We start from the raw sequence: 143,580 nt of genomic DNA on the forward strand, positions 1-143,580 counted from the left end.
CAATTCTGTCTGTTTTTATGTGTTGCAGAGCTTTTTTTAGTCACAGGCCACATGGTGGAAGAGACAAATAAACCTCTTTCTGATGTTAAAATTAACCACAACAGACTCAAGTCCTAAAACTAAACTACCAGACCCCTAATTGGGCATCAGACATTTGGCTCTGCACACAAACACAGATGCAGTCATGTACAAACACAGTTCCTATCCTAGTTAAGATGTAAACTCCATGTAAACAACGACAGACAGACAGACAGACAGACAGACAGACAGACAGCTCAGCTGTATAATACTGCAGTACTTAAAGGCTTGTGGCTGAGAAGCACAGATCAATAGAGTCATTTTCAGCAGTCTGGAGGATTATCCACCTCACTGCCCACTGATGCGATGCAAACTAAAGACAGGCAGACACACACACGCGCACACACAAAGACACTTCATGTCCTCCAGCCAGCAGCCTCCTTAGACTGTCTGTGGATCCATATTTTTACAGGACATTGATTGAGAACGTTTATCCTTGCTTTTAAACGGAAAGCTGCCTGCTCTATCCTGTCCTTCCTTACATCAGCCTGACACTTTTATTTCTTGAATATGAGGTTTCATTGTTTTAACCTCGTGGTAGAGCTCTTTTGTCTCACTCATCAATTCACAGATTGTAATTTCATTCAGCATTTTCTATGAATATTACCACCGTAAATACCCCCCAAAAACATCACCATCATGTCATCAAAGGTACTGTTCAGCCTGTTGCTGCCGGTTACACCACCTCAGGGTTTTAACTGAAATTAAACAGGGATTTTGCAAATGAGGTATCAAACAGTTATTGAACAGCAAATCTGCAGTGTAGTGGGAAAATAAAAGGAGGGTAAACTATGACCTACGACTGATTACGGCAGTAAATAGAAAATAGTGTGGCTACGATATTGCAATGGTACATTTTGTGTTTCATTGTATATTAGAGACACATGGAGGAAGAGTGCCATATAACTTAACGTGGTATATCATAATAATATGGAAGAACACATCTGACAGGTAAATAGAATTTTAAAAAAATTATGAGAAATAAATCACAATTTTGACTTTCTAAGTCAAAGTTATGACAGATCAAGTGAAAATTCTGAGATAAGAAAGACAGAGTTCTGACAGAAATGAGCTTCCTGTAATAAAATGTATGGGTGAAATGAGACCGAATGAGGCCTCTGTCACTCACATGTTTACTGTTTCAGTCAGTCAGATCAACGAAGGCTGAACCTGGGTCAAGGCTTCCTCTCTGCGGGACACATTAACAGCTGACAATTACAGTGAAAAACAACCGAACTAAAGATCTAAGAAGCTTGGTGCTTAATTAGTTTTTAGTGTTGGGCTCTCCACCACCTATCTCAGTTCTATTCTCAGTTCAATTCCCCAGGCGGGCCTCGTCAAGCCAGCAGCCCGACCCTCGAGCTCGTTCTCACGCTCATCCGCCTTGATTGATTTCCAGGGAGCGACGCCGGCTGGCCTAAACTCACTGGCCGAGTTGTAGACCGCCTGGACTGCGCGGAGGGGCCGGGTGGGGGTTGGGGGGGCGATGGATGGATGGATGGATGAATCTCCCTCCGATCTCTTATCAGCCAGAGCAGCTTCTAGTGGGAGGACGGGTGTGAATAGTCCCTATACACACACACACACACACACACACACAAGATCACCATCTCCCCTTCTGCCCTCCACTCTTTCACTGCGCTGCCATTCTGTTCTGCTGGGGAGATAACGCCACGCACACATGCGCACACACACACACACACACACACACACACCCCCCCCCCCCCCCCCCCCCCACACACACACACAGAGGGAGAGCTATGCCCGAGGTATTCCCACCAACAACAACAAAGACACTGATAATCAGACACTTCAGCAGGACAAACGGTCATTAGTAGTCTTAAAAAGATATGATCTGTATCCGAGTCCCCACTGTGCTGTTTTCTAATTTCACTGACTCCAACACACAAATCTGATCAGGTTTTCCTGAGAATATTTAGGCTACTGTACATTTGACAAGTGACAGGCTTCTAGAAATAACAGGAAAAGATCAGGGGCAGAGGGAACATCAGCAATATGTTATTTCACAGACCAGCAAGCAAAATGGCTTATAAAAATTACTACTAAATTGTACTACTAAAAAGCCTATTCTACTGAGTAGAACAATTTAATGAGTAGAATGATTTTGAATAATGATACGATTTTTGTTTTAATGTAACACAAAGGTTTGTCCTTGATTTCCTGTGTACCTCTGAAATGACAGCTGTGAACCCGCTTCTTTCCTTATGGAAAATATGAGAGTAAAAAACTGCAGTTCTGAAAAAGGTTAATCATTTATTAAAACCTTGCAGCTTTATTATATATACATTATAACCAGGTGAGCCACGTTACGACAGAAGAATCACAGTTAAAACAATGTCATAGAATGACAATGGTCACACAGAAGTATAAACTTATATAAAATAGTTTATACAGTTTATAGTGTGTCCCATAAGGGACCAACTGTGTATTTCATTCAACTCTAAAAGCTTATTTAAAACACTTAATAAGCATACATTATTCATGTTCATGCACGTGGGTTGATAGCTCAGAATTTGACTAGAAGAGTCTCATCGGACCTCATCATTCCAGACAAAACATTTAAACGCGAGAGCTCATTTCATCTTGTAGTTGTTCCTGTCGTATAAAATAGAAAACTACAATTATTTTGAAGTCATATTGGGAGCTAAACTGGACCGAATCCACTATGTTTACGCCTGATATTAAATGTAAAAAATGAAATAACTGCTAATAACTAATAGGCCTATAATGTTGGGGGTTACTGGCCCTGGGCGAAAACTCGTTGTTCAAGAGTGTAATGTGTGTGTGCGCGCGCGTGTGAGAGAGGGAACGAGAGTGGATAAAAACTAACACGCGCACCACGGATACGGTTGTCTCTCCGTGTCTCTCGTGCTCTCATCACACCTGCGCGCGCCTCTCTCCCTCTCTCTCTTCGCCACTTCAAAGCTCTACTTGAAAGTGGGCTCGAGACAAGAGTTGTCGCGCTTTCTGCCTTGTGGTGCCACGCGCCGAGCCTCATCGTCACCATGCCTCGAGGATTCTTGGTGAAGAGGAACCGGCGATGTTCGGCGTCATACCGGTCACGAAATAACAGCAATAACAAACCTGTAACGTATGACGGTGAAAGGAACAACAGTGATGACTTTGAAGTGACAAAACCGGAGGCAGTGAAGGAGAGCGAGGTGTTGAACGTTTCCCCGTTTGAACGGCCGGATGGACTGCTCCCGGTGTCCCGCGAGGACTCCGCCGGTGTGAGAGAGGCGTGGAGCCCGCACGTGGAGTCCGCGTTGGAGGCGGAGGCGGACCGACGCGCGCAGTTACCGGAGACCGAAGAGCAACTGAGCGAGGTGGACGTTTTGACTCCCGACAGTGACTTCTCCTGCTTCTTCCCACCTCCTCCTCCACCTCCACGCGACTTGACATTAACGGAGTCTTGCAGCCCCGTTGAACCGGTCGGCACGAGACTGCTGGAGCAACACGACGAAGGACAGAAGCAGCCGTTGTTCCCCGGCAGGTGCCTGCAATCATCCCCAGTGTCGGAGTTAGCGGCGCAGTTACCGGAGCTGCCGTTCCTGGTGAGCTCCACACCGACCTCGGTGTCCGCTTCTATCGAGAGGCTCCTCGCGAGCGGCAGCCGCCGCGCGCCGTCCTACGGTCACAGTGACAAATATGACCCGAATATGAGTCATGTGCACCTGTTCCCGCCACTGACGCTGATGAACCAGGAGCAGCATCACGCGGCGAGAAAACGCTCGTTCCTTGAACCGGATCAACGCTTGAACAGCAACAGACACAACAAACAGTCCGTGGGCAACCCCGCAAAGAAACCCAAAGTGAACCGGAAACTTAACTTCGAGGATGAGGTCACGACCTCGCCGGTTTTGGGTCTGCGGATCAAGAAGGAGAGTCCCGAGCTGAGGAGACAGCGGGACAAGTCGTCTGCACCCACCGGGAATCAGCCGCTGGGAGAGTTCATCTGCCAACTTTGTAAAGAGGAGTACCCCGACCCTTTCTCCCTCGCGCAGCACAAGTGCTCCCGCATAGTGCGCGTGGAGTACCGGTGTCCCGAGTGCGACAAAGTCTTCAGCTGTCCAGCCAACTTGGCCTCCCATCGCCGCTGGCACAAACCTCGTCCGGTAAACAACCAAGGAGGAGAGACTCTGACAAACAAGAGCCAGTCGTTAAAAGAGGCTCGAGGGCTCCTTCAGCACGAGAGGCAGCAGGTAGAGATGGAGGGCAAAGAGAACGAGCTGCTGCGCATCAATACTAATCAGCACCACGGAGCGCAGGACAGTTCCCGCATCAGGCGCGAGCCGTCCCTGCTGCTGCTCCACGGCCGGTCTCGGGACAGCCCCGACAGCGACATCCTCGCGCCTCCTCACCATGATTCCTCGCTTCATTACCGGAACCCGGTTGAAAGCTGCCTGGACCTGCAGCAGCAGGTGAGAGCGGCAGACAGCCCGCCCCCGAGTCTCCTTCTACTAAACACCAACCCGGACGAGCGAACGGACCTGCCGCAGCAGCAGCCGCCGTCACTGCCGCACCCTCCTTTACCGTTTGTCCAGTCATTACCTGAGGAGGAAGTGTACGACTGCCGGTACTGTGGGAAGAAATTCCGCCGACAGGCTTACCTGAGAAAACACCTGGCCGCGCACGAGATGACAGCGCGAGGGTCTTCGCCCCCATCCTCTTACGGCCAGGCGCGCGAGACCAGTGGCGGACAGAGCCAGGTGTTCCTGTGTCACCTGTGCGGCGCGCGCTTCCCGTCGGTTGAAATCAGGGACAAGCACCGTCTGTGGCACGCGATGAGGGACGAGCTGCTGGCGGGAGCGCTGGGAGGAGGACTCAGACCAGACGTGTTCCACACGCAGGTAGAAGAGAGCGGCACCGGGGAATGCGACCAGCAGCAGATATTCACCTGCAAGCAGTGTCCTTCCACGTTCTTCAGCTCCCCGGGGCTCGCGAGACACATCAACAAGTCTCATCCAACCGAGAACCGGCAGGTGATGCTGCTGCAGATGACCGTGCGACCATAAAACGCCCGCACTCAACACTCAAACAAGCCAACAGATTATTAGAAAAATGATCAGTCATTGTTTGACATTACGGGGAACCTATTAACTGCGGCTATTAGCTGTTTTCATTCACACTGAAGTATACATTGATCTCAGCTATGGTTCTATTGTAAATTCAGACTGAGGCCTGATTGTTTCAGTTGTGGTCAAAAAGCAAAAAGTTCAGATCACTGTGTGTTACAGTAGTTGACTCACTGAGCGTCTTGACTTTGAAGTTGTTTCACAAAGGTCCAAGTCCGATATACTGACACTAGAACGACGAAAACGTTGTCTGTGGTCATGAAACTGATGCCATAAACCAAAAGAAAATGTAAAAAAACAAAAAGACAACTAAAACGGGAACTGTCCATGGTGCTGAAACTAAACCAACGACCTCCTGAAACCTGTACAAATAAACCACAACCCCTGTCCATGGTACTGAAACCATGTCCGCAAACACAAGTGGACTTTTTTTCCCCCCACAGGTCGTTCAACCTCTATAACAAGCAGGACTGTAACACATACCGTAATGAGCGAAACTTAAATAATAAATAATGAAATAATTCCTCCTTCTTTGAGGACTCAAAGGGACATTTCTATTCACTGGACAGGTGAAAGATCTAAAATGTTCCCTTAATTTAATAAACTAACAGCAGGATTAGACATTGTTAGGCATTTTAAACTTCAGGCAGATTCAAGTGACCCTCATTCAAAAGGGCTGTTATCTCTCAATATTTAATGTGTTGTTAGTCATAATTCAGACATTGGTTCTATATTTCCTTCTCCTTACATCTTCTCTGTACTAAGCCCAGCACCCTGTAAATGATTTGACATTAAAACACTGTCACTCAGCTGTTATATAGTCAGTGAAAACCTGAGAGAATGGGACAGACTGATGGTTGACGGAAAGGGCATTTTGATTATGACTTATTAGAGTGAGAGGAAATCATTTCACATATTCTGAAGTAGTGATTGACACAGTTCTCTCTACCTGCGACAGACCTTTAAACTCACGGTCAACATATTTCTGTGGCAAAGCAATCGGATGATATTGACGCTCAGGAGGAGTCGGTGTGTTACATTACTTACTGATGTAATATGTAGTGACCTGTGATTACATTTAGAAAGTGACCTTCCAAACCCCAAGAACTGGAGACAGAACCAATGTTCAAACTCGATTTCATGTACAGTGAACAATAAAGAAAAACAAACAAACAATAAAATAAAAAGAGAAAATAATAAGATAGACCATAATATGCCTTTTATAGTAAATGTCCCAGTAAACTTCTCAGCTATAAAATATTTTCATACAGAAATGGAACATTTACTGTTAGTACTGCTAGTAAAAAAAAAAGTCTTTTGTCTTTATTGATTATAAATTAATGTTGAAATATTAATAAATGCCTTCATGATGCTAAAATGTAATTGTGGTTCTATGAAGCCTATACAGGACTATTTTGATATGTTTGAAGTTGAATGTGAAATTTATTCTAAATTTATTGTCAATAAATGTTAATACAGTATGATCAATGAGGAGTCAACTTATTAATGTGCGTTCAAAGCAAAGACATGAATGGGTCCGGGAGTCAGTGGTACGAATCATTTATTGTCAAATTCCATCATCGCACATCAACGCTCTGTGTGTCCAAAGGAGACGTTACACGTTTACATACTACAGGTCTGACAGTAACATAGTTTTAGGAGTGTGTGCGTGAGCGAGCGTACGTGTGTGTGTGTGTGTGTGTGTGTGTGTGTGTGTGTGTGTGTGTGTGTGTGTGTTGTGATACAGCTGTTACATGATCAACACATGCAGTTAGTTCTGAACTGGTGTCATGCAGTATGTACAGTCAGTAGTTACATACATCAGCTCGGTCCCAAACTAACGTCCGGACAACAGCTGAATCCGTATCCATCACAGCATCCATCGACACAGAAGTTCCAAATTTATATTTAAGGAGGGCAATTTTGGCGGTTGATATGGCTGTAGTTGATATGAATAATTTTATAATGCTGAAAGGCATTGGGCAAGTTTTCTATACATTTTGGTTGCTGCTAAGTTTTTGAAACTTAACAAAAATGCATTTAAGGAGTCAAATCTGTGTTCAGTCCAGCTGAGTAAGCAGATCATTTTGAGTTCATTGCCAAACACTGAAATCCTCAGGAGTATTTTAATATTGTAAAACAAATTTGAAGTGTGAAATGTCCCATCTTTTCCATGGGACACAAAAGCAGCACCATGACTACAGTAATCATATGTATGATCCAAAGAGTATAAAGGAGTGCAAACAGGGGGTTTGGGATGGAGCCTGAACAGGTTCAGGTTGTCAAGGTGTTTACAGGACGTAACCGAGCAAACTGAGACACACACGGTGACTGGCAGGTGAGCTGTAGTCTATATACAGCATGCACAGATCAGTCCCAGAGTGCAGTGGGGCTACTGGTGCTTCAACCTCAGCAATAATAAGAATTGTAACAGCAATAATTTAAAAAGGGACAACTTAAATCTCAGCTGACTTCAAATACTCACAAAGTAACACAACATGAATCTGACCTCATTTCACAATGGCGCAATTTTAAAAAGTAACAATTTCAACCCCATGGATGGGTCAAAATTAAAAAAAAATCAATCCCTTTCCTCTCTACAGAGCATCTATGGCTGAAATAAAAAATAAAAACTTAAACAGAAAATTCAGCTGTGAATACACTTACTTCAAGTACTGAAGCATAACGCAAAACCTTAATCTCAGATCTATATTTTTAAATGCAGATCTTTCATACATGTATGTTTCCTTTACCTGGGATCAAGTCATGTAAAATAAAGAAGAACGTTCAATTCTGATAAACCCTGGAAAACCACAGCTTTGACACGTATAAAGAAAAACCTGATGTACATAAACGATGTAAGCTAATCTGAAACCATGTCAGTTTTATTTGAGTTGAGCAGAACTGATGGGAGTGCTGAAATGAGGACGTTAAATACATGAAAATCATCTATGGTAGTGTTACACTTTCTGGATTATTGAATACACGCAGATCCCCTCCATCCAGATGTGGAACTGGGGATGAGTCTAAATATAAGAGCAGAGTACAAACAAACAAAAAAAAACAAAAAACATTCATATGTAAGTGATATGTTTACATCTCTTTCCTCTTTCTCCCCCTCTTTGGCCTTGGATCTACAGTGTCCCTCTTTTCTACACTTTGTTTTTTTTTTTTTTGAATCACCAATAGCAGTCCACAATTACACCTGCCTCAAAAGACACCGGGCCTCATTTAGCAATATGTCAAACAATGAAAAACGAGGAAAATTATGGCCTAAAAGTGTTTTTTAAATCTTTTCCTCGTAACCTTGGCTGTGGTACCAAGGTTACGTATATATGAACAGCAAAGAAGAGTATTTGAGTTAAAAATTAAATTACCCTGGAGAATGAAGTGCAAACTGGCTATGAAAGAGTAGTTGTAGTGTCAACCAATTTGAAGCGGATATGCGGTCTGAGTTGAAACCACAGTTTGGCTTAGGCAGCTATTCTCACGTAACAGTATATACACACACAACAAGCCTCCTCACACTGTACACATTCTTATAGATATTGATATATCTACTATATATATATATATTTATACTCAAACATATATAGATATACAGAATATAGAGTCAAAAGGAACAAAGAAAGAAAAGCTGTGGTTCCATTGCATCAGATGACGGAGCGACACTGAACTTAAAAATACAGCGACATTCTTGTTCGAGTCAAAACACATTTTACAGTAACTTAAAAAAAAAAAAAAGGAAAATAAATGCAATGAAAGTCAGTGCTTGTCCACATTTTACAGCATGAGCAAAAAAAAAAAAAAATCAAAACTTTATATGACAAGTGCCTCCTCTTTGATCAGTGTGTCTGGTTAATTTTCTAGAAAGCGCTTTTCTGTCCTTTCAAAAGACCGACAATCCCTCCATCATTACTTTAACACTGTTTCTAACATCGCGCCGCTCAAAGGGTCAGCTTCAAGTCCCATAAGTTCAAGGAGGGGATTTTCTTCTTGATTCGAACGCAGAGCACATTTTTGGCTAGAGAGCATCGCCACATTTAATTGTTAGCAAATGAATGAGTTTCTATTTACATTACATGAGGACTGAATAAGAACCGACCCCTGCCCTTAGCGTGATAGGCCTGATGCTGTACTGAGAACAAAAATAGACTTTTATCTTGCTTTCTCCATGCAGTCACTCTGAATTCATTCTTTTTTATATCAAAAACTCGTGTTTCTGTCTGTACACACATGGACCGACTATAGTACAAATATACAGATGTGCTGCTTTTGTTTCTCTTTGTTCTGCAGTTTGATCTCTTTGAATGTGCCCTCCAAAAAGAACAGTGTATAATGTGGCACACTTAAGATTGGTTACACTGGAGTTTGTGCAATTTCTAACACGGTACAGATTATTCTGAACTAATACTGCGCTGCTCAGGCTGCACTTGTTCGTCTACTGTTTCTACTGTGGCAAAGATCAGCATGCTGCAGCACTGGTTCAGCTGGTTTCTCTATTTTTTTGTTTAGACAGCAAAGCTAAGGATATATTCAGTAGCTGTGAGCAGTTTCAAAATGAAGTTACAGTATAATATAGTCCACAGAATACTATTACGTGTGTTTTTGAGAGTACAACGGTGCCACAAAGCGTTTTGTACATAAAAGGCCAGTGTCCGAACAGGACGGCAGCATGCTGGGGGAGGATGGGGTGAGCCGAGGCAAAGTCAAATAGTGCTGACACCCCTGATGGTTACTCTCTTTCCTGAGAACACAACCAATCACATTTCCTGTTGAAAATGAATACCTACGTGAATAGTTAATATTAATGTGTCATGTTTAATTTCTTGTACTTTTAAGTACAACTGCAGACCAAATTCCCACTGGAGAAACATGTTTTGAGGACTTAAGAGTCTGACTGCTCGATCAGACATGATGGGACTGGGCCATGTAGCCAACAGAGATTAAGTCTTATTGGCCGATCCAGAGGAGCGTCGCAGCTTCATGGACATGCGGCTCTTGCTAGTCCGAGGAGACATGGGGGACGCAGAGTCGCTCCCGGCCTCCCCAAGAGCCGGACTTTCTCCCCGAAGAATCTCTAGGCAGGAGCCTGAGGAGGAAGAGGGGGGGAGGAAGGAGGAATTGTGGGAGGGTGGGTGAGGTGAGGAGGGGAGGATGGATGAGGGAGGCGGGGGATAAAGGAGAGGAGGGGGAGGTAAATAAGAGCAGAAAGAAGGATGAAGGGACAACAAGAAAGTGACATCACACCCCATAATGTTCTACTGAGCCAGACTGCACAAACTCCTGCAGTCACACAGGCAGGACACACACACACACACACACACACACACACACACACACACACACACACACACACACACACACACACACACACACACACACACACACACACACACACACACACACACACACACACACACACACACACACACGGGACAACAGACAGACAGACAGCTAGAAAGACAAGCAACAGGTTCATTCTAGTTCCCTAAAAACACTAGCTCAGGTTGTAGAAATATCAGGTGAAACTGAGACTTTCTATCAAAATCACACGTTAACCCTAGAAACCCAAACCCTAGAAAAAGACAAACTGTGGCCATTGGGTCTAAAGATGATATTTAAGTACATCAGGAAGAGGAGCTAAACTGAGTTTCTATCTATATAGCATACCATTCACAGCTAGCATGAAGGACCTTCTGCTTCAGACCCTTCCCCTTCACCCTGAGCAGGTTAAAGCTGTCTAGTGGTTTAGGTACCATCAAACACATAACACTGTGCTCCTCTAGAGGAGAGGAAAAGAGAGGATGGTAAAAGAGAGAGCAGGACAGAAAAGCAAGGAGATGAAAGGAAAAGAGATGAGAGAAAGGGAAGGGAAAGGAGAGGAAAGGAGAGGAAAGGAAAGGAAAGGAGAGGAAAGGAGAGGAGAGGAAAGGAAAGGAAAGGAAAGGAGAGGAAAGGAGAGGAAAGGAAAGGAAAGGAGAGGAAAGGAGAGGAAAGGAGAGGAAAGGAGAGGAAAGGAAAGGAAAGGAAAGGAAAGGAGAGGAAAGGAGAGGAAAGGAAAGGAAAGGAGAGGAAAGGAGAGGAAAGGAGGGCCACAAAGAGGTGAGAAGGTGGAAGGAAGGAGGATACAGGAAAGAGGGAGAAAAGGGAGAAAAGAGAACATATAAAAGGAGGAGAGGACAAAGGAACCGTTCAGAAGAGTGAAGGTGGGATGGTCAGAGAGAAGAAAGAAAATAGAAAAAATAAATGAAAACAAAGTTGCCACACGCTTATAGAGAAAAACAGTACAATACATTAAACAGACACAAATAGACTGACAACACACAAAACACCGTACACAACATGTACACATACTGAACATTTGAACTACATTATCTTTATGCTTAATGTTGCTTATTCCCACCACTAATTTACTTATTTCAAATGGAACAATTAAACAGCTCTACTGAAGCAGAAACTAAACTTTAATGTTAGTTTAACATTATACATTCAGACTGTGTGTATGTGTAAGTGTAAGTGTGTGTGTGTGTGTGTGTGTGCACAATGCTACATCATATCAAAACCAGGAAGAGAGGAGCATACGAAAGGTTAGAGGTCAAGTTTCACCAGGTCAGTGTGACAGCGCAGGTTAACAGAACAAACAGGAAAATGACTGAGTGAGCAAACAGACGAAAGAGCGGAAATCTAACACTGTTACAAAAAGGGTGTCTCACTTTCGTCATGCCACAGAGTCTAGTTTGGTATGAAGCAGATCTAATAAGAATCACACACCGTGTAAAAATACCTCATGTTCTTTCAATAAGTCAGTCGGACTAACTAAGAGCTGAAGCCTGTCAGCACGCATGAGGAACATGGAATCAAAGTCTCAGAGGATGTAAAACAGTTCAAATTGATCAGAGCTTCAAAAAGAATTTGTGGAAAACACGTTTTTATGTGTGATTCAGTTAGACACCATTTTAAAGAATTCCAGGTCAGTCTGCGTCAGTGGCCCTTTTTGGTTGAAGCCTTAATTCTTCAGGTTTGCCTAAACATGTCTTTTAGAGTCTGTATGTTGTAAGGTGGCTGCGGCCACTGAGCTTAAAGCTGCACCGATCAATGTTTTTATAGCAACAGCAGATCAAATGACTAAGCGTAATGTAAAAGGGGTTGCTCGTAGCGATGAACCCACAGAGAATTCCCACCCAACTCTGCTGTTCCCCTCAGCTCTGTGGAGCGTTTTAGACTTTATCAGCTCATTGTTTTGGTTTTAGGGCACACAACCTCCCTGCTGCAAACAGTAGACAGACAAAGTTAGTGACTACCTGGTGAACATAGCGGAGCATTTAGCAACTCGAGACCACAACAGAGCTAAAAAGGAGAGTAAATATTGGACTTACATTCATCAGGTGGACACAAACACAACTCCAAATGAATGCCAATGTTACTCTGCTAGATGTGTAAAGAGACAACACTTCTCTAACAGGTTCACAATAACACTAAGGTGTTATTAATAATAATAAGGTGATAATAAGTATATTATTTAAAGCTTTTCTGCTGCCCCCAAGTGGCCAAAAAAATGCAGGTTTAAAATAATCCTAGTAATAGCAGCATTAAAAAGGGTACACTTAGATCAACTCCTAGTAGACCAGTTATCACTCTGCATGATGATTAAGAACAAGAGCTGAGACATAAATCTGATCAAGTGGGAGGAGGACGGGACTAACGTTACACTTGTACACAGTTGCTTAATGAAACAGACCTCATTTAGCTAAAAAGGTACACCCCCCCCCCCAAATCTCTCTTAATCTCATGCTCTGCTATTACACACTAATTAGCAAACCATAATGAGTCATACCAAACTTCAACCACGGATGAGCTGAAAATGACACTTCCTTTTAAATAGCATAGAACTATAAAAACATGCAGACCTGCTTAAACTGTGGAAAACACAGAGGAGAAAAACAGACAGAAGAATTGAGAAAACACGTTATGGTGGAGGAATAGGAGGAGAGCGTAGGTTAGGCTGAAATGTCAGTAGGAAGAGCCAATCAGAACGGGGCGTGTCAATCATGTGACCAGGCTTACCTTTTAGCTATAGGCAAGTGAGACATTACGATCTAAAGGAAGGGGGAAGGGGGGACAAAAAGAAAAACACGAAATAAAAAGAAAAAATACATAAATAAAAAGAAAATAAAATAATTAAAAAGGGAAAAGCAAATTAAACAAAATAAAATAATTAAAAAGGGAAAAGCAAATTAAACAAAATAAACCAGAAAAAAAAAATCAAATAAATGAACAAAACAGGTGAAATTAAAATAAAAACAGAAAGAGAGAAGAACGTTTGATCATTGTGCTGTTAAGGGAGGGGAACCTGTAAGTTAATATGGGGGGGGGGTATAGACAGATAGATAGATAGATAGAGAGAGAGAGAGACAGACAGAGATGGAGAGAGAGAGGTAGAGAGATAGAAAGAGAGAGAGATGGGGGGGTGGGGGCTGTAGTAATTTGAACAAGGTTAATTTCAGAGCACAGGACATGATTCTGAACTTTGGACATGATACACATGTTAGGACATATATATATATATATATATGTATATATATATATATATATATATATATATATGGGCAGATTGAGAAGTGTAAGAACTGCAATGAGCGGCTACAAGAAGCCCTAATATCTTATTATCTGACTAACCTCTTGATCCTGTGCTCTGAAATGACATTTGGGGCTGAACAACACACTGACAACCCAGTAAAGAGCAATAAAGTACTTCTGACGCCAAACAATATTGTGAATGGAAAATATGTTATTCAGCCTCAAAGCAGGTTGATTATTATTGTATAATTATTAATATTTTTGACACAATAGCTGGTGAGATGAAGGACAGTTGGCCAAGAAAAACAACAGTAATCAATTATACATATATTTAGACAAACACTCACAGCCACACCTCTCTGCTTGACCGGTAAAACATCATGTCACTGTTTCCCTACAAACTCTTACATTAAGTTCTGTTCCTTTATGCTTTATATATATGTATATATACATATATATATATATTTATGACCTCTTTATAAAGGAAGTGTGTGGCTCAGCTGCAGAATTACATTATTGTAAATAACTGCCCCGCTGAATAATTGGATTGTGTGCGAGTCAAAAGGACAGTGCACTGTTTTAAATGACACTTAACCGGACACATTACAGACAAAAAAAATGATCAGTACCCGTCTAACAAACTTAACAGGATACATATGAGAGTCATACATTTAGAATATGACTCCCATGTGCATGCCTGGCATCTTTACGGCTGATCAGATGTCAGCTAATTCCTCAGAGATGCTCTGGAGACAGAAGAAGGCCGAGCACAGCTTTGGACGGAAAACAGAACTCGTCAGATACGAGACTGTGAATCAGACTGTGTGTGTGTGTGTGTGTGTGTGTGTGTGTGTGTGTGTGTGTGTGTGTGTGTGTGTGTGTGTGTGTGTGTGTGTGTGTGTGCGCGTGTGGCAGCTCTGTGGTTCAAAAGACAGAGAAAGAGATGGTGGAGGGTTGGTAGTTTACAATCTAACATTAATGTATAGTTCTTAAAAAGAGGTATATAGTTGAGTGTCAGGGCACACACACTCACCAAGAATTACGTATTAATACTTGCATTTAGTTTCCTATAATGTATTTAATTACTGTGAATTAATGTCACTTGCCTTCAGTTCTACATTCTCCTTAAGATTTGTGGTCAGGGACTAGACATAGCAGGAACATCTCTGTCCAGATTTAGCCACTTTGACTGGTTAACAAGCAGTTTTCTAGTTGTTCCTCACCAGTTTCCTCAGAGCCTGCCACTGAGGTTTGGATTGACAGTTGTAGCCGTTGGTGTGGTTTAATACCTGTCTGGTTACTGGATGTTTCACAGAGCGAAAGGTTGTGCCTTACCTGTGTCAGAGGGCAGGTGTGTGCAGGGAGCAGGACTGTAGACTCGAGCTGCGTAATCCTCAAAAGTGGTTGGCTCCTGGTGGTGCTGTACGATGGTTTCCAGGTATCGGGCTCGCTCCTCATAGCTGGGGTCAAAGGTCAAGGTCAAACCAAAGAAAGAAAGAGACACAGATACCGACAGAACGCGGGAGGAGCAAAAAGATGAAAATAATCCAACATAACCCGATGATGTCATAGTGATGTCATCAGGGTTATGTCAGTTTAGGCTTGGAGACTACAAACTAATAACTAAAACTAATAAGTCGGCGTTACAAACTGGAGGAGTGGAGTTTGGAAGACGTGGGTGTTTACCAAGCAGGCAAGGTCTAATGAAAGGCTATCCAGTTGCATTATGGGAAATGTAGGATCCAGTTTTAGGAGAGTTACCCATCCTAGGGACTAAAAGTCAGGATATCGTGGCCTCTGTTGCAGATTTTTGCTATTCTTTTTTAATCTGTAACTCTCAAATCCCAACTTTATGGAGACTCCATACAAATGAGTCTACTAAACAGGCCTGACGTTTCACTAGTTTCATTTATCTTCAATTCATTTTAAATTCACTCAGTTGTCTGGCTGCACATTTCAAAATGAATGGAAAAACCTTTAACCAAATATTTCATATGTGATGTCCACACTTAAATGACTTGAAGCTGTTTCTTCTGTCTCTTCATAATCTACCACATTTGTGCAAATAATTGGTGCAATAAGTAATTGCTGGAATTGTTGGAGGGTTGCTTAGTCTCAAATTAAATAGAGAGAACAAAATCAAAAGGATAACACAGAAAACAAAGTGACAGAATAGAAAATAAAATAATATGAATATAAAACTGAAGGAAAGAAAAAAAAAAACAAGATTAAAATAACAACACAGACTAGTTAACTCCATATACCTTGTTCTCCACGTGAATCTACTGAGAATGCTGCTGCCACGAAGGAGAAAAAAAAGGAAACCAAAGCCCTTTTCTCGCTTGCTATTACAGCCTTCAGCGATGAATTCAAAGAGAGAGGGATTCAGCAGAGAGTGGAGTAAATGGAAACCAGGACTTCGACTGTCCATCTATTAGAGATAACCTCATTGATAGAATGTCATTTACCCTCTCTACCTTAGTCCTACTCATACATCCAACCATAATGACAGCCATATGCAGCTGTTACAGTCTCTTGGACACACACACACACACACACACACACACACACACACACACACACACACACACACACACACACACACACACACACACACACACACACACACACACACACACACACACACACACACACACACACACACACACACACACACACACAACTCAGCCCCATCATCTCCCAATAGTATTACCATTTGCTCAGAGAGCTCCAATAACTGTGGATTTTCAATGAGAGCAGAGAGTGTGTGTGTGTGTGTGTGTGTCTGTATTTGATAAGATTTGTGAACAGACACAATGTGTGTATGTAAGTGCATGTGTTCTTGTTTTGAGTGTGAGATGGGATTAGGCCAATGAATCTTCAGAATGAAATCTGTGTGTTTGTACCTCAGTGTGTGTGTGTGTGTGTGTGTGTGTGTGTGTGTGTGTGTGTGTGTGTGTGTGTGTGTGTGTGTGTGTGTGTGTGTGTGTGTGTGTGTGTGCGGGTGCGTTGTGAATGGGTCGGCCATCTGTAATAGCGCCCATGGGTTTTCTATTGGGTTAGAGAGCTGGTCTATGGGCCTCAGAAGGAGAGAGATTCAGGTCTAATGGTAACTGATCCAGTTAGAGACAATGATAATAACAACAATATGGCTCCTTTAAAGTGGAGGGACAGACTGCGCTGGCAGAATTAAAGAGAAAGGAGGAGGGTAGAGATGGGGGAGCTGGCAAAGCAGAGAGGAAGAAACTTAAATAAACTTTGGACAGATGACGCAGTTTGTCTAACATTTTACTGAAATTAAGTATACTTGATTTCACAGGCAATTCAAGGACTTTTGATTGATTGAAAAATAGCCCTTATTGTGTCAAAAAATATTTTTCAAACCTGCTTAAATCATAAATCACACTGACAAAGGCAAGGAAATGAGGGGTTGGGGGGGCGGGCGGAGGTTAAGAGGTGCAAAGAAAGCGAGATACTGAGGGAGGAAGAGAACTTGTAAAAAGATGTGTGGGGGGGGGGGCAAGGGCGAAGAGGAAGAAGGGTGAGAATCCTGCAGCGAGTCACAGAGGAGGGGAGAGGGGAGGACAGCGGGTGAGACGGGGGAAGGAGGATATTTAAGTAACAATGCGATGTGGTGAGAGAGTGTGTGTGTGCGTGTGTGTGTGTGTCGGTCTCCCGGAGAGAGCTAAGAGAAGAGCAGCAGTCACACACAGAGCGTCAAGCCAGCATCTCTCACACCGAGCCCCTACGTGATTTCCCCCTTTTCCTGCTTCCCGCTCCCCTGCATCGCACTTCCCCCTTTCGTGAATGAATGTGTGTGTGTGTGTGTGATGGGGAGCGATGTGTGGATGCAATGCAATTAAGAACAAGAACTATTATATACTCCTGCAAACAACACATAATTATCTTTATATCATGTTTAAATATTGTGTGGTTTCATGAGGCAGCACCGAGAAAATAATGACACAAAAAGAGTACACAGAATCTGCAGGTTTGTGGAAATGCGCTGCCATATTAAAAAGGCCACTGTTTTGTCATTTCTGAGAAGGTGAAAAGGGTTAAAAGAACACCCGCAGGAAAGAAAGAAGTCTACAAAGGCAGGGGGGGAAACTGAAAGAAAGAACAAGGAGAAGAAAGAGAGATAAATACACAGACATGGTACCACTGCTGAGATAAATGACGAGAACATCACTTTTTCCCCTCACTCTTCCTCCGGCTGCCTCCTTTATATCTCCCTCCCTCTTTCTTCCTCTCAGCATGGGCTTCTGCCTGAGGCCTTATGTCACTGTGTCACAAACACCAGCTCCCTGCTAGGAAGAGGCAACGTGAGGAGCGAGATGGAGGCACTCTTGATGCAAAACTTTTACATGAGCAGTAACATCGCCTTCATGTTTGGAACACTGAAAAGGCCACACAGGCGTTTTCAATCACTCTCGCTAATTAGACCTCTAGCTATGGTGGGAATGACGTGATGTCACCAAACCCTGTAAACGAATAACAATAGGCCTTTTTCACTTATTATATTATATTTTGACACGTTATCATAGGAGAAGAAAAGGTGTTAATAATAAAATGAAAACATGTCTCCTGTGATAAACGGCTGTGATAGCTGTGTCACATGTGCAACAGAACTAGCAGGAGAATGAGGGAACTGTCAATCAAGCGCAGTCTGCATACGTGCACACACACTGTGTCCAAAATCACATTCTCTAGTGTCGCTCAACTGTATCTATAAAATGCGACAAATTGCATTGTGGGATTGTTAGCAGAGAGTAGTGTGCATGCCATGGACCTTGCCTTTTTTGTTCCATTGTGGGAATCTTTTCAGGGCACTACGAGTGCAATAATTTCACACTCGCACCATTAAGCCACTCAAATAAAATGACGGAGAGTGAATATAGTGCTTTTTAAATAGGGAGTGACAGTTTTGAAGAAAAACTCAAATCAGGCAACATGTGTGAAATCACCTGTGTGGGTGGAGTATCCTGGTATCCTATTGTGTTTTTACTGTTGTAAAGCAAAAAGCATTTTATTTATTCGACCTTGGAAACACAAATTCAGGCGCTTTCGATTATGTCACATTTTCTTTATTCTTATTAATTTCCTGTTTAACTTTGCTTAACTGCGTTTCCGAATTGCAATCCTGCTTTGAGCATTTGCATTTTGTGCCACATCCCAGCATAAAATTACTACTATTATTACCAAAAGTAAAAACCCGAAAGAGGTCAAAGAAAATAGACTTGCTTTGCGTTCACACATCTCTCTCTTCATCCCTCCCTCCCTGCAAATGGCAGTCATCACTATGAAATCTACTGTAATTGAATTTCAGATGGCTCCTCTTATTAAGTCATTAGCAGAAAAATCTCTCTCTTTTGGAGAGAGGAGGAAAGAAAGAGGGAAAATTATAAGGGAGAAAGAGGGGGAAAGAGCGGTGAGGGAGAAAAGGGAGGAATCAGAGCAGAGAAAGGCAGACAGGAGACAGAGAGAGGAGAGAAGGGGGCAGATAAAAAGGCTCTTTTGTGTCGAGTCAGAAACTCATTTTCTTGTGTGTGGCTGAAAAGAGAGGAGGGAGTGAAGCCAGCGAAGAGTGAAGTGTTCGTGCCTTCTCTCTCTCTCCCTCTCTCTCCCTCTCTCTCCCTCTCTCTCTCCCTCTCTCTCTCCCTCTCTCTCCCTCTCTCTCCCTCCCGCGGTGCAGTTCATTGTGGCGGTGTTCGACTCCTGCGATCACTTGAGACTGAGGGAGATTGGAGGAGGAGAGGAGGCGAGGGGAGGAGAAAGGGAGCTTGTTAGCACATTAGGAGCTGGGCCCACCGCTGTGTGTGTGTGTGTGTGTGTGTGGGGGGGGGGGGGGGGCAATGTTTGTATGGAGGACTGTGCGTAGAACATGCTGTGAATATACTGTATATGTGTAGCTGTACATGTACATGTGAATGTATAGAATGTGACAGAATTACAGCAAAATGGGTTCATAGTATTATCATTATTGGTTACAGCATTTGTTTCTAATTGCTATTTAGATCATGACCCAGAATGTCAATATACACACAGTCAAGAGTTCCGTTTTTAAAGTGGTTATGGTGTCCAACATAACTTTCATCATTAACTGACTGATGAGCTTTTACTAGGGCAGGACTTTGAAAACAGAAAAACACAATCTAACGCAATTAATATAGGGAAAAAAAGAAATTGTGGTTTATTCCTGTGAAGAGGACAATCCCAGATGGTAATTTAACTGCCAAATTTGTTCATTCAACATCCTTCTGGGATGCACATCTCAAAATGTCCATACAGCAGGTTCTCTGAATGTAGATACAGAACAGTGAAACCCAGAAGAGAATATACAGCCAGGTACACGAGTTATTGTCACTGGCAGGTATGGACATTGTACTTACAGTCCAAGAATGGCTTCACTGACAGCAGCTACAATTGCTGATGAGAGAGCAGATCAATAGCCTTCAATAGAGTGAGAGTTCTCTCTACTGTTCAAGTGGAGCTGCTTGGTGCAGCAGCGGAGCAGACAACGTCTAATAGCACTTTCAGCATCACCAGCCGTGGACACCTTAGCATTACAGGTGGAAACAGAAAACTACAGGGAACCTGAGGACGACAAATTAAAAGCTACACGAGGCAACTCTGTACGTGGTTCCAACAGGCATCTTAAATGCAGACGGTGCTCTCATGCTAACAAGCGCAGACCGAAGCGATAAAGAGATTAAGAGGAGTCAATGCTGATGGGTCCAGCTCTCTCTGGACAGTGTTCGCTCACTGCTATTCAGAAGTTTTTATGAATCATTTCCTTTGGTCGGGCGAGTAAACGAGGCACACCATAATTCTACCGCGTGAACCACCAGCGTCTCTGTTAGTGCAAAGAGGGACATGCTAAAAAGGTAACAAAATGATATTAAAAGTACAACAACACAACTTCTGTCCGTTTTCTAAAGCTCGTCTACGAGACACCTCTCCTCAGAAACACACACACACACACACACACACACACACCAACACACACCAACCCTATCTGTCCTCTCCACCCCAGGCATTGGAACAGACAACAGAGAGAAGGACATCAGAGGGATAATACAATTGGAAAAGCTTTACAGCGTGTAATGATAAACCTGTGAGTGTGTGTGTGTATGTGTGTGTGTGTGTGTGTCCATGCCCAAAGGAACAAGCTAATGGGTTTATATCTTTCTGTGATAGCAATGATATGGAGGCTTTGTGATTTCATTTAGAGTGTGTGTGTGTGTCCACGTACGCCAAAGATGAGGACAGAGATAGGTTGGTCTAATGCACTACTTATTGTTAGGGGCCAATGTGCACGTAAACCACACACACACACACTCGTATGTACCCCTATTCATCTGCTCTTTAACCCAATGCAGAAACAGAGGCCGAGGAGAAAAACAGACGTGATACATTAATTGGCCCTTTGTCACCCCTCTATTTCACCCTTTGACATGTGTGTGTGTGTGTGTACGTACGTACACACAAACACACACACACACACACACACACACACACACACACACACACACACACACACACACACACCCTAACCATCCCCCTTGTCACCACTGGGAGCCCTAAAGCTGCCGGCACAATTACAAGCTTAATTTAACGGACACACACAGCAAAGTGCACCAACACACACACACACCCCCCCCACACACACACACAGCTTGTGGTGTTGGTGACCGTCACCGAGGCCATAATAGTAATAATTCTCTGATTAGGGAGATGGCTCCTGTTCTTATCTGCAGGTTCTAACAACAGTTAGACAGTATGCATCCGCCATCCTTGGTGTTTTGTACAGATGTTAAATTCAAAGATAAGAGGCTTCCCTTCTTTGCACTTTCTGTAAGTCGTCTACAACATGCTTCAAAACAGAATATTTGCAGAATATTGGAGCTGAAAATATTGATTCATCGTGTAGTGAATTGACAAACATTTCATGCTCCCAGCTTGTGATGATTTGCTGCTTTTCCTCATCTTACATTTTTAGCAAACTGAATATTTTTGGGGTTTGGACGAGATAAAATATTTGTTATTAATTGATAATGAAAAGAATCATTAGTTGCAGCAGCCCTAATATACACACACACACACACACACACACAGGTATATGTATATACCTGCTGGGATATACTGTCACACTTGGCACTTAGCCAAGTGTTCATTAATGTTTTTTTCCCTTCTCATCAAATGAATCAATCATAATTAACATCCCTCCTCCCAGCCTGTGAAGACCATTCTCCTCTTTTTAAAGCCACACTGAAGACGGCTGTTGGAGCTCATGAGACACAGTTTGCTGTTCTGCACTCCGTCGTGGTCTTGGTCATTTGTGCCATCCCACCATGAATCTTAAACACCTTGTCACATAAAAATACTTACATTCACACACCCCACCACTAAGTGCATTCACGCATTTACACCCACATACACACCCAACACCAACACACCCCCCCAAACACGCTACAGATTAGCTTGTTTACCAGTCAGAGGGGGGTCTGCTCCAACAAGGTGTGATCAAGCCACTGATGGCTACAACTCATGTGTCTGCACAGCTCTCTGCAACAAGGTGTGTGAGAGACACACACACACACACACACACACACAGAGACACAGACACACACTCACACTCAATCATTGCATGAATCATATATTTCGGAAATTAGACCAAAAAAAAACAAAAAACGAGTAATATCTGAAGTAATACTCCTCGCTAAGCTGCAATTTTTTTCTCTTTGATAATGCAGGTCTCAGACCTGTCTACAGACTGTGCCAGGCTAAGATCTATGTGTGTGTGGCAGCGAATGTCTAACATGGACTTGTATTTTAAGTTTACTGCCAGGCTGAGTTGAAGCATCAATGTAGCATCTTCTTGTTGTGAGTGCAGGGCTATTGTTTAAAGATTTGCTGTAACAAGATTTCTTGCTGAAATTGGTGTCTATGGGACATGTAATATATCAAAACACCTTCAATCTATGCAGTTAAGTGTTTTGGTAGTTTTATATTTTAACTTATGTAAGCAATAGCCTGTAGACATGATACAGTAGATTTTCTGCCAAATCACACAATATAGCAGCCCTCACACACCCAGTTCACTGTAAACCAACAAGGTCTTAAATATAAGCGTATATTCTTTAAATTCTCCAATGATTTTTGCAAAACTATCACGTTGATCTGCTACAAAAATAAGTGAGAGTGAGTGATCTATAACTCATACATAAATCCACATAATAGCAGACTAACTGTAACATCTGTATAATTTAATTACATACCAAAGTGTCAAAGATCATAGTGCTAAAATGTGAAACTGACTGAGAACCTGAAAGCATCTCACACACACACCACACCACACACACACATTTCCCCAAGGAGAAGTGGAAGAGATTAGCCGTGACCCCTCCTCCTCACCCTTTTCTTTTCATTTCCTCTATCTACCCGATGGGAAACAATTAACCACAATCACCTCTCCCCCTCTGCATGCACACACACACACACACACACACACACACACACACACACACACACACACACACACACACACACACACACACACACACACACACACACACACACACACACACACACACACACACACAACCTAATCCTAATTGTCTCTTAAAGCATCAAATACTGCTCATTGTGTCAAGCTTTTTGCCAGTAAAGCTACTCACAGAGCGCTGAGGAACAGAGGGGTAAAATATATTTATATTCATCCATATTTTACAATAAGCAGGAGCTTTATTTCTTATTTCAAAAAGATGCAACATGCTGACAATTTCCTCAGCAGCAGTCAATTTATGTTTCCAATCATTAAAAAAAACCCTGCGGAAATATATTCTATGAAATATCAGAAATGTCAATGAGATTAGCAGTTGTAATTAATATCTCATTTATTTGTTAATTGCATAATTCCATTAAATGCAGCAAGATGCAGCCTGCAGACAGGCAGCAGTGCCGCTTTCTTTTAGGTCAAACGCAGTGCTCCTTCCTTGGCTGATGGGTGCAGCGGAGCTCAGACGAGGTTAAGGATAACATGACCCCATTTCAGAATCAGCAATAACAAAATGTCTTCCATTTGTAAGGTTTTGCCCTCACCTTTCTACCATGGCGAGGAACACACACTCCTCGTCACACACAGCAGATTGTAGCCTCACTGGGACAATAGGCTCTATTGTGGGAGCTGGCAAAGAGAAGCCAGGCAGGCCGCTAGGCGTTTGGCTGCTCTTGGTGCGTGTGTGTGTGTGGATACGGGGGATAATAGCGCTACATGCCCAGAGCTGCCATCATTTCACTGGGAACAGAGTGTGAAAGAGAGGGAAAGGCAGCGACACACACACACACACACACACACACACAGAAAACACACACAAACACAGCATCGCTATCACAGTGAGCCATATGCTGACCCCAGCCTCAGTGCAGCTATCTCTGCCAATCAACTACTAGAGGGGATGTCCCACACACACACACACACACACACACACACACACACACACACACACACACACACAACAGCTCTAATCCTGAGAGTGAAACATATACACGCAACATAAACACCATGAAATACACAAGGGTAAATGGAGTGATGATATACATTTGAAAATTCATGCACACAAACACACACACGCTGGAACTTGTGTGTGTGTGTGTGTGTAGCAGCTTAGTGTCTCTCCAACATTGTTCCCCAGAACCACAATCACCCAGGAGCAGATGGAGGACGGCCACAGCTTGCTCTTTTGCACACACTCATACACTAAACACCAACTAGCGTTGTACACCCTCTCTAACACACACACACACACACACACACACACACACACACACACACACACACACACACACACACAGTGTTATCAGATGGTAGAGCAGCTGTAGGAGACAAAGCTAGGTGAACCGTGGCCAAAGTGGTCGACCGGTCCACAGTAGCTCTGCTCAAAGAACTCGGATTCAGCTTCACTTTGGTGCGCGCAAATGTCACTTTCACAACAACTTCGTTTTTAAGTACACTTCTCTTCACATGAATAGAAAAGTGACTCACTGCAGAATTAAGGACCAATTCTGATATAATGTTGAGTTTTAAGTGACAGGTCAATGGAGCTCTATGACACAGAGGAATACGATATATCAGGCTTTAGTAGTTAATAGGATGTTTTGGTCTTTTCATGAGATTTGACAATAAAAATAAATACTGAATATCACCAGTCTTATTCTTAAAATATTTACTGACAGTATTGTCACATATCACATTCGATATCTTACAGCTGATCATTTTTACATCATTAGAAACACAAAATGACTGTATGCTGCCATGTTGTAAATCAGGGCTGAGGGTTTCAGTCTTAAAATGTACCTAGGTACGCTCGGTGCCCCTCTGTTACACTTTTTGAGGTGCAAAATTGGAATCTACCACTTTCCTGATATGACCTGTATCAGGTTCAGGAAGTTTGCTGTCACTTAAGGAGCGGTAACACCAATATATCACTCATAATACTCAGTTTCATCTGGTCTAATCTATGAGTTCAGACAGACTGATTCCACTGTGGTGGGCTACAGGAGTCCATCTTTCTCTACACTGACCAAAGATTTGCTGCTGTGCGTAAGAGTCATCAGAGGGTAGAGAAGTTTTAAAACCGAGTGCGTATTGAATCTCATTGTGACAGGTGAACATAGTGAGGGCTATAAGCACGGGGCAGTATGTGTGTGTATGCATGTGAGTCTTGGATTGCTTTTCTTCTTGCTGCAATGAGCTGATATGTGAGATAGAGCTGTGCTTACACACAGCTGCCCCAGCAGCCTGGCACTGTGTGTGTGTGTTGTTGGATGGCTCTAGTCATGGTGAATGAAAGATCAGAGAGAGAGAGAAGGCAGATGGACCGCCCTGAGGGCCAGGAGACAGAGAGAGAGAGAGAGAGAGAGACAGACAGAGAGAGAGCGAGAGAGACAGAGAGAGACAGAGAGAGAGAGAGAGAGCGACAAAAAGAAAGAAGAGAAAAATGCCAGTTAACAACTGACACACTTAGCCTTGCCAGCCTTCTTTCCATCTCTCTTCCCCCATTTGTTTCTGTGTCAGGCCCTCTGTGAGGACACTTGATGTTACAATGCAGCACTCAGAAACACAGAAGACACACAGCTTGATGAAGCACTTGAGGGGCACATGAGGGCATCTAACCCTCATGTGCAGTATGTGCGCTAATCTCTAGGAATGTCTGGCCTCATTTAACAACAAAAAAGGTAAAAGCTATACATTATATTCATCTACAAGGCTCCACCTCTGTTGCTGCTCTTGTAGTTCTATTTCTATATTGCTTTATTGCCTTTTAAACTCAGTAGTTACGGCACCAGATCACAATTTGACAAATTCAGTTTCAGATTTTCAATAGAGCTCACACAGCACTCAGAAATTAGAATTTGCACATATTCATAAGTTTTACCAAGACTGTATTGCGGTGTATTGTATTAGTTTATCATGTGTTGTCCCAAACATTCATTAACTCTTATAAGTTGAAACAATTGTCCAGCATTGTTTTTACATCGTGATGTCAGAGTTTCAGAGGACAATGACAATTAGCAGAAAAGAAGATGGGGGCTAAAAAACACCCCAGATGAACTGAATGAAGGCTGATAAGTAAAGAAATCTGAAAAAGAGGAAAAACAGACAATATGACAGATAGATAGGAGGAGAAACAGAGATGCACTAAAAGTGAGAGGGGTCAGAGAGAGAAAATACAGGGACAGAATTAGAGAGGGAGATAGAGAAATGATAAGGGGGACAGAGTGATACAAGGCAGCAGAAGAAAACATTAAAGCACAACAAGACGTAGACGGATGTTAAGACAGAGATGCAGAACTAGAGCGATAGGAGAGAGAGAAAGGGAAAGAAAGGAGGAGTGACAGAAGTGGAAGGCAGAGTTGGGAGGGAGGGGTGGAGAGACAGAAGAGGAGAGGAGAGAGGTGTGTGTAGCAGAGAGATGGGGAGTCAATAATGACTGATTACTGTAATTCAGCCTGTCAGAGACATCGACCTGCTGCTACCACCAATCAATACACACCAGGACACTCGCAGACACACACAAACACCTCAAAACCAGCATGTGCGACACATGTGTGTCATCAGGCAAGTGTACATGGTCACACACACACACACACACACATATATATATATATACATATATACATACATACAGTAGGTATATGGATATACACACAGCCCCACACAGACATTTAGCATAATGCACAAACACAATTGCAAAGACATCTGCACACTCTGCACACTCTGGCAAGATAGTGGGAGTCACACAAAAAGTAAACACACGGACAATGATACAGAGACATGTGCAATGAGGTGCACATGCACACACACACACACACACACACACACACACACACACACACACACACACACACACACACACACACACACACACAAACACACAAACACACAAACACAATGGGTTTGGGGGTGTTAGCTACGAGCTACAACCCCACACTGAGCCTAAAAATCTCTAAGTCTCTGTCTCACTGGGTGGACATGGCAGAAGAAAATGGCTTCTTCAACCTCCCCCTTCCCCTGCTTCTCCCCGCACGCCTTCCACCTTCTCGGCTAGCGTCACCTCCAACACTCATTATCTCTCTGTAAAAAGAGGAGAGAAGGAAGACAGGAAAGGGAGGAGAAAGAGATGGAGAACGACAAGGGTTGAGAGAGAATTAGAGAGGGAGAAAGTTGGTCAACAGGGGGAGAAAATAGAGGGGGGGGTGAAGGACAAGAGGCAAGTGGAAGGTAAAGAGAGGGCACAGTGAAGGAGGGATGGGATGAGGGACAAATTAAAAGTAAATAACAGAGAGAGGAAGGAGGCCAGAAACACTACGGCGACCATAAATCCAACTTTAAGATGAGATACACAGGAAATAGTGACAGAAAAAGGAGGGAGTCGTGTGTAAGAATAGAAATAAAAACACAAAATTGTTCTGAATCTAAGATTGTTAGATTGGTGGGGTGCCGTTTGAAAAAGTGGGGGTCATATTCAATTGGAGGACTGGATATTTACATCTTTCCAACAGCAGCTGTTTGAATGGTGCAAGTGCTAGCTTTTGTGCAGAGCGAGCTTTTCACTTAAGACAGCATTGTTGTGGGTTTACTATGGTTTGAATTACGGGTTGTAAGGTAGGATATCAAGTTTTTACCTGTTTATCCACAGTGTGTCTCTGTCAGTTACTCAAGGCTATTTTAATTGTCATTGCGTGGCTACCTGTTGCAGCTGCCACAGTATTCCTGACTGGAGAGGCCTAAACAAGGTCTTGCCCTACATGCTCTTCAGACTGTTGTGGTACTGGTATGTCACTGGCAGCTATCAATCTTTGTAAGCAGCTGTCACATGGGCTATGGGATAGCTAAGCTAGAAGAGCGTACCATTGCTAATTACAGACCTTTAGCTTGTCCTGCTGCTCTAGTTTTTTCCCCAAGCCCAGTGGTTAGAAACTGAACTGGTCCCAAAGCTGTGAAAGTTCCCCTAAACAAAGGGGAAATGTTTTTATGATTGTCAGTTGGTGGCGGTAATGTGCCAACAAAAGGCATCAAAGAAGACTGCTAGCAAGAAAACATAGTTGTAAACACCCTATTTATAATACAAATATGTTTTATGAGAAAGAAAATGCACATTACGTTTGTTAGACCTTGAGGATACACACAATGTGTTTTGGTGAGTAACACTGAATGTCAACATAACTCTTGTTTGTTTACAAGAAAATTCCACAGGGCTCCTTTAATCTTGAAAACAATGATGTGATGTCTCACTCTGATTTAGGACAAGAACCATGACAATTATTATAGGTCCTTTCTATCAAAACAATCACTTTGATGTTAACTATAACTTAACTTGTGCCATCGATGAATTGCGTTCACCCAGAATATATACAATTAACAATCACAATTACAATCGTAAACCTCGTTTTATCGCAACGCAAATAAATGCACCTTCGATACAAGGAGCAGAAATGAAGGGAAAAGAACAGACAGACAAACAGGCAGGCAGACAGGAAGACAGTATCATTAAGGAACCAAATTGCTTTAAGTGCTGCTTAGAAAGAAATTCCAATGATCCGTCAGCAGACTGTGTACACACCCGTCTTTCTCTCCTGCACACCACACATGCATGCAGGCACACCAACTTTGTCTGCTTGGCCATGCACGACAAACAGACACACACACACACACACACACACATATATATATATATATATATATATATCTCTATAGAAGATATATGGCACTTCAGAGCCAACTAAATACAGCTCTATCACACTAGCACTTACGTTCTGAAAGCCAAACGCCACTGGACATTGATTTGCTATTCTTAACACTTGAGCTGAGTGATAACCAACATTCTCGCTCACACATAGGTGCGCAAGGATTTCAACAGCGAACACAATGATGCAGATATATCTTAACAAGCTTGAGTAGCTAAGGAGAGCCTCCAAACAATGTTAGCATGGGGATGCGAACGAAGGCAATGAACAAAAACATTCCCAAAGGCTTCAATGACCAACCTTGGACTTCCAATTCTGTTTTTGCATATTCTGAGGAGGGCTTTCAAAAGGATACAAGTTCTGGTATAGAGGAATGAGGGATTTGAGAGCTCGACTGGCGTTGATAGCTGTGGCTCTGACCATGGTGGGTAAAATCTTCATGTCCACAATGGCCCCGTCAAACAGCGGACCAAAGAATGGCACCTACAGACACAAAGGCAAGCAGTGAAACAGACATTAAACAGAAAGAAAGAAATCGCTGTTCTTCTAATTCATAATGAACTTACTGACATGACAGTTGTTTTTAACCATATTCTTTTTGATTCAGGCTATGGCTTTTCTGATTTAATTCCATACTTTGCTTGTGGAATCCACCAAAGAGAATAATGTCAGGTTTTTAAATTGAATTTGTGTGTAGAGCAGGTCTCCAAGCCATGCACTCTATGACTGAATACAGTGCTTTCAGGACGACAACACAGAGAACATCTTATCTAACTTGTTTTTGGATTCACCATAATTCAATATTTTTGCTTGCAGAATGAATGACACAGAATAAGGTTATGTTATTAGTGCTGTGGTATCTATGTCATACAGAAAAAGCAGCATTTTATTGTGTTAGGTCTTGTTTGAAATGGAATTATGCTATCAGTGCTGTGGTATTAATGTCTGTGTGTTTTAGACTGATACATTATCCAGAGCATCAAGACTCAGGGCAAGACTCTCCAGGATTGTTATTCAATAATCTGGATGCATATCTGTATAGTCTGGTAGAAAACCAAAACACTGTGCACGTTCACAATTTTATTCCTTCCCAAATCCATATCCACACAATATAACGACTCAATCATCAATGTAATATCCATGTTAATCTACAAGCATACCTACAAGTGACACGATGCCGTGACTGTAAACTGTTTAATTTGGATGACTGATTGGTCTCTCTACATTTGTACCTTTGTTTATTACACATAGTGATAAGATTCACAGGAATAATCGGTCTCCCTTATGCATTCCAGCAACAAAACTAAGAGTCCCTGCAAAAGCATGCTAACGTTTGCTAATCAGCACTATACACAACAGCTGAGGCTGGTGGGAATGTCATTAGTTTTGCAGGTATTTGGTCATGAACCAAAGTATTGGACAAATTAAAATTGTGACCCGATGATGGCGCTAAATTAGAAGTTATGGGATCACCAATGTTGTTACAATTCTTCCTGAAGGGATGAATGTGAGCACCAAATTTCCATGAATATTTGTACCAAACTTCATGAAAAGCCATTTAATAGTTCCAGTAGTGCCATCCATATAGGGTCCCACTATCATGGCAAAAAATTACACTGATTGGCCAGTAATTCACACTACAATTACAGTTCCACAACAAGTGAAATGTATAGTTATTACTGATTAGTCCAGAGGGAGACTGAATTATCTTCCTGAGTTTTAATGATGGGTTTAAATGTCCTGCTATTTCAGAGGCACTTTCACCCAACGATAAGGACTCTGGGGAAACACTGAAAAGAGCTGAACAATTGCACACAATATTGACAACTTGCAGTTTGGGTCCAGTATCAAAACACTGAACGATGCTTTTACCTCAGGTTTTTTGAGTATATGGATGGAGTACATGTGATTCTTCATGGGGTAGATGACGATCAGCACATCTCCAAACTCAGTGGGGATGATCCCTCGACGGTAGTCTCTAGAGTGTTCTGACCAAACTATGTGCACCTCATCATTACCCAGGTGTCTGAGCTGGAGGCGCCGGGGGGCAAGTGGGAAGAGGAAAGCACAGAAAACAGAAATGAATACTACTATCACAACGGAATAAACATCTCATAGTTTTCTTTCTTGCAGCATAAACAACACAAACTGAGTCAATGCCAACCACACACACACACACACACACACACACACACACACAGCGGGTCTCATACAACGAGCTAGATAGGCTGTATCCATCATAAAACCAAGGCTTTTGATTTTGTGTGTGTACGTGCCATAGGTAGCCCTGGGGGTGATGGAAGATGGAGAGTGGACACGAAGAGAGAGTGACGCTCCGAAAAGATGGAGTATGTGCTGGAAGACAGATGGGATCAAGTCTGATGCTGTGTGTGTGTGTGGGGTTCACATTCACTCGCTGGGCTACAGTCAGGGCCGGTGACAGCTCTGTCATTAACCTTGATGTCTGCCAAAACACACACACACACACACGTCTGTGTACTTGTCTGGTGTCTTTTGATGTCTGCCGCTCTTGTCCTTGGCCCTGGGACAAACAGACGTTTCCTTTTGAATGTGTGTTTAACATGAATCAGTTGTGTATTTTGTCCTCCGAGATTTTTAGAGAAGTACGATTTGTCTTCTTAACTGGAAGGGATTTGTTCAACCAAAAATTTCATTACACAGTGTATCAGGACGCACAGCTTAATTAAATGTAATTTTGTTTGTACACACTCATTTCACGCAACTCTCATACAAGCCTGAGGTCGAATTAATTGTGGGACTTGTGCGCGAGTTACCTCATTCATCATGTTTGGAAGTGACGTCACCCGCTTGCCATAATGACACCACTTGAATTTTAAATTTGAGCTGTAGGTTTAATTAGCCTGATATTTTCGTGACCAGCGACACATTAAGTTGATATATTAAGCAGGGTTTGGGAAACACGTGAGGAACAGAGATGTATTTTTTAAGTCCTACTGAAAATAAATCTTCCTTCCAATTTGCAATTCAAAGTGTCAGTAAGACGCACAACTCACAGTGATACTGAGAACTGATCTCATTTGGAGAGTTAGAATTATGAACTTCCAGCTGCATTTTTGGATGTCAGAACAATTAGTTGGCACAGTCTAATAAGGCAAAGTGGAGTCTAACTGTCTGGTGTGCTCCTCTGAGCCGTATCACTATTTAAAATAAAATGTTAACGATGAAGATCAAAGTGATGTCATCTCTGATTCCACGATCAGTTGGTGTAATGCAGCTTTAATCCTTTTAATCATGTTTCAAGCAGATGTGGGAGGGAGCGGAACACACCCAGTGAGAGCTGGACAAATGCCCTGCAATGGACTGAAATCACACTGCAGGGTGTGTGTGTGTGTGTGTGTGTGTGTGTGTGTGTGTGTGTGTGGCAGGAGGATGGATGATAAATGCCTGCCAGTATGGACATGTGTATGTCTGTCAGTTTAACCTCTTTGTGGACACATTTGTCAAACTGTGAGTGTATGTGTTTATAAGCCTGCGCGTGCTAACATGTGTGTGTCTGTGTCCAACATTGACACACATTTATAGTCGTGTGGTTTTTTGTGCAGACTGATGCGAATAAAGCCCTTAGCGGATGCGTGTTTGTGTCAAGTTAAACAGGTTTATGTGTTTGCGCGTGCGTGCGTATGCGAGTATGCGTGTTTGATGGGGCCATCAGCTGATCAGGGAGACGGATGGTGTCGGACCAGGCGCTGATAATCCAATCATGAGCCTGCAGCGACGTGATAGGCCGAGAAGCAGGAAGTATGATCTGATTAAAGGGACATTATGGCCATGTGCAGAGCGCCCAGTGCCTGGGGGTTGACAGGTGTGTACGTGCACACGCACACACACACACACACAATAAACCTGCCTGCCTAGACACTGATACGAGCCCACACCACACACAAACACAGATATGATTGCTACTAAGAATTATTGGAAACATTGGTGTGCTTTAGGAACACTGACTGTGTGTGTGTGTGTGTGTTTGTGTGTGGCGACCTATGCTCATTTGCAATGTCATTCCAGGAAAAGAAGAGATTGGGAAGGAGGAATCAAAAGGGAAGGACAGAGAGAAGAGAACAGAGAATTTTTCTCCTCCTCTCACTGCATATCTGCCCTCATTATATGAAGGAAGTGAAATTAGAGCAACAATAATAAGTATGCTTATTATTACTAATTGCTCCATCTCTCTCACCGCACACACACTCACACACACACACACACACACACACACACACACACACACACACACACACACACACACACACACACACACACACACACACAGAACTGCAGTCTGAGAAAGGGCAATACTGTAGATAATGGGATAGACAGAAGCAGAGTGCTTGACAGAAAGAAGGTGTGTTTCCATCCAACTGTCAAGCAAATCTGAAGCAACACGACCCTCCACTAGCTGGACAGAAGAGAGTAAACAATGGAAACTTCTATACCCCTGTAAACCCCCCTGCCACAGATTGAAAGGTCACCAGTCACATAGGGGTGTGTTACCTTCTTTGTGAGGTTGTGGTCCTGGTCGTGGGGCATGCGGGTGGAGACGTGGTAGATGACCTCGGTAGTGGAGGTGGCGTAGTAAGGTGTAGTCTGGCCTGTACTACGATTCCTCTGGAGACCTCCCATGAAGCCACAGTGAGTAGTGAGGTCCACCTAAGGGACACACACACACACACACACACACACACACACACAGATACATTATAAAAAAACCTGCCTTTTATGGTCTTAAAGCCTAGAATTAAAAAAAATGATCAAATCCATCTAGTTTCATTTTCCTCTGAACTCCTGGTTCAAGAGGAAATATCAAGATAAAAAACACGATAAAAAATAATCAGGACACATAGGTTTAGTTTCACCACTGGACCTACAAAGCATATTTCTTAGCGTTTATCTTTATTCATTTAAGCCATCAATGATATGATATTGATTCAATTATTAGTTGCAGATAAGATTAGACGCAGTTCTAAATTCCATTCGGGAAATTTCAGGAAAAAATGTTAAGATAAATAAATGTGTTCTTACCTCCCAGCCCAGACCAGAGACAAAGTCTTCGTAAGCTTGGCTGCCCGCTGTGTTGGTTAGTATGGAGTGTTTGTCCTCTTGGCCCTCAGCCACATAAAATACTGCTATTTTATGAGTCTCACGGCTGGAAGAGAATGAAGGAAACCAATAATGACTGACACCTTCTGAAAAACGGATAGTAGCAAAGTTTATTGCTTTACCAAGGTACTTCCCCCTTAGCGCTGTTTGTTTCAGAGTTTCTCTTTAATGTAATACTACTCATGTCTTGTGCACATTATCAGAAGCAAACAGTGGAATAGAAACAATGAGCAAATGAACAGGTGTCTTTCTTCTTTAATTCTTCTCCTTGTGTTTTTTTTTACAGCGGACTACACTCAATTTAACACTCCCTACAGTCTGTTATTCAACTATTTGTTAGTGTTAGGGATCGCCCTCAAACCACGTCACTACACAGAGGTATGTTTTTGTATCAGGATACTATGTTTAATTTCCACACAAAATCGGATTATGGTCAGGTGAGGGTCAAGGACAAAGGGATGAAATGGGGCATAGCGTAACTGCTTGTGAATCTCAGAACCCTACAGAATACATGTCAGAGTATTGAACTGCATTTCAATCAATATTTAAAGAACCTTTAATGTCATACTGTTTAGATCGGACAGATAGGGACTAAAAGAAAGAGGATTAAAAAAAAGATGGAGGGAGAGGGGAATGCATTAAACGACACAAGCTGCTCGACGTGTCACATTTTCTCACCACTGCCGGGAGTCCAGGTTCTTCAGCTCTCTCAGTAACTTCTCATTCTTCCTCAACAGATGAAAGTTGCTCCTGTAAGACACAGATACATGCACAGGTTAAACCAGCCTCTCTACCATTATCTGGCTACCACTGGCGTCTCCCTCAATTGGCTGGTTGCTTGTTTTTGTCACCGTTTCCTTGCAAAAAAAAAAGGAAAAAAAAGATAATAATGACCAATCCCATGCCAACTAATTAGACATGAAGTAGAGCTGGCAGGACCTCTGGTGAAAAAGAAAAGAAAAAGAGGAAAAGAAAAACTGAATACAAACAAGATTTTATCCATAGTCTTATTAAAAGAGGTGATGTTTAAAGATATATGCTTTGTGAAAACCTATTTAAAAGTATAAGTATCAGTTCACTATCACATGGATAGATTTGTATTAGTCAAAATCATCATTAGGGCGTCATCGTCAACCGTCTTTGAAAAAGAAAACTGTGGCCATCCAAACATATATTTTGCTTGCCGATTATAGATGTAACTGAGGCCAGCTAGATGCTCTGATACCTGCTAAAAAACATATATCTAAACAACTTCGTCCCCCAATGTCAGATGTCATTTCCACATTTGAAAGAGATGGAAAAACATACAAAAACAGGAAGAATATGGAGGTTGTGAAGATCACAAGACGACAATCACTGCACAAAGAACATGTGGGAACTGTGTCACCAAATAACCAAATGTTCTGGAAGCTTTTATCTTTTGTTTTTCTGTTCGACCATCCAACAAGCACTTCTGTTTGTGTACTGGTGCCTCAACTCTGGCCGTACACATACAGATCACTGCATGTTATTATTACTGTGCTATAAATGTGCAACTATAGCTCATGCTGCCCACAGCTAGTGTCATCAGTATTTTAAGGCTCCAAACAAAAGCCTTTTATACCAACTAACAAGTCTAGGGGACAACGTTCAAAATGTCCCAGCAGCCAACCTCTGCACCGCTGATATAAAACCAAGACTTGAGCAGTGAGGCTGGGAGTGGACTGATAATGACACGTCGTTCTTTTCACTTTCAGAGGGAAAAAAAAAAAAAAAAAAAAAGAGTGAAAGAGCGGGAGATAAAGAGAGAGAGAGAGAGAGAGAGAGAGACAGAGAGAGAGAGAGAGAGAGAGAGAGAGAGAGAGAGAGAGAGAGAGAGAGAGAGAGAGAGAGAGAGAGAGAGAGAGACAGAGAGAGACAGAGAGAGAGAGAGAGAGCAATTTGCTCTTTATTAAACTGATACTTGGTAATGGCCTCATTCTCTGCTCTCAAAGACTCCATTTACACCCTGGATTATAGGAAAAAGCATAAAAGGGGATAGACACACACACACACACACACACACACACACACGGGTGACTGGGTGAGTATCTTAGTGTCTGTAATGTCCCATATGAATACCTGGAGAGACAAGGGGACAATAACAGATGATTAGACAATCTCTTCTTATCTTTCTTTCTCATCTGTCTATCTTCTTTTTCCTCTCACATCCAACTTTCTTTAGCCTTCTTATTATTTTCTCATTCACTTCCATATTTTGGCTCCATTTCTTTCTTTTTTGTTGTTGTTGTTGTTTTGTATTCTCGCTCTGCATCTACATGTGCTTTATTCACTCTGTTTTCTGATATGCTGCTTCTCCCACCGCCATTCTCTTCTTCAACTACTGCCTTTTATTCTAACTCCAAATGGGTTGAGTTTGATCAATAGAGTACTATGCTCATTATCACACTCTCTTCCACACACACGAGCGTGCAGTGTGTTAAGAAGTCTATTGTGCAGGCTGAATGCAGACTCTGTAATTCCCTGGATAAAGTATAAAGAGCGATGAGTGTCCATTAGCTGGCCAGACACATTTAAAGTGATACCTTGACACTGTGTATTTTAGCTCAGCGTCACTGAGAAGATGAAATGCTGTGCCACGTGAAAGGGAAAACGTGGTGTCTAATTAGCACAAAATACCTTTTTGAATTTGAAATTTTTGCCTCATTTGCATTCAACAGGCGTTTTTGTTTGTTCTAGGAGAGACAAAAATTAATAAAAGACTTCCCACACATGTACCACAGCAGCCTGAAAAACAGCCTCTTAGTAGAAAACTCATCTTTCCTACAGGTTTTTGTGCAATATGCAACAAGTGGAGTCTCTGCAGTAAAATATATCCTTTTTAGTAGATTCTTATCTCCATCAAAGCAAACAGGAAAAAAATATCTTGGTTGGAGTATCATTCTCCAAACACCATAGTTTGCCATAAACAAAAAAATGAGAGACAGAAGCAAACTGTTTGTGTTATATATACTATTATTGTTAGATGAATGTTTTTTTTTGTTGAAACAGAAATGGCTTCCAGTGTATGTGTGTATCTGGTCTCACCTCTTCTCCCAGGAGTTGAGTCCCAGTATGTTGATCAGTAGTCTGCAGTAGTAGAAGGCTGACTGTGGTGTCTGAGTCTCTGGTTCAGTCTGCTGCACTGCCCTCATGTTCAGCTCCTCGCCTCTCTGAAACATTCAACAATTCCGTTTCATGCAAACCAAATGCAATAAACCCTGGAAATTGCATCCACAAAGCGAGAGTCATGACCCGGAAAAAGTATTTTTTTTTATGTCAGTTACATTCAACCAAAACATGATGCCAATATGAACAAATCATATCAAAGTATAACCAGAGTAGAGAAGCCAACACCAGAGGATAATATCCTTCTGCCACTGACTCTCAGGAATACTGCACCAAAGGATAAACAAGGCAACTATCAAACTTATAGAATCATTATCTACGGGCGCACTTTTGTGTTGCAGTCCTTCTGGTTATCAAAAAAACCCCACAACAATAATGGTGCCAAGCTGTTTCAATTCTTGATGTAGCTAGGTTTTAACCTTGTTGACCAGCAAGTGGACACAGCCAAATCCCAACTGTATTTTTGCAACATTAAAAAAGTTTGCAGTTTGGCTGCAGGACTGAAACAGCTTGCGATTACCCTTTTATGTCCTGAAACCTAAGCAGTATTAGTAAAACTATACAATGGCTAGTTCTGCACTTGTGAGCCACCAGTGTCTGAGTATCCACCTCATCTGGGCTTGCTGGGAGCTACAGATTCCAAATTTCTATTTATTCTATTCACATGAATAAGGACACTACGTACGTTAAGGACGAACTCTCTTTCAGCAGCGCTCTGCTTCAGGATGGCATTGATCACATCATTCTCCTGCTTTTCTGAAACACACGCTGGAGGAGGGGCTGGGATGTTGAGCGGCATGCCTAAAGGGACCAATCAGGGGACAAAGTTAGCTGTAAAAAAAAAAAAAAAAAAAGGTTCACTGTCCACCTTTGATTTGATGCAGGTTCTTCTGAAACTCTGCCTCAAGGAGTTGCTGACCAACTAAAACTGATATCATTATTCTGGCTTTTAATGTGCAGTTTGCTGATTCACAGTTGTACATAATGTTCTAATTTACATTATGTTCTCTGCACGTTTGATGTTTTATATACTTCACTGTGTATGAAATAGCCATTGTGATAATTCAGAATACAAATACAAAAAGGTACTTGCCGTGCGTCTGTGTGTGTGTGTGTGTGTGTGTATACCTGCTCTCTGCAGACACTCTGGACTCGAGTATCCCAGGTACTGCAGCATTTCATCCAGTGAATCGTCTCCCTCGCTCAGTGAATCCCACGCTGGCACTGCCTCCCGACACACACGTTTAGCCAATGGCGGAGCTAAAAGCTGTTCCAAACTGGACTCCCCTCGATCCCCCTCCCCATCCATCCTATGCTCTTTCTCCTCCTCTTTCTCCTCCTCTTCCCCATCTCCTTCACCTCCTTTTCGATCTCCCTTCTCCTCCTCACTGACTTTCCTCTCCTCTTCTTCCTCCTCCTCCTCCCCCTCCTCTCCCTGAAACCCATGACTTTCACCCTCCATCCCTCTTCCTCCCTCCTCTGCCTCCCTCTCCTCTTGCCCCTCCTCTTCGCTGTCTTCTCTCTTTACTCCCATCTTCTTCGGAGGACCTCCTGGTGGGGTTCGTAAATGAAGATTCGAGGTGTGAGGCGATTGGGTGTGAGGCAGAAATGTGTGTGTTGGGCTGCTTGGGGAACATGGCGGGGGCCCGTAGAGAACGGCAGAATCCCACGAGTGTTTTCCAGCTACGTCTCGGATGATGACACGAACGCAGGCAGGAGCAGAGGACAAACCAGCTGTCATTCCGCCTCCTGGTACACCAGACTCTGATCGGATCTGGGAAATAGAGGAAGACAAGGGACAACAGTTTAACACTAAATGTACCAAAAAGAAATCATTGTGATACTGAGCATCTTTCACATCTTTCATTTATTCCCGTGCCATGTTAGTAGTAAGTATGGAAACTTTATTTTTATAGCACCTTATGATTCGCACAAATACAATACCAGGAAGTCCGACAAGAATTTCAAAGAATGCTCAAACATAGAGAAATAATCAAAAAAAGAACAACGTAAAACCATTGATTTAATAAGTTATAAAAATGCCAGGCTACAAAAGGATGTAGCTGATCTGATACTGTGGGGGAGTTTGTTTGCATGCATGCTATGTAAGCATTAAGCTAAATGTACAGCTATGCCATGCTAATGTTGGCAGGTTAACATGCTCACCAACTGACATTTCCAGCCCTGGAGAAGCTAAAAATGAATCAAGTAGTAGCAGTCTTAACTAACACCTTGTTAAGATAACTACAGACTAGTGGCTTTTAGGTTTGAGCTCAGTCAGCATCAGTCATGATGACAGACGGTGGTTATAAACTGGTCTAAAAGTCATGTAGTGTGACGTCGGATTTACAAAGCATCACAATTTGTCCCGGAAACTTTCTTTCAGTTGAGGTTACCTGATACACTGAGAGCAGCGTGGAGCCGTTCAGAACCAGAAACTGTAGGTTTGGTGAATGGAAAAGCTCTGGTCCGAGATCTGCACTCTCGCAGAATGGGTTGTCTTGGTTTTCACACACCTAGAAAACACAGACCATAGAGTTGCTCTTGCAAAAGAAAAAGTATTGAACTTTTTGGATTTTTATACCCCTTAGGACAAACAACTAATCATCACCATATACAGTACATCATACTCGTGCCATAATTACCAGAAAACACACACAGTAACAGTACCTGACTAGACAGAGTAGCAGGCCCTCCAGACATTGGATAATGTCCTAGATGGTTGACCAAGTGTGTGATAACTGTTCTGGCTGCGATGGAAACCAGGCCCTGCTGAATACGGCTACGAACTACAGAGAGAAGGAAAATACAGACAGAGGACGTATATTACTGCAAGGATACAGTTAAGAAAAATACATTTAGGGTACCAGATATTAAAGGTTTATAGCCTATTTCTCTGTTTGTAGATTTTATTGTTAAAAGGTCAAACTGTAACTCTTTAACTTTATATTTAGGTTCCAAGATACAACAAAACTTTTGTTGAATTATAGTAAAAACTAGGAAGAGGTACAAACACATATTCAGCTTGTACATAGTTTGTCCCATGCTGAGAAGAAGCCAATGCCATCACACACTGTGCTGCCAGCAGATCCTGGCTAATCAACACCATTACACACACAGTGTGACACACACACACACTTGCCCAACAGCTCCTTATTGACAGGGCAATGTGTAGTGAGTACAGATATGTATTGACCAGACATTCTCAACGACTCCCTAAACCTCAGGAGAGCTCAGGAGGAGGAAGAAAAAAAGAAAAGACAAATGAACACAGAAGACTGGTGGAAAAAAAAGTGAAAAGAACATTAGCATAATAATGTTAAAAGAATAGTGGAAGAAAGGAAGTGAAGCAGTGAAGATGAGAAGATACAAAAAAGAAAAAGAAGAGAAGAGAGGCATGGTCTATCAGGGTGCTCCAGTCATTAGACTAGACACTGTGTCCTGGTGGACCACAGCAGGGGACAATACACACTCTCACACGGATGCAGACAGGTGCACTCGCACGCATGCACGCACACACACACACACCCCCCTAACTTTTCCCCATCTTTAGTGGTGGGCAGTGGTTTGGTGGACCGCTCTGTGTCATTTGGTCGAGGATTTTGTGTGTGTGTGTGTCTCAGTGCACAACTTCACATGCATAGAAGAATGACGGACTAGATCTAGAGGTGTACTGGGTCTTGTAGAATGTATGATCATGTGAAAATAATTTCTATCTTTTAAGAATCAGTAAAGATGGTCACAATGATGGGCCTAAACGTTACGTGGTGCGTCCCTGGTGATAAAATACCTTCGGTGACAGGCTGCAGTTTGCTGGAGCGTTCCGAGTCCGGGCTGTGCAGTGGTTCTGGTTCTCTGAGGCTCTCTAATGGCAGGAACGGGTCATAGTCTGGACTCAACAGGTCCGACAGCTGCAGCGGGTAATACTTGGGACTGTTGAAAGACTGCGCTCCATACACACAACCATGCAATACCTAGAAAAAAGGTTTTAAAGGAAAAGGGACATTATGTCTCATGTTCAGCTTTACTACACTGACACTTATACTTCATTATGATAAAAAAACAACAACTTATTTTCAGTGTTTTCGCTGTGTGTGTGTGTGTCATGGCGACACAACCATACCTTATAAATACAGCTGAGCAGAGTCTTGGTGGGCTGCTCACTCTCTGGAGGGCTTCGTGACTGCACCGGTTGTAGAAGAGTCTTTGGAGGCAGAGCCATCACCCAGTCTAACAGACACAACAGGAGGGACACTACCAGCTACAACACACACACACACACACACACACACACACACACACACACACACACACACACACACACACACACACACACACACACACACACACACACACACACACACACACACACGCACACACGCAGAGCTATAAGGTTACTTGCTAAGCACAATTTTCAATATGGGGAGAAAATGTGAAAGAGAATTTTTGTGTGTACGTTACCCTCTTATCCAGTTCATGCAGAGAAGACTCGGTAGTAGGCAGCAGGTACGTGATGGTGGCAATCAAAATCTAAGAAAAGTAATAAATATGTTAAAACTACTAAAACTAGCACCGTCACTACTGCTACGACGATACGATAAAAAGGAAACTAAAGCCAATTATACAAAAATATGACATTACATTTGCAAATTGAACAAGACAGCTGAGCGGTATGAGTGAGAGTGGATGTCTCACCAGAAAAACAAGAAGCAGAAACATTTATGAGGCCTCTAAATATAAAAGTGATCTGGTGTATCTAAATGTATTCAAGATCTTCCAGCTTTACACAATATGATTGAGTCCATCAGGATGTGTGAACGTGCTGCTGATGGTGACTTCATGAAGAATAAATGAAGCTGGCGTTTTAATAAAATATAATGTATCCAATAATTGTTCAGAAGTGTTACAGTAATCTATGTCTCACCTCTACGATCTTCTTCGGAGTGTCAGGGGGGAATTTCTGAAGGTGATCCACATGACTGATCAGGAGGTGGAGGATGTCTGACGCCACCAGTGCCACGTTCTTATTGGGGTACTGGTTGATGAAACAAACACAGTATTCATGCTCATTCACAGGTTCTGTGGGTACATTCATTTACATACGTACTTAAAATAATAAAAATCATCCACATCAGTTTTTAAACTAATGTCAAACGGATTTTAAGCTTATATGGATGTAAATCTGTGATATTCCAATGACGGTTTGCGTATGTATGCTATAAAAATGATCTGACAATATAAACAGCAGATGAGGCACCGTTGAACTAATTTTCCCCACATCCTGATACAATGAGCGTCCTCTATTGTCATTTACATGTCTCATATAAAGTACTTACCATAATGCACAGTACATCTGCTTCTAATCTAATAAGCTTTGTCATATTCTTTTTTATTTATCAATCGTCTGAATGTGTTTTCTTGTAATTAGTAATTAATACAAAACAAAAAATGCTTCTAGATAGCAGAAGGGACGGGTAGCGGGACGAGGAGGACAACAGGAAGAAGTGGCTCCGCATGGAAATATGACAATCCCTCAAGCTTTGTGTATGTCTGTGTGTGATTGTGTGTGCATAGCACAGAGCCCATTTCTGAGGTGACTGGCTGCTGGTGTGAAGGCAAGAGATGGAGAAGTGGACAAGATGTGTGTGTGTGTGTGTGTGTGTGTGTGTGTGTGTGTGTGTGTGTGTGTGTGTGTGTGTGTGTGTATATATATGTGATACCATGAGTGTGTGTGAGACACAGCTTGCAGCATTCCCCCTGGATTAGTCTCCTATCTGAAGGAGGACCAAACATATTGACAGTCCAGGGATTGCTCCCAGGAGTAAGTGAATGCAAGTGTGTGTGTGTGTGTTGCTGCAATGTCTTAGCAGGCCATTGGCTGCCGATACACAAGCTAGGGATTCCAAGATGGAAAAGGTATGTGTGTGTGTTTGTGTGTTTGTCCATCTAGAGCCACTTGGCTACAGATGAGACAGTAAATGTTGGACAGTATTACTATGATCCACAGGCCTCCCAGTCTAGTGGCCTGAAACAGACAATACCATCTGAGGCAATTTCACCAACACCAACAATCATCTCCAACAATGTTTTCCATCATACTTTGGCTCCTTGCAGCCTTCCATGTTAAACCCAGAAACACCACATCTGTCCAGTTTTCAGTCGGTATTTTGGTATGTTTAAACTCTCTTTAACCAGCTCCATCCTCCCTCATTTGAAGCAAGATTTTAATGCCATCAATTGTCTCTGTGTTTGTTTTGTGTTTTCCAGTTAAATGCATTAGAAGAACAAGTGTTATTATATAGTATGCACAGATATGAAAGCCATAAAATACTGGATCACAGCGGGCTAAACAAGCAACACAGACATTCTCTCATTGTGTGATAATAAACTCCATATAAATATGCAAAAACTGAATGCAAATTACTTTAAAAAAAAAAAACAGTTGCTATGAAAATGTCCAAGAAACATTAGATTTTTACAGTTTACTACTTTAAACCGACATGAATATATCAAACTTATATATTCAATGGGTCATATTATTATAGTTAATCATCAAGTTCTTTTCCTTATGGGATTAATTACTGTTGCCTTTAACTAAAGTAGGCGTAATCAAACATCCAGAGAGAAGAGGAACAGATGTTTCGACACTGCCCGCAGTGTTGTGTGGGTCAGTGTGACAGGCGGCCAATCAGCAGCCTCTTTGATACAGATTCATTGCTTTGGTCTCATCACACTGGATCACAGTCAGAGACTGAGAGAGCACCATGGTCAGCAGGGACAAAGTTTGACACCAAGTCCAAAGGCTGTATGAGATAATCTCACTCAGCTGGGTTGACATGTGACCCTCACAGTTTTATATCTTAATGTTTAGTTCGTGCTTGAAGTTCAGGAAGATGAGTTATATAGCCAGGATGTAACATAACCAAAAGTCTACTTTAAAAGTAGTACAGAGTTGTGACTGACCTTCAGAGTAACACAGATGACGTTAAGAGCGTCTTTAATCTGTGGATGTTGAGTACCGCGAGCCAACTCCTCGCACAGCCAGATACCCAGACTACACAGAGCCACACACCTAACAAAGCAAAACAAACACAATATGAACAAGCTTTCAACACATGCTTGTGTTAGACACGTATGGAAATAGTTACGCATGCAAAGATCCACTCAAATTCTGTATATTGAATGGACAGACGTTTAAAGCACACAGTTTACCCGTGTACTTATAAACCCACCAACTAACAGGAAATAAAAGCATATTGGAAAGCAGTGAACACAAACAGATGTAGTCAGATGTCCTGCTGTTCAATCAACTAATTTCAATTACAAATACATGGACTATTAACAATGTCTTTAATTATATAATAATTCCTTTATCATTATAAAATATGTTCTCCACTCACATTTAGATACATGGCAGTAGAAAAAACATTAGAAACACTTTTTAATAATAATGATATCCAATACAACATCATCACCACCACAAACCATGATCTCTAAAAGTAGACTCCTGTCTAACAAAGTTGCACACAGGTGGTACATAGTACTAGGAGCAGTGCAATAGTACAGTACTCACCTAGCAGGAGCTGAGGGTTCGTCCCTGGCAGAGGTCAGGATGGTTTTGATAACGTGCTCCTAAAAAATGGAGCATATAGACAAACACAGTTTATTAGCCTAATACGAACTATTGGTTATGTGTTGTGCAAATATCTACATACCGCGCAATGTTGCACAGTATGTAAATCAGTGCTTGTTTTTCAGATAATGAGAAAAGTGACTCATGGAATTACATTATGAGTACATGCTGCACTAAATACGGACACACAGGCAAACAGTATAGACACATTCACACATACTTGCTGGTCTCGTCCCTCCGGTCAGTGTTAATGACCGCTTACTGATTCAAAACAAGCTTCTGCCTTGGAGGACACCAGTGTGCGGGCCTGAGATGCTGCCGCGCATGGCATTAACTGTTTACACAGCAGCAGCAGCAGCAACAGCAGCAACAACAACAACAACAACATTGCTCCCATAGCTCTGAACTGTTACCCGAATGACTGATGAGACATTAACCTATTAGTTTGATTCAGAGACCCTCTATGGACAGCAGAAATGTGCGTTACAAGGTTTGGACTGACCTGGATTACACACAAAGTAGATGAAGTTATGTTGAAGTGTTTGACCCTACGCTTTGTGTTAAAAGTATACTGACATGTTTTGATTTAGCAAGAGTGGTGTGTCTGTGATGAAAAAGTAAAAGTTTTTTTTATTTCTCTCTTCTCCCTATTCTGCTTTGGTTCACTATCACACTATCACAAAGAATAACGATGTTACCCACACACAGAGGCGTGACGACTTGTCTCAGCCTCTCAAACCCAAACTACTATTGCTTCCATCTACCTTGACATCAGGGAACTTGGTCAGCACCACGTCTGCTGTGGTGGGATGCAGTGCTGGAAGCTCCCCGTACAAGTTGGGAAAACACACCAGAGATCCAAGCAAGATCTGGGCCTCGACTCTTGGAGCCTGGAGAGTAGGAGACGGAGGGATAGAGACAAAAAGAAAGAAGAGGAAATGCAAATCAAATGAAAAAAAACCCAACACATTTATGTGCAAGCTCGTACTGTACAGGTGTGTCACAGTGTGTTTGCACTGAATAATTGCAAACAACACTGTGCATAAGGGTGTTTCTGTGTTTCTTACATTAAGTGATGAGCAGGCGGTGACTCTAGATGCTGCAATGATGAAGTCCAGGATCAGCATGGTGGCTCCAGGCAGACCGATACTGAAGAACCTGGGACTGCAGTGCTTTATGATGGTGTTCACAATGTCCTGTAGAACCCACAGTATTTTTAAACATACTCCTAATACTATAGCAGCACATTTGCCAAAGGTCCATATTCCATCCCTTAATCTGAAGAAGTATAAACTTAGTAGTAGCAGAAGAGTGATAAGTACAGTATTTACATGTATCTTATTAAAATGAGTGTGGACACAAAAAATACCTGTTATTGTAACTTCTACAAATAAAAAAATGTTGTTTGTTCATGTGTTGTCTTTAAATGTACATTTGAAACCACGTCACCTTCATAACACTCGCACACACCCACAAACACTCTACCTGGTCTTGGTGCAGCAGTCCTTGGTGCATGATGTTGTAGAAGTGTGTGAGAAAGTCTGTGTTCGGGGAGACATCTTGTCGTCTCTTCATGATCCTGCAGATCAACTTGTAGGCATGAAGCTTCCCCTGCTTGTAACGCTCTGTCAGCATGGTGGCCTGGAGGAATTAACACACACACACAGAAGACATACATATGCAAGCAAGATAAGTTGTTAAATGGCCTGTCAATGTGTGTGATGACTTTTTATTTAGCAAACAAGTGCATTTAGATTTCTGTTTTATTAAAGGAAATGAATCAAAACATGGCATGAATATCAGAGGTCCTATAGTGATCCCTGACTCATATGTACCTTAAAGAGCCAGGGGGTGAGGATTCTCAGGGGTGGGATCAGAACTGGGGGCGGGGGAGACGACTGGTTGTCCAGAGAAATGCCCAAATTATCTCTTATCTGAAAAGAAAAGTGTCATTTTTACACAAATCTTTATAGAGTGCCGTCTCATAGTTGTGCAGTAAATGTATGCGTCAGTACACACCTTGGCCAGGTTTTGCCACAGTTCACACAGATAGTCGAAGACCTGGGCATGGATCTCCGGGTCTTTGATGGTATTGACATCCCCCAGGATACCCAGCATCCTCCGCCACATTACCGTGGCAACGTCTGCATGCCATCCAGTTAGAGAGCCACCCGCCATCACACTGCAGTCCTCGCTGGGGAACTCACTGGTTTCTAGAATCAATCAATGAATCAATCAGTAACTCTTGCCTCTCATTCACAGCTGAGACCTTAGCAGAGGGAAGAAAACAAACATACAAGTACATGTTTGAGTGCGTGTGTGTGTGTGTGTGTATTACCCAGGTCATCGGGAGTCTGCAGAACAGAGTTGTGGAGCTTCTGGTCCAGCTGGAGGTGGGTGTGTGAGCGGGAGTGTGTGCGATCAGTGTGCTCTGCTGTCAGCGTGGCAGGAGAGGGCGTCTGGGAGCGAGAGCCCCCAAGGGAATGCATGGGAGAAGCACTCTCAGAACCTGGAATAAGAAAAAAGACATTTGAAAAACAACTCCTGCATTGGAGTTTATCTGAGTAAGGTTTTGTCACATGCCAGGTTGTACAATTGCGATAATTAACACAGCAGTTATATTCACTATGCAGAAAAGCTGATGTTAGTATGCAACTATGTAGTATAATATGTAATATTAAGTCTGTTGGTTTGTGTACAGATGGATATTATCCTTTCTAGGTCTGCTGAAATAATACAGTAGCTAGAGAGATCTTCATGTTATGTACATACCAGTGACAGTGACAGTGTGGCTGAGGCTGCTGGTCTCCGAGTCGAGGTGAAGCGTTGTCAAACTGGCTACTTCGTGTTCTTCGCCGGCCACGCCCCCTCCCAAGCTGTCTTGGTCCAGTGAGCTGGCTCGACCTCCTCCTCCAGATCCAACTCCTCCTCCACATGCTTCTGAACTGAAAGTAAAATCTACCACAAAAAAAAAAAAGTTGCTTACACATTTGCAAGGTTTCCGAATCATGAATCCACAGGACTTAATCTTTACCCTTGTTCCCCCTTAAAGATTATGTTGAAGTTATAGTAATATCAAAAATAAGGTGGGATTTTTAAAAAACTAATTTAAAAGAAGCAGCCAGAAAATTTAGGCTTTGAACATTGAATTGAAGACGAGATGCCTTGGTCCAACAGCTTTGATATAACTTCACCAAAAAGAACTTTACCTTCTTTAACCATTTCACCTTTTCCCTCCTCGTGTATCATCTATCTATATCCCACAGCAGCAACTTACGAGGATCAATCCATCATTTCTTTTCATTTTGACAAGATAAAACATGTACGGCAAACTCAAATTCATAAAACTCTGTACCAGTTCCTCAGTTTGTATATATTAGAGAAAAAAAGACAACTGGAGTTTTGCTCCTTACTGTCAAACTTGCAGGTGGAGTACTGAAAGGCGTTGAAGGAGTCTGACTGGCTGTCTGAGCTGATGACGTCAGAACCGCTGGCACTTGCGGGTGATGTCCATTCAGAGGGAACCCCTGGATCATCGACGGGACGGTGATCGTCTGAGGGTCGGGATCCAGGACCCTGACCTGACTCTAGGAGCTCCGGCAGGTCCCTGGGAACCTCCAGGCTCCCCGGGCTGCTGCCGCGGCGGCCCTGTGTATGGAGAGGGAAGCAAGGTTTAAATGCTATTTCAGTAGGGGCAGCGATTGGCCGAGCTGGAGACATAAAGCTGGGGCATCTGAAACTCTAATCTTTCGTCAGTGCGTGACTGTGTGCATGTGTGTTGTACTCACCGCTGTTCCTTTGGCCCTCAGTCTCTCCTGGATGAACTCATCCATGAGGTCAGAGAAGTTTGGGTTGCTGCTTCCTACGTCGCTTGAGACCGGACGAGCCTTCTGCACCACCTCCTCTTTGTTGACTAGAGGCAGACAGAGATGATATATGATGATAGTCAAAGACAGAGAGTAGTCACGTATACACACACACACACACACACACACACACACACACAGACAGAGAAATGATGGGGGAAACGGATGAAGACTCACAGATGCACACGCAGACGGGCGAGATGTTGACAAATATAAAGAGAAAGAAATGGACAAACACATGATGATAGACAGTGACAGATCCATACCACACAAAACTGAGTAATAACTTTTAGGAGTTTGTAAGATAATTATATAATCAAGTCTGACTTGCTGACAAAGTCCATTAAAGAAGTTTTTTGTACAATCTGTCTATTAGGGAGATGGTGAGATTTTGTTTTTAATTTAGCCTCTTTCACTTCCCAAGACAGAAGCGGTCAGAGACTGTTCACAACTCCTGCAGCAGCATTAGCAGCCGTGGAGTATTTTAATGTTTGCTGCTGATAGTTGAGTGCTCAGGTATCATTGTAAATGTCACAATATCCATACAACAAACTGGAGCTTCTCTCTGAATGTTAAGAGCAGTCCTGATGTGTATGTGCTGTAGGCCTGAAGTAAGCAAAAGCCAACTGTTAAAAAAATTAAAAAGCCACAAAACAGCAGGCAAACCCACCAGCAAAGCAATGCAGGAGTTAATTCACACCATGCACAGAGAGCGAGAGAGAGTATCACCTTGTTAGGTCCAAACAGGCAGCATATCAGAGGCCTACATTAGTGCGGTTAATGTTACGATGGAGTTATGTTGCCGTTAGCTTGGTAGCAATGACAGCGGTCACTGTGAGTTTGTAAACTCTGAGAGCAGAGAGCATCCATCAATCCCAAATCAGATGAGGGTAAATATGCCGCCTACAGTATGAACCAACTAATGGTTAATTGCCCGGAGCTGGCAGAGCCTGGTTACGAACAAATTTCACTATGCTGCACATCTTTGCTTCAAGATTTAAGACTGGAAACTGACACCACTCAAGGGCTTGTCGTCTGTCCCAGATGTGGTCAGATGTGCAACAAAGTTGAAACTTTCCAATCACAGAGGTCAGTGCAAAAATCCCTTTCTGTCATCTACGTTTTAGCAGCTTATTAGAAGAATCGGCGATCATACGGAGGGAACTGAAGTCAGCTGCAAAAAAACTCAACAACTTAATCGATTCATAATTGATTGATCTATTAATAATCCATTTTGGGCTGCATTGGATAACCTTCAAAATTATTGTATATCCCCACTTCCAATTAGCATGTTATTCAGATATCTCTTCAAGCATGGAAGTTAAATACCATAAAAACAGCTGTCTACAGGTGGACTATTGAGTTGTAATGGTTATTTGCCATGACATCACCAACAACTACAGGACGGAGACTTGTATACGCTACAATATGTTAGCCTGAAAAGTATGAGCTCAATCTGTTTCTCAATGACATTACTGTGTCAATAAATGGCCAACAAATAAATACTCACATGCCTACATATACAATGTATTTCACACTGGGACTACAGTATGTAGTATGTGAATTATGAATTATGTCTGTATGTGTTCAGCCTATTTCTGTGTGAGTAACGCCGTCCTCCTATGGAGCTGTGTGTTTAACAATGACTCCCCAAAGCTCTCCAATTCAACACTGTACGCTTTCCTGCTAATTGACAAGCTGCTGAAGAAGCAGTCACTGTTCTTATAAGAGAGATAGCTCAAAACAGAAACACCACAATGGACTATGCTACAACTCGGATAGCTTTGGGCAGCAGAGCACATCAGAGAACTGACAGGCTTGTGTGTCATTGAGTAGCTACAAATGACTGAAAGCTGACGTCTTTTGAAAACAGCACTTTTCGTAGCCAATCAGTACACAGTTCAGTTTAGGAGCCCCTCACTCTTGATTGTAGTTCAGCAAAATAAGCAGCTACTGTGAGGATGCAAAAACAGTATTTGGGAGTGCAGCACGGCACACAACACCGCAGCTCAAGCAGCTGCACCACACTTGTCATTGAACACTCGAATGAGGAATGGGGGCATGGCGTCCTTTCATAGGGACAGTCCCCATGAGGTTGTGTAAGCCCATTCTAATTGGCTGCGCATAGACATGCAGATTTTTAGTACTATGATCTGTGAAGTTTGTGTGGTTGAGCTTACAAAGCCCAGATAGAGGGCTCCACCTGTGTTCATAGAACAAGGATTATGCATAACCATCAGCAGTCAGAGTTTAAGTAGTTCAACACACAGCCAGACAGACAATCGGAGAGTCACAGCACATAATATCTGGTTTAAGTCTGCATGGAGTACCACATGATCGTGGTTGACTAAAATCACTGCAATTGTAAAAGTGGAAAAGTTGCCGTCAATATTGTTGATCCACAATTGACTATCATGTGAAAATAATTCTGGACTCTTCTGTATTATTGTATGTCTCAACTTCCACACATCTGGCACAAAAGTAGACAAACCAAACACACATGTAAACGATTGGTTGGTGGCGTTTGGCTCAAGTTGGCAAGCAACATGCCTGAATAAAGTAGGAAAAGAAAAAAAAATGTGGCTGCGCAACAGTATTTCCACATCAAGACAGGTGATGAATCACTGTGCTCGAATCAAACATTTGACCCTCGAGACAAAATGATTTAAACCCAGTTCTGCAGGTTGCTGCCCCGAGAATTAGAATGAATAGAAAAAGGGTGTTTGTTTATCAATCATCATGTGGCAGTGTGCAAGGCAAATAACCATTCAAAATTGTTGATTTGACAGTGCATACCTTTTCTTATCCATTCAAATTCTATGAGTATGCCACTATCATCAAGACGGCCATTCTCACGAGGTCTCATGCTGCACTCTAGTGGTCTGAGAATGAACTACAACAACAGGTTTAAACTACATATGAAAGTAGAAACTAGTGTTTGCTCTCCTAAAAAGAAGTAACATTACTTTATAAACTCAACTTTCACATCTACACATGTAAATATAAATGTAACAAGGCTTTGATGGAAAATGCCACAAATCATTTGGGAGCTTTCTTGAGGATTATGTATAGCGGACAGTTGTGTTTTTCTGTGGACTGTCGTTTCCTCCTGTGCAGCTGAAGAGGGGCCGGAGTCCGGGGAGGAGGCGAAGGAGGCACAAGGAGGCCGCATGCAACATCGAGGAGAGGGAGGAGGAGGTGGAGAAGAGGGGAAGGAGGAGAGGAGGTTAAGATCCCAAAGCCCTTAGAAGAAAGAGGACAGGAGGAGGAGGGAGGGGGCTTCCGAGGTAGAGGAACAGGTGGGAAGGTATGGGAGGAGGTGGGGGGTCCTTGACAGGAGGCAGGCTGGAGGAGGGGCTACGTTCAAGAGGAAACACATCAACAGGGAGTTTGAATTTCAGTCCAGCAGCAAGATGATGAGTGTCAGCCAAAAAATATCATTCCATCATAACAAACCAGTTAAAAACAGCCAAAAAGGAAAAGAGAGTTGTTGGTGTTTGTGTGTTGGTGAGTATTTGTCTTTCCAAAGTTGTTGTTGTATCTGTGTCCTTTGTGAGCGCTTCGTTCGCTGCAATCCTCACCTGGCGTAGTCGTCTTTCGTCCAAAGTAGCCCAGGACATGGGAGTAGAGTTCTCTTAGTGATGCGTCACCCATGGCTGTGCGGCCCTGCCGCTGTGGTGACGAGCCTTGGGACGACCCCTGACCTCGGGGCCGGGGCTTCGAGGACAGAGCGTGAACCACAGTCTTATAGACACCACCAAGAAGCGCCCCCTGGTGATGTCTTGAGGCAGTGCTGCCGGGCTCCTGGGAGCGGGAGCGGGAGACTCGAGATCGCAAGGCAGAACGCCCCAAACGGCCACGCACCCCCGACGACACGCCAGAGAAACCTGAGCTGCTTAACAACACCTCTGAGTGAGCCTCAGAGCCCAGGTTGGACCCCACACAGGATCCAGGATGCTTGTCCTTGTCCCCTCCAGTCCCAGCCCTATTTTCCAGGCCTCCAGACAGTGCTGTGTTTCCTGCCCCGCTGTTATCCGTAGCAGTCCCAGAGGCTAATTTCTCATGTGCCCCTGCTCTATGGCTAATACCAGCCACAGAGCCAAACTTACCTGCAGCCCCTGCTCCGAGCTTTGCCCCTGACCCAGCTCCGGCCCCAGGCCTCTCCCCAGCTGAGTGGCTGTGCGTGTGGAAGTGACTGAGGCGGCGCAGCCTGGCTTTCCAATGGGCCTCTTTACTCTCAAGGGGATTGTGGAACTGGACTGACTCAGTCGAGGGCCGGAAGCTGACATGAACCCCCCCAGAATGGTGCCTCTTGGTGCTAATACGGGACATCTTGGCTTTAGCTGGGTCTGAAGTTTGGGGAGTTTGATTTGATTCAGTGCTAGACTCTACTGTGTTAGTGTCTCTAATTAAACTGGACCTCTCTTTTGCTGCTGCCTCTTCCTCTTCTCCTATTTCCCTCCGCGCATCACAGTTCCCCTCCCATTCCGCTGCCCTTCCTGTATTTCCTCCTCCCTTTTTCTCCCCAGCATGTCTCTCTAAGCTAGCACTACTCCTAGCATTAGGTGATGGCCACTGGCACTGCAACTCCAGGCACTCATAGATGCTCCGCTGCTCTGCCTCATTCTCCTCTGTTGAATCCACACTGCTATGTCTCATGGATGTACTTACCTGTCTGTCCTCTCTCACCACCTGTCTTGCCTCTCCTACCTGCCCAGTGTATTCTATTTGTGTTCTAGCTACCCCTGTTTGCACAGGTACAGGTAAAGTCACAACACTGTTTTCTAGTGCATGACCAGGACTATCTCTCTCTCCAGCCTCCTCCTTCCTCTCACCTCCTTTGTGAGTGAGGTAGTCCCTAATAGAGGAGAACAAATCATCCTCCTCTCCCCCAGCCCCCATTTCACCCTCCTCTGCATCGGTTTCCTTTTCAGATGAACAGGTGAAGGCAGAATCCCAGTCGCTTACCCAATCACAACTAGAACCTTGGCCTTGAGAGCCAATCTGGTGCCAGAACTGGTCATAAACACTACCATCATCTTGTCCCTCTGTAGACAAGGAGACAGCACCATTGGAGAAAGTAAAGGGGGAGGGAGAGGGGGAGGTAAGGGGGTGTGGGAGTGGTTGAGCTGCGTGGCTGTTGACTACGAGTGAGGAAGAAGTTGTGGAGTGGTGGTGGGGGGGATTGGGGATCGAAGTGGGATCCCTCTGGGGGTCTTCACCTTTGACCCGCTCGGCGATGAAAGGCTCCATGATGTCAGAGGCACTGCTGCTCCTTGCGAGGGAGGAAGGGGCTGGGGCATCCAGGTCACAGGCCACTCCCTGGAACACCTCAGAGCAGGAGGTGGGAGGGGCCTCATCGCTCTGGGAGGAGTGGCGCATCCGAGAGGTGAGGGATGTCAGCGTGATTGGCGGGTCCTCAAGGTCTGGTAATTGGGGGAAGATGACAGCAAGGTTAGTCAAAGGCTAAATGAACAAAGATCCAAGATACGGAAATATAAATCTGCACACAAACACATAGACCCAAAAACATAAAGTATTATAAACATGATCAATATTTGGTTGGATAGCTAGTTAGATTTCATACATTTAAAAAAAATAATAATAAAAAATAAAAAACACACTGATATTATTATATTATTTATTTTATTGTAGCGTAAAAGGAGTGAACATAATTTATGGCCCTTAATCAAGTCACCATATCATGGTCATTAGCTGACTTCGCCTAGAGAGATAAGAAGTAAACTGGATTCATATCAGACATCCCACTGTTAATCATCAAGCTGGGATGTGGATCTTAAAATGAAATCTGTTCATCTGTTGTTAAGCCTTAGTATAAAAAGGAGAAACTCATAAACTCATTCAGGAGTGAGGTCAGTGAGGACAACAGCAACTGACTTGTGGTCACATGATGAGTAACAACATCCTTTGAAAAGACAGATTATGCTAATTCATACCACAAAGAGCATGCACTCCCTCCTTTCCTTGTTGAGAGATCACGTCTTTGGATTGTAAGAAAACCATTATAGTTAATATCTTCCTCGTCTATAGTAATATTTCATATGTCCATTTGGCAGTTTTCACTTTGATTGGATGTCAAATTGTAAATAAATGGCAACTTTTATAGAGCTGTAATCATCTAAGAGACACACTCACACACACCAGAAGTAAACAAGTCAACAAAAAGTAAAACAATATCTAAGTAAAATCACTCTCGCAGAGGATATGACAAAGTACAATAATCACCATTGGCAGAAGAAAATAATTAAATGCCACCCCAAGAATAAATGGCATCAAATTAAATGTTACACGACATCAGTGATAGGGAGATCTACGAGAAGGGCCTGGGGGAAACAAATGCTTATAATAGGCAGAAAATACTGCATGCAGAAGAAACAACAGTTAAAGAAACGACAGAGGGACATGCATGTGTGCGGGCCGGTAGACAAGTAAAAGATGCAGGTTAACAGGCCGAGAAACAAGCCAGCAGACAGGAAAACAGGTAGGTCAGGTTCCATGCAGACATGTTAACAATAGAAACAGAGAAACCAGAGCTGTCTCTATCTACCTGTAAGACAATTCCAAGTTATATCAAATAGTGAAAGACGACAAAATGACAGATATCATTCTTTGGTATCGGCATGGCAATGTTTCACTCTCTCACAAGGCAAAATTCAAAGTCATAGACAGTATTGAGACAATGTGCCAACTTGGAAAACTAACTCAGCTCTTCTCTAAATGTTCTGTATTTTCAAAATGACAAAGATGACATTTAAGTGGGTGATACAATGTGATTTGATCATCCATTTGTCACATGCAAAATGTCAAGCGATGCTGATCAGATGACTGCACAGCTTCGGGACAATAATGCATCTTTCCCAGTTACAGGTCAAACAGGGAAGGGTTGTATGATTCCTGATGGAGGACATGCAAAACGGTTGCTTCAGAAGAATAGACAGTCAGAAAAATTGATAGACGGAGACGAGACGACAGGCATAAAGTTTCAGTTTCTGACAGACGTACAGACAAGTAAAGTTTTCCAGGCAGGCAGGTAGTGCAAAGAGTGTGTACCTGCCAGCTGGTCGGCAAGGGGGGGTAGAAAAGGGTGGTGGTGGTGGAGGAGGACAGGAAGAGGCGGAGCCAGAGCAGGAGCACTCTTAGCACTGCGGATAAAGGCTGAGGACAGCAGAGAGTCCCCCGTAGAACAGCTACGCAGGGCTGAAGAGGTGGGAAGAACAGATAGAATGGAGACAGAATAAGGGGGGGGGTGAGACAGGAAAGGAAAGCAAAGAAGGCAGCAAGAGGGGAAAAGAGGGTATTAACGAAGTGACGGAAGTAAGGTGAAGAGGTCAGTGGAAGAAAGGTGGACGTTTGGGTGAGGATGGAAAAGTGAAAGGAATGAAAACAATGCATGACAAAAAAAAATAGTAGACAGAGAGAGAAAAAGTAAAAACAAGTAAAATTGAAGAAGGGTTGGAAGGAAAAAATAAGAGAGAAAGAAATGATTTATGGGGTAGAGACAAGAGAGACAGGGAGGGTGAAGGAGGAGTGAGACAGGGTTAGCTCCGGAGGAAAGACAGTGAGACAGTGAAGAGGCTGGTGGCAGCTCGGCACTCTGGTCAGCTCAAATCTCCTCTGAGGACCACGATACACAGGAGCACTACATTTTGTAATTTTTACATATTTATCTTGCAGTCACAGCAAAATGAGGTTGTCCGCATGATGGACACACATCGAGTGGTGCTAAATCACATAAAATGCAGCTTTCTATGTCCTACAGACACCCTGCTAACAGTGCACTTTTACTCGGAGTCCACTGTGGTATCCAAAACATTTCTTATCATTTCCTACCCCACTCTGTCAGTTTATGCATGTACCATCACTGACAATATTAATTACAAAATACTGTAATTAATAAAAGGAAAACATCTAGTGGCAGGGGAAATGTGAAAAGAAATACATTTGGTTGTGTGTATTGTAGTTTGAAAGAGTTGCTGATACATGCTTTTTAAGCAATTTAAGAAAATGCATGTGTATCCTATCTCTTATTTTTCCCCCAATATGTCTGGCGTGTAATATTACCATTTCAATTTTTTTTGCATTGCAAAAAGTTTCCACTTTTGATGAATTATCAGCTCCACGAAATATCCCCATTAAGCTCAATTTTCAACATCGCATCTTCATCTTCTGACTTGTTTGCATCATGAGTCGTTGTCATCTTGCTCTAAGCTTGGGCTGCTATTTTAGTACACTGTGACGTTACGACCATTTCTTCCACACGAATGGTCACAGTTGAAGGCTTCACATAAACACGAATCTACTGAGGAGGAGGAATGACAGTAAGCATACGCCACAACAGGAGGGGGACAGAGGAGGACACGCCAAGTCAAATAAAACTGACTCAAGAAGAAAGAGAAGCTATCTAAAGTGCGCTGAGGAAAGAGAAGACACCAGTTTTTTCCCCAATGGCGTTTCTCTTCATCACTCACATGCCAGCCAGTTACTGCTATGAACATGACTAACAGCAAAGTTTCCTTGGCCTTTAAACTTCACACACAGCAGGAGGGCCGTCGTGAGGAGGAAGGGATACTGACCTACAGTCTTCTGGCGGACGATACTCCTGGCCTTTTCGATGCCTGGTGACCCAGCGGTGGTGGCGCTTCGCTGCCTCATGGCTGCCGCCTGGCCTGGTTGGTCTCTGCTCCAGCCTTTAGAGAAGGAACGATCCACAATCTGTCGTTGGCCCTCTGAACCTATACCTGGTGTAGACGGATGGAATGGGACATAATACCTCAATGCACATTTAATGGCACTTATTTCAGGACATATGTTACCTCTAACTGATACAGATGTGATGCACATTTCTCTGTTCTTTGGTATTTTGTAATTATGTGTACATTTTCATATTGTCCACCCTACATTTATTTTGTGATAACTTTGCTTGTGGTCAACTGCTGACAGCAAAAGTAAGAAATTGTAGGAATTGCAGAAAGTGTAACTTTTAGATATGAAACGAAGGATTATGTTGCGAAGATAGATTGTAATTATCTTATATCTTAATACTTGCTGTTGTCTTGGGATTACATGATGGCTGTATTTCAGATCCGCTGGTGGGAAGTTCTGCATGTTTTTATACAAGGGCTATAAAGGATGACTGACCAACCTTTTCCTTTATGTTTCTTCTGTTTCTGTTCACTGAGTTTGTCCAGAGGCAGCTCATTCAGATCGACACTGTACAGGTTCCTGGCCAACACCTAAGACACAAAGACATACGCACTGCTTTAACACTTTCACGTTTATGTTACCATACTGGTGTCAGTGCAATACATATATAGTCATACACAATAGTGCAATACATACATATATATATATACATACATACATAAACATTGCTATTATTATTATATATTTTTAACTTTTATTTTTCCCTTAAATATTGTAAATGTGTATATTTCTATTTTCTATTTCTTATTTTTTAGATTTTGTACATACTTTTATTTCTAAATTTATGCTACTTTCTACTCTTGAATGGGAGCACCGGCACTGTACAATTCCCCCCCGGGGATCAATAAAGTATTTCTGATTCTGATTCTGGTTAAGATGGCAGCAACGTAACTGTTCTGACTAAAACTAGTGGTGATTTTTCATATGCCGAGGGAGAATGGAAATATGCATATGATAGGTCTCATTATCATTCATAACAAAATGTCCAATTCTCAGTCAAGGCAGCCAACACTTTGTGTTAAAAACACCAAATGAATTTATATCATTCATATCCATACGCATATATGGATGGTGGATATAATGCTTGGAGGATCACATGATTACAATAACTTTCAGTACCTTGGTGAGGGTCTCCATGGTGAGTGACCACTCAGTGACCAGTTCGTCCCAGCAGGTGAGAGAGGAGAGGACGCAGAGGAGGTCGTCCCACAGTTCTCTGCTGATGTAGACGTTTAAGTTCCCCTTAATCCAGGCTACTATCAGCGTCTGCGCAGAGAGAGGGGATTCAATGATATCTTAAATTAGAAAAGGTTGTATTCCAGCTCTCTACTCATCAAAACTAAATACTAGTCAGCTGGTTCAGCACTATTAAATTTCATTAAGGTCTTCAGAAAATAATTTCTTTTTACTGTGTTTACTAACATTACTGTATTCCAAATAGAAGTGATGAAGGCCCCTGGATACATGAGGTCCCAAGACCAAGATCATATTCAAATAAACGACTCCTTCATAAGATGATTACAACGTCGCCATGAATGCAGCATGTGCTTTTACATCATTCATGTGGATAATAATGTACCACAGAGACAACATTGTCTCCTTCTACCGCACAGACAATACTCTGGATAATACTGTACAAAAATACAAAACTGTATGTTTGGTATGCATAAAAACATATCTGGCCACCTTGATTTAGTGATAGTAATGTACCTGAAAGATAGGTCCAGCCAGTCTGCCTGACAGTGTGTTGTTCTTCTTGCCCTGGGGCATGATGGACGGAGGTCTTTTCATCACCGACTCGGTCACCCTCAGCAGAACCAGTAAGACTTGCTCCCTACAAACAAATAAAGTAAAATACAAGCAGATGTGACGGAAGCTTTAAGAACACGATTCTCCTGAATTGTATTTAGATGGCGTTTTATTTGCGTCTCCCAGTCCACAGTCAAGTGTGATTCATTGTGTATTTGGTGTCTGTGCAGCTTCTTTTTTCTTTTTGTTTACCATGTTTTCTGGTCCATGGTCTCATGCATGACAAGGCTGCGGTAGATGTTCAGGACTCGCTTGCACATGTCGACATGCTCCTCTAAAAGGATCTTGATGTCGTTGGCAGGCTCCAATAGGAAAACATTGGAGGAGTGGGTGATAAATACCTGAAAAGGGGACAAGCAGTCGGGATGTAAAGGATGATTCTACGAGGTAAAGTAACATCAGTAACAAGACACTGTGTGTGTGTGCGTGTGAGGATCATACCTGTAGTGTTGTCTGAACTCCAGCATGAACACTGTACTCCAGCAATTCACTGTCAACCACCTTGTTCATCCCCTGAGGAGACAAAACACACACACACAAATCACTATATATAGATCTGTTTATTTTAAGCATTTGAGGATTATATTACTGATTTCAGGTAATTCCTCACCTCATCCTCCTTGTCTCCGTGCTGAGAGCCTGAATCCAGGCTGCTGGCTGTGGCTATGGGATAGGGGCCCTCCTCTGGCTCCTTCATAAACACCGGCCTGTCCTCCATGGAGATCCACTCCTGGTAAACACGGACCACTTTACGCATGGCTGCAGCTTCGCACATGGGAAGGAGAAACGCCTATTTTGGTAGAGACAGACAGAAATATTAACAGGTAATATTTGCTAACATATTCTTTAAAGCATCCTGTGAAACAAAGATGGCTGTAAAAGACCAAGTGACATGTACATATTGTATGAAGAACAGTTCAGACTAATGATCCAGTAATGCACGTAAAATCTTAGAAAACACCACCGAGACCCACTCCAAAAGCAGAAGTAATGTTACATTAGTAACTGGTAGTGCTAGTCAAAGGTTTGACACATCGCAACTGTCAGTCACATAACGTCCCCACTCCCTGCTTCTGCTTCACCTGTCTGAAGATCTCCGTGATGAAGTTGACGTTGGTCCTGGAGCTGGTCAGCACTCTTCTCACCACCTCCATGTCCGTCAGCTGCTCTTCATCCATGGAGCAGAGTGAGGAGGAGCTGGGTTCCCTCTCTGTCAACGTGGATGTGTTGGAGTGGCTTTGTTCGGGCTCCCCCCCAGCTCCTGGACCCATAGATATCCCCATGCTGCCCCCGCCTGAACCGGACGAGCACCCACTACCTTCCAGGTGGCTGTCGGACCGAATCCCACCTCCACTGCTGTCGTCTGAGCTGCCTGCAGAGCGAGCTGCCAGTCCGGCTGCGGCTCGCTGGAGGTGAACATTTGGGTTACACAATGAGGTGAGAAAATAAATACAAATCAGTCAATCTTTTATATCTGGTCTGTCCACATGACTATTTGGATAATCAATTAATATTGGATCTTTTTTTATTAAGAAAAACTGCCAAAATTCTCTGGTTCTCGCTTCTCTAATGTAATTATTTCCTGTTTTCCTTTGTCGTTCAATAATATATAATATATAATCTGCAGATTCATCGATAATGCGGCAGCCCTACATATTACCACCAAAAACAAAAGGAACTTCCCAGTGACTTGAACCATGCTTGGCACACTAATGCAAAAATATGTATTTGTTACCTGTATGTTCTTGGGGACGTTCTCTCCCTCTGTTCCCGGGATGTGTGTGTGTGTGTTGGGTCGTGGCTCGAGCCAGAAGGAAACCAGCCAGCGGACGAAGATGACTCGGGCCTGAAGTAAGCTCTCCTTGGTGCAGTACAGCGTTTCACCGCCATCTTGCTCCCTGCGCACCACGCTGTAGTAGGGCTTAGGACGCATCTGAGGCACGTCTGCAGGGGAAGAGGAAAACCTTTATTTATGTGGTCCATGGTTACAATAATACAATATTACTGTTCAATGTGTTCCAGCAGCTATTAAAAGATCTAATGCAACTGACCCAGTATTGGGTTGTAGAGGCTGGTTTCCATGGCGAAGTTGGGAAAGATGTGAGGAAGGTAAAACTTCCTGAAGTGGCCAAAGAGGAAACTGAAGCCGCGTTCATGGTTCTCTTTACAACGCCACTCAAGAGACTTGGCCTGGTGGACACACGCACCAACACAAAGACAAACAAGCTTGTGTTATAAAGAGAACATAACGCACACAAAACAGGGTCAGGCAGAGAAGAGCACCATTGTTTTAAATAGAGAACGTTATCAGTGTGTGTGTGTGTGTGTGATAGCAACAAGAAGAAGAGGAAATAACAGAACAAAGTCTGTATGTGTCAATAAGGGATGACATTTGTATTTGAAGACGTTAATGATACCAGTAAGGGATCGAATGAATACTTCATCTACCATCAAGTTTCTATACATCATAGTGTAAGCCAATGACAGAGCTAATACCTGATTTCATATATATATGTTTAGCATTAGTGGCATTAGTAAAGCATCACAACATTTGCAAAAAGTGTATTTATGTGGTGTTAGCTGTGTTAGTAAGGAATGATGATAATACCTGGTTTACCATGTATTTGAGTAAAGCTTCTAAAAAGTAAGCAGTGAGGTCTTCCTGGTTCTTGTCACCAGACTGGGGAGGAACCAGTGGAGTGATCTCTTCTGGGGTAACCTGAGCTGCAGGGGGGGAGGGGGGGGCAGGGAGATGTGATGTTTATATTACAATGATTGCTGCTAAATATGTTGTCATTTGTCCAATCTCTGTATACATTCGGGACTCTAAATAAACCAAATCTTAGCCAAGAGGTTACATCTTGTCAGGTTTTTTAATGATAGCAGAATGAGCCCATTTATCAATCTAACCCCACTTTCTGTGTGTGTGTGTTTCTTCTACTAACTCTCTGTTAAACTCAGCGGTGGGTTGATCAGAGTGTCCAGGGTGCGTGGGGTCCCATGGCAGAGTGGAGCTGGGAAGCCAGGAATCAAACAGGCAAACATGCAGAGCTGCTCACGCTCTGCATTACTCTGTAATGCCTGCATCCACAGCAAGAACAAGCGCACGCCTTCGCGACGGATCTACAGCGTAGATGAGAGAGGGAGAGCATAAGAGAAACCTTAAGTAGTACACATTACTAGTTTAGTCTTTTCCAACTTAAGACTACATTTCTCACTGACCGTCATTAAGATGAAGATGGTAAGATGGTAACATCTGATTACAGCCAAACTGAACTTCTGACGTAATTTGAGTAGTGAAGCTGTAATTAACTTGTACATAATAATAATAATAATAATAGTAATAATAATAGTAATACAGTAACTTTCCCACAAAATGGGAAACGATGTGCACATTGTAAAATGTAGTATAAATGCCAATAGAGGCTGACAATCATATCGTCACAATCTCAGTCATCTCAGAAACATTCATGCAATCAGAATGTATTGATGCAAAGATGCAAGCCTTCTCCTTTTTTTTAATTTACAAGAGAAGAGGCTGTAAAGGTCTCCTTTAGGAGGCGGGGTGGATTAGGATCTCGGGGCTATGATTGACAGGTTGACACAGAGTTACCAACGAATCAAAGCAGTACCTTCAGAGAGTTTCCAGTGTGCAACAGCTTCTTGAGGATCAGCCCTGAGAGAGAAAGACAAAGTCAGCCTGGTCATTTCAAACTGCAGTGCACAGCCAATCTAATTTAAGGTGAGCCAGCCCTGAGAACATTAAAAGCTGTTTTTACATACTTTTGTGATGGTGAAATAAATGTGTTGCCAAACTGCAGCACAGACATTTTAAGGAAATTGAAACACATTTGCCAAATATATATTGATGTTGATAACGAAAACAGTTTGACAACCCCAGGACTAATGTAAAATATACATTACATGAAATCATCTATCATGGAAGTGGCTGAACTGTCCAAAACTGGTTAAACCTGATTCAAGAACACATAGTTTGCCGGGGCGATCTGATCTGCTGCACTCCTGTATAACATCAACTGTAACATGTGGCTGAGGGTTTTCTCTTTGTGCGAGTTACCGATGCTGTGGAACTGCCACCGGCTCTGGATTCTCTCTGGCAAGAGCTGGAGGATTTTCTGGAGAGAAAAAAATGCTATATGAGTACATTTAAGAAACAATAATTATATATATACTTTACTTTATATTATATACTATAAAATCTGCCCTAATTTTAACAATACGTATCAGGGGAAAACCTGTATTAAGCACATTATTATTTTCCCTTTACCTTTATTTCTTTCTTTCTGTGAACTTGTATATTTGTAAATTACAGTTGTTTTTTTTAGTTTTAGTAGTTTTTTATAACAGTCTTTATTGTTTTTATTTATTATGTCTTGATTTTCTACTTATGTCTCTATTGCACTATCCTGTATGCTGCTGGAACGATGCAAATTTCCCCGCTGAGGGATTAATCAAGGATTATTTTATATAATCTTATCTTATTTTATTCAAGTACTCACTGGACTTGTGCTTTGCCGAGCCTTGTTTGGAATTTAAAGTGTGTGGAGGGCCAAATGGAGGTCAGTAACACACACACTGACTGACTCTGCTATCTTATCCTGACTACTCTAAGCACCGCCACCCAGTTCTGAGTGTTGCTAAATGCCAGTGGTCTTAGTCTGAGGTCAATGCCAGCTGGTGCTGAGGTACTGACCAAGACCACCTACAGCAAGAGCTCCACTCTGTAGCCATGCTGCATCAAACATTTAGTAAGAGTTTTCTCTAGATTTCCATTTTAATAACACATTTGCAATAATATTGTATTACCTCAAAGATGAAGAGGATTGAGTCCAGCTCCTCCCTCTGAGACTTGTGACCTGAAAAACACACACACAAGCTTGAAAAAAAAGCACAATGATATGGCTACACAGTAATGATACATTAAGTTATTTCGACCCTGTGAATGCTGACCAATCAGAGCTCATCTTAATTGTTTGGTTCTTGACTTTGACAGTGAGTAAAACTTACCTTTTTGCTTGAGGCTGACCTCAATGGTGACAAAGTTCTCAAAGAAGACATAGTAGATATGGGAATAGTTCAGGTCGAAGAACTGTTTCAGCTCTGAAGGCTCTGCATTTTCTGGAAAATGAGTGAGAAGGGAAATAAAGCTGAGAATTAACCAACACACACACTAAGGAGAAGAACACCAAGGTTAACTCAAAACTACCCCCACCCAACACACACATTCAAATCAGCACATGTGCTTCTCAACTTGAGCCTCAAATCAGTATTCAGTCCGAGAAAAACTGAAAAATGAAATATAGCAACAAAAACATCTGAGGAAATGGAGACAACAATGAACATCTAAGTAATGTGATTTTGAAATGGACAGTTAAACCAGTTATAGGCTCTTTTCTATCCATTTTTAGTCCAAATGTTTTAGACTAAGAAGTCTAAAAATATCCACAACAATGAGAAAAAAAATCCTGTTGTGAAGACAATACAATTCTGGCTTTTCATCACAGGAAGTATATTTGAGTAATGGGTCCCAGCTACAGTTTCAGATATCCTGCTCTACAGGAAAGTTCACCTTTATGGGTTCTGGACTGAATCTCTGCCTCAACACCTCTGGCTGTCATTAGGAAGGAGACACACTGACTCAGACACGGAGCTAAAACACACGCTCATACTGAGAATACAACCACCACTATAGTTCAGGGTCAAAACGGAAAGAAAATACACGAGAATGTACACAGGTACACACACACACACACACACACACACACACACACACACACACACACACACACACACTCACACTCAGAGGAGCCTCTGGTGATAGTCTCTGGGTTTGTTTATATGAAGTCTGAAAGCTGAACTCTGCCACACACACACACACACACACACACAGAGGCCTGTGTTCCATGCCATAGTGGTTGGCCTTGTAAGGTCTTAGTGGCCGAGCTGAGTGTTTCTATCTTTTCCTCTGGGGAAAGGGGGACATTCTTGAAACAACATTTCTCACTAATTTAAATCTAATTTAAATTTAATAAATAATAAAACAATTTAAATCTAATTTAAATTTAATAAAGTCACTCTTCACATGCATTGGCATTGAAGTATCAGGTAATAGCACTGAATCCTATTTCACTTCAGGCCTCAGAAGTTTGAGATGACCAAAGTTACATTTACCTGCTGTTCTACGTCACAGTCAAGTGTGAACCAGTAATCTGTAAAATGACCTGCTTTACTCTGAGGTTTCCATAACGGTCTGGTTTCTGTTTTTACCCAGACTACAACTATACTCTGAATAAGAAAATGCCATTAAAACTTAAACAAGTGCTTTTGCAAACTTTCAAGTAACAACAAGTTCCTCAAGGGATCATCATGGCAGGAACAGAAAGACAGAGTTTGACCTCTAATAATGGAAGGAAATTCTGACCTTGTAATGTGATATGGAGGTGACATCTTCTGTCATTAAATGGACTAAGCTCAATAGCTTACAATACTGTATTATTTGGGCATCTGAGCATCATCCTCCATAAAAATGTAGTAGGACCAGCTATTTGTTTTTAGGTCTGGCATCAACAGCAGGGCCAAACAGGGCCGGGGAACAGTTACTTAATAACCTGACTGCATCAAAGGGATTGCAAAGCGATGACATAGCTTCTTGTTGAACCTTTCAGATCAAGTATGAACTATTCTATTACAAAACTTAAATTATCCAACACTCTTAGTGCTCACTCTCTGTTTCCCACAATGGCAAAGGTAAACATTTTCCAGGGGATGTTTTTTTGCAGTTTTCACGAGAATGACAGCTACATGAACAACATCAGCAACATGGACATGTAGTTCTTGTTGTGAGGTATATTATTTAGCCTGCTTGCTTTCCAAGTGGCATTATTCCAGTCATCAATTCTTATCAGTGCTGCAACTAATAGTGCCCACATGCAATTTCTTGAAGTGGTGGTCTGGCACCGTGGTCGTTAAAAATGTGCTGTTAGCTATTGTTCAGCTGTCTGAGCATGCCTTCCCAAACAATGTGACTGCAAGTGTGTTCCTGTGTGCGTGTCTCTGTGATTGTTATCAAGGTTTTGTGTTCCCCATAGAGCACAGAGAGGGGGCACGCCCCTTCTCTCTCAGTCCAATGCGCGCGTATGCGTGTGCGCGCACCTACACACACACACACACACACACACACACACACACACACACACAAACATAGAGCCCAGTAGCTCTTACAATAGAAACAGGAAGTTGAGCTACTGTAGAGACACAGAGAGGAAGTAGTAGAGGCTGTTTCCCTCTCCGGTCTATGTGTGTTTTTGTGGGTGTGTACATGTGTGAGAGAAAGTGTGCGTCAGTGAAAGATATACACACACACAGGCACTCACAAAGCCATCACTTATTCATACCCATTACCCTGTCATCCTCCCACACATTTAAAACACTGCAATTTGTGTTGTGTTGTAACACATCTTAACACATGTTAAAAAAAAACAAAAAAACATTTCTCACACTCCAGGTCTTTGTCCAGCACTCAGTCACACCCCTGGAGAAATCACAACACCCTGACTAACAGCGTGTAGCACCACTGTGCTTAAATTCTACACAGTCAGCTTCATACACACACACACATGTTCTCACACGGTAAGAAAAATACAACACAGGATTCTCCTATACGCAGAGACGCTAAGTCAAACTCAACTGAAAAATCTGTCAATGTATTGAATTGTCACTTGCTCACAGTATAAAGCACGTTTTTAAACCCTCTACTAACTCGGTAGATTATGTTGAGAAGATACAGCTGTCTACTTATAGACACCTTCCACTTTTAGCCTGTACACACAAGGCTCATTATTGCCCATCACATCATTCTGAGGGAAAAGGGGGAAAACAATAACTTTAAAGATGAACGAATGTGGAAAAATTATGAGTGATCAAATATTTTGCAATGGACTTCATGAGAGATGCCGAATTGATGAGTGGATACTGAAAGATCTGACATGGTCTAAAAGTTTGTTATGAAAAAGGCTGTGTTTCTGTTTACATGCAAGGCAACTTTGAATCTCATTATTTTCTACATGAGTTTGGTGTGGCATTCCCTGTATACACAGACTGGCACGTAGAAGCTAGCGTGTTAGCTGCTTAATGATGATCTTTAACTTACCTATGACTATTCTGAGATGTTTCAGCCTCGTCAACACGTCCTTCTTTGGGTCCAACACTTTCTGTGTTGATTTTTTAACGTCTCCATGAGGTTTTTTGGAGAACATTCCTGGGGCAGGAGACACAAGAATGCGATGGTAGACAGCAAGGAGGAGCTAGCTGTGTAGCAGCCTTTAACAGCCTCAGCGAGCTTTAGTCTTCAAACTATAACGAAAAACCGTGGCTCCTGGGTCATTTATTAACGCTGTGCTGCGAATCAGCAGCACTCCACAAAAGCGCGGAGTATACCAAGGGGTAAATGTTGTCGGAGAACGCGCATTCTGTTTAAACTACAACAAATATGTAAAACGTAGAGGGGTAAAGCGCCCATCCATCTCACCCTCTTCCACAACAGTCCGCAGCCTGAAGGCTAGACTAGCAGGTTAGCAAGCTCCGCTCTTCACTTAGAAAACATCATGGCGGAGAAGGGAGGAGGGAAAACAAAATAATGGATACCAGAGAAATTCAACGCCAAAATAGTTCAACAACAACCAAACTTTGGTTATCCAGTTTGAACTATGCCATATACGAATGTTATAAAACTGCAATATCCTTAGACACAAACGGGGTTTCCAATTTTACTGGCACTAAAGTTTTAAACGCCTTTCGACAATTCTGCTCGAACGCTCAGCCTCAGGCCACAGTGCTGAACCCTGGGTAACGTCGTTTACAGCTGGTTGTTAGACCTTCAATGATGTGACTATCACCCACACAGAAAACTACACTTCCCTATACAATTAAGAGCGCCCAATTGAGATTTGTTTTTAGCTTAGCTGGGATACACGAGTGAAATTGTAACCGAGTTCAAGCTTGTTATCTCTGAAAATTGCTTTTCCTCAAACACTCTCACAAACATCCTGCACCTCCCCCGCGTGTGAGTTATGATTTAGTTTTTAGCTTCGTTGTTGTTTTTGTAACAAGTCGTGCTAATCTTGCTTGCTACCTAATTATACTGGCTTGCTAAAATGCTAACGTAATGCTAACTTGATGTGTTGTCTTTTGTTAATGTTTATTTGTCCTGTATATTTAAATGGTTGAAAAGACAAACAGCTAGATCTCAGTCAAAATGTTTTGCAGGAGTTACTTTTAATAACTAACCACAAGCAATGTAATAAAGCCATTCATCAATAGGGTTCAGTCAGGGGTGTTTATTTACGTAATAGAGTATTTCCCACATTAAAAAAAAAATCCAAATTGATCCACTGTAAAAATAAATATATGAAGAGAAAATATGAATAAGACATCGTTTATTAGGAATATCATGTAGGTGGCTAATCCACATCACTACCTGCATATGGTAAACAGCCAAATCTGCTGACTTTGCTGCTACTAATCACACCACTATGTCACTTTAAAGTGACATTTCAACTATTACACACACATGCAATTATAATTACACATCATGCAGATGGGAAAACATCAGTAATAATAACTTTATGCTTTATGGACAAGACTTTCTGATGTACAAGCAAAACCACTAATGCTCCCCAGTTAATGAAGTGGGGGCATGTTTTGAAATCATTTTAGCTTTTTATTGTCTATCGGACTAACTAAACTAAACAAATGGAATGAAGCCAAAGGGGCCTGACATTGTCTTTCTATCCAACACCACCAGTCTGAAGTTGACTTGCTGCCATGCCGGTGCACCGTGACCGGGAGAAGAAGGAGAGCACAGCAGAGGAGATGGAGGTGGAGGAGCAGGAGCAAGAGGCATCCAGCTCAGAGGAGGAGGATTCTGACACGTCCTCTGTTTCCGAGGATGGAGACAGCTCTGGTGAGAAACAGCGGAAATTGAACACAGCATTCTTATTCAACTTATGTTCTTGATTGCCGTTAAAAGCAACGTTAATTCAGTGTATGATTCTTATAAAAAGTGGTTGCTGTCAAAGGTTTAACTGGACATTTCTACTCAATGTGTTGTCCATCCTTGAGACACTGCCTGTATGCAAATCTTGTATGGCTGGCAGACACATAACCTAGCAGAAATATGTGTCTGCCAGGGTTCGCATCCATATCAGCTTTCATGATACCTAACCTCGAGGTGTTTTTGTGTGTGTGTCTTTATCCAGAAATGGATGAGGAGGACTGTGAGCGGAGGAGGATGGAGTGTCTGGATGAAATGTCCAACCTGGAGAAACAGTTCACGGATCTCAAAGACCAGTAAGACTGAAACAGATTTCTGTTTACCTTTAAAAACATGAAATGTGAAAAAAAAAAAAAAAAAAGTCTTCATCATTCATAGGAATTAGCTACAGCCATAGTTACACCTGTGTTTGTGTGCAGGCTGTATCATGAGCGTCTCAGTCAGGTGAAGAGCAAGCTGACAGAGGTGGAGGCCGGCCGGGCCGCGGAATATCTGGAGCCTCTGGCAGTACTGCTGGAGAACATGCAGGTCCGCACCAAGGTGGCAGGTAACCTCATCACACAGACACACTCATCGAGTCGTACACACTCATTATTATTATCTCCTGTTTCACTCTCTCATTGTGTGTTTTTGCCAGGTATTTACAGAGAGTTGTGTCTGGACTCTGTGAAGAACAAGTATGAGTGTGAGACCCAGGCAGCATGCCAGCACTGGGAGGTCAGACCACACACACACACACACACACACACACACACACACACGTTTGTACCACTATACTTGTGAAGACTTTCATGATTTCTTTCAATTAGATGTTTTATCATTAGAGGAGTTTTATATAGACTTATAATAAAGAGGCATTTTCTTTTGATTAAGAATTCAGCATTTGAATTTAAGTGAGTGTTATTTGATCTATGTGTGTACGCAGAGTGAGAAGCTGCTGCTGTTTGACACAGTGCAGAGTGAACTGGAGGAGAAAATTCGAAGGCTGGAGGAAGACAGACACAGCATAGATATTACATCAGGTAACGCACAAAGAATGCATTACATTACGTTGTAATAAATACAGCACATTTTCAATACATAATAATAACACACTACACGCTTCCAGCACCATTTTAATCTGTCTGTCTGTGTTTCTCTTGTCAGAGTTGTGGAATGATGAGTTATCAGGAAGGAAGAAGAGGAGAGACGCGTTAAGTCCAGATAAGAAGAAGAGACGACCTTCTGTGGTGTCCGATATCCTTCTACTGTTGATACCTCTGTTTCTGTTCACGTTTAAGTATTTGTACTCATACTGCTTCTATAAATTCCATATATATATATATATATATATATATATATATATACTGGTATCTAGATGTGTCCTTATAGTCTCATTAGAATTCCTTCCTGCTCCCATGTGTCACTGTCCTTAGCCTCGCTCACGCCCATATATTGTTTACATGCTGCCTGACTTGGACATCCTGGAGGACTGGACAGCTATCAGAAAGGTGTGCAAATGTCAACATTCAGAGCCGCATCTTTGTCCCCTGGTGGCAGCAGTGTGTGTGCACGGGCATCTTTTAACAACTGTGTGTGTGTGTGTATGTGTGTGTGTGTTATCCTCCAGGCCGTGGCCACGCTGGGTCCCCATAGAGGGAAGGCCGACTCTGACAGCTCTGTGTTCCCGTTCAGACCAGACAGAAACAGGCCCATTCTCAACTGCTGAGGGACACTTAACACACACACATATCCAAACACAGGCATGCTGTCACAAGTTAGGAAACGCACCCAAATACATGCACGATACATGCAAACGTGTGTGTGACACAGCTGAACATTTCTCTGAGTCTTCCCACAATCCACTGCACTCCTCAGCTGCACCAGTCTGTAAGCTGCCTCTGGTGCCAACAGGCACACACAATGAGGACTCGCGGGTCTGAATCACTATTATTTTTGTCTGTACAAGTCTTGGTTTCTGTTCACTCAGTGGAGAGGTAAGAGAAGGTTTTCTTATTAACGGACAATTATAAGCAAATAAAGGGTTCAATTCTAAAATGACATAGATGACAATGACAGAGTTCAAGCTGTATTGGTTTTTAAAGGCTGATGATTCCAGCAGTCATTACATTTCATTTTAATGTGAGAAGCTAATTTATACATTACTGTGTGCCACAGATCTGTGTTGTTTTCAGGGTGTAAAAACCACTGATGCAACATTGAAGTATTACTGGACACTAAAACTAATGAAACCAGGGTTTTATACAGAGCATGTGGGTATATTTACATCTTTTTGTATTTTTTAGTTTCAATTTTATCATTATATATTTTAAATAGAAGACTAGTGGCTGGCAAAATGACTCCTGGTATGACAGTAAAACAGTTTTAAAACATGACTTAAGTAGGCCATGTAGACATCATGTGTCCATGTGTTTGACCTCTTAGCATTAGATCACAACTGTTTTTGAAATGATCTTGATTATTTGAACTTATCCAGCCACTGAACCACCTTTGTTAAAGTTCTGAATCCTCCCAGAATCTAGTATTTGGTGAGGGTGCCATTGTCTCTACACATTAAGGTGGTCCGACAGTGGTCTCTAAACTGAGTTTATTTGGTGTGTTCACACCGCTAAATTGAGTGGGAATGTGTGTTTTCTGTTTGGCTTTGATTGCGGCGGTGACAGCAGGCCTTCCAGCTGAATTACCTTGTTTTGTGTGTTACAACTAGCAAGCTCAGTTATCTGAAATGGACACCATTTAACAAGCACACCATCAGTCACATGGAGAGTTTTTACACTGTATTCACCAGCAGCTCAAGAGCCTTTGCAAACAGGTTTTCCTTTTTCAGTATTCAAACCAGAGAGTCACAATCCTTACATGCTCAGTGAGGAGGTCAGGCTCCACATCATGTGTAATTGTAAGCGTTGACATTTTTAACTTTAAACCCAGAGGGTTATTGACGAAGCTTCCAATGACATATGGGGAAATACTGGTTTATTTATGAACCTGGTTGATTGTGCCATGAAATATTTTTAATTTTTGTACCTTTTTTTTATGTGGATCAGTTCAAATGTCTTGTATGAGACTAATATTTACTTTTTGTTATGGTGTTTTGAATAGTTAGGTGGTGATAATATGACAGTTTGTACAGTTTTTTTGTTGTTTCAGAGAGCATCCAGCACTCCTGTGCCTACAGTCGAAGGCAAGTTCTGTAAAACCTCATTGTCACGTTCTCTTGTTTTAGTGGTGCATCTTGCACTTGTAAGAGTCACAGTTTGGTTGCTGTGACTGTGCTTGAGACAAACTCAGTGATTTAATTCGGCAAGGAATAATACTTTGATTTTCCTTCACCATCTTAAGTCAAAATTCAACAAGTACGCTGACATTTCAGGCTTTAACTCACTGTTTTCAAACCGCCAGTGGTCTTCGTCATACCACCAACTGTTACCTTGGAAAAACCAGGGTTTATCTCAGTAGATCCTCAGTTGACCATACATAGTGTTTATGGGATACCTGGGCATTTTGAATCCTCACCAAAGTCTTTTGTAAAATCCTATATTCTTGTTAACATAGCTTGTTATTTTCATGCGGATCATCAAGTAGAGTTAGTTTACTCCCCTCTTTATTCACCACCACATCATTAAACCAGCAGTCATGGTAACCACATTAACAGAATGATTCTATAATAACTGCGGGCCAAGTATACAAAATACAAACAACATGAAAAGTTAAAATACCATGGTATCCCTTTAAAGATGTTTTTCAACAGGCGTTACGATTACATTCTCTTCTCACGCATCTACCTCTTCTCTCTGTCGCTCACTCTGCAGTAAAATCCACGCTTGCATTAGTACTCATGAACATGAAAATGCTTCCATCTTCATGAGCATCTTGACAAGAGTTGATTTTGTTGTTTTAGTGCGTTATTGGTTTATTTGTTAGGATTGTTTTTAAAAGCCTAACTCTGATGATGACTACAGTAATTGTACAGACAGGGAAGGAACCAAACCACATCCTTCAAATCTTCACAGACACAACAGACTGTTTACAAAGAATGATGAACAAACTGCCATTTAATAATACTGATTTTATAAACTGAGGGTTTTGAAGTTTAAGGTGGTGGGGATGTTCAATATTCAAATCAATATTTTTTGACAGTTGATGTTAAATACTGTGTCAGGTACATTTATGTCTTTCTTGTCGATGATGTGGGTGGGTTTTACAATTAAAAGTTGTTTTGTAAGTACTTTGTGGTGTCTCTGGTAACTGTATTTTTAGAGACTGACAGCGAGGCTCAGGTGAGCACATGGTTTACATTACAATAAAAGTGGTGCCAGACCAAGGGAAGTCCCGGTTATTTCGTCCTGCCTCTTTTTCCACTTATAAGAATGAAATAATAAAGTATATCAAGTAAGTATAAAGCTTCCTGATACCACCAACATTAAGGGGATATTCTCTATGCAAGGGATGTTACATCTAAAATGAAACTATAAAATGATATACAGTGTACAAGCCAATAATAATAATAATTTGGACTGCATTGTCGCAAATGTATTTTTCAGAATGTTCTGTTCACCTTCAAATAAATGTTCTTGAAATGTTTTAAATGACGCACAAGAGTTTGGTCAGGTAGTTAGAGACCATTACATATGATCTGTGCTGTACAATAAAGGTGAATAAATGTTGCAATATTTTGCATATTTAAAAACATTAACATTGCCATGTCGTACAATATGCTAGAAAACTGATAACTAACCAAACCTGGCTTCTGATTATATTCCAATGCTTCCAATGTTATTCCTGGTGGCCACATGCACAACAAATTGAACATTTATACATTAGGAATATATGGAGACTATGACAATTTGACAGTCTTTATTCATCTATTAATAATCACTTTTTACAAAATTCACATGAGCGTCGTCTCCTCTCTTCTAGTCAGTCCATTAAATTCACCGCTATGTGACTGCCAGGATGAGTCACAGCTTACTCCCACAGCATACAAGTGGCTACTATAAGACACTTTTTTCAAGCTTAGGCCACACGCAAGTCATTGAACGATCAAAAGCAGTGTTCACTGTGTGCTCTTTGAAATAACAGCGTTGTTGATGAAAGTCCCACAAATCCCACAGGGAAGCCATTGAAATTCAGTTATGCACTTTACTTATATATTAAGACACTTGTCTCATTTGACCTCTGAGGAATATTTAGAGTTTAAGGTCAACTCATGACACGATCTGATGTGATCTAATTTAAGTGTAAAATCCAGGTCGACAAAAACACACGTTTAATAGCTAAATTTATGAAATTACGGTGACAATGGCATGAGCGTTGTTGTAACATAATATATTGTAGTAGGCCTAAAAAGATGCATTTCTTCCCTGATAGCCGTGATCATTTATCGGGATGAAATGTTGACCGATGCCATATGTAAAACACTCACATTCTGTGCCGCATACCACACAAACTGCAATTCTACATGTGCACGTTTCAACCGAAGTACCATTAAAAACCTTTCTGGCATTGTCTAGCAAACAAGCAACTGTTTTACTGGTTCACGTGGCAACATTCCCACACACAGACGTTCAGATTAAGCTGTTGTGTTTCTGCCTGTGAAATGACACAACAGAGCCTAACCGCTGTCACTGTGACTCCACAACAACAGGAACTACTTCACAGGAATGTAGCTGGATGATGACAGGGCAGAGAAGTAACAGAAAGAAAATAAAGGCAAGTGACGGGGCAGAAGAGAGGATGGGAATAGAGGAGAAAGACCGAGCAGAAGCAGACAGACAGCAACAAAGTGGGCTAATGAAGGCTCTTCATTAAACTCATCCTCCTGGTTAATAAGTAGATGTTGTGATGTGAAAATATAAGGATGGAAAACAGCAACCTGCCCAACCATCCATCTATTAGTCCAATGTTAACTGGAAAACATCTCACAGCTCAAGTAGAAGACCTCAGGCTCAAATGGCGTCTTCAGGCGAGAGTGCGTGCTCCTCTGGCGACTGGCTGTGTGGTGGGGAGGGGAGGGACTGCTGAGGAGGGAGAGGACCCATGGAAGGAGGTGGGAGGCCGTCGTGCAGAGGGGGCCGCATGGGGGGAGCGTGGTGAGAATGAGAAGCAGGAGGAAGAGGAGGTCCACCGGGAGGGAAGCGAGGAGGGAACATCATCCCTGGAGGTGGAGGGGCCCACACTGGAGAAAGAGGAGATGGGAAGAGAGCGTTAGGTCAACACACTGATAACATTTAGAGATAATATGGTACTAAAATGTTATTATGATAGCTGTAATGGCTTACTGGGCATCATGGGAGGACCCCCAGGTCCCCTGGGAGGATAGAAATCAGGAGGTGGTGGTCCATAAGGTGCTCTACGAGGAAAGGGACCATCCATGGGGCCCATTGGGCCCATTGGGCCCATTGGGTGTGCGCCCCCCATCCTTGGATCAGCTTCAGGGGGAGTCCTTCGATCACCAGGACCAGACTGGTAACACGGATACAGAAAGATAAATGTTACAGAGGCTGGACCACAGATCCAAACACACACAAAATCACTCTCCAACACACACAAATACGTCTCTCACCTCTCTGTGTTCCTGTTCTCCAGGACCAAGGCTGTTTTCTCTGTATGAGCCATCTACATTGAAATTAATGAATGAATAGAGGAAATGAACAATCATGAAAGAGCATTCCAACACACGTGTAGATGTTCACAAAAGTTTGCATTCTGCTTTTCCACTTAAACATGTGCAAGTTCACCTATTCACAGTCCAAAAGAGTATAGATCTATATATACAGCAACACAGTATAGATAAGAACATGATGAAGGAATGACAGGTGGCATACAGATCACAGTGACTCACCTGCCATGTCTGCAGGGTGAGGGGGTCCCAGGGGGAGACCCCTGGGGTGGAGAGGGCCGGGTGGAAGGGAGCCAGGAGGAGGCAAAAGGCCCAGAGCTCCTGGAGGAGGAGGAGGTCTCCTGTACATTGGACCTCCTGGTTCTGGGAACATATAGCCTAAGAGAAAGACACACAGTGAGGGAGACAGAACTCACCAAGATATGTGAAATGTATCAGTACTATATCAACAGCTCCTTCCAAAGCTGTACATAAGTCAAACAAAGCTTGAATCTGTACAGTCATGTTGATATTCATGGAGTTTGTTCTATTTACAAATAATTAGAGAGTGACAAAGTGGATACTGACAGTTACTTGAAGTGCTAGTGTCTGAAGTTTGGTGCATAACAGCTTAAAAATAAGAAATATGAGGAAAACTGAATTTTAACCTTCAAAAGGTAAACAACAATAAGTGGAATAAATTGTGTTTTCAGGTGGACTCTCCCTCTAAGGATCATGTGATAAATGATCTGATATCACAGAGCTTCACAGACAACTGTAGTTTCTGGCGTCCAAACTCAAAATGCATTAAACACAATACACATGCCCTGTCGACATGCACTCAGCATGCACACGCACACTATAACGCTGTTAAGTTGCCAAACACAGGTGCAACTAATAACCTTAACAAAGGCTGCATTCCATTTCAGCTGTCCCAGCTCCAAAAGCTGCGACTGTGCTGGCTCACTAATTACTGTTATAAGCTGCAACGCCACGATGCCTTTAGAACATACATGAAATCAAGGTGCACACGGTGCCACACAGAGTCAGGATGAATTTTTATGTATAAATAATGTAGTAATGACCATGACGAATGGTCGATGACATGGCAGAAATCCAGCAGTGCCAGATGCAAATATCTCCCCATGAGTCAGTCTGTCAGTCTGAAGGCTGGTTCTCACTTTGATATGCAAGAGCAGGAATCAGCAGGAGCAGAAATGTTTTTATCACAAGTCATTGCTTGTATTGTCAGCACAACGCTAGTTGTATTATTTAGGTCACCTTGAGTGGACTAGAATTGTTTTTTTCCAGCATCGGATCACAGTAAAATAAAGACAAAATATTACATGTCAAACGGCATAATAGCTCCTTTAAACAGTTGTTTAAATTGTATCAAAATCAAGGAGCTCTTACCTCCTTCGTTTTGGATCAAACTGAGGAAACATTTCTGTTAAATATGATCTAAATCACAATCCTTGATATGTTCAGAGGCAGTACCTCCTGACCTACCGGACCTTACTGATTCACTCTGTCTTTCTCTTTGTCTCTCACACACACACACACACCTGGAGGTCCTAGGGGCCCGGGGGGTCCTGGTGGGGGTCCCCTGCGATCTCTCTCCCATGTAGGAGAGATTGAGCCACTGTCTGAATGAGGACCTCCACTCCGCTCCATCTCTCCATGGCCACCTGGGGGCTCCACTGGGCCACGAGGTACTGTGGAGGAAAGAACCGAAAGAGGGAGACAAAGAGGGAAGGGGACAAGCAGAGCCAATAGGCCAAATGCAAAATATCAGACAGTGAAGACAATTATTTGAGAGACAAAGAGAAAGTTTGACAGCATTTTTTCCCCCATAGACTCTCGAGAGTGCCAACAGCATGCCAGCATACAGACCATGCTACTACAGATGTTTAAGCATCTGCAGTTGATCATGCAATATATGCAAAATGTGAAAAGTTTTGTAGTTCAAATCAGCAAAACCTAGTGATACAGAACATGGCTTATAAATGATAACAAGAGGTTAGATATGGTTGTGTTTTTGTGCCATTTTGTGCCATTCTCAGGGGTCTTATCTGATTTGGTGTACAGCCGTCTCTATATGTGAGGATTGTGGCTGTCTGTGTGTGTGTATGTACCTCTAGGAGACAGTCTAGCAGGTGGTCCGTCCATTAATGTGGGAGGAGACAGAAAAGCTCTGGTTTCAGATGCAGGTCGGCCCAGTGGAGACGGTCCGTACGGTGACCTTTCAGCTGGAGGTGAAGTATTAGTTTGGTTAGTGCAAAGTCAAGGAAATCTGTGGCCCAGTGCTTCCAGGGTTAGGGTTTATTAGCCACAGAATATAATGTAAGCTCAATAATGCATGTTTGGTTTATATATGCGTGTGTGCTAACCTCTGAAAGGCAGTGGTCTCGCCAGGCTGTCCAAGGCGTAGGGGTCTTTGTCGAGGGCATCTAGTTTAAACTGTGTGTCCGTCAGCCTGTAAACAAATACAACTAAAGTTAACATATGACAAACGTCTTCCTGACCTGACTATGTAATTAACACAGTATATAAATACATTTCATGGAATTCAGAATACAGTATATTTTTGAATGCTCCTAAAAATGAGTTCATTTCAATTCAGTTACTGTGTGCTCACTTCTGTCTGAAGAGGGCGTTCTCTCTCCTGATGTCTGCTAGATCTCTGTCTGCTGCTCGGGCTGCCAGCTGCAAAATCAAGCCAAGATCAGTGACATAACATGATGTACATAGACACAGATACGGCCAAGATCAGTGCTTGAATACACTGTTAAAATAAGTCATTTCAATACAGCGCTCATGACATTATAGGTTAAGGGACAGTCACAAAATATATATATATATATATATATATTGGACTGTCATCAGTGAGATGATTAGTAAAAAAAATATTTTTTCTTTCTCACGTTTTTTGAAGTCTTACTAACCCAGTTATTGTGAGCCTTCTTCTCATGTGCTGATATTTGAGTCTGGTAAGACTGTTTGGTTTTCTCCAGCTCTTCCTCCATTTCTTCTGCCCGTTTTCTGGAGAAAAAAAGAGGATGTGCAGGTGAGACTCGGGCTGCTCACAAATGTCACAAATGTGTTTGATAATTACTTTGAGGACGCAGCTACCTGTAGTTGTTGAGTTCTTCCATGGCCAACGCAATGTTTTTGTCTGCTTTATTTAACTTCTCTTCTTTCTGCAGGCGCTCCTTCTCCTCCACTGTCAGCAGCCTGCAAAACGTACACCTTCATCAGCATCCTGTGCAACTACTTGAGCTTGTATTTGCTAACTTCTCTGTGCATGTATGTGCGTGTCTATACCTGTGTAGCTTGAGCTCATTCTCCTGGTACATTTCTGTCATAATCTGGAGTTTCTGTTGTAATCTCTGGACCTGAACACATGAAAAGGAGAAATTAATCCAAAAGCAAATGAATGTGGAACAATAATATAATAATATCACACTAATAAATGTTTTAAGTCAGTTACCTGATCGGAGTAGTTCTCTGCGTCTGACTGCAGAGATAATTTCTCATTCTCCAGCTCCTTAATGCTCACTAGAGGGAAAACACACACACACACACACACACACACACACACACAGTGCATCAGCAATCATTCCATCAGTGATATGTCTAGTCGCCACACTGATAGAACTGATTTATAACCTCTTATGCCAGGCTTTGTCTGAAGTCAGTGTGCGGTTGACTCACCTTGCAGGTCTTCTTTAGCTTTGACTTCATCATTCAGTTTGGCAAATGCTCTGTCCTTGTCTTCCTCTACTGACTTGAGGTCTGCATTCAGCTACACACGCAAATACAAACACGACATATAAGTAGGCATTCAGTAAAGTGTACACAGATGTTTAATCTCAACATTTCTTATTGTAAATATTGAGTGCTGGTGTCAACTTTAGCTTTAAATACCTTTGCAGCATAGATGAGTTTCTGGACTTTCTGGAGATGGCCTTGTGTGTCCATTCTGTCCCCTCTTCCATTCTCCTCTCCTCTCCCTGCTGTCCCATTGGATGTCTCCTTCTCTCCTCCTTCCTCACCTTCCTCTTCCGCCAGGTCCGAATCCCAAGCTTTCATGCTCAGCAGCCTATCTGTCAAGGACTGGAAGCATACAAATATCTGGTATCAAACTCATCTCAAAGTAACACAAAGTAATGTAACTGAATCGTTTAACTGAAGTTGATCTTTTCCATCAGTTTGCAGTCTTCTTCTGTAGTAGTTCTTGAGATATGTCCATTATTTGAAGCCCAGTTATTATTAGAAATTAACTATATACTAAAATTAATGCTAGAACCAACCATACCATTATACGCTCGTCCTTGTTGGCCACATCCTGCAGCATCCCGCTGTAGGCGATCTCACACCTGCTCATCTCCGCCTCCAACTCACTCACTCTTTCTGCCCATCCCTCCACCTGCTGCCTCAACTGCAGAGGGACAAGAGACGGGCAGAGAGATGAAATGAAGTGCGAGGAATGAGGGAGAAGAGAGACGGTAAGGGGAGGGATAAAAAGATACAAAATATGCCACGAATAGATCACATCTTTAACAATTCTGTACACATGGGTTGCAAAGCGTTCAAACAGGAAACAAATATATTATGTCTCTAACTTTCACTTTAACCATGCAAAAGCAAAACCACCTCACACCTGTCTGTGTGTGTGCGTGTGTGTGTACAGTATCCTACCTGAGCGTTGCTCTCCTGTAGCAGAGTGTTCTCCTCTCCAGCTGTTTCCAGATTCCTCTGTAGCCGGTCACTGTTCATGTTGTACACTTTCAGAGTGGTTTGTGCCTAGAGACAAACAGGCAACGATAATGTCACATGAGACGCAGAGGGACAGAGCAGAGGAGGACAAGATGAATCAGCAAAGAGGAAAGGACGGGAGTGTGGAGGCACAAAGACGACAGGTTAGGTAACGGAGGACGGCACCTGCTCTTCCTGTGACTGGAAGTCTTTGGTTTCTTCTTCAAATGTTTTCATGCTCTCTTCAAGCACTGCTATCTGGAAGGATAACCACAAAAGAAACCACTCTTATCAATATCACACAACTGCAACAGATATTCTTGAATAATGATCACAGATGTTACAGTTGACTAGACTTTGACAGTGATAGTAGTGTGTGTGCTCCTACCCTCCTTTCTTGCTCTATCCTATGTTCTCTCTGCTGGTCAAGTTGATCCTTCAGTTGTTCAAGATCACTCTCCAGCTCCCTTTTAGCATGTCCCAACTGCCTGGCTCTGCCCTGGAGGGGGCAAGAAAACAAAATGTGTTCAGAAAACTCCTTCAAGTGAGTGAGAGAGTGTGGAGTGAACATGAAGAGTCAGGTCACAGAGCCAAAATGTGATAAATCCTTTTTCCAAATTTGGAGGAGCAGTTCACATTTTGAAATTTTCACCTTAAACCAGTTATACATCTATATTTTTATAATAACAATGTATCAAATGACAATGTGAAAGTGAAATGGATTGCTCGTGGTGGTGAACCTACAGATCCTCCTGAAACCTCTGAATCTGCAGCTCCATTCGGCTTTGCGGAGCTTTATAGCTCATTGTTTAGCTGTCCGGCCCACAAACTTTACTGGCTTCACTCTCACCACTCTAAAGCTCTAAACCCCCACTGTACACTACCTGCCCAGCACCAAACAGCAGACAGACACAGTCAGCAACTACCTGGTGAACATAGTGTCAATATCGTTTCTGCTGACCCCCAAGTGGCCAAAAAATCAGTTACTGCAAGTCAGTTGGGGAAAATGCACACTCAGTAAAATATTCCAAAGAAAATAAACCATTTAAAACACTCCAAGGATTTAAAAGATGACTGAGAGACTGTTACATCTTAAAATATTTTTTTCTCTGTCTTACCTCCAAATGTTCTGTCTTTTGAGTTTGGGCCAAGACACCACTGTCCCTCAGGGAGCTCTCCAGGTCATCATGCTGCAAATGACACATAACGAGGAACTAAATCTGAGTAAATGTGGGCAAAACCCATGATAGCTATGACAACAGTGCATTTCAAACTTTGTAATGAGAGCTTTCAGCTTTTTGATCACACCTCAGGCAACATGCATCTTCTGATTCAGATGTTTAAATTATTTATATGTATAAAACATATTGTATGAAGTTGGCCTCAGTTGAAAATACCAGTGTTGTGTGTCACCAGTACCAACCTCTTGTTGACATTTGCTGAGAGTCTCGAGGACTTTACACTTCTCATCCAGTAGCTGTGCGACCTGCTCAGCCATCCACCGCTCTTTACCTGAAACAGGGGATACAAAGCTTATAAACACATTCAAGTTATTTCTAAAATATTTCTGCTTAACGGGTCAATATACAGTGGTCAGCCAGAGGTTAAATTGGCATTGATTTGTGATGTATTAGTTTTATTTCTGTCAAGTCATAAAAACATGTTATTAAAGAAATAAGTAGTGAGAACTTACTTCGATACATTCTGCTTTTGACCTGTGAAGAAGTAAGAAACAGTCTATGTGTGAACCAATAGTACCACTTTAAATTCACATACTGGAAACATGCACAATCCTTGTGATGTTGATGCGTATATACATGGCTGTGTACTCACAGAGCTATAACATCTACAGGTGAACAGCAGCATTGTCATCAGTCCCACCAGGCTGGTGATGATGACAGGTTCCCATGGCACCCCATACAGGTCTGGCCCAGGTCTGATGTCATCAGGCAGTGACGATACAACCTGAACGAAGAAGAGAGGGCTGTTTATTTTAGGAGCTGGTTTTAATGAACATCTTTAAAAAGACATGTGTGATTGCTTGTAAGCAACAACATTGAGTCCACTCTATTTAACTTAGTGGATTGTACACAATGGAATACTCATTGTGGACATTAGGATGAATGTATATCTTAGTTAGTATACGTTAGTTGTGTTTATGTATGTTAGCCTATGACTACTCAGCCTACTACACAGCTGTTGAAGAAACGAAATTATAGTATAAGGAGCCGCCGCATATTTATCTACAACAAGGAAACTTCACACCCGCAATATTTTAGCTAAAAGATTAGAAACACCAAGAAAGCACCTGATCAGATACACTAACGTTACTGTCAATTAGCTAGCTAACTATTACTAGCTAAAGCGGAGAAGAAAACATAAACACAACATAAAATCTCAACGTAGTCTTGACAGCTGGTTAACAAGACTGGCAGGACACACATGTAGTCAAGCATGAGTTGAACACAATTAAAAGATGTACTAAGCAATGATACTGAGCTGTTTTCGATTGCTTGACAATCCGTTACGTTGTGTCAGCTGTGACGGCTAGTTGGGAAATGCTAACGAAACCTGCCACATAACGTACATCTTTCACTTTCTCCACGGCGATACTGTAGTAAGCCTCTGCCGTCGCCTGAAAGTCGACCGCTTTGCTGGCCAACTGGTCGCTTGCCGTATGTTCCGCCATTTCCGAATTATTTCATTTGGTTACTGTTTTAGTGATATGTTTCATTTAAATTGACATTTGGAGCAGAAACTAAGCCATCAACCGGGTTAGCGGCGGTTTCACATCCTATTCACAACACCGACGCTCAGGAGTGGACCACGTCACATAGCACGTCGTAGGGGGAGGGGGCTTGGATTCTCTCTACAAACTCCTCGTAAAGATTCTGCAAGACTGTTATTGTTAAGCAAATTGATAACAATAAAAGCAGAATACATATAAAGAATTAATGGATAAATATACATTGATTTGAGCACTCATAGGCTCATGTAGACATAACCCCCCCCCCCCCCCCCCTCCTGTAAAAATGGTTCACTCGCAACGTCACCAATTGTAAAATGCCACACTGGCACATCGGAACAATTTAAGAGTGACACCAAGAAACAGGTGTCACGAAACTAAATGACGTGTTCTCAGTGTGGTCTTTGATAACCTTAACACCTATATATGTTTTTACACAAATGCATCTTTCTCGAGCTGCGTACGACCATGTGTCACTTGTGTTGAGTTAAGACCGCTGGCTAATAACAAGCTGGTCTAAGTAGGACACAGGTGAAGACGTGACTCAGTCTACCGTATAACTTTGACCAAATGTTTTAAAAAGGTACTCACCAAAGTGGCCCCGTGTTCCTCCATTTGAAACTAGAGATTCACGCGCCTTCTCGAAACATTTGCAACGATTTGCCTTCAGAGCAGGTTGATTGCCAGCTGGCTCAACTGTGTACATATGAAGCCTAATAGACCCGGCAGCACTAAGGAATGCGAGTCAGGTTGACGGAGCCAAGCTAGCTTGACAGCTGTGTGGTAGGAAGAGCTGAACGCCCGAGGCAGAGTCAGGTCAACATGCCACAAGTTCAGTGTCTTAAAGAACCAGATCCTGCTGTATAGACACTAACAACAGCTGTATGGACCACTGAAGGTGTGTCAGTGGGTCCTTTGGTCAAGGGGACCCAAAGATACCCTGTACAAAATGACCAAAACTAGCCATGTATTCCTGTGAACCTTTAAGTTACCTGCCAAATTTTTTTTACATCTGACCCTTCTCAACAAGGAACACGTGATTATTTTAGATTATCAAATTTTCTGTTCCTGGATTTAAATAATAACATAATAATAATAATTATTTTGTACCTTTACTGTACAATTTAGGAACGACTAACCTGAAAGACGATGCAGATTGAAGAAAAATATAATGTATTGTAGTTGTGTAGCTGGATGTCATATGACAAACAAGTTGCACTTTTGGCTTAGATCATTTAGTGATAATTGAACCTACATTTGGCTTCCATTGATTTTAATCTGCAGGCAACTCTCACCTGCATAGTGAGCCATATGAGGAGCTTCCTCACTGCATGGACGTGAACGGTTGAGTCTTCAGCGATCTGATGAACAAAGTCCAGAATTTGCTTCATCGCCCCTGGAGTTAAGAGTCACAAACAGAATTTAAAATGTATGCTTCCCTCCTTTGTCACAATGATATTGGTAATACAACATTATTAGAATTCAACCCAAAGCTTTTATCCTTGATCAGTCTATGAATGTATAATATTCCAGGTTGTGAGGCTGTGTGTCGCAGGAATGAGGATGCGGCAGGTCGAATGGCGCTCCTTCTCGTGTTATTGCTTAATATCTTTTAATCATCTTTTAATCCTTCTTGATTAAGGGATACTTGAGTCATCCATACCTTCCGGCGGCTGTGGTGACTCTGGCTGAACGTGAGGACGGGACACTCTCTCTTCTTCACTTCTTTTTTCCTTCTCTCCCCCTCTCTCACCCTCAGTTGCCCTCCCTTTTCCTGTATCTCCTCTCAGTCGTCCGTCTGTCTCTTTGTCCACCCCCACCCATTCATCTGTCGGAGCGTTGTTTTCCAGGCCTACGGAGGAGCCTCCCCTCTTACTTGACTCTTCCTCGGCGGCCGCTTCCTTATCTTTGCTGGCCTCGGCTGCATTTAACAGGGAAACACATGCACTCTGATTGAGATCATTGCAAGTCAAATCCTAAAATTAAAATACTGAATTAACTTAAAGTACCACTAATATCAGCCATCTTTGAGATAACAAAAATACCTTGATGGTTTGTGTTACTGTCTGATTTCCCTGTGTTGAAAGTCTCTCTCACTCTTGCCAACAGCATTTGTAGCTTCTGAAGGGCGATGAGCGCTCTGGTCTTTTCTTTGTCCTCCTGTGGTGCATCCGCGAGCCTCCTGCTAGGGGCCATCAATGTCTCCCTGTGATAACACAGCAGTCTTTCTATATCCAGCAATATGGATTCATCATTCTCAGGGTCAGCGGTCATGGTTTCTGAGCTCCCTAAAACATAATCCAAAAACTGCAGCTTGTGTCGCCCAAAGAGCTCCATCAAAATAGTCGCCTCCTCTGCACTCATATATGCGAGGAGGTTCTTGTAGTGTTTGGAGAGGGTCTTTGTTTGGAAGGGGCTTTCTGTGTCTGGGGACGGAGAACTGGGACGATAACGGATCTGCGTTGGGGACGGGGTTGATGGGGCGGTGGGAGAGTCTGAGTGCAAATCTTGAACATAAACCTGACTTGCATGAGTAGTTGAATCCAGGTCTCGCTCAGGAGTCGCAGAGTCTTGGGCCTTGGATGCCTCACCTGTGTTAGAGTCCAAACTTGGGGCCGAATCGGTGGATTCCTTAGTTGGGCTGAAAAAGCTAAAGGCATTTTTGAGCTGGTCAAATGCTCCTCCTCCACTTTCAGTCTCTGCTGTCCCCATATTGTGACAGTCAGACGGAGGTGAAGAACCAGACACGTGTGGGACAGTTTGTTCAGATATCACAGCCTGACTCCTAACAGGGTCACTGGACCAAACTGACATTTCCATTCCTCCCTCGGTCCTGAATTCAGTGCCAACTGTTTCTCGATCATTTCCTTTCATCTGCATATCGGCATCCTTCATGTTTGTCTCCCTCTCCGCCCTGTTAGTGTCCTCCTCTGTTTTTATCTCAGTGGAAATCCCATTTCTGCTAGTCTCAGTGTCTGCAGGCTCACTTTTATCTCGCTGACGTTGCACATTGTCATCATACAGGTCAGTGTTTTTTGCCTCACTGGAATACAGTTGATCATCTCTGGTCGCAGCTGTCGGGACAAGTGAGACGTGCTCAGGAAGGCTGTTTCGGCCATTCTCACCTGAATGTTGCAGATCACTGTCTGTGTATTCCATTTCCCCAGTCCGATTAACTCCCAAAGCATTAAGATCAGAGATGCTGTTAGCGTTGTTGCTATTGACGTCTTCATTCGTCTTCTTCTCGCCCAGCTCTTCTTTCCACTCATCAGCCTCACCATCAGTTCTTTTTTCTTCCGTTTCATCCTCCTGCTCTTCTTCTTTGTCCCTCCTCTCCATCTCCTTCATTTCATCCTTTACCTCCTCCACCTCCTGCTGCTTTTTGTTTCCTTCCTCTTCTTCAGTCTGTGTTTCGGAGAACACAGATTCCAAGTTATTCTCCTCTTGTGTGTCTTTCTCGTTGCTTTCCGACTCTGGCCTGTCGATGTTTTCCATCTCTACCTCAGAATGAGATGACTGTTCATGTTTTCCTTCCACCTCCTTTAACTCCTCAATTTTCTCCTCTTCTTTGAACTCTTCCACCTCCTTCTGCTTTTCCTCCTTTAATTCTTCTATCTGCTCCTGCTTTACCTCTTCCTTTAACTCCCTCACTTCCTCCCCTTTCTCGTCTTCCTTCAACTCCTCCACAGCCTCCTGCTTCTCCTCTTCCGGTAACTCCTCTGGCTTCACCTCCTCCATCTCATCCTTTTCCTCCTCTTCATTTAACTTCTCCACCACCTCCTGGTTTTCTTCCTTCTTTACCTCTTCTGTCTCCTCCTGTAACTCCTCCACCTCTTCCTGTTTCCGGTCTTCCATTATCTCCCTCACTTCCTGCTGCTTCTCCTCTTCCTGTAACTCGTCTACCTCATCCTGCTTTTCCTCCTCCACTTCCTGCTGCTTTTCTTGTGGTTTTATCTCCTCAACCTCCTTTAACTCCTCTCGTTTCTCCTCTTGCTTTAACTCTTCTACTTCCCCCTGCTTTTCCTCTTCCTTTGACTCCTCCACTTCCTCGCTCTCTGTTTCTGAGCCTATAGCTGACTTTAGGCCACTTTCATTCAAAATGTGTTTCTCAAACCCAATTGTCTCTTTCTCAGTTTGGACTGGCTGGAGGTTCTCTGTGTCTTTAACAGTTTCCTTTAGCTCATGTGCATCACTTTCACTTTGTGTGGCCCCCTGTTGCATATGTGGAGATGTAGAGTCCTGATCTGCATTGTTTTCCATCTGCGTTGTGCTCTCACTGGTGGAAAACCTTCTTCTGTCCTCCTCTGAGGCATTTTCATACATCATCATTTCAGGACTTCTGTCAGTAGAATGCGATGATCCAAACTCCTGAGAGCTACCCTCAACATGGTGAACCTCTTGTCCCAACTCACCCGGCTGTGTCCCTGTTTCTGTGTTGTCACCAATCATAGCCAGTGAATCTGAATGATCAACACTGGTTTCCACACTGTGAGGAGTCGAAGTATCATCCCCATTGGAGACAGGTTCATTTCTCTCCTCAGCTGTGCCTGATGATAGGAAAGGCGGACTATGTCCACTGCTCTCTCCTGCATGATCATCACCACCTGCACCAAGTTTAACAGGCCTATCTGTGGATTCTTCTATGTTGTCAATCTGATTTGGGATCTCCGCCCTTTCCTCAACCACGTTCTCTTTTGTTTTGTCCTCCTCAGCCTCACCTACAGACTGTCCCATGGAGATTGAATTTAAATCCACAGAACTGAAGTCGGATCCTACATTTTCATCAGATTGTGTCAAAAAATCCTGATTGGTGCCACTTGTGGTTTTCATTTCTTCTTCTCCTGGCTCTCTGTTATTATCCTCGCCCTCATTTTCTACTGAGTTGGCTATCTGATGATGTTTACCCTCCATTTCTGCAGATCTTTCCCCGTCTAGTATGTTTTTCTCTTTCTTGTTATCATCTAAAATGTTATCTTCTTCTTCTGCCTTACTGCCTATTGGAAAAAAGCTTGAAGACACTCCACCTGCAGCACTATCTTTTTGACCGACCTCAGATGCTGCATCGGGTAAGACGCTGTCACTGCTGCTGTCTGAAGTACCTAAATCGTTATTATTCCTGTCAGCACTGGTGCCAGGCCCTGTCTCTGTCTCTGAAACCTTTGATTCATTGCTCGTCTCTGTCCTCACCTCCTCTGTCAGTGCAGGTTGTGATTGACTGCTATCCAAATTCTCTGAGCCTGTTGGTTGTTCTAAGGTTTTGTCCTCCTCTGTCTCCTTAAAACCACTTTCTGTACTCTCATCAACTTCACCCTTGTCTTCCCTGAAGCCCAAAATGTCCCCGATCCCCATATCCAACCAAGAACTAGGCGCTGGCTCTTCTTCCTCCTCCTGGGTTGTCTCCTTGGCCTCTCTTTCAGTTGCTGTCTCAAGTCCTGACTCCTGATTGGTCAGGCCAAACCCCAGCGTGCTTGACAATCCGTTTCCTAGCCAATCCAATGTTCCCATCTCCTTCTTCTCCTCTTCGTGTAATTGGCTACCTTCGAGGTCCAGAGACATCCTCCTACTCCTGAATTTCTCTGCTGGTTCTTTTTCTTCGCCATTTTCTCCGTCTTCATCTCGCTCTTTTTCTTCGGAATTATCTGTGTTTTCCTCCCGTCCAAAGCCAAGCCATCCAGTCATGGTTGAAGTGTAAGAATCAGCAGTGTCTCTGTCTTCTTCTCCACTTTTCAAAACATCATCAGGTTTTCCTTCTCCTCCTAAACCCAGCCATCCTGTCACTGAAGAAGTCAAAGAAGCTTCGGCCTGTGTGTCTTTTCTCTCATCTTTTTTCTCTCCTTCTGCCAAATTGCCAGGTTCTTCCTCTTTAGTCAGACCTAACCATCCTGTCACTGAAGTACCCAGCCAGGACGAGGGAGCAGACCCACCTTGTTCACTCAGATCCCCAGGATCCTCCTGTGCCTCACCGTGAGTCCCGGCAGCAGCAGCATCACTGGCACTTTTGTTTTCGCCCTCTTCTGTCAATGTGCTGTCAGCTTCCTGTTCTGAGACTGGAGACTCTGTAGAGACATCTGCAGATGTTGAAGGACTTCCAGCATGTGTGTCATCGGTGTATGGGGTGGTTTCTGACTCCTGGTTTTGGATATTCTGATCATCATCATCATCATCTTCACTGTCCAGATGACTGGAGTCAATGGGATAACCAAACTCATCCATACAGAAGAAATCAGATTTCTGAGTGAAGACAGGAAATGAGGGCAATTAAGACATTTATTTTGTACAGATTCAACAACCCCTACTACAACTACTAGTTTTGGGGATATGCATTTGATCAAAGGCTATTTACCTGTGTTTCCACTACTTTCTCCACAGTTGTATAAACCTGCTCCTCTTGCACTGCATCCTTTGGGAAATAACCAAACTGTTTGTCAATCTGAAAATAAAAAGGAAACAGAGCAGCTTGATGTCAGATTTAACTATAATTTTGTACTCCATTATACTGACTATGTCATATCTTCTGCAGACAGCAGAACTACTTGCACTCTATCAAACTCATTCCATATGTTCTAACAAGTCCTAACAAGCCTTTTTGTGTACTCGGGTATACATTTGTTTTAAATACACAGTAAAATAAATAAGGTACATTGACATTGATGCAGTCTTTGCTAAAGCCTAAAGCCACTCAAAGCAGCAGTGGGTGATTTTAGAGCATTAGTCAAATCACCAAGGTTGTCGTGGGTCATTATTGTAAGAAAATAATTTTCATCTTAATCAATACTTAAATGTTATGTCTCTGAAAAGCAGTTTCGTTCTTAAACAATGAATGAATGAAAAGATTACTAAAAAGACACACAAGTAGTGGCTATGTTATAATTATACACTCATTCTGTCTTAGCACATAATTATATCATTGTATAAATGAACTGGAGTGCTCTCACAGACAGTCAATCAGCCAATCAGCGCTGAGAACTAAAACTCTCTGTATTATAATCAAGACTAATCTCTTTAACCTAGGAGCTGAGATGAGGGACTGTTTGAATTGGGTAGGTTAGTCATTATATTCTGCTTTAAAGAGAGAGAGATACAAAGACAGGGAGATATCAGACATACACTGCCTGCCCAGAGGTCTTCCCTCTTTCCCGTCAGTTTGTGGTAAACAAAAAAGGTGTCTCCTCGTCTGAAGCTCAGGAAACGACAGTCCTTACCATGGTGATCCCTAATGGCCTGCACTCTGCTCATCAGGCCTACACACACACACACACACATACACACACACACACACACACACACACACACACATGCACACACATAGTGGAAGAGACACAGACACAAAGGTGATTAAAGTAGAAAATGGATGGATGGATTAAATGTAAAAAGTATAAATAAAAAAAACAGATTATTGTCCAAGAACACTTTGAAAACAGACTTAATTGTATATCAAGTTGGTGTTTATCTTAAACTAGAATCATATATTAGTAGTTTAGTTAGTTCGGACTTACTTTCACACTCAGAATCTCCACATATCTTGAAGTCAGACAACAATCCCAGATTTGAGTGAGGTAAAAAACACACAAAGACTATGCCTACACCCCACAGAAGTCTGTAAGCCTGTGAAACAGCCATTCTTGTTGCTTTAACAGGAGTTTATCAAGAGAAAATGTCCATAATGGGGGAAAATAGCTCCAGCCAGTTGTGCTGTCAATTGGACATTGCCTCTAAGCTGTTTCTGTCATGAAGACTCGATAGTCAATGAGAGCGCTGAGATAAGATATAAGGCTAGCATGAGGATAATCATTAACAAGAGCAAGAGCTGCATGCAACACAAAACATTATCTGGTCACTGGTCAAAGGTTTTTATCTTTATTTTGGAGTTTAACAGGAAAAAAATAACATTTCACTGTGAAATAAATAAACAAACATGGCGACTGATAAATGTTTTGGCAAGCTAAAATGTGAGCATTTTGTGGACTTCGCGCTTTAGCTATCTGAAAGGCTGACGACACGAGTGGCGTTCATAACCATGGCAACCAACGCCGCGCACAAAGACAACGTCATCTCTCCGCGTCCATAAGCAACATGGCTGCGTAGTTTGTGAGTCGGTCCTGCCACCTGTGAAAAAGTCATCGTTGTGGTCGCCAGAGTAATCTTTGGTTGTGCGCCGGCGCTTCATTTGCACTTGGCAACCTTTAACCTCAGACGTTTTGATAGAAATTAGCTTACAATTGATGCAAAATGAAGTCGGACGTCGAAGAGTTAATGCCGAGGCTCCTGCCCGTGGAGTTGGGAGCCAATACAGAGGACCTGGACCCGAATGGACCGCCGAGAAACCCCCGGGAATACCTCCGACAAGTCCAGTAAGTTCACCTTAAACAACTTCTTTTTCCGTTTGGACAGTGTGACCCAATTAGGGACTGCCGTGTCCTACACGCATGCTGCCACCGGAAGTATTGTAAATATGGTGGGTAGCGACATAGAGGGCTCCTAAACTAATATATCAAAGTCAGAAAGTAGAATTTTACTGTGACAGCAGTGTGATGTTGTAAGGCTGGCCAGAGTTACAATAAATACAGTTTTATGCTTCCATTTCCACACTTTGCTCAACTGCACTCCACTCACAAAAAATTACCATGACTGTCAAATTGTACTTAGTTTTTTTTTAAATTTTTTTTTAATGTTTGGCTTTTTGTGAATAGCGTGCGTCAGTTGAGTCTGTGAGTCATCTGCTTGAATGCTGAGTTTCCTTCTCCTCAGGCTGGAGGCGTCACTATGTCCAGAGGTGGTGGTCGCTCAGATTGACCCCAAGAAACTGAAGAAGAAACAAACAGTTAATGCCTCTGTGAGTGCATGTTCACTATCAAGCACTGCATTTCAAATTAACAAAAATGTTCTACAAACATACAGTGTAACTGTTTGCATCTACCTTAAGGATCCTTTTGATGTAATTTGTACTGTTAATTTTAGTAATTATATTTGAGGGTTTTTTTTTCCTCTGTGTGTATTTATTACAAAAGCACCTCTTGGGATGGATATTACAGAGGTTACAAAAGCTGTGTTATGTTGCTTTGTGGAGATAAAAATAAATATGTTAAAATGAAGGTACAAGTTGAGCTGTCTGAGAACTGTGTCTTGTGTGTTTCAGGTGGCAGGCTGCCATGCTGCTCCAGTGGGTTTCTCCCCCAGTCTCAGTTGGCAGCAGCAGCAAGTCAGTAACTTCTCCGATGTCAGACAGGTAAGGCACATCATAAAAACAACTTCCAAGTATTTCTAAAATGGTATCACATATACATTACAAATGACCAAAACCTAAAGCAAATGCCTTGTTGAACTGTGAAAAACCTGAGATTGTTCAATTTAGAGAGTGAAACAAAGCAAAGCAGCAGTGTGTGTTCTGCATTTTGCTTACAGAGCATCACAAAGAACAGGAGACACTGGAGCAGCCAGACTCTGGACGACAACGTACTGATGGTGAGTTCGTTCAATAGTTAAAAAAAAGTTTAAATCTATTAGCATCACATTGGAGGTTTCACCTCAAGGGCATCTGTTTCTGAGTTTGAGCAGAATCAAATGCTGATCACAGGAAATTTGATATAGATATACATTTAAGACAAGAGGCAAACTAAATAAGGGGTTTTGCATTTGTTATAAATATATATATTTTTTAATGGATTTCCCACAGCCGAAGCTGACAGATGAGGAGGGCTGGAAGAGATTTTGTTTAGGAGAGGCCTATCTGGGCATGTCGTCCTGCCACACAGATCCTGAACCAGAGGCAGCACTGGACTATAGCAAGGTGGTATGGTTGTGTGTTTGTGTGAAGAAAAGGATAAAGACTCATTTATTGAACTATTATTATTGTTATTGCTGTCAGTTAATGCTTTTTTTTCTAATGGTCCTGCAATATTGTCAACGTTTGACAGATTTTCAGTCTTCAAAAATGTATGAAATTGTCAGCTGTCACTTGAAAGTAAAATACTAGACTGTATTCTTAACCTGTTAACAGTGTAAAATCGAAACTGACCACAGTAATAACTGTTGCTTCTTCTGTCACTGCATGTGTCTGCACTCAGGTGGGCTTCCCTCCCTTTCTAAGCATAGTCAGCAGACTGAACCAGGTAAATGACCTCCATTCCTCCACGTGTAGCTCACACTGTAGTCCAATTCAAAAGTCTGATCATAATGTATTGTTGTCTCCCCCCTCTCTGTGTCTACAGTCCACAGTGCTGATGGTGTTGGAAATTCTAATTAGTTGGTTTGAAGAACACGAGTTTGTTTCACAGTTGGTGAGTTCAGTTTATTAAGTCACTCCATATTTTGCAATTGGTTGCCAACTCCTCACAAGTCCAGTGCTGCAAACGCATTGCAGTGTTATGTTGTTGGTGGAAAACTATGCCAATTGTTTTCAATAGAATGGCTGTAAGTGTTTTCAAAGGAGTTTGCACACAGAACATGACAGAAATCAACATTTATTATGCCCTCTAATGTTGCATTGGAGTCAAACAGGATGTTGTCGAGCAAAATGTTCATTTTCTGACTTTCCACGTTTGAAATATGAAAAGTGACTGTGTGTTTGTTATAGGGTTCCTGGTTGTATGCTTTGCTGGCCTGCCTGGAGAAGCCCCTGCTGCCTGAAGCCCACTCCTCCATCAGACAGCTGGCCAGGAGATGTGCGCAGCTCCGCAGCACACTGGTAGGATCCAGTTTGTACTACTGTCCTCGAGCCTGTTACTGTGTTACTCTGCCACTGCTGTCCTCTGTGTGGTACCACCAATGTTTTTCTTTACTCTTAGATGGGTAGTGGAAATCTATAAGTTGCTATTGCATATATGTAATTGTGTCTATCTTTGGTGCTAAAACATCACTGCGTGTTGATTCGTGTGTATTCGAGCTGGCAATATCTGCATGTCTGTCCTGCTTTTATTCCACAGGAGAGTCAGGAGGACGAGAACCTGCCTGCCCTCAACCTGCTCATCTGTCTTGTTGCCAGGTATTAACCACCGAGTTGTAGTTTATATTGTTCAGGTGCCATAACATTTCATATATCAGGGCTGTCTTATTAAATCCAACTCGAAGAGAGTAAGAGCTTTCGAGAGTTTGTTGTCCTGGATACCAATATCTAATTTGTTTAGAGAGGTTATGCCAACATATTACTATTTTAAATATATATAGAACTTATGTCTGCCATGTCAGGTTTTACTTGTGTGCTGAACACTGTATGCATGCAATTATACTCATTTCCTTTTGTCTTTCCTGCAGATACTTTGAGCAGAATGACCTGGCAGACCAGCCGGAGTGAACACAGGGTTTAACTGAAGTGACCGATCAACAAGAGTCGTCAGCCCTCTGACCGATGCAGCATTCAGACAGCAGGCTCTACAGCAACAAGAAACTTAGGGCAATTGAAGATGGAGACTCTTTGCCAACCAAGTAAAATCAGTGGAGAGAGCTAAACATTTTCATGGATGCAACAGTGCATACAAACATGATGGGGGGGGTTATGGGGGTTCTGCACCCACAATGAAAGTTGAGGACAGAACCAAAGGGACTGGGTCATGATCTCACCTGTAATGTGAATGGACCTCTGCTGATTCAATAGGACAGAAGCAAAGGCAGTATGCGTGAAGTGAACTTTTCTTTGTGAATTTAGTCCTGAGGTTTATGTGTCTATTAAACTGTGATGATTTCTAGGATAACTACTTGTGAGGACATTGTTGTTGGTCATGAAGTGTTTAAGCCCCTACGAGTATCTCACGTAGTTGCCAACATTAACATTTTGGCCTTTTAGCTAAGAAAGTGGCAAAGCTCTAGGTCCAACACTTCAGAGTGAAATATCTGCACAGACAGTAGTTCTGCACGTATCACCAACGATGGAATTCAATAGCCATCAATGATCCAGAGGATGAACCAACCAGCTCAGTTTCCATGTGTGTCAGGGTAATGACCCACCAAACATAGCAAGGCTGCCAAGGAGCCAGCCACTCCTCATGGTCAGCTGCTTGTGGGCCAAATGCAGTTTACGGATTGCCTCCACTGGTGTTGAACAAAGTTTATTGCGATAAATATTAGTTTGATGAAGTGATTTTTTTCATACATTTGTAAAATGAGAAACTGTAGAGTAAAAATTGAATATTGCTCTGTCCTAAGCATTTTGAACGCCTTGGTCTTGCAGACTTTAAAAGGATGCAGCATATATATTAGAGCTGAAATGATTAATTGATCGACAGAATTATCTTGATTGTCAATTGTTAAGCAGAAACAATACATTCCAGGTTTTCAAATTGCTGTTCTGTTTTCAAGCATTGTAAATTAAATAGGGATTTTGGTCTGTTGGTTAGACAAAAGACCTTCTAAGATGTCATCTTAGACTCAGAACCTGTGACAGGAATTTCAGTATTTTGGCATTTTACAGTCCAAACAATTATTGGAATATAGTCATCCGATTCCTTGATAATGAAAATGATCAGTAGCTGCCCTAATGATAATGCAAAACACCACACACACACACATTTTCACTATTACCTCACCTTTAATTTGAAGCAGATTATCAGTCGGTACAAAAAGAAAAAATGGAGAAAACATTTTCAAAAACCAGTATTTGAGAAAAATCACATGTACCCACGTGATGAAGATACAAGGGCCTTGACATTGATCAAATAGTGGCAATAAATGAGGATTAACAGTGTTGTCACATCGACTTGAAAACACAACTACTGTACGTTAACGGTTACCATAACCACCATTACCCAGGCAATGGCATTATGATTAGGATGAAAAACTGCAAACATTCAACAACAGTTCCACAGATCTTTTTAAAAGTCAAACCAAAGACAAATCATTTGGATTTAAAATGACAGGACTACAATGAAGTTTCGAATAGTTTCACCTGTCTGAAACCTGTTTAGTCAGAGCTCCAATTAGAGACAGTATATGGGAGTCCAGTTTACATTTCTTTTGCCAAGTAAAGAGACATTGGAGGAACAACACACATCCACTGTTTTTCAGTCTTGACACTGATTAAAAAAAATCCCGACACTGTGTAAAAGGCCTCCCATGTTAAAACTTTGCTCAGCCTTCATGTGAAAAATGTGACATTTTCAGGGGAAATTAGTTTAAAAACCCGTCATCTCATGTGTCATTCAGTAAAGAGTTTACTTTCCCTCAGCGTTACCATACAGAGGCTGAATGAGAGCCAGATTAGCGTCTCTTGTCCTTCCTGTCTCTATCTTTATGCTCCCTATCGCTCCGGGACGACCTGCCCCTCCCTTCCTCGCTCCTCCTCTTCCTCCTCTCCTTGGATCCCTTAGAGTCCCTCCCTCCTCCGCTACTCTCTCCTCTTTTGCGGTGACTTCTCTCTTCGCCCTTCTTCCTGCCTCTATCTGACGGCCTCCTCTTGCGCTTACCGCCGTCTCGGCTGCGACTCCGGCTGCTGCTGTTGGACGATGAGGACGAAGACGATGATGAGGACGAAGAAGAGCGGCTGGATCCGGAGGAAGAGGAGGAGCTTCCGCTGGAGGAGGAGCCGGAGGAGGAAGAGGATGAGCTGTTACTATGATTGCGGCCCTTCCTTGGCTCCTTCTCCTTCTTCCTCCCTTTCCTACCGTCCTCTTCCTCCTTAGAGGGCACAGGGGTAGTGCTGGGGGCCTCCTGGGAATCAGGCAGTTTTTGGGGTGCTTCATCCCCTGGTTTCCCTTCCACAGCCTGGTTCTCGACTGTTAAGTCCTGGACCTCGAGGCCAGGGATGACGAAATCCTGCCCAGGCACTGTGGAGGCTGTTTGAGGCCCAGGGATCCTCTCCAACTCCAGGCCCCCAGAGGACTTAACGGGTGCTTCCCCTGCGGTGTGGCTGAGCTGGGGCTGGTGACTGGTGTTTGGTGCTTCTTGGCTGGTTACGATGGGTTCGGAGGACTGGATGTCCTGGGTCTTTTCATTTTGCAGGTCTGTGGGCTCCTGTTTGCTGTCTGTTTCTCCCTCCTCTCCCTTACTCCTGTCCTCCTGCTCTGGCCCACCCTCCACCTCCACCTCCATCTCCTCTGACCCAGGACTCGCCTGCTTCTCTCCCTTCTGCCCCTTGTCCTCCTTTTCTTTAATCCCCTCCTCTCCTTCCTTCTTCTCCTCACTCAACTCCATCCCCTCCTCCTCTTCCTCCACCTTCTTCAACACTTCCTTCTCCCCTTCCCCCCTCTCCTCCCCCTCATCCTTCTCTGTCACCTTTCTATTTCTATCCCCCTCCTTTTTCCTGTCCTCCTCCTCCTCTTCCTCCTCCTCTTCCTCCATCTCTGCATCCCCCTTGTTACCTGTCACCTTGACTACCTGACCTGCTGGCTTACCCTCCGCCGAGTGGTCCATCCCTGTTGCTGCCGCGTTGCCATCCTGGTCACGATTTGGCTGTCGCCGGGGGCGGGACTCCATCTTGCTGAGGTGTTCGGCAAAAGCCTCGCACCTCTCCTCAAACACAGCTGTGCAGAAGACAAAACGAAAGATCCACAGAGGTTACAGAGTGATTGACACACAAACCTGTTTTATTCATGTTTTAAAGCATGGGCAAGAAACCCTACTGACCATTGAGTTTCTTGGTGGAGTCATCGAGGAGTTTCTGCGTGGCGGAGCACATTTTTCCAGGCAGGTAGAAGATATGAGGCTTGGTCTTGGTACGAATGTATTTCACCAGACGATTATTGTGGCTGGTCCACTCCTCTTGCTGTTAATAGAGGAAAGAGAAACTTAAATACAATTCTGGCAAAGTACAAGCTCCCAGTCTCCATGTATGCACCTAAACCATTTATCCCTAAATGCAAACAATCAAAGCCACTAATAAACAAGCTGAAACCTGTCCAACCTTGTTTCTACTGGCCCCAAAAAAAGTGTGTTAAGAAGTATTTTCTTACCAGCTGAGCTAATTCTACTTTCTGTTCCAGCAGTCTCAGCTCAGTCTGCTTGGCTCTCCTCTCTTCAAACAACTCCCTCTTTTCACTCTCCACCTTCTTTTTCTCAGCCTCAGCCTGAACCTCGAGCTTCTGCTCAATCTCTGTACGTCGCTTTTGCTGCGGGGGCGAAAGCAGAAGATGGACAGAGACGAGAGAGTTAAAGAGGAAGATAAACACAGTTGTAGCGCACAAGCATCAAGTTAGTACCCAACTTTTTCTGGACTGGATGGAAACCACAAATGTCGTCAACATACAAATATAAGATGATCAAGTGCTATAAAAGACAGATAATACAATAAAAACAAAAGGCATTTTTGTAGCTCAGGGATTTCCACTGTGGTCCTGCTTACATCTACTACTTTTCAATTCTATAGTCAGAGCACATATATTAACCACCCCCCCAAAAAATTATCAGTCTGGTTTCAGCTAAAAGCCGCCATCTAATTCAGTAACGTGGTGCTTTGTCTGCCCATTTTAATGGCAGTCAGCTCAGCAGTTCGTTGACATATTGGACAGATTTTCTCACCTTCTCTGTTGAGACATTTGACTCCTGTTTGAATTTTTGCAGGGTCCCCATCAGCAGGCCAAACATACGCCGATTCCTGACAAGAAAACAAACCCACCATCACACACACAACGATTTTAAGCTGTACAATAATTACTATGGACGCTTAGCTTCAGATTTTTTTTTTGGCCATTCCTTATTTTCTGTTTGCTAGTACAATATCTTTGACTATAAGAATCATGACAGTCATTAGCTTTGATTGTGAGGACAGCCCTACCTCTGTTTGCCCCTCTCATCCATGGTTTGATCTTGAATGAGGTCTCTGCGTGTTCTCTCCTTGGAGGTAGCTACTACAGACGACTGCAACGCCGGCTGAGGGAAGGAGAAAACTTCTTTCAAAACACTGAATGTCTCAGCTTCTAATAATTGACATTTAAACGTGGCAGTCAATTATGATCATCTATTTCTGACAGAATACCTATTTTGAAACTGATAACCCAGGATGCATGTTGATGCCAAATAGAAATAAGTCTACTTGTAAAATACATATGACTGAAACATGAAACAATGGGAAGCATAATACTTAAAATATGCTAAATACTTGCAAGATACTGCAACAATGCAGCATGAGGTGCTCCGATATAAGAAATGAATGGACAAAGTAGACAAGTGACATGTCCAGACAATCGGATGTATTTTCCGTGGCCAGCCAATGTTTTAACTATCCAATCCAAAACAAAGTAAACTGATAAACTGTTTCCCAACAGGCTGCACGTATGAACAGCGCGACCAATACTTTTCAGGGGCGGTAAACTCTTTACCTTTTTGACATCGTCATCATCCTCGGCGTCGCTGTCGTGACGCACGTCTCTCCGGGCCCTCTGGTCCCCTGCCAGCCTGCAGGCGCAGACACAAGACATTCATAAATGACAGACACTTAATCCATGCAAACATAGCAGCTGCTGCTCTCATAGCTGTCAAGGCAGATGTGCTAACTGAGGCCTCACATCTGTCAGAAATCAAAGAACGAAAGTGTGTCAATCATTCACACCCCCGATGTGATCTCAACATGCACACACAAACAAAAAAAAGGTGCAGAAATAACTGAAAGACAGCAACAAAACATGGAATGAATGAGGTATGAATGTCATCAAGCAGCAAGTGGTATATGCAATATCTACATCTCTCAATGTGCAATACAGTAACATTCCTTTAACTTTTTTTTGTTCTGTGAATTTGTAAATGACTGTTCTTGTTGTTCTTTTTAATAACTGTCTTTGTTGTTTTTATTCATTATATCTTGATTTTTCTTACTTATGGCTCTTGCTGTGTATGCTGCTATAACAATGCATATTTCCCTGCTGAGGGATGAATAAAGGATTATTTCATCTCATCTAATATCAGCATTAGACTCAATGATTAACACTGGTTACATTTAGTTGATCATTGAGTGGACGTCTATCACTAATCTACTTTATCTTCCTTAAAGCGAAACAGTCATGATTCTACACTGAAGATAAACCAAAGCTTCAACACAGAGAATTTGAATAGCTTTTCCATCATGAAAATGTGTGCAGAGTTAGAATGGCTGTTAGATACACATGCATTTAAAAAAAACAATCTCAAAACTCACCTCAGCAGGGCTCCTTCGATGTCCCTCTGCTTGGCAGGAGGGCCGCCGCTTCCAATGTCAGAGAGACTACGCCTGAGACAAAACAGAGACAGTGATTATACAGAGGTGATGATTCAAGTTCATGGTCACTTTAGAAGTTGCAGTTGAATTGTATGGTGTTATTTAAGTGGTGGTCTACCCTTATTCATAAACTGGGAATGAATGAATATAAATCAGACAAACAGCAACAGAAAAGACCATAATTCAAAAGTTTTTTAATTTCATAGCCTCTTCCCACCAACTTCACCTCTGCTATGTGGTAATAATCATATGAAGCACTTCTACAAATTAATAGTTTTATCAATAAAACTTTCGAATTACATTTTGCACGGCTAGCATGCCGTTTGTGAGCACATTTTGAGTCCGTCACTATGTAAATGAACATAAATTTAGTCGCATATACTGTTAGCCATCTAGTCCACAGCCTCACCTGAGCAGGTTGATTCCTCTTCCTCTACCTCCACCGGGGCCTGCCATGGGGCCGCCGAGCCGACGGATCTGACCCGGTCTGTAAACACAGCAAGAAACAAGGTCTAAACAAAACCAAAACCAGTCGCTCTTCTTGCTGACTTAAGCTCTGAAAGAACAAGTTCCAAATAGAAAACTGAAACTGATATCGCTACGTTGTTGGAAGCAGAGCCATTTAATACTATTAAACAAGTAAAATTGCGGTGACACTCGGACGACGCCTACAGGGCCTAGCAATCGTTGGCCTAAGTTAACGTAACTAGGTATCATATTTCACTCCAAGGATAAAAGTAGTTATTCATTCTGGGTTAATATAGTGCTTTTGTGAACCTAATTCACCAGTTTGGACATACGTATGACGAGCATGTGTATGTTCAGCTAACACAAGACAATGTAAGTAGCTGGTAATGTTTGCTAACTAGCTAACCGACTCATGCTAGCACACGTCGCTAGTCGATTTAATGTTAGCAAGTTGGTTAGCTTATCGCTAGAAATACGCCAAAAGCTAAATAATCATTCGGGCTGTTTACCTTGATTCATTAGGATCACGCCCCGTTAATTTACGAATATTATCGTCCACATTTTTCAAGCTTTCCTTGGCTTTTTCGAGCTGGTCTTGCAAGCTCCGCACTACCACCGCCATCTTGCTTCCCGTTAGCGCGAGTCACGTGTTTTTCTTCTTCTTCTACCTTCCTTTGCGCGCTTTTTCTCTTCTTCGTGTTTATCGGCAGCTGACATGCGACGTTATGGTGCATTACCGCCATCTGCTGAACAGGGTATATCCTAAACCCGATAGCTAAGGCATGCTCTAGTGCCACAGTTTAGGCGACGCATTACAATCAAAATGTCCCTAAATGTTTTCGTCTGTGCGCCTTAACATTACAATATTACATAGTAATAAGTAATAATAAGTAAGTAATAATAATTTTTCTTAAAAAAAAAGTGAACAAGACTGTTGTAAGCTATGTGCTATTCCACCCAAAGGCACAAGTACTGTACTGCATTAATATGGTTTAATCTTTACACTCACATAAAAACAGAGGCCTGTTTGTTTCACAGTATTTCCGGAAAAACGTCTAAAGGGAAACAAAGCATCTAACATCTAATATCATAAAAGCACTGAAAAAATGCTTTGATGCAAAATAGTAAATATAGCAGACATTTAATTATGATCCCCAACCTACCTGTCAACTCACAACTTATGACTTGATGGTGTTACCTATAGACAAACACACCAACAACTTGCATGCAGTATGAGCTTTGTCATGCAGCATTAGCAGATTAAGAATAGATTCTTAACATCATTAACATCAAGAAACATCTGACTGATAATTGGCAATTGCAAAAAACAATAAAAATGGTTGTGTATACATGTCCCTACTAGACAGTCAAAAGACATGTTTATTTTAATTGTGTGACTCTACATATTGTGATTTTTTTTCCAAGGAGAATACATATTTGTATTGAACTTAGATCTGGAAACGTACCACTTTCAGAGATTTGGAAAGTACGTGTGTGTGTTTAGCTTGTATTTACAGCAGAAGAGAACAAGATTTTTTTTAGTTTCATTTCAGTCACAGCATCCAGTACACAGTATACTTTCTTCTCTTGGCAGCCCGGTTCTGTATGCCTGACTGTCTCTTTTGATCTGTATCACAAACCGCAGTGAGCTCTGAATTGTGAGTCTAAGATTGAAAATAAAACACCTTTGAGTCCTGCTCCTGCAGCTCTTGCATATCAAAGAGGGAACCAACCATCAAACCGCAGTCGATTTCCTGGTTCATATCTGCTGGATTTCTTCTGTTTCACTGGTGATTCATCATCGACATTCTGCTACATTATCTGCTACATACAGTTGCAATCAAAACTATTCAACCCTGCTGAGTAAGGGTTTGCACATTAAAGGTTTTCTGAAGGTCTAGACTTTTCATAAATAACACAAGACGGAGTTGCAACAATATAAAGATAATAAATGATAATATATGAATAACTTCTCCTCTTCCAGTGTGTGACACAGTCTTTGCCATTAATCAACATTCTGTGTTGTTTGTTTATCGCCTCCACAGTAACTGTGGGACACACAAACATCTGTTATTGTTTCAGCTTAATTGCATAACACCAACGTGATAATCTTATAGTCTCATTATCCAGGCGTGAACACACTCACGTGTCTGAGCTCTGAACACAGCAGGAAAACAAACCAGCAAAAATGAGCAGTGAGCATTGTCCTCTGCTGTGTCAGCATGTCTGCGCGTGTGTTTGGGCGCAAACACAAAATGTGAAACATCCACAGCATAACTGTGCATGTCCATAAAATCCAACTGTTTCTACACGCGTAGGTGACTTGTATAATAGCCGCTGAGTTAGCAGCATCTTCATGTCTCACAGTGCCAGCAAGCAAAGTCTGGTTAAAATTTGGTGACTCATCAGACGACCTTGTAATTGTCCAGATCATGCAGGTGTTGGCTGGTTATGAAACAGTTATGGGTAATTATAGCAACCATAAAAAATGCTTTTCTTCATATTAAGCGAAGCGACAACAGTTGCACCCTTGTTCCAGTTTTGAGGTGTGGCTTTTGGCTGCATCATCTTTAATCTTATCTATGGCGTCCATGTTTTTTTCCCCCCCTCAGTTTTACAAGCATGAAACATGAAACATAACTCCATGGGGTGGGTAGGTGCTGTAGTTTGCTGTTTTCTCTCAGTATTTTCTACTATACGTCTTATTTTATTTGTATTATATCTCATGTTTCTATTGATTAGAAAAGTGTGAGCAGAGGGGAGACCATCATTCCTCCTGGTTTGTTACAGTCTTGTCTGCTTTGGCTCAGTCTTTCAGTATCTGTTTCTCCTCAATTCACCTCCTCTCTCTCTGCTCATCACTCACCAACACTTTTCCCATTGTGTTTGCGTTGCCACGGTGACAGTGGTTGGATCTCATTTGCAAGTGTTTCATGTGGCCTCCTCCCCTCAAGGGAAGGCCCTGCAGAGCAGAGACGTGTTACCAGGCCCGTTGAGAGGAGCTCATATATCAGCGTTCCCTCCTCATCGAAGTAAGTAAGCACAACGCTGACACAAAATGTGATAAAATAAGTGCTACATCTACAGCTTTATTAATTGCTGACAAGGAGGAAACCAGTGGGATTTTAATTTAGAGCTTTGTGCCGTGGTGTTGACACAGTTAAGCCAATAAATGGGAGGACTCAGGGTCTACTTCCTGTTCCCTGTTTGAAAGCTCAGCTGTCAGGTAGTGAGGTGACCGAGCTGACACTTAGTAGCGTAACATTAAACAAAGAGGAAACACAGAAAGGTGTACACACACACACACACACACAATGCCGGCTGAGTTAACTAGAAACTGTTTTCTTGACAACGTCAAGCAAGTAAAAATTGTTACCATTAGACACCTCTCATAAGATTTATTCAAGGGTGTTGGTCCTTTTCAGTTTGGCTGGTTAATTACAGCTCTTTGAACAAAAGGACAAATACATCTATCTTGGCCTGAGAACCAGAAAGTTACAACTGAAGGCCTCCGCCCCAAACAGTTCCTTTTGTCAGCTAGTACAGTGGTTCCCAGCCCGCTGGAGTAGTTGAGACTGACGGGGCTAGTACAACCTGTCCTGTTTCACCTCCACCTGTGAGCTTGTTTTTATGCATTAGCTTTAAATGCAGCTGTAGATGAATTTATACATTTGCCTTTTGAAATACATAAAAATAAAGTTTGTTGCATTACGACTGATCAGCAGTCCTGACTGGAGAGGTGGTCTCGCTGTAGATGACTTGTATTCCGCTGTGGTTCAACATTTCATTAGAGGGAATTCAGCTGTAGGAACTCTTACCTCTGACCTTCTTGTGATCAATGCTTAACAACATAGTGATCTTTTAAACCTCAGGAATGCTGCTGAAGCTGAGAACAGGAAGTAAAGAAACAATAAAACAGTGGAAGCAAACTACTTTTTTAATGCTTTTATTCACTGACTAAAAGAAGAGAAGCATTCATTCAACATTAATTCAAATCAACACTTTCGGCAGGTTGACCCCCCCTTAAGTGTACGCCATCTGTCAGTTAAGAGGTTTCACATGGAGGTTTGAAAACGTATCCTCCCTTTTCTCCGCGACAGAACCATGGATCAACACTGTTCTATGATAAAACCTGTCCTCTCAGCTGGAGAGGACTCTTTCCGTGCAGACTAAACCAAAACACAGCTGGAGAGGATTCAAATCAGGAGTTTCATATCATTTCAGTCTTAAATTAATTAGTTTCACAGACATAGATTAAGCAGAGTCCTCAACTAAAAAGCTCTCATATATGGACAATAGTGGGACGTTTTAGAGGTGGAACTTCTCTATGCTGGTTAAGACAAGTCTCAATCCATGCCGTTGATAAACCAGCTCGCAAAAATGCTTCAACAGATGTATTTGAAGCCACACAGCTATGTTTGACTGCGTACAGATCAGATTTTAAAGTCAAGAAACAAATGAAATATATTTTAAAATGATGCTCCATGCTATTTGAAATCTGGTCCAGCTGTGTTTTGGGTTGCGTCTGGTTCCCTGCTTACAGGAAGAAGGTAAAACCCACTGCTATGTGCTCACTTTAACAGACACAATCACACAGGAACATAACGCTCTGAATATTCAACATTGAGGATGGTAAAACCATTTTCGCAAAACACACACACACACACACACAACGACATAGCTTCTGATTTACAAAGTCTGTGTGATTTTATAATATACTTCATGTTCAGAAATTGAACCCGGACATGTGTTGCATAAGAGTATACCACGGTAATGCATTGTTGATACCTATACAAATATGCACTGTGTGAGTTTATATATCTATTTCTATAGTTTATATTTCTTCCTCAATGGTTTTCTAAAGACGCAGCCGGGCGCTGTCAGCACTGCTTGTGCCCCTTTGTGGCCACTAGTAAGACTGCTGTTATTGCAAACTGTCCTGATTTTAAACAAATGCACAACATTCGTACCACGATAAAACTAGGGGCCGTCTAGCCAGTCTCACAGAGACCAAGAGTGAGCCCGCCGTCACCGCTGCTGTCGCTGGGCTGGCTGACCAGAATCACAAAGATCTTAAAACTAAAATGATAAGATTTCAGAAATCATCATAAGGCCAAGTATTGTCATTGCAAGATCTTATTAGTTTACGTCTTCATTTCTACTGTGTGACAGTGAGAAAAAGTAAAACAAAATATATAAACTGAAAAAAAACAACAAAAAAAGACGGGTGTGGATTATATGCATTCCTCTTGCATAGTTGTGAGGCTGGACTGGGCAGCAGGCCTGCCTGCCTGGCTAATTAGGAGGTTTGGCTCTCCAGACTTGACAAGAAAGACTTTGTTTAGCAGCCAGAAACATCAGAGCCACAGTAGCTGACATCTAAATGAAGATAGTTGGCCGACACTGAGCATGAATATCTATCAGTTCTTCGACGTAGCCAGGCGCTACACCAACCTTGAGGGTATGCACCCGAACTACTGACAGAGTTTGGCCAGGTTATGCTATCAGTGCCATTTTGTTGCTTCTTCTCTATAAATACAGTGTGGCGAGCATAAGATAATACCCTTAATATCACCGTTATGCCGAGGTAATCACCATAAGCTGGCTGGAAAACATGTTTTAATGTCAGCTAAGGCTGAAATTGAAAACTGGAGAATCCAAACTTCCTCTAAGGCTCTCAGTGTGGCTAACTGCTAATGGCCTTGCTATGTGTGAACCTCAAGCTTTATACACATTTGTCTGTATCTGTTACACAGGACTGATTGTATACCAGTGCAATGCACATCCAGTGTTTTTCTCCAAGTAATAGAAACATATATCAGGATTCTTCACATTCCTGCATGAGTCCAGCCCTGTGTGAGCCCATTCAAAGCCCTGCATGTATTGGTAGTAGTCTATGGTCTTAGCATTTAGATAAAAAAATAAAACACAACAGGAAGTGTCTGAAATCTCACATTGTGACGAGGAAACCCTGTCTCTTAATGGTAATCCCTTCAGAAACATGTCACCTTCCCTAAACCGTCCCTCTTTTAGGGAAGGTTTTAGGCCCAAAAACATCTTACTACCTCTTTTCTACAGCTTTTTTTAAAAGTATACTTTCCAAAACATTGCAAACATCCTGAGAGTCAACATTACAAACTCTCAAGCTGGCATCGAGTCTGAGCAATGATCAAAGTGGAAATGAAACTGGTCATGTCTGATGTCGGAGCGTCTGCCTGTGGCTCTGAGCCCGTGTTTAGACTGATGCAGATCTGACACAGTCTGCTGCTTTGGTACTAAAATAACACACTTCTGTCCATGTCAATGGCATTAGCATTGGCTGTTAAATATGAGCAAAGAAGTGTCAAACCCAGCTCTCAGATGTACCCCGGGTCCCTTTATATCTACAGTTCTGCGATCGCAACAGTTTTAATAAGCTGTCAAGGCCACGGTCTCAGATGGACTACATTAGAGGCCAGCTCTGTGGATCCAATTACCCATCAGGGGCCCTGTTATCTTCCAGGATTTCTCTATGAATGCATATAAAGAGCACAGTAAAACAAACAAAACATAAACAGGTCAAAAGGGCAGACTGACCCGACTGCAACCACATCCATGTACAGTAACTGCGGGAAATGGTCTCCAGAATAACTGACACCCCATCTCCCCTCTAGAGCCTTCAAACCTGTCATTTTAATGGCTGAACTCATCAAAAACTTAAGGCTCTGCTAGCTGTGTGTCAATCACTCGTTCTGTGTATATACAGTATAGTATAGTCATACACAAACCTCTGTCTGCATATGGTGTATAAAGCCAGGCCAGCCTCCAGGGGCCCCTGTGTATCCATAGTGACTGTGTACTGTGAAATCTGTGTGTATTCATGTGTGCTAAATATACAGACTGACTTCCTCTTTTACTGTGATGTTCTTTAAACCTGGCAGATTGACTGAACGGGTGAAACCAACTCAATTCACAGAGAGAGTAGCTAGTCTTTATATTTAGCACAGTCACTGTAAGTTGCTTTCATTTGTGACTTTTTGTGTTCCGGACACAAAATGCCCCCCTAAATGGCATCAGGAGGCTGAAGCATCAAGTGAAAGCAAAGCTTGGCATCGCAGAAACACACGTTTGAGACACAGTCGACCTTTGGGAGAGCGACTCACTTTAAAAACAGCCACTTCTAAATGGTATCACACCTCAACTCTGCTCAGACCAGCTGGTAATTTGGTGTGACCCGTCAACACTAGCTGCGTCCCCGATCCCTTCCAAAAACAGACCAACCTCATTCAAAGTAAAAAAAAAAAAATATAGTATATATTTATATAGAGTCTAATTTTCACGTAGACACTTTAGCCATGTGGTAAACTGTTTGCTAGTCTGATGGCCTGAGCGACCCCCATGTGGAATGTCCTGTTCCGAGCAGATCTCTAGCAGCGAATCACTTTACAGCTCCAAAACGCCTGGGACTAAACACTTCCCATCAAATCTGACCTTGGCCACAGTTTTGCCACCCAACATATCAGATCGAGGAACACTGGCCTTTGTCCTAGCTGGGATGCTACAACAATCTGTCAGGAAGAGGCTTCTGGAAGCATCTGAGGGAGTGTTTAGTCCCTGATGTGTTCTGATATTGAACCAAACTCCTCGTCCTCTTTATTGTTTTTACATTCACTCACTCCTCACAGTGAAACAGGTGATGGGAAGAAGAGAAAGATGGAGGAATATGGTGGTGAGCAAATATTGTTGACATGGTCCGACTCCAGACCTCTCTGCTTAAGCCACTCTCATACTGCACTGGACTAGAAAGGCCTTGCTTTGCTCTATGATGTCTCAGCAGCATGCAGTGTTAGACCCTGAGTGCCATTCACAGATAGGAATTTGGCTATATTGTACAAGTTGTGCGCCAATGCAGCTTACCCTAATTAAGTAACATATGTTGGATATTAAAGTCCACCTGTGCCCTCCATAAACACACAGTCTATACAGCTAGTGTGAAATCCCACATCTCTAAACATAGGGCGCAGCCACCAACACAACAAACTTTAGCTTACAGGTCTGCTTTGGTCTCTCTTAATGGAAATCACAGAACAAGATTGTTGACATCTTTCTGGTTCCTGCACAGTATGGTCCACAGTATGACAAGAGCAGAGTCTGGACACAGAAAGACAGAGTGGTAGTGGTCAGGGGAAGGTGTGGTCTGGTTCAGGGGAAGAAACCAACAGTGGAGTGGAATGAGAGTTAAGGGAAAAAGAAAGACATGTCCGAATAGAAAGTAGGAGGCGTAGAGTAGAGAAGAACACTGGACCAGCCTCCTGCCAGTGTGTATGTACATGGGCACTTCAGATAGACTTGTGTCTGGGTTTAGTTTGTTCCACTGTGGTCTTTGGCAGCTTTAAAACACATCAAGGAAGGAGAACAGATCCAGTGACTCTGAATACTCATGAGTGAGCTAGAGGCCTGAGCTATTGTAACTTTCCCTCCGATTGTACCCTGAGAACGAACGACTTCTGTTCCTGTTTCCTGCTGCAGTACAAGTGATAAGACTACACTGCTGAACATGAGCAAGCCCCCCCCCAAATACACACACACACAAACACACATGCAGAAAACATGACGGCTGCACGGCTGACAACTTGTTCAGACACACATTCATACCATCTTATTCGCACATTTCTACTGGATACGCTTTTGAAAGCTTACATGAAAATACAGGCACGCTCCAAGAGAGATTAAAACACGCGTGTGCAGAAATATGTTCTGAAACCCTAGCTACTGTAGCTTCTAATGCTGCTTCCCTAAAGAGTGAGCTAACAGTCACAACAACACCTACAAAACAACACAGAGCTAATAACTTGGGGAGAGCAGAGGTTTGAAAAGCAGAAGCTTTCAGGCACAAGATGGCTCAATGCTTAGCAACTGATGATACACAGGGATCAGGGACAAGTCATTGTTCCACTGATAGTAGTTTTCAAAATGCTATGCCATACTCGATTGGAGTGCGAAGTCATTTGCCCATCAGCAGTGCCTTACCGGCAGAACTTTGTCTCACCTCTTCTCTCCTTGCAAAGACAACACAGAGCTCTTTCCACGCCATCTTCACTAAAAACGTTGGTGTGTTTTGGTGAAGAAACAAAAACTAACAGAAGCAATAACAAAAAGGAGACATTGTTTTTCAATGCCTCTCATGCGTCTTGTCTACATCATCTTTCCCCTTTCTCTCTGCAGTTTTGTGGCCTAAATGTTCCTAAAATATATCACAAAGTCGTCAAAACATTTTGGTGAAGGATTTGTCCTGGGGCCTCCATGGAGGAAGGACTTTTTTCATAAACGTATGGGAGTGAAATTCATGATTAGAACAGAATTTTTTATACATTTTCCAAATGGGAATATTATATAGTTAAATTAAATTTGTATTCTGCTCTAGCCAACCATAGTTTCGGGAAAACCACAGCCCTTCCTTTTATTGGGCCAAAGTGAGATCTGACTTCTAGTGGGGAGCCAATAACATGTAAGGAGCTGAGACGACAGGAAATAGAAGCACGCATGGTGGGTGAAGGTGGAGTTTGTAAAATCAGCTTTTTAAAATCAGTTGTTTGTAAAACAAAACAAAAAAAAACTATTGGCTAGGGTCAGATGACTAGTTGTAAATGACATTCTACTGTAGATTGCTGTGATTTTCCCATCCTTATCATCAGGTGATGTCTACACACAACACAAACCTATAACAGTTGAAATCTCTCACATAAACAAGCAAAGAAAAAAAAAAGGGAGATGAGAGGAAAAATTAGAGGAGGAAGATAAGATAAAAACCAACATATTTTGGTCTGAATGTGTTATGTTGGTATTGCAATCCCCTCTGAGTGTACAGCTCTACATACAGCCACAGACAGCCTTTAAAAGTAACTCTTGGTACCAAAGTGCTTTTATCCTGAGATATGGACCATGGACTAGAGAGATTATTATGGCTAAACCATCCCTTAACAGATGAGCAAACATTTGGTAACCACAGGCCCACCACTAGGACCAATTCACTCTGACCCAAGCAAAGTGCTGGTACACTGTATAACTCTGGTTCCATATCAGTCCAGGGAAAAATCACAGGTCAACCTTGTAAACTACAGACCTCGATATGGACCATCACAATCTGAAATGCCATTGCCCCGACCTCAAAAGTGCCATGGTGTGCACAAGAACAACTGAGCTGAAGCCATTTGGGAGGGTAACTTTCCAAACAGTAGTTGACAGTAGTTGACAGCATTTACTTATGAAAGTTAGGTGCTTTACAGACCAACCCAACTTTGATTTTCCTGGTAAAATCCCAACTCAGCTCAGGAATAATAAGACACCCGTGTACCACAACAGTCACAACACTGAGCGTCAAATGTAACCACACTTGGCCCAGTTATTGACTCATCATGATGAAGATATTTGGTCGGTAATGCCTGGCTTCAGCCCTGAACGTGGCATGCTTGTACTTCCACAGAGCCGGAATGACATTTATTTCATTTACTAGGGCAAAGGCACTCCCTCAGTAAATTTCAAAAGCTAGAATCAGACAATAAGCGATCAACGTCATGCCTTCACCCTAGTTAATGAATGCCGGAAGAACAAGCCAGTTGCACGGCCAGACGAGACCCACTGTGCCAGACAGAAATCATTTCACCCCAGAAAATTGACTACATTCAGTTCAGACATTAATTGGGCCCAGCAGGTCCTCTATTGACCCCACAGCCACTCTCTGTCCCCAACAACTTCTACTGGAGATATTAAACATGTGCAATGAGCAGACTGGTTTTGCCATTCTTTAGTCTTTATCAACCTTAATCTTTGAAAACAAATGTATGATTAGGTTTGCTGACCCCCCAAACAAGGCGGAGCGAGGGTTTATCAGATGGCAAGATAAACATCATTAATAACAACAATAACAACTGTATCCAGAAAACAAGGGGCTGTTTCCAAGGCAACTGTGACTCAAGAGGAAATTAAAAAAAAACCCCCAGACAATATCTCACATTAACTGATTGTTTCACACACCTTACTCGACATCACCACCACTGTCCTGGTCTTCGTGATGTTAAAAGCCTACCTGAGACTGACAGAAAAAATGTTTCGCCACAGAAATACACCACACGACCCAAAACCTTGTTGTGCTGTAGGTGCCACTTCTCGAAAAAAAGAACCCGTCTTGGCTGGCAGTGGAACCTACAATGGCCAAAGTCATGTATTCAGCAGCCGTGACTTGTTGTCGCAAATATAGCTATACAGTAAGCCTTCAATACAAAACAAAAACCTGACTGGCCAACAGAATGAGAGGATGAGAGTCAAGTTACATTCAGTGCATCCTTTTCTTTTCCCTGTTCGCAAAATGCTTTACTCCACAAATCCAAGAAATCCACTGTTGAGAAAAACTAGTTCCTTCCTACAAAACTGCTGGCATGACTGCAAAACCTGGGTTTGGTATGTGCCACCTTAGGAAGCTGTGCCTACAGAATACTGGTTTTGTTTTAGCATGGCCTCACCACGAGTTTGGAAGTAGTAAGAGATTTCTCAAAACACGGATATACATATATGGCATTATGGAATGAGAACCTAGATTTGTATAATCTCAGAGCCCTTCATATTATGATGCACACTCCTGTTCTTTTCTTTGACTTGATGACTTAACATTTCAATACAAAAAGGGCTCTGGAACCAGTGATACTAGTCAGAAAGTCTTGACCTCTAGAGGAGAGCAAAGATGCAAAGATTTACAACCAGCTCACTAAAGATCAAAACAAAACAGAGTAGGGGTGTGTTGTATTGTGACGGGCTGAATTTCATAGTTTGGCTCTGAATGTCAGTGGGAAGACGAGGCTCCCTATTTAATCGACTAGCGAGCTTTCCCCGAAAAGTCGACAAGTGAGCAGGGTGGGAAGTGCGTTGGCTGCAAGCATGTAACAATATTCTCCATAACACCACCAGTAAGGTGCTCAAAATCCTTGATAAAGCCATTTGGCTTTGAAATGCTGCTCACTTTACAATGATCGAAGTCATGGCACTGACAACAGCAGCCGCCGCCACAGTCAGCCACATTACAGTAAAGATTCCCACCCTGCTGGCAAGGCTCTCGAACTAGCGGACAAGTACACAAGGTGCTCTCTCAGAGCAACAGAAGCAGCTATGGTTGTGTTACCCAGGAAGTGATTGATCGGTTAGTTACAAACTCCAATTTTTGCTAGAGTGGAGCAGACAGACAGACCGACACGGAGCAAAGGTTTAAATAAAAAAAGAAAAGGAAATATTTTCACAACTAAAGCTAGTAGCTTGTGTCCAAACACACATCTCCCCCCTAAATCCCACCGGTCCATCACTCAACCCGCCTGCCTGTCCTGTCCTAGCTGTGAGCAGGATAATAATATATTTGTATTTAAATACACACAAAGCCTATACAGGCAAGGGAACCACCACACGGGAAAAACAAGATTATACACAGAGCAGGGAGAGATGAAAAGCAGTCAAAGAAAAAAGAAAAAAAAAGGAAAAACAAATCAAAGTTACATCATACAGAGGCTCTGGAGGTTGTTATGGTGAGCGAGAGACATTGAGCTCTGAATACTTGTTGATCAAGACCAGACCAGACTGGGCCATGCCAGACACGAGGGCATTGGAAGCAGCAGAATGATCCATTTTAGCAGACAAATTAAAAATGGTCATGACTCAGAGTCTTGTCTGTGATCAAACATCACTGATTAGTATGACTTCAAACTGAAGAATGAGAACATTGTTGAGTTTTAATTGGATATTCCTAATTTGAAAATGTATTTAAAACATCACAGATTGAATCTGTTTTTCCAAGTCACTGGCTAACTAGATAATCAAGAGGCAGAGCAAGAAAACAGGGAATCATTTGGAAAAGGATAGGACTTGATTATGTGCTAAAACCCCTGTGAAAGAAACACAAAAAATAAAAGTAAAATAAAAACAATCAGCTCACATCAGACCACATAAATGTAATTAAGGATTGTTTTAAGATCAAGTTTAGATTTCTCACTTAGGTCTGCTTTTGGCCTGGTTTGGAGGTCTATGCTGGCTTGGTTGGTCTGGCCTGGCCTTGACACAGTTTAGGCTGTGATGTGTTGGAATTTGCCATCCCTGCCTACATGCCCATACTGAAGGCGCGCATCTCGCGGTGGAAGTGCTGGGTGGGTTCGGACAAAACCAGGCTGGAATCTAGGCAAGGGTGCCAGACACGGCCGAGGCCCAGCGAAACCTCCTTGACCAGGTTGTGGACCGGGTCGCCCTCCATGCACACGGACTGGTCCGGATCGAAGTCGATGCTCTCCTCAGAGACGGTCAGGACGCGAAGACTGGAGCCTCTGAGCCGAGAGATGGCCACCAAGTTATGGGACCATACAGTGTAACCTGTAGAGAGAGAGACATGTTCAGGGAGGTTGGGCTAATCCTGCCAATATTAAGGATAAATAATGAATATGCTATCCACCTTTACACTCAACATACCATATTTAAAAACATGCTACTAAAGGTAAGCTCTTTGCGTTTGAGATTTTGCTTCTCTGCAAACTGCTATCCCACAGAAACAGACAATTGATTACCTATGGATGAAATGACTATGTGTACTGTTAAAGATGTCTCTCATAGTGACGAACCCACAGATCATAACCACCCAACTCTGCCCTCGGCGCTACAAATAGTTTTAGCTTCTTTTAGCTTACTGTTTTGGGGTTTTTTTTGCTGCCAGAACATGTACTGTTTGGTTCACTCTCACCGCTCGAATCAGCTTTGTTTCCAAACATAGCAGGAAGTGGTTTTCAGCACAGACAAACCGTGCACAGCATAAAACACCTGACAGACAAAGTTAGCGACTAACTTGTGAACATAGCATTTAATTAGCTCACGAGCCACATAGCTTTCACAGCAGTTGGTGGAGAGCAAAAGAGAGTTTAATGGAGAGTGACTATTGGACTTAAATCCATCAGGTGGCCAGTAACACAACTTCAAATGAATGCTAATGTTGCTCTGTGTCTGCTGGATGTGTAAATAGGCAACGGTTTGCTAACCATAACAACTTTAGTTTGTGTGTTTACAGCTTTTTGTACTTCCCCCAAGTGGCCAAACTATCAATCAATGTAGGTTAATTGTTAAGCTCATTATCTGGAGTTACCATAAGTACAATTAATGAGACCACTGAAAATTAGCATATCAATTCTGGAAAGTAAAGCAAAGCACTTCTGACAAGCACAATGAATGTAAAGCTAAGTTTCAACAACAGCACTGGAAGTAATGTGTAGTAGCAGTGATATGTGATTTGAAGCACTTGAGTATTAGATGTAGACAGTCAGTACTGTTTCTCTTGGCTTTCAACCTATAGTTGAGCCTAAAACAGTTCAGATCAGTCCAGCCTGAAGCCTTGAACCAATTTATATACTAGATGTGACTGCTACAACCACTTGTGTTTGCCATCATAAGGTTGGCCCAGCACAGGCCAGAATGAACCTCACTGTATATCCTCGAAAAAACAAGCTGAACTCACCGTGTATCACCAGTACAGCCAGCTGAGTACATCTCCATGCCAAAAGCACCAGCGGGTCTTCGTTCCGATTGACGCTGAGGTCAGGGAAGTCGGGGTCATCCCTCAGGAGCAGGAAGTGAGTCAGCATTTTGTTGTACTGCTGAGAGATGAGCTCCAGCGTGGCGTCCGTCACCAGTGTGCTGTAACTGTCGAGGTGGAGGCGCTCCAGGGGAAGGCTGGGCTTTAGGACCCTGAGGAGCTCTGAGCTGTCGACTTCCAGGGCCATAATGTACACTCGCAGGTTGGCACTCACGCGGACCTGGGGAGGACCAGGTAAAATTTGAATAATGTACAAATGGAGACCTGCTCTTACTCAAAGATAGAGGCAGCAGTGATGAGATCAAAAGGTGGCTTTGTAACTATTTCATTGGCATAGGGCATTCACATCATCAAATAGAGTGAGAGGCTGGCCTGGGATCATTTTTCTGATGGGGGCCTACAAGACTGTGAAACAGAGATAGTTGTCGCATTACCAGGGCCTTCCAATCGTCCTCTGTAGCTGTCCCTTCTAATGGTTTGAACTCCAGGGCGGCGCCGTTGAGCAGCAGGGAGAGACGATGCAGTGGAGTTCGGCGTGGAGATGCCAGCAGACCACAAAGCTCAGATGTCAAATCAGAGAAATCCAGAGCCAGAGAATGAAGATTAGACAGACGATCCAACTCTGATGGTGAGATGAGGGGACCTGAGGAACATGCAGGAGAGGTGTTGTGGATTTAAACTGATATAATCCAATCTAACTGAAGCTGTAAGTGCATTTACACAGTTACAGACAAACAAATCCAGAAACACAACCACACATACCCAGCTGGTGGTCCAGTAAACTGAGGTGCTGCAGGGTCTCAGCTGAAGGATTTGACAGGCAGGCTAAAGAGCAGGGAGTCACCAGACCCAGCATGAAGCTACAAGACAGCCACCTCAGCTGCCTGCTGTTAGACAGCAACTCCATGAACAACTGCTGGATTCTGCAAAGAGCACGGGGGACGGGTAGTGAAGAGAGGGAGGAGGAGAGTTAACTTCAGTTCACTTTACCAGCATGACCACAGCTAGTCCTGCCACTTACATTTAAGACACCATCAGAGCAGTTTATACCAGCTCAAATCTAAGGCTAACTTAATCCTGAAAATAAACCCTATGGGTGAAGAAAGAAAACCAGGATCAAGAACAGGACAAAGATTTAATGGATTTGTAAACAGATATGAAGATATGTAAGTGCACTGGCCAATTACATTTCGATACATTTAATTTGGCTAATTTGAGGTTTGTGAAAACAAACAGTCTGATCATCTGGATTGTGCCGAATCCTCCAGACTTGGTATGCATTGACATCACATTTTCATGTGATGCCACCCACCTCACTACCACTGAGTTGCAAAACAAACCCACACTGGTTGCTATGAGTGAGAAGTACTGTGATACCAAAAGGAAACGCCATTAAAATTGCCCATGATCTGTATGCTGTTCTGGACAGTTAATGGGCTGCGTGCGTTGAAATGGGTTTCCTGACACATACATATATGCAGTGCAACATCAAGGATGTAACATTAGACTTAACAAAGCCCAGTGTCTCCAAGCCCATGCTGAGATAACCCTGATGACATTAACAGCGTCATTTTCTCAGACTTTGGAGTGCTGGCATGAACACAACTTAAAAATGTTCTATTAGGGCCAATTTACATCATCATTTGTGATGCTCACCCTCTATACAAGCCCTCTTCAGAGACTGTGGTCCACAGGGTCCGCTGCACCATAGCAGTCTAGGTTACATAATACCAACAGTTTGTTGACAGAAAGCTGGCCGCACACAGTGAGTGTGTTTAATATGGACAAGTTGTGTGCTGTAGTGTGGTGATGCTGGAGAGATGCTGTGTGCCCACTAACTGGATGATGACAAACTGTCTTATGAACATCTACCCATTTTGTACAAGAGTTATCACCAAGCAACTTGCATGGTTTCTCTTGTTTGGTACCATTTTGTAAATAATACTCTCCCATACAAACATCCACTGAATATGCAAGTAGCCTTTCTATGGATAGAAACAAATACTGAATGTAACCAACCACCACCACACAGAAAGTGATTTTTATGTTGCTATGCACAGGCTTACTCATTGATCTTTTTGTCCCCCTGGTGAATTTGGTGCAGGTTGGAGCTGTCCAATAGTCCCTCCTGCTGGAGAACACAAGTGTCTCCATACAGACTCAGCTTCTGCAGGTTTCTAAAGAACGAGAGAGAAAGAGAGAATATTGGAAATACAGAAAAGAAACAAAGTACTCAATACTAGATTGACCAATATTTTAATTTTTAAGCAATATATTCAAAATACATTAAAAACAGATGGGTTGTTTTTATTTTGAGGTCAAATCCCATTCAAACATTGGTGAGTGGTACTGTGGACAACTAAAATCAAGCAAATAAAATCAAATATGTGAAAGTTCTGCATCCAACAAGAGCGGTCTTGACAAGTTCTTTTCCTTGAAACTAACAATGGGAAAACATCAGTGTGAAGTGCTAACACCCCATTCAATTTTTGTTAGTATTGTCAAGTCAGTCTGTTACTGACCAAACCTAGTCATGTAACAATGATCTTAATAATGAAAAGATGGTTTCATTGTCATCTGTTTGCTCTGTCAACATTTGTCAAAGTCATTACTGCTGTAAGGTGTGTATCTGGTTCTATCACATGTAGTGCAACAGAAGCAACAGTAGCTAGACTGGGGGTTGAGTTTAACCATTTCCAATCCAAACAACTTCAGAAAGGGGGTTGTCTCTCAGACAAACGGTAGCCATTTTGTGCAATGTAATCTAGCCCTGGTTCTGTATGTTGCTGGGTCACCTCCCATCACGACAGGGTTATGGCTACCCGCAGTCTATATGCCAAAATGCTTCGAAAAAGTGATCACGGTAAGCATAGAGGTCAAAATGCACCAAATGACATACTTCTGAACAGATTGTCTACATCTGTTTTGGCAATGATTTTTGGAAGGTCACCCATGCAAGTTGCGGGAAAGAATTATCAACCACATGCACGACATGCAGCCACACATGACATAGGCCAATCTACTAGCTTTGGTGCACATTATGTTTCATGCAGCCCACTTCCTGTAAAATCAGCTGAGCGCTAAGCTTCACAAAATACCTCTGCAGTGAAACAAACTGCTGTTGCATGTGCAGCTACTTAGTGTGAAAAACCGCTAATAAGAAAGGAACAATGACGTATCTATCATTATTTTGAACATGTACAAGTACCAGAGGAGTTGGACCAATGTTAGCTGAATAAAAAACAGACTCTTTGTCACCTGATCACATGAGAGCTAAAGTTAGATATGGCAGCTGGCATTTGTCTTGATCAGTGGTGGGCTGGTTTGAATTGATAAAAATGTAGAATAGCAATGAAATAACAGATAATATCATTAGCTGAGTATGGCATATTTAATTACTGCTTTCAGACTGCTAAAAATACTCACTTGCAAAGTCAACATTTTTTATTGCTGGTTTGCTTATGGCAGTCTGAAAATGAGAAACTGAACAGGGCCTGCATAAATAACTGTCCAGGCAAGATTTGAATCCGGGTTCCATACAACAATGTGCTACTCTACAGTATTCAATAAATACTAATCTTCATGGAATCCTTAGTATACAAGAAATCGACACACTTTGTTTTGTACTGACAGGAAATAATACAAGTCATGCACCAAATAATGCAACCTTGTTACATTTCCAAATTCTGAGTTGCTGATAGCTTCATAAAGAGAAAGCAAAACTTTCTGTTGCCTGGTGGGACAATATTATCCACCAACACCACATTCAAAATATCAACATAAATCTGTATTGTTGGGAAGAATTCTCACTCTCAGTTCTCACTCCCTGTTCCCTCAACATAGCTTTTTAGTATCTATATTTGTACAATCTGTTTTCTGTCCTCGCTCATCCCATCTTTCTGTAACCTTGACATATTATATTACAACTGCCTCTTTGTTTCCAGGCGCTCCTTTCTCATCTGTTCTCCTGAAACGAATCTGTAAGAGCCTTGTGTATAAATAATCTGTGTGATTCATTAAACTTTGGAACCTTCTGACTGAACCCTGCTTCTTGTCACTCTGTCCTCCGAGCGCTCATCTCGGCATCCGGAAATCAACTTTCGAGGTTCAAGCTGATGAAATAAATCACGATCAGTACCTAATTGAGTCAGATTTCCAACAAAACCACACAAAACCATGTTAAGAATTAGTATGCAGCATGGGACTGGGACATGGGTTAAGTTCGTCAGTAGGTTTTTTTTTTAAAAGGAAAATGTTGGAAACTGCTCAATGAGAAGAAGTCAGACAACAGAAACGGTTTCAGCCCCCTCAGCAGAACTAAGACATGGACTACACAGCTTTGGATGGGTACTATTTCAATACTACAAAAGCAATGTAGAGAACAATAGAGAATGTGGTAGAAGGTATAATGGAGAGAAGTTATGCACTAAAATCAGGAATCTCAACATTCAAAGTAAAGTTTTAGAGAGTAAAAACTCCCACAGCAGAAAATGAGCCTTGTGGCTAGATTTCATTTATGCAGGACACAAGTGATTACATCCTACAGTACGCAACGACATACCGGAGCTAAATGTATATGCACATACACTGTATATGTGTGTGTCAGTGCTGATATCAGCAAGTCACAGCCAACAAAGCCTTCTCTGGCCACCACCAGCGCTGCATTGTATCTGCTGGTATGAAGACCCCAATGTAACATAGAAAATAGAACTGGCAACAAAAGAAACGCAGACGAGCGTTTGACTTGGCATCGACACTGAAGCATACATCATTATTTGGTGACTGTAAACGTACAACGAAGCAGTAAAACACTGCTATATTAACAACGTCTTCAGGGATAATACGGTAACGCTAACGCTAGCTACTAACTCCACCTCAAAGACATGACCCGATTACGTAACTCCTAATGTCAGGGTTTGTTTATAGCTAACTAAGCTAGCCAGCTAGCTGCGACGCACCAAATACTGCGAAATTTCAACAAAAGGAGGGTGCCGTGCGAATTCCTGAAATTGAATAAAAACAAACACTCATAAAAAGGTCATAAAAGGGATTCCGGGGCGAATTTAACGTTACCTGTTGTTGCGGATGCTGGTGAACACACACAACACCTGGTCCAAGTAGGTGGCCATGGCGTCTCTCCATCGCTCGGAGAGCTGCGGGTCGTTATCGGGACCGGGAGGCTGGTCCATCCTGGTGGACGACGGGTCGTTGTTCAGGGGACTAAGGTAGCCTTCCACCGGTGCGAGTTCCAGCTGCAGCTCACGGACGAAGGAACCGAACTTCCGCATGAGGAACTCCAGTCTCGGTGTCTCCTTGGAGCTGGAGCCGCCGCCGTTACACCCACCACCTATTCGCAGTTTCAGCTCGGTCCACAACGCGGGGTAGAAGAGACACTCCCTCCATCGCGAACACACGGCCGAGGCCCGGAGCTTGTCTCGGTCGGACAGAAAGGAGAATATGTGGACGATAAGCTCGCTGGGCAAAGCCATGGCTCCGACACCCCCGCACAGAGCCATGGCGAGCTGAGAAAACTGCTGTCCGAAAACCAACCAGATGTAAAATAAATGTTACAACCGTTTTTAAAATCGGTGCTGCGGCGGCGACGATCAGCAGCGCTTCTTCCTCTCGGTGAAAACAAACCGTTTTTCAGCTTTGCCTTCAATACTATTGGACCGCACCACTCCTTTTCAATGCACGGGGAACAAAACAATCCTCATAAATATTACCAAAATGTCTGGGACAGGGGCACGCGTCATTATTTGTGTTTGATTGATTTATTTATTTCAAGCGTGCTTTTAGGAATTATCCACCAGATTTTTGGAAATCTGTGATTGCAACACCTCGTCGTCAAGTGAATGGTTTAGTCCTGAAGCGCTGTTATTTTTGCCATACTTCAGTGGTCCACGGGACGGCGGTATTTCCCGGCAGTAAGAAAACTCAAGCCAACACGTGATCTTTTATTTTGGAGTTGGTTCCCAACCAGACACAACCCCTCCAGTTCACACCCCACTTCAGAGAGAGATTACAGAGGATGAACAAAGCCACAGCACAACATGAAATTAAAATGACAACAGTATGACAGTTTTAACAAAAATAATATGCCTCATAAGAGTAGTAGTAGTATTACTGTTGTTGCACTGCAATGCATTATCAAGCATTCCTGTTGTTCTTACTACCAGCTGTGCATTACACTGAAATCATAAACCGTCACTTCAACCTTTAAATAAAGAATTCTTTTGTAATGAATTACAACTCTTGACTGATTTGCTTTCAGTCATTTAATTAACAACAATGACTTTAAACTGACAAAATAGTATTATTTGATCAGTGCTATGGTATTGTGTGAACTTAACAGCTTTGAGGAAGAATTGGGCTGAATTCCCTTATTAAAAAAAAAGAAATCAAACAGCGACTGCCTTGGATGGTCATGTTCACAGATACCAATGGAGCTGTCATTGGAGCTAATACTAACCAGTGTCAACAGGATCCTCATACAGTGTATCCAGACTTATTAGCTTGATTTACAAACAGCACATTTAAAAATCATAGAAAAAAGAAATATTTCTCAGTATCTAATAATTCAGCAGGACACTACGTGTATTCATGTGTTCAACCATGTAGTCCTCATTATGAATTTAAAATGAGTTACTGACTCTAGCTAATAAGTCTAGACATACTGTATGAGGATTCTGCTGACACTGATCAATATTAGCTCCAAACATTGCCCCATTAGTATTTGTGAACAACATGGCCATTCAAATTAACAAGGCAGTAGCTGTATAAAACATGTAACGCAGCTTTAGGATAAATTGTAGACTCACTGTGAAATCAGAAAAACACTCTTCTCTGAGTAACTACTGCAGCAGTGCCTTCATACAAGAAGCTGTAAGTGTTTGTGTGCCGGTGACCTCTTGAGGCATGAACATCACTATTAGATTTCTTGTCCAAACAATAAGTTTTCCCTAAATATTATTAATCAAAACACAAGATCAGCTGTTGGAGAGATCAAAACTGAACCACCCATGCAGGTTCCAAGAGCAGGATAGTCGTGCAGTTCCACTTATCACCACAAGATAGCAGCACAATGACTCAGCACAGCACCACCAATGAACTGAATCCTCCTTAAAACTTTTAATCTCAACTGTGCCTCAGTCTTGTCCGTTCTGCTTCAGTCACAATCGCTGATTTCCTGACAGGGAATTACTTGGAGGAGATAGGGTGTGGAGAGAAAAAGAGAAGAAGATTCTTTGTTTAGATCTAAGTAGTAGACCACTTACAGGGCATTTGGGTAAAAAAGAAAAAAAAAAAAAGATAGAATTTCATCTCAAGTGACCAGTGTAGTGATCTTATGATAAATGCACCAGTATGTCTGATATAAACGTCCATCTTCTGTGATTGTGTCAGAGCTGGGAAGCCTTTTATCTCTGATGTATTAGTTACAGTTACCGCTGGTTAATTTATGCCACATCAGATGTATTCCCTTTAAATTGATGATGAGAACACATTGTGAGAGCCTTACTACCTTCATATGGTTGAAAGGCGTACTGCACATCAAAGCTGAGGTATAGGCCCACTTAGAAAATAATGTGTTTCGTGTGTGCGCCAACACGCTCTCTTGTCAATTAAGAGGCAAATCACAGGTACGATATAGAAGACAGAAATCATGTGATCAGCCACTACATGGACTACATTATATACTTACTATCAAATAGACAGTGTTAGTGATGTGTATTATTTGATACTAATCATAAAAGTAGTCTTTTCAGAAAATGATATGCAGTACAAAGTTGCCATGTATGCAATGTTCCAGGTAAACAACTAGCAGACGTTGGGGTCCCATAAAGATAAGATGTGTTCCAGGAACACAACTAGCAGATGTTGGGGTCCCATAAAGATAAGATGTATTGTTGTTTAGTGGTCTTCTTTGGTATGTGAAAGGTCATTCTGAGAGGTCTCTTTTCCTGACCCCTCGACAGGAAACAGAACTTTACAGACTCATGTTTTGTAGTAGAACCCCATGTATGCTTAAAGGTATAAAAGACGAGCTTGAACAGTGTTCAGGGCAGCAGTACTGATTCGGCTACGGGTGCTGTACAGGTTAAGATGCGCATGCCTGTTGATCCTGATCTTTGATGCAAATAAAGAATATTATGTGAAAAGTCAGTATCAGCGGAGTTTCCTTCCATCATCGAATCATCGTCTACATCTGGGGAATGAAGAAGAAATTGACAACATTAGCCAGCTCCCGGTCGCCACAGCCACCATAGAGAAAGACTTTGCATTTTTGATATTCACAGAGTGTGTGTGTGTGTGTGTGTGTTTCTCTGAGGAATCGCAGCACTGCTGACATAACTGTGAATTCACCAGCTAGCTAATGCCAGTAACACTAGCTCTTTGACGCTCGGTAAAAATCAATCATGCTGCAAAGATGGAAGGCTGAAGGGCAGAACATGACATGACTGGTTGATCTATAGCTATACTGTGTGTTCGGTGTGCCTTGAATAGAAGAGTACTCCAGTAGAAATTTGTTCCACACAGGTAATAAATCAGGCAGCAGAGTTTCCTAGTAGTGAGACCATCTTTTTAGCTGAAGATCTGGCTTCCTACTGAAGTGTCCTTGAGCAAGATACTTAATCCCACTTGCTGGCTGATCCTGCACCCTAACCAGAGGGCAAAACACACTTTGCCTCTTCAGAAATGAAAGTACATCGCACCAAACATAGCGTAATGTTGTTGAATGCCAATGTGCAAGAGGGACGTGCCAAAACTATCAATCTCCACCACCCAATTGTGAGATAATCTGTTTTATTTCCACCTGCGGAGTCTGGCGGCAGCTGCTACGGCTCTCATGTTGATACCTTAATGATGCTTCACGCATTACTTCGTGGTAAAGATAAGTGCTTCCCCCGATGATGAATTTGTGTCTGTAAAAAGGAGGAACAAAGGAATGTTGATTGCAGCCAAGTGTAAGTGGTTGAAATTGAGTGACTGCAGAGACAACAACACAAAGAAAACTATTTATTATGCTTGCCAGTTTAGGCATTTCAGTTGTGGTTTCCATTAACAAGAACCTTTACCAGTCTGCTTCCTTTGTTACAGCCTGCTAATCAACGTCATCCTTACAAACTCCATCTCAGCGCTCTGATTGCTTGCAGGCGTGTCGGTGTCTTCCTCTGAATACTCATCAGCTGCTGAGCTTTCACCGCACACATATTTGTCTATCTGCCCTCCTCTGCACTACGCTACCTCTTGGACTATTTTTTTCTGCTGTGATGCCACCCTGCCAACACCCTGTCGATACAAAAGACAATGAAATTAGTAAGAATGTAATATGGTAGATGCATTCAGCCAGCCCTCAGTCTGTGGAGACCAGATAGTTTTGTGAACCTCGGCCCTGTAGGCAACCACATCCATTTAGTACTGAATCACCTGGTGTCACAGCCTGCTGCAGGTCCACTGCAAAGCACTGGGTGGTGGTAGAGCTCCATGACTAACTGCTGCTGTCTCACCAGAAAAGCAAGGGAACAGACGATAGACAGACAGATAGATAGATAGATAGATAGATAGATAGATAGATAGATAGATAGATAGATAGATAGATAGATAGATAGATAGATAGATAGATAGATAGATAGATAGATAGGTAGATAGATAGATAGATGGGTAGATAGATAGATAGATAGACAGATAGATAGATAGATAGGTAGATAGATGGATAGATAGATGTATTCGACATCCAAGTAATTTTTAAATAAATGATGTTGACAAGCAATGAAATATGCAGGTTGGCTATGTTGAGCTATGTCTATATATGTTTTTAAAAAAAAGTCAAATAACATATAGTTCGGTTCAACTTTGAGACTGGGCAATAATAATAATAGTGTAAAAGGTCATAGGCTAATTGCTCAAATGTGATGGTTTTACAGGATTACAGTGCTGTGAAATGGTTCTCAAGAGCCTATATTTTAGAGCTGTACAGATTTCAGTCGTACCCAGGTTAAGATTATCAAATATCTACATTGTAACTTTTGCTGAAAATGGGCCACAAGTTAATGATAAATGTAAAAAAACATAAGCATAACAGCATAACATAACCCTAGACGCTGGAGGGTTGAGAAAGAAGACCTTAAAGGACATCAGGAACTTCAGAGAGGAAGATGGTCATTCTCAAGAAGAGACTGATTCACAGGCAGCTCCTTCACCAGGCCGTCTGCCTGAAGAGCTGAAAGACGAAGGTGGAGAGGCTTGACAGGCAGCTGGCCACCAAGCTGAGTGACTTGTAGAAGCTCTTCCACTGCCAGTGGTGCTGGTGACTAGACTACATATGCTGTACAGCTCCTGTAAATCAGGTATGGGTCAGTGATTTTTAAAGTATTAGTAGTGTTCAGTATTATATTTAGAAAGTTTACAATGAGCCCAAAATAAGACAAAAGGGTGATATCTGAGGATAAATCCAAAATGAATGTGTGGCTTATAAGAAAGGTAAGATACTGGAGTAAATGAGTTTGTCGTAATGAGCCGCAGCATGCATGTTATACCAGACACAACTCGACTCTGCTGTTTGTTTGCATAGTTTAACATTTCCACAGTTCAGTTAAGTAGTGTGGCAGCCTTTCCATGGCCTTTCCAGACTGCTGCATATCAGCCTGATAATGGCCTGATTCAACAGATGTGGGGCACTAGCAGCAAAAATAAGTGTCAGACATTTTAATTTGTACGACGGGACACAGTCTGGTCCCCTTCATTATGCTCCAAAATAAATCTCATGACCTGACAGGTGAGCATAACAAAAAAGCGAACCAAAGCATCAAGCATGGTTAACTGATTTTATTTTAAAAAACCCAAATAGAAACCGAAACATACAAGACAAATTAGCCTGGTAATAGCGTCACAGAGGGGTTATGAACACCAGACTTACCATCATGTTACCATCATATGTCATATGCAGCCGCACATGGAAGAGCAGTTAAATGAACTTTCTCATGTTTCTTGAGCCCAATCCACTCCATTCAGGTGTCCAGGATAAGTTATTAAGATGATAGTACCACATAAATATTTCACTTAAATGTCACAAATCAAATTTTCAGTTTCCTCAAGGGGAGAATTGGCGTTAAAATAAGACTATGGCATCACATCACAGGACGATAGTGATAAATGCTGCGAGTGCAAATGGAGCCCATCAGTGTTCAGTATATTACCCACGAGGAGAGATTTGCTAAATTGCTTCAACCACTCATGGTGGCATAGTATTGCTGTAGTGATGTGATTTGCAATACATGTGGGGATCTACTTCCCAGCAACTGAGTAATGTGTTAAATGTGTGTATATGTGTGTGGGTGGCATAACATGTTACTGAGATGGCGTGCTTAGGATGCGGCCTCTCGGAATAAAGGATACTCAGGAAGGAACGTGATTCGTCAGCCAGGAACTCTTCACAAAACCAGAACAACTTATTTATTAAGGAGGCTGACTGAAGAGCCTCTCCTCAAAGAACAGAACTGTAGCTGCTTTGTTAAGATGACATTACGACAGTAGTCAAACCTTGACATATTGTATGTAATTGTAAAAGAGTTTCCAATTGTCAACAGAGAGGAAAATGTAAGGAATTTGTATCTGCTGAATGTGTATTTGTTCTCTTGTCTTGCTTCCTTCATCGTAAATAGTAATGTAATATGTAATACTTGTAATAGAACAGAATTGATAGATTTCATGACAGATTGACTAGTTCCTGCTCATGATGATGAAGCGCGCACTGCAGGTATGCTTTGCACTGAAGTAATTTGGCTATATGGATGGCAATGCCGGACTACCACTTTGGTCCAGACTGAAATATCTTTTGAAATATCTTTAGTGACTCCTTTACTTTTCCTCTAGCACCACCATGAGGTTGACGTTTTTGGCTTTTGGTGAAATGTCTTGACGTCTGTTGAATGGATTGCCATGAAATTTGGTTTTGATCTTCATGTACCACCCAGGATGAATTTTAATCAGTTTGGCGATACCTTAACCTTTATTTAGTGCCATCAACAAGTCAATTCTTTGTCTTATGACCAATTAACTGCAAAACGAATGGCATTCCCATCACTCTCAGCTATACTTTGTGTTTAGTGCTAATTAGCAAATGTTAGCATGCTAAAACGCTAAACTAATTTGGTGCACATGGTAACCATTATGCCTGCTAAACACCAGCATGTTAGCATTGTCATTGTGAGCATGTTAGCATGAAATATTAGCATTTAGCTCAAACCACTGCTATGCCTAAGTAGCCAAATTGTGTCAAGACTGTCAGTCTTGTTGTAAGGTTTTGGCACACAGAGGACCATCTTAACATTTAACGGTAATAGATGAACAAAGAAAAAACAACAAAGGGAGGACTTTCACAAATGTTGGCGGAATGAAAACTCATGTAGCAAGAGATGAGAATAACAGAGCGGAAATGAAGAGAATTAAATGAAGACAGCAGCTGAAATACAAGACTGTTGGACTGGAAAATAGAGAAAAATTGAAGCAAGGCCGACACAATCTGAGGTATTCTGTTTCACCAGCAACAGCAGGTCGGCTTAGCTCCTTACATAGACAGTCTGACCCAATCTGAAGATAACAAATTGTATCACTGGACACCAGTTTGTATTCAAATGCACACACATCTGGCACAAAGTCTGTATAAGAGCTCATTTTGTAAAAACAATCAAACACAATGTATTAACTCTTTAACCAGCAGCTACAAGTTGGATGTTCAGTGAAACTGATGTACTGACGTAAGCGTATTGTTTCACTTCCGGTTTCTGTGTCACTGGCAGCGTGTGTGTTTGGCTGCTCTAAGCTCAAACAAGTTATACTTGTTTGTTACATATTTCATTACAGCGGCTAATCAGCCGCTAAACACTTAAACGTGCACTAGTTCTGCTTAACACTGTGTTGACACACTATTCTGTCTCTTACATTAGCTTAGCAGCTAGCGATGGCTTCTCTCTCTCCTTCTCACTCTCCTGCTCGGTGTGTCAGATGTTTAGTTATTCCCCCGCCTCCTTTAGCGATAATGGTAAATGTAATAAATGTAGTTTTACAAGGATAAGCATAAATACAGTAAGATTGTTATTCACGTCGGCGGTAATGACTCCCGATTACGCCAATCAGAGGTCACAAAAATTAACGTGGATGTAGGTGTGTATGTCGGACTCTGTAGTTTTCTCTGGGCCCCTACCCAATCTGACCAGTGATGATATGGTTAGCGGCATGTCATCATTCAACCGCTGGCTGTCGAGGTGGTGTCCAGCAAACGATGTGGCCTTCTTTCACCTCCGTAACTTCGCAAAAATCAGGAAGATCCTGTCTCAAACAGATGCAGAAAAATTAGTCCATGCATTTGTCATGTCTAGGTTGGATTATTGCAATTCCTTATTATCAGGCTGTCCCAATAAGTCCCTGAGGACTCTCCAGCTGATCCAGAATGCTGCGGCACGTGTACTGACAGGAACCAGGAAAGGACATCATATTTCTCCTGTATTAGCTTCGCTGCACTGGCTCCCTGTAAAATCTAGAATAGAGTTTAAAATCTTTCTCCTGACCTACAAAGCTCTTACTGGTCAGGCACCATTATATCTTAAAGAGCTCATAGTACCCTTACCCCATAGTACCCCATATTATCTTAAAGAGGGGCGGCATGGTGGCGCAGTGGTTAGCACTGTCGCACGGGAGGTGAAGCTGGTTAGAGCGGGGTGGGGGTTCGATCCCCGGCTGCCCCCGTCATGTCAAAGTGTCCTTGAGCACTGAATCCTAAGTTGCTCCCGAAGGAGACCTTGCATGGCAGCTTGGTCGCCATTGGTGTGTGAATGGGTGAATGAGACTTAGCTGTAAAGTGCTTTGGGAACCGTGAAGGTTGAAAAGCGCTATATAAGTGAGATCATTTATCATTTATTACCCCACTAGAGCACTGCGCTCCCAGAATGCAGGGTTGCTTGTGGTTCCTAGAGTCTCCAAAAGCCGGTCAAAGCAGATGACCGCCCACCTAGAATCTGGTTCTGCTCGAGGTATATGCCTCTTAAAAGGAGGTTTTTCCTTGCCACTGTCACCCAAGTGCTTGCTCATGGTGAAAACTGTTGGGTCTCTGTAATAACATTATAAAGAGTCGGTCTTGACCTGCTCTATTTGTAAAGTGTCATCAGATGACTTTTGTTGACTTTAGTTTGTATAAAGTTGAGAGGCTAGACCACTGAAGTGAGTAAACCTATTTATGACCAGGCTTTGCCCTTCCAGTATGTGTAGCAAGGTTTGATTGCCAATAGTGACCTTAGGTTACGTTAGCTTGGCACGTGCAATGCTAGCCGGATCAAGATCTTTACAACATAAGGCAATGAAACACTACCACTTTTGTCCACAGGGGCCGCCAGAATCAACACAAAATGAAAGTTCCTTGTCGTTTGCTTTAAAGCAACATGAATGTGTCAATTAACAACCAAAAAAGTTTGCTCAGCTGGACTGAGAATATATAAAAGCACAAGCAGCAAATACTTACACCTGGCATCTCCATGGTGACTAAGCTGCTAGAGAAGAGTCAGCATGGTCTTAAGCTGCCGACAGCACTCACTGACTGGAAGCTCAGCTTCCTCCTGAAAGAGATTTCCGAGCCGACAGCTGATATAAAGAATGACTGACCGCATGTGAGCAGCAGCAGGACACGCAGCACTAGCACAATTATTTTCTTTCTAAACTCGACCTGAAACGAGTTGCAGGGGAGCGACAGCAGCATGCAGTGATGGCATGAGGGTAACGACACAGCAATGGTGAGAACCGTCAAGTTATAAAGGCAACACGTTTTTACCTTTTTAATCAAAAAGGTACACATTTGATTTGATGTATTTGACATATGACAATAAATATAACAGGTCATACACTGTGACAAATACATTGAAAATGTTGAGGTTAACACAACACAGTTAAAGGATAAAGACAGGCAAGTAACACACCTAGTTGGAAGCGTAATGACCAGCACCCTGCTGCTGTAGTAGGGCTTCTGAGGCAGTAGCTCCTAAGTAATATCACAGCATATCTCACTGTGGTGGATAGTAATCTAATTGACCGAGCAAGTGGGAGAGGGAGAGAAAGAGATGAAAGATTGCCAAAGAAGCTGCAAATTCCACTACAGTCGAAGGGTATAAACAGTGAAAGGGTTGACTCTAATATATTCAGAAGCACATGTATGAAATACCACACATTTATGTGACATGTATGCTCAATAGCCTCTCATTATCAAATATGATATTGACCTTTGGGGTTTATAGGGGGTGTAAATTTACTGAATCAATAAACAGGAGAGAGAGAGTTTGTGTGTGTGTGTGTGTGTCAGCAGTGTGTGTGTGTGTGTCAGCAGTGTCATATTTCATGCAGATGTACGAGGATTGATTTCAGCGTCTCATCAGAGGGGATTAGCTGTAAATGTGCTGTTACTGGCAGGCCTGTGTGATGGGTCACACACCAACACCTGCATCTTCATTCACATATTCATAATGTTCAGAATGCAAAAAAAGAATAAAAGCATATGTGTTTTAGTATGTCTATTCTGTAAAAGTATTCCTATCATATTCATATACTGTATGCCATTATCAATATCGTCAATATCAATAAAAGCATTCAAAAAACGTACATCTTTAGGGATCCTTCAACCAAAACTGTTACCTTCTGTACTCCCCTGTCTACAGCCTGCCATTCCCGGCAACTGCAGGTAAGTGATAACAAGACTAAGAGTGTACAGCCATATCAACGGCTCTGTGAGGCTGTACTTAGTCACAGCAGAGCGTTGAATTAAATGCTAATGGCAGCATGCTGACATGCTGTCATTGAATATACTAGCATGCTGAAAAGTCCCTGTGGTCTGGTTTGTGTCGGACAAACTGAAAGACCTTTAAAGATTTACATATCTGTGCAAACTACAAAAACTACAAAACATGAATTAAGCTCTTGGTCGACATGATGCAGAGGTTAACCCCGGCTCTGCAACACACGTTCTGGGCAATGGAAAAAATGTCACCCTCTCGTAGAGGTGGTGACTTTATCAACTTGCTGCCCTGCAGAGAGGCAGACTGGATTCACACTCATGACACAAAGTCTTTTTTGGTCAAAATAAAGAAGTGAATTTGTCATGTTTCCTCTAATTCATTACACTTGATGAATGCAGCACTTTTTATTCTTCTATCTTTGTAACTTTAAGGTATCTGTGTTCTTTCTCCTCTGATCGGACATTGGCAAGTTTGAAATGCTGTTCAACCAATTATTCACTGGCAATTGTACACCTGATCTAGGTTCACTGTTTGCCTTATGTCTTTGTCCATTTTGACTGATGAAGACACATTGGAGTTGAAATGTCACGTCTGTTTGCACAATCAAAGGCTGCAAATCAATCAGTGTGCTCCAGTCTGTTTTTTTTTTTTTTTTTACCTTCAACAGATACATGTTTGCAACAGCATCTGGTCCATTGTAACAGATAAAATCTACTGTGTCCACTATACTTTACTCCCACTGTGTCCCAAGCACATTGTTCATTGTTAAAGTATTGAATACAAAGTCTTCATCTGCAAGGAGCTGGGTCGCACATTCGGAAGGACACAAACTTGCGTGTGTGTTTGTGTGTTGCACTACCTTTTTAAAGAAAGCCTCTCTTCCTGTTGTCTCGAAGGTAGTGGGCGGAGTGTTCATAGTACCTTGAATCTACGAATCTCTCTCTTTCTCACGCTTGAAAGACCAAGCACGCTGGAGTGTGTAGGCGTCCAGGATCTCATCCATTCATCATGCCAATAGTCTGATCTCAACTATACATACCATCAGCTGTTGAAAAGACTATAGAAATATGCCACAAAAATGAGAATATAAGTTATAAGCCTGGCTATAAGTTGCCATTTTAAAGATGCAATATAGTACTTCTAAGCATCAGTATATCATTGTCAAGTTGTCTCGGAGCAATTATCGTCCATGGCGGAGGCGACTGCCAACCCTGATCTCACATTTGTATTGTTAAACCCTCTCAAAATGAAAGTGATGTTTTGTTGTAATCAGAAAACAGTTAGCTAACTAGCTAGCTGCTTCTGATGGAGTTAAGTTCACGTGATGGCAAAACGTCAGTGAGAATAAGAGACAGAGTTCACGTTCAGCTGTCATTCTGAAAGATGCTTTTTTCCCCGTCAGCCAGCAACTAAACTGTAAACAAACATGACTGTTAATATAGTCCTAAAACAACCTGCCAGCACCCACTTACTGGCTGCGAAGGAGGCAGCACATACGCTGTTTGTACAGCGATTTTATAGGCAGTTCACAGGATACAAGACTTTTCATCAATATGGTACTGGTGTCCTAAAGGCCCTCGCACACATAACAAACTGTCTGACTGACTCTTCTCCGCTGGCAGTCAGATAGAGAAACTGGCATCAGTGGTGATCAGACTGCACTCTGTCAACACTACGAACAGTTATGAAATCATTTCATTATTGATATGTAATCATCGAAGGTAAGCTATTTAAACCACTTTATTGGACACATATTTTGGAGACTAAATGCTTGTTGGGTTTGTGCTGCTGTTTCAGCAACTCTTGTTGTAACATTTGAACTTTTTTTCAGTGGTGTCTTCAGGTGTGGTTGTGTTATCAGGGTGTGCCTGGCCATGAAGCTGTGCCCCCCTTAGGTAAAACTTTGGAGGGGAAATTATAGTTACCTAATTTAAGCTAAAATAGTGTTTCAGAGCCTAATGGTCCTGGACTGACTAGGCCCACCTGATTTTCTTTGAGCCCACCCACACTATGATTTCTGGCCTTGCTACTAGAGGGAAGTTGTTACCACATTAATCAGAGGAACATGTTCCATTAGTACTTAGTTGTAGCCCAGTAAATTGATCACTGGATGCATTTTTGCATTCTCAAGACCAGGTCTATTACATTTGGTGGTGATATCTGCCAGAAAAAACAGCTTTTGACCTCTGTCATTCAGCTGCCTGACCAACATGCTTGTTGTTGTTGAAGTTAGCTTCTTTGAGTTTGCAGTGAGTTCTATTGACCTGTCTGCAGATCTGTGAACAGCTCTGTCAACTTGTGCAGCTGTCAAAGACTCGCTAGTTGAGCCAGCTGTGCTGTGTGAATGCCATGTCGGACAATCTACTGCTGTGCTTCAATGCCCCTCCAGCATCAGTCAGTGTGACGACATGCCAAAAGTCTGTACAGGTCTCTCCAAAGTAAACTGGAGGACCTTGTTCAAGCAGTTGAATTCAATTAAAGGCAAAAAGCGACATGGGTACAAAGTCCTCGGAAAAACAAACCCAAGCAAATCAGATCTTTTAGACATGTACTTCCAGCAAATGAAGGCAATTTAATACATTGCATTTTCAAGTATTCAGGTTGCTGGTGTAGATAGATCAAATATGGTCAATTCTGGCTCCAAAAAACCAAGATGGCGATGGCCAAAATGCCAAAATGGTTACTTCTGCATCTTTTATACCGTCTATGGTCATTAAAGACCGGAACTAATTATGGAAAATCATTAACACCCTCATTGCTTGCTATTAATTTACCCCCGTCTGGTTGTTTTTTGTTGTAGTTTATGTTTATGTTGTTTGGACTTCCCAAGGGGGTTGTTTTCCTGTCGACAACTACTTCACCAATGAACAAGAACAGAGATAAACAGGACTCTTACAGCTCTCTTGACATCTGTATGAGGAGTTATGTAGCATTATATTATATGATAGCTATGTGCTGGTCGTCCTCATTAAGCACCATGTGTGCAGTAAAGTATGAGTTAGATTTGTGATCATTGTGCCACTGATCACATCCACGCCTCCCCCTCTCTCACACACACACACACACACGCAAAAGAGGTAAACTTAAACATATTTGATTTGTTTTTAAAAACCTTTTGACAGTGTTTGGCGAGAGGGGTTTTATTGCACAGTTCTCCCGAGCGCTATATAGGCTGCAGTAAAATTTATAGCATAATAAAATCAATCTTTATGAGAAATGGCAGTTGCGCAAAATTGGCACTAAAAGAACAGATGTTTTCATTCAATGAAGAAAAAACAGAGTGTGTGCGTGGGGGGTGTCTTTCACGAACATTTAGATTAGTGAATTAGTGGTGCTGTTTAATCAGTTTGCCTCCTCTGGCCATGCAGTCCACGAGCCATGAGAAGGTCAGCCTAGTGTTGCCGCCACAGTACATGAAGTGGCACAACATTCTCTCTAATATGATATACATCCAATTCATTACATTGTTGTTTCTATTCAAAAGAAATAAGCCAATATTGGTCAGTAGTGGAAGAAGTGATCAGATCCTTTAAAAAGTAACAATACCATAATGTAAAACTACTCCATGACAAATAAAAGTTCTGTGTTCAAAACCTAATTACATAGATTAGATTAGATTAGCCTTTATTGTCTCCCTTAGGAGAAATCTGTTTGGAAATTCAAGAGAACACAAGTAAAAGTACGGAAGTGTTATCAGCTAAATGTACTACCTTGGGGTCAGGCCCCTCCAAAGGGACACAATGTTTCTTATGTGAAATCTTAATCTGAAAAGTAACTAGTATTTACACCCGCCAAATAAATGCCTCTGAAATGTAGTGGAGCAGAAATATAAAGTATCATAAAATGGGAATACTCATTTAGTACGATTAAGTACCTCAAAATTGTACATAAGTACAGTACTTGAGTAAATGTGTCTTAGTTACTTTCCATCACTGATATTGGTGGGACATTTTCACCCTTCCCGCGTGGAATCCCTCTTTCCGCACCCCTCCTGCTTGCCTTGTTGTTTCAGGATGTCTAAGACAGTATCTGTTCCTCGTGTATTTAGGGTCCTTGCATAGCAAACATAGAGTACAACGAGACTGTCCTCACTGGAAAATTACAGCATCTGTAGTTTGTTCAAATGTCTCTATCTTTACATTTACCCAACAAGGACTGTGGTGTGAAGGCAAGAAGTCGTGTCATGGTGTCATAGAGCTGTAAGTATGCATTTAAGACGCATGCTTACATGCATCGGGGCAGAACAAGTAAAAGAGTAATATAGCACCAAAACATCACATCATTTTGTAGACGCAGTGTGGATGATGATTTTATTGCTTGTGTTTCACCCTCTACTGATCATGTAAAGATGCTGTATTTGTGATATTTTATGCCTCCACTGGGAAATCAAAATTATGCTGTAAATAAATACAGTACATGCACAGCGCAGCCTGACGCAATGAATCTTTTTCATTTCACAGGATGTCAGTGTTTCTCTCTCTCAGTATGCAGGAGCTGACCCTCCACCGCATCATCAATCATATATTTATTATTCCCTATGTACAAAGGTTATGTGGTTCCAGCCTGCATCTCACGTGTACAAAAAATAGAAAGGTGGAAGAAAGGGAAAAAGAAAGCGAAACTCCAGCAGTTTTTCATTTGATTCGATTCAAAACAAATGACCCAGTAGGTCCGCAAGGGAACAAAACTGGTCAGCACCACTGAATACAGTGGTTTTTAAATAAGCCATCAAATGAATTCCACATTAAAACACAAAAGCCATAATCACGAAGACTCGGCAGTGATAAGTTCAGCGCAGAAACCTGACAGAACAACAAGAAGCAATGCACTCAACAGAGAGGCAGGATGATAAAATGACACTTTGACTCACCAATGCTGAAGCTCAAATGACGAGAAAAGAGGTACAGCAGTTCTTCCTGTGAGCAAACCTTTCAGACACCTCACCTTTGGCAGTCCTGCAGTTGCTGAATCAGCTGGTTTTCTGTTGGGAACAGGTCCAGTGCTGTCAGTCAGGGTGTCGAGGGTGCAGGTTTTTATCCTCTTTAAGGTGGGAAAGTTTCTCACTGCCTCAGATACAGTATTTGTGATGATTTTCGGCAGGCTGTGTGAGTGTCAGCAAAAGTCCAGTCTTAGAGGTTCTTGTGGATGGATGCTGTACAGAGACAGGACTGCCTCTGTACCCTGAAGCCCAGAATTGTGACCTCAACTTTCTCCTGGTTCCCAAAATGGCTGTGGTTTGCCGTCGGAGTCGGGCTCAGGGGAAGGAATCAACGCTACAAACCAGTTTAGTGTGTGAAAACTGCTGTTCTACCTGAGAGACGATGGTGTCACATCTCTCCCTCATCATCGGTGCTGTGTCGCGTTCAATCTATAAAGTTCGTACCTGCCCTGGGGCCTCAGACTGTATATTTTGCAGTATGTACTGTGTATAACACTCAGCTTGAACTGGATAAGCAAGTGAATTTCTGTTTCCAGAGGGCAGAGCTGTTTCTGCGACGATGGTGGCAAAGGCTGTTAAACCTGCAGCCAGTAACACAGTTAGGATGGTCATTACAGAACAGAGTTGTTTCAAAGTTAGCTGTAGCTGGCAGACACGACGGTCAACAGCTCATCACACCCCAGTGCTTACAATACAACCTTTTAAGGCGTGGAGTCCAGTATTTCCATCCAGCACAAACACCATGTGTGATGTGCAGTAAAGTGTCCTCCCACCTGCTTGCACAGCCACAAATGATGTCATGAGCACTGATCGGTGATCTCATCCCGATGAACATCGTACTTACGGCCCGAATCTCACTTTGTACAGTGCCAGAGGCTCTTTTGAAAGCTGGCTGAGCAATGCAGTGTGCATGGAGACACTGTCACGCATGATTTTGAAATGGGATCCGAATATTTCCAGGTTTGCAAACAAAGTGTAATGACCCAATTCGGCATGTTGTTTCACACTTTCCACAGTGTTTGAAGTGTTGCACAATCTGCCTGAGCGTGAACCTGTTTGGAACACACCATCAATTTCAGCAGTAATATTGGCCCTTCTGGGAAAGATGGTTTCGAAACAAATAACACCCTATTTTTTTGATTTTTAACATTTCACTGAGCATTATACAAATGTGTTTGGACAGTGTAATATTCATATCCATTTAACTACAGAAAAAATATAGGGTTGAAAGTTCATTCTTGACCTTGCAGTAGTAATGTATCATTTAGTTCTGAAGCTTTTGATTGCATGGTTGCCCAGTTGTCATGGAATTGTAAATGTTTAAGTAAACCTCTTTTTCTGGGCACTTTAAGGACTCCTCACCCATTGTTGTTGGAAACAGACAAACCAATCCTACCACAAGGTCCAACCTGGAAACCCCATCTGCTGAGGAACAACGTGTGATAAGATCCAAAACTTCAGAGCAGCTACTGAATGGACCTTGTGTTGAGATTGTTTTGTCATTTGCAAAAAGAACTCAATAAAATTCCTCTGATGTGCCCTAAATATACATGGTAAGAGATGTATATTCCACAACATTCTTGCACCACCATAAAAAAGGGGAGCAGGGCTTAGGGAACAGTCAATTATACAAGGTCTATATGTCACTGCTGTTACTTTTACATGCAGTTATAGAGAATCAGCTTCATGCATGCAGCTCCACTCACGTCTGATATTACAGTTGGAGACTGTCTAAGCGCAGGTCAGTAGTCTGATCCTATCTATCCTGTGTCAGGCAGGAAGTATATTATAGGAGAAGGCTTGCTCCACAACCATCTTAGAGGAAATTTTATTTCAATTTTCTTTTTTTATACTGAGAAAAAAAGAAAATACTAACTATTTTTCAGGGAGCAAGAATCTAATTAAACTTCTTGTTATGAAGACACTTGGGGGCATTACAGTCTTACATAAGTCTCTCTGAAAACTGACAAGAACCAGTTGTCACAGTGCTGCCTGTGGGTTTAGTTCAGTCATTTATGTTTTCATGTTTCCTGTTTTATTTTGTTAAGTTACTCTCCTCTTGTTTCGGTCTACTTCACTTCCGGTCTTGATTGGTTTCACCTGCCCCTCGTTACCCCCACCTGCCTTCTGTATTTAGTCTGTGTGCTTTCCTCTCCTCAGTGCCAGTTCGTTGTATGTCATTGCTGTGTTATTTGTCTTGGCTCCCTGTTTCCCCTGCGTTCTAAGTGTTCCCAGTGTTCCCAGTGTTTTTGGACTCTTGGATTGGTTATTGGACTCTGATTTTTGCCTGCTCCTTGTCTGTATTATTTGCCTCTTTGGACTGCTTTCCCACATTTTGACCCCCTACCTGCCTCACCACCTTGTAAGTCTTTGTTCCCCTGGTTTTTGCAATAAAACCTTCTATCTCTATCTTCCACCTTCTGCCTGTGTCTGCATTTGGGTCCTATTCCCTGTGTTCCTTGCTGCCCTGCTCCACCACCATGACACCAATCAGGGTGGAGAGAAACGTGTTCCTCCTGCCGCAAACTCCTGGAATGTGTGTCTGTGTGTATGTGTGTGGGGGTGTGTGTATGTGTGTGGGGGTGTCGGTGTGTGTGTGTATGTGTGGGGGTGTGTGTGTGTGTGTGTGGGTGTCTGTGTGTATGTGTGGGTGTCTGTGTGTATGTGTGTGTGTGGGTGTCTGTGTGTATGTGTGTGTGTGGGTGTCTGTGTGTATGTGTGTGGGGGTGTGTGTATGTGTGTGGGGGTGTCGGTGTGTGTGTGTATGTGTGGGGGTGTGTATATGTGTGTGGGGGTGTCGGGGTGTGTATATGTGTGTGGGGGTGTCGGGGTGTGTATATGTGTGTGGGGGTGTCGGGGTGTGTATATGTGTGTGGGGGTGTGTATATGTGTGTGGGGGTGTCTGTGTGTATGTGTGTGTGTGGGTGTCTGTGTGTATGTGTGTGTGGGGGTGTCTGTGTGTATGTGTGTAGGGGTGTGCATGTGTGCGTGTGTATGTGTGTTGGGGGTGTGTGTGGGGGTGTGCATGTGTGTGGGGGTATGTGTGTTGGGGGTGTGCGTGTGTATGTGCATGTGTGTGGGGGTGTGCATGTGTGTGGGGGTATGTGTGTTGGGGGTGTGCATGTGTGCGTGTGTATGTATGTGTGTAGGGGTGTGCATGTGTGCGTGTGTATGTGTGTGGGGGTGTGCGTGTGTAGGGGTGTGCATGTGTGCGTGTGTATGTGTGTGGGGGTGTGCGTGTGTAGGGGTGTGCATGTGTGCGTGTGTATGTGTGTGGGGGTGTGCATGTGTGCGTGTGTATGTATGTGTGTAGGGGTGTGCATGTGTGCGTGTGTATGTATGTGTGTAGGGGTGTGCATGTGTGCGTGTGTATGTGTGTTGGGGGTGTGCATGTGTGCGTGTGTATGTATGTGTGTAGGGGTGTGCATGTGTGCGTGTGTATGTATGTGTGTAGGGGTGTGCATGTGTGCGTGTGTATGTATGTGTGTAGGGGTGTGCATGTGTGTGGGGGTATGTGTGTTGGGGGTGTGCGTGTGTATGTGCATGTGTGTGGGGGTGTGCATGTGTGTGGGGGTATGTGTGTTGGGGGTGTGCATGTGTGCGTGTGTATGTATGTGTGTAGGGGTGTGCATGTGTGCGTGTGTATGTGTGTTGGGGGTGTGTGTGGGGGTGTGCATGTGTGTGGGGGTATGTATGTGTGTAGGGGTGTGCATGTGTGCGTGTGTATGTGTGTGGGGGTGTGCGTGTGTAGGGGTGTGCATGTGTGCGTGTGTATGTGTGTGGGGGTGTGCATGTGTGCGTGTGTATGTATGTGTGTAGGGGTGTGCATGTGTGCGTGTGTATGTATGTGTGTAGGGGTGTGCATGTGTGCGTGTGTATGTGTGTTGGGGGTGTGCATGTGTGCGTGTGTATGTATGTGTGTAGGGGTGTGCATGTGTGCGTGTGTATGTATGTGTGTAGGGGTGTGCATGTGTGCGTGTGTATGTGTGTGGGGGTGTGCGGGGGTATGTGTGTTACGAGGCTGTAAAACAGAGCCAGACAGATGAAATGAAGCTCGGCTCTTTAAGATAGACCGAGGATGTGGTGAACATCTTCGGGGGTTAGATTGAGAAGTGAAGATGGGGAAGCAGGGATTCAGGAATGAGGAGAAATGGACTGGGTCAGCACGTAGGGAAATATAACCAGAGAGAGAGAATGAAAGGACTGAGAAAGAACTCGTCAGGATGGAGTGGGGGGAAAGGGTCGGATGACAGACAGAAGAAACACACAAACGGAAACAACAGAATGTCAAACTCAAACAACAAAATATCTCTCAGGCCTTTGAACTCAAGTATCTGCAGTACGGCATGAAGCCTTTTTCTTTCTGCTGAAGGCATCACTACGACACAAATTTGACATGTATCCAGACAGAACAGGAAGTTAAAGGAAAAATCCACAGACGTCGCCATCTTGCCAATTAATTTGTGAAAATTGAGTCATTGGCAGAATAGATAAAATTGCTGTCGCACTGAGACATTCCCCAGTGCAGCCATGGTAGAAATAGCCATAGGACAAAATGTTTTGGCAATATTAACAGTGTAAACATCAGGTTTTGCTGTGAGTTTGTTCAAATGAAAGTCTCCATCTGTTGTTGTACAGCAATCGTACGTCAGCAAAACGGTCTTTCTTCTTTTATCTTTCATGCTAAAGGCTTGATTGGTCGTAAATAACGCTTATGTTCTGAATTTCCCTCCTTGCCTTCGTGCCTCTGAATGAGCAAATAGTGCAGGGGAGGATTTCTCAGGCTTGTCAGCTACACTGTGACAGCCCATGAAACAAATCCCTTGCATGTATCATGCCGGATTACAAGATAGAAGGCAGGCCGAGGACGAACCTTTAGAAAGGTGTTGGTTGCGCAGTGTCTCCCACATGGTTGATAATATCGTATATACTGTAGTGGCTGTTGGAGAAGAAGCTGTGGTGGATTACTTGTCCTTTCCTATTGGGAGCAGTGGATTAGGTTAACACAGTCAGTATGCTAGTCTTTGCTATGTACTGGCTATCTGACCATTGTACATGTTAGTCTTTGAAAACGCTGGAGAAGAACTCCACAGGCCTTATCTTGTTAACACTTGGGTTAGGGTTAGGGGGGTTAGGGTTAGACTCTGGAGACTCGCAAGACAAATCTCCTCTCTTTTTGAATAAACGGTGATCCGTATCTGAAATATGTAGTTTTTGTGAAGAGATTACTTACTAATGCCTGTCTGCATCCACCCATCCACTCAAAGATGGATTATCAACTGGGGAGAAGGAGTACCTGCTTTGGGGCCTCAGACCCTCAGGGGGCCCCTTCAGGATAAATGTGAATAAATTAGTTTGTGGTCATTTAATTAATTGGGAATTTCAGCCTATGTGAAACAAAAATGGAAAAACCTTTACAAAACCTTAATTGGAAGGAACAAATGGGAGATTTTAAAAGTATATGATTATGCAAAACAAGGTAATGATATATGACAATGAAAGTTAGTAACTGAATGAAATAAAAAAAAAAAAAAAAAATTATTCTAGAAAACAGAAAATCCCTGCATGAATCAGGGAACATGGGTAGACTAAGTACATGCCAACACCTCATCACATGATAAGTCAATTTAATGTATATCTCTCTCCTGCTGGAATACGTGGACATCATGAGTTGGTGATAAATTATAATATGCAAATATGTAAGTGCCATTTATTTAAGAGCATATTGACAAACTCATAAAACACATTTATTCACAATATACCTTTTAAAGTAAAGGTATATTGTTGCCTTTTGTTTACAGCGTGTTGTAGCTGGTGACACCTTTTAAAAAAAAAAAAAAAAAAAATACAAATGAAAAAATAAATGGTTCAATATTGATTTAGTGGCAGATGACAAAAACGCTGCCTAACCTTAGATGTGGCAAATCTGCTTTAAATTCACCGTAATGCAGTCAACTGAATCCGTGTTCTTTCCCTCAAGCACGTTGCAATGAACCAGGAAATTGACTTTTTCAGACTCCAGGAGAAAAATACCAACCTGATTAATTTGTATTTATTTTCTAATGACCTAATTTTCTGTGTGTTTAATAAATGAATTAGATAATCAGCATGGCTTGGCTTTGTGTTATTGCTTCCTAATACCCCCCCCAGCCCCCCACCCCGGTTGCTACAGTGGTTAGAAAGCTTTTGGAATTTTTGCAAATTAAAAATAATTCAAAAATGTATTAAAAGGCAAGTTATCCCCAAGGCATGTAGCAGAGAGACACTACAGACCCGCTTGTTTGTCACGATGACTCTCCAAAACCTTTTGACAATGAAATAATTCCTGTCCATTTGCAGCTGGGTTTAAAGTCGCTGCGTACATCATTACATGGAATCACATGCACTCAGACAGCAGCCTTGCTGACGATGCCAAAACAATGTCAGTGGAACTAATGAGATGCAGCAGAGCAAACCTACCTGACTCTACTTGTTTCACAGCAGTTAGCCCACACATTTCAATACAGCTTTTTATGTATTTAATGTATGTAACACCGGGCAGTGGATCAGTACGAGGCCGTAGAACATTTGCTGGACCCATTGAACTGAATTATGTTAATTCATAAGCTATTTGCTATAGCCTTGTCATGCCCACTACAAGAGAAAAAAGAAAAATGTTGGTGCATTTGGTCGATCATAATGTAGTCTCACACAGCCAGTCCTATCTCCACACTTCGGAGAAAGATCTGGCTCAACCCACTGTCATTCTGGGATAGAGGAAAAAAACGCTCTGGCCTGTTTGTATTTCTTTAAATCAATCCCTAAAATAAGTTATTTTATTAACTTCACATTACACCTGTCTAACATCACATTCTTCCAGCAATTGAATGTTAACTTTTCATAATAGTAATAATAATAACAATACATTTAATTTGTTTTGCAAGGGGCCTGCTGACGCTGAGTTTGCCGAACAGTAGGCAGTCAGACGAGGTTGTTCACTTGGCGCTTGGCGTTACTGTTCGTCTATGAAGCCTCCGACGCCTCACTTGGCGAGCTAGCAGGTGAGTCCGCAGAGTTGTTGTCGTTGTAGAGTAAGACAGCTGCTTTGTACAAAGTCGACAGACAGTCTACGGTGTGAAGACCCCAAACACTTCCACACGCAGCTCCTCAGATGCTTCGGTGTCGTGATTGTCCGCTGAGGCTCTGAATTGTTAGAGCGC

At 42.4% G+C, this 143,580-nt stretch overlaps 7 protein-coding genes across 8 annotated transcripts; 3 read left to right on the forward strand and 4 right to left on the reverse strand.

Moving 5' to 3' along the window:
* The first annotated feature begins 2,919 nt into the window (after positions 1–2,919).
* Positions 2,920–5,114, forward strand: LOC139298086 (insulinoma-associated protein 2). The gene has a single exon (XM_070920922.1). It carries the CDS (start codon positions 3,105–3,107, stop codon positions 5,112–5,114), a length of 2,010 nt encoding a protein of 669 aa, XP_070777023.1. The 5' UTR covers positions 2,920–3,104.
* A 4,748-nt stretch (positions 5,115–9,862) lies between these two features.
* ralgapa1 (Ral GTPase activating protein catalytic subunit alpha 1) lies at positions 9,863–67,706 on the reverse strand. The gene is made up of 47 exons (XM_070920684.1): positions 67,492–67,706; positions 64,350–64,460; positions 64,149–64,198; positions 63,400–63,457; positions 62,954–62,997; positions 62,267–62,444; positions 61,930–62,045; positions 61,373–61,511; positions 61,057–61,265; positions 60,404–60,727; positions 59,932–60,111; positions 59,763–59,834; positions 59,514–59,662; positions 59,223–59,346; positions 58,632–58,778; positions 57,952–58,042; positions 57,383–57,547; positions 55,860–56,006; positions 54,011–54,214; positions 48,711–48,835; positions 48,336–48,570; positions 47,695–47,880; positions 47,261–47,431; positions 46,942–47,135; positions 46,758–46,856; positions 46,408–46,563; positions 45,990–46,118; positions 45,687–45,812; positions 44,863–44,921; positions 44,253–44,361; positions 42,214–42,324; positions 41,751–41,819; positions 41,413–41,550; positions 41,080–41,263; positions 39,960–40,078; positions 39,686–39,805; positions 38,838–39,063; positions 38,418–38,576; positions 37,975–38,090; positions 37,209–37,333; positions 34,821–34,892; positions 34,065–34,188; positions 33,537–33,692; positions 30,879–31,037; positions 29,362–29,489; positions 15,090–15,214; positions 9,863–10,266 (listed from the first exon to the last, which is right to left on the reverse strand). Exons 1-47 carry the CDS (start codon positions 67,595–67,597, stop codon positions 10,121–10,123), a joined length of 6,480 nt encoding a protein of 2,159 aa, XP_070776785.1. The 5' UTR covers positions 67,598–67,706; the 3' UTR covers positions 9,863–10,120.
* A 1,458-nt stretch (positions 67,707–69,164) lies between these two features.
* On the forward strand, positions 69,165–71,304 carry brms1la (BRMS1 like transcriptional repressor a). Of its 2 annotated transcripts, none has more exons than XM_070920018.1 (8): positions 69,165–69,303; positions 69,599–69,689; positions 69,813–69,940; positions 70,031–70,110; positions 70,319–70,415; positions 70,540–70,629; positions 70,819–70,888; positions 71,002–71,304. In XM_070920018.1, the coding sequence occupies exons 1-8, from the start codon at positions 69,165–69,167 to the stop codon at positions 71,099–71,101; spliced, it is 795 nt and encodes a 264-aa protein (XP_070776119.1). In that variant the 3' UTR covers positions 71,102–71,304. The 2 variants fall into 2 exon arrangements, with proteins under 2 accessions (XP_070776119.1, XP_070776118.1); XM_070920017.1 differs by having other exon boundaries at positions 70,819–70,883; positions 71,003–71,304.
* A 2,928-nt stretch (positions 71,305–74,232) lies between these two features.
* Positions 74,233–91,115, reverse strand: mia2 (MIA SH3 domain ER export factor 2). The gene is made up of 28 exons (XM_070920685.1): positions 90,992–91,115; positions 90,603–90,736; positions 89,839–89,925; positions 85,541–89,726; positions 85,249–85,416; positions 84,791–84,891; positions 82,583–82,714; positions 82,443–82,464; positions 82,173–82,261; positions 81,868–81,939; positions 81,138–81,248; positions 80,936–81,007; positions 80,693–80,797; positions 80,310–80,432; positions 79,919–80,107; positions 79,706–79,796; positions 79,482–79,549; positions 79,316–79,386; positions 79,124–79,225; positions 78,937–79,033; positions 78,630–78,697; positions 78,382–78,467; positions 78,127–78,240; positions 77,557–77,706; positions 76,235–76,390; positions 75,956–76,008; positions 75,672–75,855; positions 74,233–75,568 (listed from the first exon to the last, which is right to left on the reverse strand). The coding sequence occupies exons 1-28, from the start codon at positions 91,113–91,115 to the stop codon at positions 75,339–75,341; spliced, it is 7,185 nt and encodes a 2,394-aa protein (XP_070776786.1). The 3' UTR covers positions 74,233–75,338.
* Positions 91,116–91,575: 460 nt separating this feature from the next.
* On the forward strand, positions 91,576–95,182 carry gemin2 (gem (nuclear organelle) associated protein 2). The gene is made up of 10 exons (XM_070920478.1): positions 91,576–91,846; positions 92,244–92,328; positions 92,632–92,721; positions 92,898–92,957; positions 93,169–93,282; positions 93,560–93,604; positions 93,704–93,772; positions 94,069–94,179; positions 94,418–94,476; positions 94,746–95,182. Exons 1-10 carry the CDS (start codon positions 91,725–91,727, stop codon positions 94,783–94,785), a joined length of 795 nt encoding a protein of 264 aa, XP_070776579.1. The 5' UTR covers positions 91,576–91,724; the 3' UTR covers positions 94,786–95,182.
* Positions 95,183–95,995: 813 nt separating this feature from the next.
* pnn (pinin, desmosome associated protein) lies at positions 95,996–101,712 on the reverse strand. The gene is made up of 9 exons (XM_070920563.1): positions 101,589–101,712; positions 101,021–101,098; positions 100,552–100,623; positions 99,740–99,815; positions 99,196–99,290; positions 98,940–99,015; positions 98,375–98,530; positions 98,049–98,187; positions 95,996–97,945 (listed from the first exon to the last, which is right to left on the reverse strand). The coding sequence occupies exons 1-9, from the start codon at positions 101,699–101,701 to the stop codon at positions 96,684–96,686; spliced, it is 2,067 nt and encodes a 688-aa protein (XP_070776664.1). The 5' UTR covers positions 101,702–101,712; the 3' UTR covers positions 95,996–96,683.
* Positions 101,713–114,133: 12,421 nt separating this feature from the next.
* On the reverse strand, positions 114,134–121,225 carry LOC139297496 (F-box only protein 33). The gene is made up of 6 exons (XM_070920197.1): positions 120,740–121,225; positions 117,733–117,843; positions 116,420–116,589; positions 116,101–116,309; positions 115,589–115,886; positions 114,134–114,459 (listed from the first exon to the last, which is right to left on the reverse strand). The coding sequence occupies exons 1-6, from the start codon at positions 121,180–121,182 to the stop codon at positions 114,194–114,196; spliced, it is 1,497 nt and encodes a 498-aa protein (XP_070776298.1). The 5' UTR covers positions 121,183–121,225; the 3' UTR covers positions 114,134–114,193.
* Between the last annotated feature and the right edge of the window lie 22,355 nt (positions 121,226–143,580).

The sequence above is a fragment of the Enoplosus armatus genome, chromosome 15 (genome assembly GCF_043641665.1).
Source record: "Enoplosus armatus isolate fEnoArm2 chromosome 15, fEnoArm2.hap1, whole genome shotgun sequence".
Classification (NCBI taxonomy): Eukaryota; Metazoa; Chordata; class Actinopteri; order Centrarchiformes; family Enoplosidae; genus Enoplosus; species Enoplosus armatus.

What these genes read in the sequence shown, in the direction of transcription:
- LOC139298086 (XM_070920922.1), top strand. Translation starts at nt 3,105, where the DNA reads ATGCCTCGAGGATTCTTGGTGAAGAGGAACCGGCGATGTTCGGCGTCA.
- ralgapa1 (XM_070920684.1), bottom strand. Translation starts at nt 67,597, where the DNA reads ATGTTCTCCAAAAAACCTCATGGAGACGTTAAAAAATCAACACAGAAA. An exon ending in ACATCTCAGAATAGTCATAG is followed by an intron (nt 64,461 to 67,491) that starts GTAAGTTAAAGA and finishes CTCATTTTCCAG; the next exon opens with AAAATGCAGAGCCTTCAGAG. An exon ending in TCACGGAGATCTTCAGACAG is followed by an intron (nt 60,112 to 60,403) that starts GTGAAGCAGAAG and finishes CTACCAAAATAG; the next exon opens with GCGTTTCTCCTTCCCATGTG.
- brms1la (XM_070920018.1), top strand. Translation starts at nt 69,165, where the DNA reads ATGCCGGTGCACCGTGACCGGGAGAAGAAGGAGAGCACAGCAGAGGAG. An exon ending in TTCACGGATCTCAAAGACCA is followed by an intron (nt 69,690 to 69,812) that starts GTAAGACTGAAA and finishes GTTTGTGTGCAG; the next exon opens with GCTGTATCATGAGCGTCTCA. An exon ending in GGTCCGCACCAAGGTGGCAG is followed by an intron (nt 69,941 to 70,030) that starts GTAACCTCATCA and finishes TGTTTTTGCCAG; the next exon opens with GTATTTACAGAGAGTTGTGT.
- mia2 (XM_070920685.1), bottom strand. Translation starts at nt 91,115, where the DNA reads ATGGCTGTTTCACAGGCTTACAGACTTCTGTGGGGTGTAGGCATAGTC. An exon ending in AATGAGCTCAAGCTACACAG is followed by an intron (nt 79,226 to 79,315) that starts GTATAGACACGC and finishes TACGTTTTGCAG; the next exon opens with GCTGCTGACAGTGGAGGAGA. An exon ending in TCACCCTGCAGACATGGCAG is followed by an intron (nt 76,009 to 76,234) that starts GTGAGTCACTGT and finishes ATTTCAATGTAG; the next exon opens with ATGGCTCATACAGAGAAAAC.
- gemin2 (XM_070920478.1), top strand. Translation starts at nt 91,725, where the DNA reads ATGAAGTCGGACGTCGAAGAGTTAATGCCGAGGCTCCTGCCCGTGGAG. An exon ending in ACGAGTTTGTTTCACAGTTG is followed by an intron (nt 93,773 to 94,068) that starts GTGAGTTCAGTT and finishes TGTTTGTTATAG; the next exon opens with GGTTCCTGGTTGTATGCTTT. An exon ending in CGCAGCTCCGCAGCACACTG is followed by an intron (nt 94,180 to 94,417) that starts GTAGGATCCAGT and finishes TTTATTCCACAG; the next exon opens with GAGAGTCAGGAGGACGAGAA.
- pnn (XM_070920563.1), bottom strand. Translation starts at nt 101,701, where the DNA reads ATGGCGGTGGTAGTGCGGAGCTTGCAAGACCAGCTCGAAAAAGCCAAG. An exon ending in ATCGAAGGAGCCCTGCTGAG is followed by an intron (nt 99,816 to 100,551) that starts GTGAGTTTTGAG and finishes CTGCGCCTGCAG; the next exon opens with GCTGGCAGGGGACCAGAGGG. An exon ending in CTCCACCAAGAAACTCAATG is followed by an intron (nt 97,946 to 98,048) that starts GTCAGTAGGGTT and finishes TCTTCTGCACAG; the next exon opens with CTGTGTTTGAGGAGAGGTGC.
- LOC139297496 (XM_070920197.1), bottom strand. Translation starts at nt 121,182, where the DNA reads ATGGCTCTGTGCGGGGGTGTCGGAGCCATGGCTTTGCCCAGCGAGCTT. An exon ending in ACCAGCATCCGCAACAACAG is followed by an intron (nt 117,844 to 120,739) that starts GTAACGTTAAAT and finishes CTCGTTCTTTAG; the next exon opens with AAACCTGCAGAAGCTGAGTC. An exon ending in GGCTGTACTGGTGATACACG is followed by an intron (nt 114,460 to 115,588) that starts GTGAGTTCAGCT and finishes CTCTCTCTACAG; the next exon opens with GTTACACTGTATGGTCCCAT.